Source organism: Pipistrellus kuhlii, unplaced genomic scaffold (genome assembly GCF_014108245.1).
Source record: "Pipistrellus kuhlii isolate mPipKuh1 unplaced genomic scaffold, mPipKuh1.p scaffold_m20_p_24, whole genome shotgun sequence".
Lineage (NCBI taxonomy): Eukaryota > Metazoa > Chordata > Mammalia > Chiroptera > Vespertilionidae > Pipistrellus > Pipistrellus kuhlii.
In genome coordinates this window covers 2,039,725-2,144,724 of record NW_023425523.1, presented here as the reverse complement: position 1 = coordinate 2,144,724, position 105,000 = coordinate 2,039,725, and the positions used below count along the sequence as shown (strand labels likewise).

Genomic DNA, 105,000 nt, shown 5'->3' with positions numbered 1-105,000 from the left:
GAGCAAACGGGGGAGGTACGAGTGTGTGAGCAGAGGATGTGCGTTTTGTCAGACCTCCTCCTCCCCTTCTCTCCAGTCGGTCTTTTCTGAAAAACATTGACGGCCTGAGATGTGGGCTGTGATGTGAGTGAGTCACACACTTTACTCTCCGGCCTCGCTCCAACCAGGTTAACGACCAGGCCTCGGGGGCTTCTCCCTGCCCCCCGGCCGCCCAGGTCAGCCTGGCAGATAACACGGGCCACGTCAGAGGCGAGCTGGTTTGCCACGTTCTCTCCCCGATTCACAAAACCCAATCTTTTTTTCCAGAGGCCCTCCCCGGCCCCTGCCCTGTCCGGCAGCCGCATGGGCACTCGGCGACGCCGTGGAGTCCGCCTCCCGGCCTCCGGAGCTCCCCGCCTCCCTCCCGCCGCGGGGTGTTTGTGTTGGCGCGGAGCAGGCGCCGTGGAAATTCCAAGACTTCCACAGAGAAAAAAAAAAAAGGAGAAACGCTCACTTGTGATTTGCCTCATTTTAGCTAAAACAAGACCGAAGGAGAATATCCTGTTTTGGAAGACTTTGTGCCAGAACAAATAAGGCAGCTTACCGAGCGGTGAAAGTGCTCAAGAGGGAAATTATATTGTAACTCAGATCGCTTTGTCCTTATGGAAATGGAAGGTATTTCATGAGAAAGCACAGGCAGGCAGGTGCTCTGACCGCTGCGCACACCAGCCAGGGCTGGGACGCGAGTCCCTCTGACGGAGTCCGGCCTCTTGTCTCGGACACGCAGTGGCCGGGCTGAGGGATGGGCCGCCTTCCCGCTCCTCGCCGCTGACACGGGGCCCCCTGCCCGGCTCGCACACGTTCAGATAAAGTGATTGCTGAGCAGTCCCTCCCCGTGTCGGCGGGAGAAGGGAGTGCGGGACCAGGTGAGGACAAGGACCTGGAAATAATCCTCGAAGGGGTTTGGAAAGAGAAAGTTGGGTTTTGTGGAATGGGGGGACCTGCGAAGCGAGGGAAGCGGTGAGGATAAACGGGTGGGAGGCGGCACCTGATTTGCTGTAGGACAGGAGAGTCGCCTCTGAAACCTTCAAACAGTAGCCCTGGCCCGGTGGCTCGGTTGGTTAGAGCCGTGGTCGGTAAACCACGGCTCACGAGCCACATGTGGCTCTTTGGCCCTGTGAGTGTGGCTCTTCCACAAAACACCAGGGCCTGGGTGAGTCTATGTTGAAGAAGTGGCGTTAGGAGAAGTTTACGTTTAAAAAAATGTGGCTCTCCAGAGAAATGTCCATCGTTGTGCTGTTGCTATTTGGCTCTGGGGACTGAGGAGTTTGCCGACTGGGTTAGGGCATCGCGATTCGCCCAGGTTGTGGGCTCAGCTCCTGGTCAGGGCACATACAAGAGTCAACCAGTGAAGGCATCAGTAAACAGGACCAATCGATGTCTCTCTCTCTCTCTCTCTCTCTCTCTCTCTCTCTTCAATAACAATAGTAATGAAGTGTTACAAAAGGTAATACCTTGGAGCCACACGCACCCTTTCTCCGGGGCACAGTGTCTGCTCTCCTCCCTGTTCCCGCGCCCTCCCGGGAGACAGGCCCGCCACCCGCACAAACAGGGGGAGGGGACGTGGTGTTCCCGCTCTGTGGCCGAGGCGGGGAGGGCAGCTCTTCCTTTTTTTTAATGCCCTCGGGCAAGACACTTCCCTCCCGAGGGCCTGGTTTCCCTGTGGGTTCAGTGGGGCCAAAAGAATACCCTTCTACTAGGTTTGTCTCAAGGTCATGTGCGATCAAGCGAGGAGCGTTCACAGCTTGTTCCGTGGTGAACGGCCAATACCCAGCAATGCCGGGGCGTCGGAGAGCAGGGGGCCCGTCCCAGCTCTGACCGTGACCTTGCTCTGTGGCCTCTGGTGCAAACGGACGGCCTGCCACCCAGAACGCCCGCCGCTCCGGCCACCGGTGCGAAGTAGACTTCCGACAGTGTGAGCCCCGAAGAGAGAAAGAGCTGGGGGCCGGGGGGACTGTGTGTTTGCCCTGTTTTCTATGTTTCTGGTGGGTGTGCGCGCGTGTGCATGTGTACGGCGATTACTGGAACACAGAATCCTCTGGACTCCGAAATGGAAGGTCCTGGGTGCCAGGGAGGGACTCTGACCGCTGTTCTGGAACGGGGGCTCCCCAAGTGTGCTCCCTCCTTCCCCGTCCCCCAACCTCCAGATCTCCTGTGTCAGCAGCTCAGGGGCTGGAGCCCAGCAGTCCGTGCCAGTCTGAGGCTGCTGCTGCCGTCAGCCGAGTCTGCCAACCCCCTGCCCGCAGTGCCCTTCCTCCTCGCTGCCCAGTGAGGGCCCAGGGGCCCGCCGAACCTGCCTCTGAGCGCACAGCCCGCCTCTGAGCACACGACCTGCCTCTGAGCGCACAGCCCGCCTCTGAGCACACGACCTGCCTCTGAGCACACAGCCCGCCTCTGAGCACACGACCTGCCTCTGAGCACACAGCCCGCCTCTGAGCACACGACCTGCCTCTGAGCACACAGCTGCCACATGCATGAGGAGGATTAGATCACGGGCCAAAGTTCCCAGATGAAAGGAAACGTTTTTATGTTCTGGTCCAGAAAAAATTGGAGAAAAGGATAATCCGAAGCATAACGGAAATGCCCACCGTGGTTGCGTTTTCCTCCGCGTTTCTCAGCTCAGGGACCTCTGAGGGGACAGGGTCGGCCCCGTCTGGCCCACACGGTGGCAGAGGAGCCGTCGGGCTCCTGAGCACACAGCTGCTTCAGAGAGCGCGGTCACAGCCCAGGCCTCGGGCCTGACATGAGCTCGCTGCTTCCTTCCCCAGTGGACTCCACACTATTGATTTCTTCAGAGAGCGGAGGAGAGAGAGGGAGGGAGAGAAACATGGGTGGGTTGCTCCGCTCATTCAGGCATGCATTGGTTGGTTTTTATATGTGCCCTGACGAGGGATCGAACCCACAACCTTGGTGTAGTGGGGTGATGTGATGCTCTTACCAGCTGAGCTACCCGGACATGGCAATGGAGGGGGCCTGAGAGCATTTTCCTTCTAAAATTTGAATCTGGCCCGTCCCTTCCCTCTGGGCCCCTGCCAGCAGCCTGCTGCCGACTGGCCCTTCGTCCGGGAGGAGACTGGCCGCAAAGTCCCTGAGGCCCGCGGGGGGGCGGGGGTCAGACACCAGCCGGAGGGGGTCAGACCCTCAGGCAGAGCTCAGCGTGTTTCCGACCTCGCACCCAACTCAAGCCCCTGGGTCCCAGGAGCCGCCTCCCCCTCCCTGAGCAGCCGGCCTGCTCCCAACAGAGGGGGCTCCCTGCAGCCACGGGGCGCGCTCCTGGGAAAAGGATGCTCTGGTGGAGCCCCCAAGTTCAAGGCCCCGGGAGAGAGAATGCCTGGAATGGCCGTATCGGCTTCTCTGGGGACCGGAGCCTCCGCTGATAAGAGAGGAATGGCAGTGGCCCTGGGGCGGCGGGCGACGGTGACAGGGAACACGGCCTGTGCGGAGTGACGGGCAGACAGAGCGCAGGGCGCGCATCGCGACCGAGCGCACACCGCCCCGGCCGTCCAGCCCGCCTTTCCCTTTAAGGACACTCAGAGGGAAGCGCTCGCACCTGTGCTGGGTGGAAGCAAGGCATCAGGTGTGCACACGGCAACACGCGTGAATCCTCAGCACACGGTCCCGGGGAGAGAAATGTGGAGACTGAACAGTGACAGGGACGCGATTTCGCAGGAGCAGGCAGGCGCCGGCCGTGGCGCGGCCTCTCCTTGTCCTCCGGGGCGAGGGGGCAGGCAGGTTCCTTCCTGACCGATGTCGGTGAGACGCACACAGAACTCCGTGCACTTTGAAAGAGCACATTAGCATGGCGGGGAGGGGAGGAGACTGAGGGGGAGGGAGGAGCAGGAATAACATGGAAAGGAATGAAAAGCCAGAGAGGAGCCTGGCTTTGGCCAGTGGTGACAACGTGACAGCCGAGGTGTCCCTGACCCAGTCCTCGGCGTCCGACGTCGGAGGGAAGAGAGAGGGAAGAAAAGGCAGGCGTGGTCTGTGTTTAGAATCACTGTCACCTCCCTCCCCACACCCTTCGTCCCTTCCCGTCAGCCCCTCACGAAGGCGGACCCTGTTATCCGTCCACGATAGCGATTCTGCCATCGGAGGGACCGAAAGGGAGGGCGCGCCTCTCTGGCATTTGAATCCCATTGTCTGTTCTCTCCAGCTCTATTTTGTATTTCCAGGGGAAAGAGGTGCTTCAAATGAAAGGCTCTCCCCTCCATGGGGGGGACTTAGGCTGAAACACATGGGGGGCCATCTGGGAGCACCGAGATCATGAATATTCAAGTCCCTCGGAGACCTGGGCCTGCGGGTGGGACCCTCTACCGAGACCTCACGGAATTACAGAGACTCACGGGCGGCCGTGTCTTCACGTGGCAGCGCCCCTGTGATGGCTTGCGTGGGGAGAGGGGGGAACGAGGGAGAGCAGAGAGGCTTGCATAGGAGGGATGTGGGGGTGACAGATGAAAGACGGGCCAAGGCCAGATACAGCTCCCTGGGTGCGTCCACCAGGGGGTCGCCCAGCAAAGCCTCTCCAGGGCACCCTCGGGGCCCAGCCCCGCCCCCCCCCCCCCGGGGTGCAGCGGGCGGGAGCAGCTCCCTTTGTGCGGGAACAAAGGGCAGGTGCCTGTAGGTGGCTGCGGAGGTGGCGCTGACGCTCCTGCTGCTGCTCCTGCTATTGCGGGCTGTGTTTAACTCGTCGCCTTGTCATCGCTCCTTTGTTTCCTCCTGTTCCCTGAACGTCTTCACCCCAAGACGCCTTTGTTCCCGAGGTGTGAGGGGTCACCGAGCTTTCAGGGCCGATGTCACGTCTGTCATTCTGTCAGGAGCGTCTTCTCGGCACCTGCCCCTGCCAGCCCCTCGGGGAGCCCCACCGGCGCCCAGTACGCCCTTCTGGCTCCACGCTCAGCCTCTGCCTGTGTCCAGGTCATGGGGGGCCTGAGGGGCACCGCATCTGGCCTGCCCTCGAGCTTTCCTTCCAAACTGCCCTCCCAAAACTCTACACTAAGATCGTTAACTGATAGGAATGTTAACATCCCTTTTCCCTCTCCCTCCCTCCCCATCCCTACCCCTCCCTCCTTCTCCTTTCCACTCCCTCCCTCCCTCCTCTCCCTCCCTCTGTCTCTGTCTCTATCTCTATCTCTATCTCTGTCTCTGTCTTTATCTCTGTCCCTGTCTCTATTCTATCTCTGTCTCTGTCTCTGTCTCTGTCTCCTCTCCTTGGGTTAGGAGCACTTCTGACAGTATTTGACCAGCATGCTGTCCTCTATAAGACCCAGACGTGCTTTGTCAGTCACTCAGAAAATGATTTCAGGACTGCGTTACTTCTGCGCTCAGCTGTCGGGTTAATTTTAGTCGGTTGTGGGAGTTCGGCTTCCATTATGATGTCCAAATGAGATGAGCCTCCGCCGCGCTGTTCGCTGGGGTCACGTGTCACCGAGGGCTCGGAGGAGCTCAGCTCAGAGGCTGGGACAGGGGGCCGCCTGGGGTCAGGAGCCAGGACCGGGACGAAGGCACACGGGGTGGCTGCAGGGGGGGGGGGAAGGGGGAAGCTGCTGCGAAGAAGACAAAGCCTGGGCGAGGGGGTCCGGTGGAGGGGGCTGTGGGTGCCTCCTGGTGCCAGGCATGCGCTCTGGCTCCCTGGGTTAGACACGGCCGTGTCCGCGTCCTCACCCGTCCCGCATGCCCGCGGATGCAGTCCGTTCCCACGTCTTTCCCCCCGGAGGGGAGTGTCCGAGTCCCCGCCATGGAGACCGTGGCCCGAGCGTCAGAGGGTCATCGGTTAGAGCATTGCAGGGACTCGGTCAACCCGGTCTTCCCACCGAGTGTTAAAATAAACATCCAGACGCGGGACCACACGGCGGGCAGCCCTCTGGAAGGAGCGGAAATGGCCCCTTAGCCTGAAGGAGGCGCGGAGGGCCGAGGAAGTCATTGGAAGGCCTCGGCTTTCCTGGCCCTCAGCGCCACCCGCCCGCCCGCCCGCCCGAGAGGGGCCTCGGGGAGAGAGAGGGGCCCCGGGGAGAGGAGCCCCAGGGAGAGGGGCCTGGGCCCTAATGGCCGGAAGGCAGCCGGTCCCCGAGTCCTCGCCTGGCCCTGGTCCACGGGGCCCGGTGCTCTCACTGTCCCCGCGGCCCCGGCTTCCAGAGCAGACGTGCGGGGCTTTCCTCTCCTCACTCCGCACAGAATGAGACCCGATGCCGAACCAGAGGGATGGCCTTAGCGGGGGAGCCAGTGGGACCCCCCTTTGCCCCCCCCCCCCCACACACACACACCAGGCTTCGTTCCTCTCCGGTTCTGAGACAGGGAAGGGCCACATGTGCGTGGAGACAGGTCTCGGGGCCTCAGTCAGCGCTGCCACGGGCGGGGCCTGGCAGGAGGTGAGGAGCCGCTGCAGGCCGCCCCTCGGGCCTGTTCCAGAGCCCCTGGCTGGCAGGCCCAGCTCCCTGCTCCTGCTGCCAGCTTTCTCCGCTTCCCTTTTCCATCGCTGACACCTCAGAGGGAAAACCAGAAGCTGTGGTCCAGGGCACCGTCCTTTGGCCCCATCTCTGACCGCGGAGGGGAAGCTGGTCACTCTGCAGGCAGCAGCGGGGAGGGGGAGGAGGGGGAGGAGGGGGGGGGAGGAGGAGCTTGGGGTGGGAGAAGCTGAGGAGGAGGAGCAGCTCGGGGTGGGAGAAGCTGAGGGCCTCTTCTTTAAAATCAATCTTACGGCCATTCTGTCTCAGTGTCTGTCCACTTTCACCAGAAAACAGATGAGCACAGAAACCCTCAAGGAGGAAAGCCACGCAGCCACGCCTGTGTGTCCCTGCCCGCCCGCTGTGTGTGCGGTGAGGGGGGGAGCGGCCGGAGAGTGTGCTGTGATCCACGAGGGCTGGACCCCGACATGCCTGCCGGCCGCAGGGCTGTGTTCACAGCTGTCTCTGTGGCCGGTGAACCCTCAGCAGAAGCGGGCTCACAATGAGTACAGTGGCATTGAACCTGGCATCTCAGCAGCTGGCCACTGATCGCACTCTCCTTTAAACCCCCCCCTCCCGGCCGGGGGCCGTCCTGGCTCCCAGAGATGGTCTGAGGCCCCTCCCCTGCTGGCCGGCCCAGGCCCAAACCGGCTGCAAATTGCCGCCAGACTGAGACTCAGCCCCTCCACCCTCGGTTAGCGAGGCCCCGGGGCCACACCGTGAGTGGCCGAGAGATTTCCTGGACCAGCACGGCTTCCTCTCCCTTGAAGGTCAACGCCACGGGCGCCGTGTAATTTATCTGTCCTCAGGGTGGGTGACGGATTGCGCCCGGTGAAGAGGCGGCTCAGGAATAGGAAGATGGATGGGCAGCGTCTCCCCAAGGAGGCATGCGAACACTTGTGTTCAGCTCGCGGGACGGGCCTGTCCCCGTCCTCCCCGCGCCGCCATCTCGGGCTCCGGTGGGGACAATGGCCGGCGGGGTCTGCGTGCACAGGCATGAAGCTCCTGCAGGGTCTGCGTGCACAAGGCATGAAGCACCTGCGGGGTCTGTGTGCACAAGGCATGAAGCACCTGCAGGGTCTGCGTGCACAAGGCATGAAGCACCTGCGGGGTCTGTGTGCACAAGGCATGAAGCACCTGTAGGGTCTGTGTGCACAAGGCATGAAGCACCTGCAGGGTCTGCATGCACAAGGCATGAAGCACCTGCAGGGTCTGCGTGCACAAGGCATGAAGCACCTGCAGGGTCTGCGTGCACAAGGCATGAAGCACCTGTAGGGTCTGCATGCACAAGGCATGAAGCACCTGTAGGGTCTGTGTGCACAGGCATGAAGCACCTGTAGGGTCTGTGTGCACAGGCATGAAGCTCCCTGTAGGGTCTGTGTGCACAGGCATGAAGCTCCCTGTGGGGTCTGTGTGCACAGGCATGAAGCTCCCTATGGGGTCTGTGTGCACAGGCATGAAGCTCCCTGTGGGGTCTGTGTGCACAGGCATGAAGCTCCCTGTAGGGTCTGTGTGCACAGGCATGAAGCTCCCTATGGGGTCTGTGTGCACAGGCATGAAGCTCCCTGTGGGGTCTGTGTGCACAGGCATGAAGCTCCCTGTGGGATCTGCATGCACAAGGCATGAAGCACCTGTAGGGTCTGTGTGCACAGGCATGAAGCTCCCTGTGGGGTCTGCATGCACAAGGCATGAAGCACCTGTAGGGTCTGTGTGCACAGGCATGAAGCTCCCTGTGGGATCTGCATGCACAAGGCATGAAGCACCTGTAGGGTCTGTGTGCACAGGCATGAAGCTCCCTGTGGGGTCTGCATGCACAAGGCATGAAGCACCTGTAGGGTCTGTGTGCACAGGCATGAAGCTCCCTGTGGGGTCTGCATGCACAAGGCATGAAGCACCTGTAGGGTCTGTGTGCACAGGTATGAAGCACCTGTAGGGTCTGCATGCACAAGGCATGAAGCTCCCTGTGGGCAGCCCCACACCCTCGCTGCAGCCTGAACACACAGCCCCTTCGAAGCGCCGCCGGGCGCTGAAGGCAGTCCCCTCGCACTGCCGGGCCCTGGCCCAGCGCCGGAAGCCAGCTGGTCTACCTCTCTGCCGCAGTGGGGGCGGGAGAGGGAGAGGACAGACAGGTACAGGGGAGGGGAGTGAGGGGCTGGCCGGGAAAGAGTTCATACTGAGACGTGCGGGACGGCAGCTCTTCTGGGATTTGGAGGAAGGAACAGCCTGAGAAAGCGCAGAGGGGAGGGACCTCTGGGCATGGCAGGCTCAGGCGCCCTGCAGGCCAGAAACACATCCCGACCCAGCACCAAACAAACAAGCAAACAAACGAGGGCAGACTAGAACGTCAGTCTGGGGGAGAGCAGCATGAGGGCCAACCACGTATACAAACGATGGCACTGCTTCTCCCAGGCTGTGCCACTCATCATGCATGCCCACGCCGCCGGACATATCAGCGTGACACTACGTTCTTCGGAGTCCTCGGCTCCTTGTCCACCGCGTGTTCCATCCTTGGCACCAGCATGGCGCCCAGAGTATACGTACATGGCGCAGTAACTGTAAGAAGGAATTTATGAAGATTTGGGGGGAATACAGCGTATAAGCTTAGTATTAATCCCCACTGGTTGTTGGGAAAACTGCAAGACTGAGATGAGGCTGAGAGGCGGGGAGGAGGAGGAACGGCCATGCCAAGGCCGTATTGAATTCCCCCTCTATTTCATTAAATGTATTGGGGTGACACTGGTTACTGTGATCGGATGACTTGGGGGGGGCGCCCCATTAGAAGGAAGCCTTGCCACATTCTCATTTCACAATCGCTCATTAGCGGCATCGAGGCTCGGCCGGACTTCTGGGTACATAAATATTTACACGACGGGGCCTGTCGCCGACCGTTGTCTATTTGTCGGAGATAATAAAAAGCTGACTAATAGCATCCTTATCGGGGACAGGAACACTTCCTCATCCGGGAAGAGGAGGCCGCTCGGCTAAGTTTAACCAGCGAGGTGCCAGGGTTTCCACAGAGGACCTGGATGTCATAACAACAAGCTTCCCAACACCGAGCCCCCAAACTGAAAATGCAAGGGTCAAGGCTTCTGAGTCTTAAAGCTAAGAACACTTGGCCACACACACCTACAAGGGCAGACATCGTGGTAAACTGCATTTCCATCGCTTCCTTTGGGAGTGAGATCACTCATTGACACCTTGGCCCAGTGTATGATAATTTTTTTCCTGAATTCCTCACATAACTGTAGGTAGGTAGTGATAGCATGTAAATTTAGAATCCTGAGGTTTTCCTACTTATTGTAAGGTTTCAGCCTATTTCTTATTGTTCTTGAAGAACAGAAAGATGTAAGCATATGAGTAACTTAAATATATGCAGCCAACTTGCTTGGTGGAAATTTTGTACCAATTTACCCATCAGCATTGGTGACAGTGCCCATTCTGTTTTATTCTAACTAGCACTGGATTTAAAATATATATATATATATATATATATTTCCTGCTAATCTGAAAAAAAATGTAGTTTCCTTTTTATTTTAATTTGCATTTATTTGAGTACTGGAGAGAGTGCTAATATTGATGGCTAGTTACATTTTTCTTATGTGAATGAGAAGTGTGTGTCCTTTGCCTGTTTACCTCTCAAGGTCCTACTGCTTTTATTATCATTGTGTGTGAGTTCTGAATATGTTAAGATTACAAACCTGTCTGTCACATTTCTTACAAATACCACACTTTCTTGATTCTAAGTTGCCTCTGCTGGGAAGACACATCATTACTTTAATAACAGCTTTTAAGGGGGAAAAATACTGGAGTCATAAGATGTTGATTATAAGACATCTTGATTTCAGAGATGGTAAAATATTAAAATGCAGAGAATGTTAGAATGTAGGGTTGGCTCTGAATGGATACAGCATGAATGTGTTGTGGATTCTGAGACATGGATCCTCTCATCTGATGAATATTGCTATTGAATGGAGAGATCCGACCCCCATATCTAAGAGTGTAGCCAGTCTGATGAAATACGTGGATTTTAATCCAGGTCATTAAAATATTGAATCAGTCCTGGCTGGTTTTGCTCAGTGGTTAAAGCGTCAGCCTGAGGACTGAAGGGTCCTAGGTTCCATCCAGGTCAAGGGCATATGCCTGGATTATATACCCAATTCCAAGTAGGGGGCATGCAGGAGGTAGCCGATCAATGATTCTCTTTCATTATTGATGTTTCTATCTCTCTCTCCCTCTCCCTTCTTTGCTGAAATCAATAAAAATATTGTATCAAATCGGAAGCAGTGACCTGAACCTGGGTCACGAATGGTTCCAAGCTATTTAGTTGGTAAGCGCTGCCGATGATGGAGGGAGCCCTGGGAACGGTGGTGGTTTGGGAATATGAGGATTTATTGATGGGGAGTGACATATGGAAAACTTGTGATAATGGCATGATCTAGACTGGGCTTCTCTGATTGGAGCCAAGGATGAGTGTGGTGCTGTCACCATCCTTCCTTGAGATCCAGTGACCCAGGGCCATCTGGAAGTGCCCCTTTACCCATGCACTGACCGCACCTACAGCTCTCATGGATTAAAGGTATATGAATGTGGGAACATGTTGTGGAGAAAAGGTAGTCCAGGTGGAACCAATAGATGGACTTACTCATTCTTAAGACTGGTAACTTCTCCGTTTCTCCATTCATAAAGCGGGCATGTAGCCGTACCTATCCCAGGGTGTCTGTGGAGAGTAAATGAGACCAGACTTGGCACTCAGTCAGCACGTTATTACTCTAATCTACTTCTCTCCCCCCACGCGATGGCACCCTGATTCGGAAAGGGACTTGTCAACCAGCAGCTCCTGGTTTCTCTGGGCAGCATCATGGGTGCTGGAAATTCCAGCTGGAACGAAGCAGGCTGAACCATACAGGAGCCCGGTGACAGCCTGTCGCCGGGAAGACGGGTCACCACGGAGGGCCTGGCGCGGGAGCCCATGGGGCTGCCACACCCCAGAAGCTGGGGGTCAACACTGGCTCCAGAGAGCCCGGCACCCACCCATGGCGGAGCTGTCCACAGGGAGCTAGAAATAACCACGGAATCTCCTGCCCCATTGGACGACATTCAAAACATGCAATGGCAGCGAGAATTGAGGTGCCTCTGCCAAGAAGAAATCAAGAGGAACAATGGGCGTCGGAATGTTCCCTTGAAGTCGGCTTCCCTCGGGGACTTTCTCGCTCGTTACCTGTAAACGCCTGGGTTCACAGAAAGGATCAGCGGCAGAAAAAAAGAAAATATTCCCGGTGTCCCCATGGCTTCCGACAGAGGAGACCCTGAGGTCAGACAAGAGAATTAACTTTCTAAATTCAATTTACTTAAAACATTGCTTCCTGGATTATAGCGCATGAAGCTTGTGGCCGAGGGGAGCTTGAAAGCAATCAGACACCCTATCTTCTTTTAAACAACAGCAAAAATTTCCTTAACGAAGAGACCAAGGCCTGGAAAGGAGCAGGAAGCTCGGTCCCCCGACTCTGGTCCTGGGGGCTAGTTTTCTTGAGAGTTTCTCTATCGTCCAAGCGTCCGTCAGTGGCCTTCGGGCTGCCCAAGGACCCTGATGGCACAATGGCGTTTAGAAATTCCCATTTATTTTTGTATTTAAAGTGAAAAGGACCGAGCAATGGTTTTGAAAGGAGCACCCATGTCCATTTCAAAGGGATAAAAGCGGTCGGTCGGTGCTAGCCGCGTGGGGCTGGGACCCCAGACGTACTCGGTTCTCAGTTGGAGCCTCGGGCACTCTGTGGCACGCCGTTACACGTCCAGCAAACACGCGTGCCGGGCTCTGAGCCCCGAGGGAGGCCGCAGGACAGAGTCCCTGAGGCCCCTGAGGCGCCGGAGCCTGCAGAGAGGGGAGGGGTGGGCCCTGAGCTTCGCGGGGTGAGTGGCAGGAGGACGAGGACGAGGTAGGAAGGGTGTTCTGCAGAGGAACCAGCCCATCTGCCGCACTGTCCGTCAGAGGTGGTGACTCTTGGCTAAATCCTGGAGCCTGAGCAAGACCAGGTGGAGAAGATAAGATAAGAGCAATCCTGGAAGAGGAAGCAGATAAATCTTTGTGGTTTTTAAAAAAATATTTTATTGATTCTTTTACTGAGAGGAAAGAAGAAGGATAGAGACCTAGAAACACTGATGAAAGAGAAACATGGACCAGCTGCCTCTTACACGCTCCCTACCAGGGATGTGCCCACAACCAAGGTCCATGCCCTTGACCGGAATCGAACCCGGGACCTTTCAGTCCACAGACCGATGCTCTATCCACTGAGTCACACTGGTTTCGGCAGATTAATCTTCGAAGCCTCATTTGATGAGCTCCTGAAGGTCGGAGGCCAGGGGTGCTGGCCTTCCCAGCCCTCACGGCAGCACGGGCCTGGTGGAGAGTGGGGTGTGTGGGGAGGGATTGCTGAGGGAATGAATGAATGAATGAATGAATGGAGGCTGGCAGGGAGTGGACCCTCATGGCCAGCCAGTGGCGTTCGGCACTCTATCCCAATGGGCCTGGTGTCTGTGTTGTCCCAGGCTCCCCTCTGGTGCAACTACGGCCGGAGGCAGCCATCAGGTGTCTGTGACCGAGGGGACGGTGGGCAGCACTGTGGGCTGAGAGGCCACACAGCCCGGGGGAAGGCCCTGCCTTCTTAGCCGTGGGCTCTGCTGGGCCGCTGCCGCGGCCATTAGCCACACCCAACCCCACCTTCCTCCCGGGACCCCGCGGCCCCTCACGCCCCAGGGGCCGCGCCTTCTCCCCTGGAAGGCTCGCTTCCCGGCTTCTGCAAGACCCTCCGGCGTGACCTCGGTGTTTGTTTTCTGCCGCGATGTCTCCATGGCTACCACGGAGGTCCGTTGACCTTTTATCGGGGTTCCAGAACGGCAGCCAAGAAACGGTGCCTGGTGCTCTGTCCGCCTCTGTGACATCCATCCACGCCCCGCCTGCTTTCCCCTGGCGTTTCGTAACGCTCTCCTGCTGGTAGACATTTGGGCTCCTTCAAGCCTTTGGTGACTGAATAAAGCCGCTGCGGACATCCTGGCAGCTCTGAGGCGGCCATGCTTCCCCGGGGCACAGGCCTGGAAGCGGAGGTGTCGGAGGAGGGAGGCAGCTTCGGGGTCCTGAGCCGATGGGGAAAGTGGTGGTGGGAGGGAAAGGGCCTTCGGCCGCCGTCTGTTGGTTGTGTGACTTCCTGGGGGAGCATTTACAGCTGCCTTTGGCCACCGTGAACAGATGTGCTTCCGGGTAAAGTCTCGGGATCCGGCTGGCCAAGTCAGAGTGCCCTTGACCTGCATCGTTCATGTGTACGAATCTCTGACATGCTTTCCTGGAGCTTCTCAGAAACCCCGGTCCTCAGAAAGCCTTGGGACGATGGGAATGTCCTAACTACGCTCGGCTGGAAGGCCTCTGCACAGCACAGAGCCGTCTGAGGGCCGCCACCCCCGTGAATGGCCCTGTCACGGGGGAGTGGGTAAGCTCTCGTCCGCGTCACCTTTTCCGGGGGCCGCCCGGGGACTCGGGGCTTCCACTCGGGAGTCATCGGCGAGAACGAAAGGACTTTCTCTGGTTATTTCAGCCCCAGCACCCGCCTTCCAACGAAACGGCCTTTTCCTCGGCTTGAGCTCACGCCTTTGTGTTGGGAACGGACCCGGTGCCAAGTCCGCTAATAATTAGATTATGCGCGTCCTCTGGGGAAGCTGGAGTCTGATCAACTTCCTCCACATGGTGGACGTGTTTCTGAGGCCCTGGGCACGGCCCTGCCCTCGCCGCTCGCCTCCCGAAGCCGCTGCGCCTGGGGCCGAGGCCCACCGCCTGCCCGGCCTCCCCCTGCGGCCGCCCCACTTTCCGTAAGGCCCTCCGATAGCGCGGACACCCACTGTCTCCTCCCACCCATGGGCGATAGGCCCCGCACAGAGGTTATCTGGGGGTTTTGTCTAGACTCTGAAACAAAAGCATCCCGGGAACAGCTCCAGGCGTTTGATTAACGGGCCGGGCCGTTCTGGGAACGCGGTCTGCGCTGGCCGCCCTCCCTGGGTTACCGGACTCGCCACCGGCTCTCGCTCCGGGCGCTGCGGGGCTTCTGCTCGGACCGGATGTGGCCGCCGGGATTCTCACAGAAGCACTCATCCCGAGGCCGCCGCACGTTTGTGTGTAAGCCTCTGGCTAGATTTTTTTTTTTTTCTTTTTTTAAACAAATACGAGGGGGTTCATGCTAGCCTCTGCGGGAAAGAATATTCTGCTGAGTCCCCGATCCCGCGGGTGGCCCGCAAGCATCTTCCCTCTGACGGTCTCCCCCGCCGTGGGTCTAACGGAACTTGGTTTCAGAGGCACCTGGGCCTGAACGGCCTGCCTCGGACGCGGTGCCGGCAGCCGCTCTGGAGCTGGCAAATCTGCCCGCGTGCCGGGATCCACGGGGGCTCATTTGTCCAGATCGCTCGGTGCCATGTGGCCCCTGAGGGACACCGGCCTGTGGGGACTCGCCAGCATGTGGGTGGCCGGCTCCACGCTGAGGGGGCAGGACTCGCTTCTTGCTGAGTGGCCTCTTGCACGCCCGGCCTCTGAGAGGAAGGAAGGACCAGCGTTCCCCGCAAACATTCTGAGATTCTCCACTGTGGGGGGCAGGGGGTGAAATAACTTCTCAACAAGAGTGGGGAATCCCCCCACCCACCCCGCCCCGGTGTTACAGGCTTTATAGAGCCTCGGCCGCGGAGGGAAGGTTCTGCAGGGAAGCCTGGAAGGGGCTGAGCAGCCAGGTCCAGAGACTTCCCCGTCCTGGATAATTACAGGTTCAGCTCCTGAGTGTGTGTCCTCCATCGCTGCCTCCTGCAGGCTCAGCCCCGCCCGGCCTCCGCCTTATGAAGTATTCAAAGCAGCTCATTAATAACTGACTCGTCTGCCCCACCCGGCTCTGCAGCCGCTGCCCTTGGACACTTCCTGGGTCCGGCTCCCGCCCGCTGGCCCTCGTCCCGCGGGGCCGCCGGCTGCGGCTCTTCCAGCAAGTCCTTGGCAGAGCTCTCGTTTGGCCGCAGATCTCATGCCTACTGGCCCCGGCCGGTTCCTCCCACATCATCTCCCGGCCCGGTCAGCCCTGGGCGTGTCCCACCCCCGCTGCTGCCGCCCCGCCCGGACTTCCAGTCTGTGTGACCCACGTGGGAGCTGATGCCCCGGCCATGCCAGGCCAGGCCAGGCCGAGGCGCCGGGTCACCCTCGGGGTCACTGCTGCAGCTCCGTGCAGCCGAACCAGGTAGCTCGCCAACCGCACCTCCTGGCCAGGACGGCCTCCCGGGCGGCCCTCGGTTCTCTCCCACCTCCCACGGGCAGCCACCCCTCACCGCGGGGTGTCCCCTCCTCACCTGGAGCCCGGGCCGGCCCCTGCCCGCCCCACCCATAACTATGGTGGGAACGACCTTCGGGAGTTTTAGGCGTGGCCTGAGCGAGGACTGGAAGCTTCCACTTGCTGCCTCCTGCTGCCCTGACTCCCTGTCAGGGGTCTGAGCTCTTTGCTAGAAAGGCCGCCCCGCGGAGGGGCGAGGAGGTGCTGATGAGGCATCCTGCCCCCCCCCCCCCCAGTGGTGAGCCTTCTGTGGTGCCCACGTAGCACGTGGCAGCTCTGGGGCCAGCACGGTAGGGGGACCCCGGGGGAGCCGGCCCGGGGAGCATGCTCAGCGCATCACATTAGGGGCGAGAACAGGACGTGGTTGTCTGAGCCACTCGGCACCAGCGGGATGGGCTGCGGGGCGAAAGGAAACGGAGAAAGGGGTCCCCCAGGGTCATGACGAAGCAGGAGTCCAAACCGGGTCTCCCCACTAGACAGCGGGACCTCTGGGACCCTTTTCCACAGGCAGCTCGGCCGTAACCTGAGTCACAGGAGGGAACATTACTGTTAAGCCCAAGTCTTACGTGTGTGTGCGTGTGCATGTGCATGTGCGAGAGTGTGTGTGTGTGTGTGTGTGTGTGTAAATATACATACACATCTTCAAGGTTGCATGTAAACTTGCTGTGGAAACACACAGCTCACAGAGGCATCGGCCCGGCAGAGTCGGCTTGGAGATGGACGAGGGGAATCCCAGCGGAGTTCACCCTACTTCACAGTCAGTGGCCTCCTGGCGGCGAGGCCCCGGCTGGTGCGTCTCTTGGGAGGGTCCTTCAGCTTCTCTTGACTCGGTGTATGTGCATCGTTCAATCATCAGCCTGCGGACTGAAGAGTGCCGGGTTCGATTCCGGTCAAGGGCATGTACCTTGGTTGCAGGCACATCCCCAGTGGGGGGAGGGGGTGTGCAGGAGGCAGCTGATCGATGTTTCTCTCTCATCGATGTTTCCAGCCCTCTCTCCCTTCTCTCTGTAAAATAAAAATTAAAAAAATCAATAAAATATATTAAACAACAACAACAACAAAAAGGAGCCTGGCTTTTCAGTAACACGGAATCATTTCCTCATTTCAAGAAGCGACCCTGTTTCTTCTCCTCTGCCCGGGAAGACCCACCCGCAGCCACTCCCTCCTGGGACAGCTCCTCTCCCACCAGCGCCTCCTCCGCCTTCTTCCCCGAGCTCCGCCCGCGCACAGCGCTCAGCCACCCTCCCGCGGCCCCTCCAGCACCGGCTCCATCACTGCCATCATCAAGCCTCTCACAGAGCACCTCCGCCTGTGCCAGGCGGTGTCCGTGCCCGTGCCCGGCGCCCTGCCCCGAGCTCACTGCCCGGTCTGCGCCCACCTCCCTGGCGCTCCCTGCGGGATCGGACCCGCTGGCCTCTCCCTGCTCCCTGGCACCTCCCCCTCCCGCCCGGTGGACAGCCCTGCTCCGCCCTCTGCTCGCCTCCCTGCACTCCTGTCCCCGCGGAGGCTGTCACCTTCCCGGCCACGGGCGGGAGCCCAGGCTCTGCCCTCAGCCCCTCTCCCCCTCCCAGACCTCGGCAGCACCCCTGCCGTCAACCTGGGGGTGCCCTTTGGGTCCCGCAGGTCTCCATCCTCAACCACAGCCACAGTCCTCACTGTGCCTCCCCCCGCCCGGGTGTGCCTGAGCACGCGGCCCACAGGGGACTCGGAGGCCCGTGGACTGGAGAAACGATGGCCAGGAGCCGCCGGTCTGGGCGGAGGCCTCTGGGCTGAGGAGGCCACATGGGGTGGGGGCAGCGCTCCAGGCGGCAGAGAAGGGCCCTCGAGCTGGCGAGTGGGCGGCTTCGCTTTCACTGGACGAAGTCTTACTCATGGGCTCCGCTTCTTGGTAGTCACGTGGCTTCCCACATGGCGGCCCCTGGCAGGCGGACAGCCGGCTTATCTCCGAGTCAGCAGCCAGCGCCTTCCGATGGCCAGATGTGACCTCAGCAGCAGCGGGCAGGGCGCGGCGGGCACTGCCCAGGCGGCCGGGCTGGGGCACCTCGGCCCAGCCAGCCGTCCCGCTCTCCGAAGCGGGCGGGAGGGATGCGGGCGAGCAGCCACCTCTCTCCCTCCCGCGTCTGGCAGGTGCTGGGATGACTCAGACGCTTTGTCCTGGGCTCACCGACGACAGCGGCGGGAACGGGCTGGGTGGCTGCGCCCCGCGCCCGGTGCCACGGACGGGGCGCGTGGGGCGGGAGGCTTCCGCTGCCCCCTCGGAGCCCGATGTCTGTGCTCACAGATACTGTGCGCACTGAGACGGGACACACAGCAGAGGACGGCGGGAGAGCTCGCTCCCCAGGAGGCAGAGGGAGGGCCGTGGGCAGCCCTTCCTTTCTCCACCGCCTTCCTCCGCCCGGCTCATCGGCCCCCCGTCCGCCTCCTGGGACGCCGGGCAGGGATCCTGTCCACTGGCCTCAGGGAAAGTGAAAACCCAAAGGATGTAAGTGAGGTGTCCAGGAGTACATCGCAGTCTATATCTATATCTGTATCTATATCTGTATCTATATCTGTATCTATATCTGTATCTATATCTGTATCTGTATCTGTATCTGTATCTGTATCTATATCTGTATCTATATCTGTATCTGTATCTGTATCTGTATCTATATCTATATCTATATCTGTATCTATATCTGTATCTGTATCTACAATATATCTATATCTATATCTGTATCTATATCTATATCTATATCTATATCTGTATCTGTATCTGTATCTGTATCTATATCTATATCTGTATCTGTATCTGTATCTATATCTATATCTATATCTATATCATCTGTATCTGTATCTGTATCTATATCTATATCTATATCTATATCTCTAATATCTATATACCTATATATCTCTATCTCTATCTCTATCTCTATATCTATACACACTGAGTGGCCAGATTATTATGATCTCTGAATCTCTGAATGCATAATAATATAAATATAAATACATATTTACATTACTGATTTATAATAATACAAATATAAATATGTATATTACTGATTTCAGAGAGGAAGAAAGAGATGGAGAGAGATAGAAACATCAATGATCAAGGGTGATAGATGCTCATGGATCAGCTGCCTCCTGCACACCCCCTTCATGTGCCCTGACCAGGAATTGAACTGCGACTTCTTGTTCCTAGGTCGACGCTCACCACCGAGCCACCCGGCCGGGGTTTAACCACGCGGCCGGTCAGACGGACAGAGGGCGGTGTGCGGAGAGGAGCCCACGCCGGGAGGAGCCGCCATCGCATGCTGCTTGGGCAGGAGGCCTCCCGGCACCCTGTCCTCTCCCGGACACAGCTCAGCTGCCGGCACGCTCCTTACCACGTTCCCGAGCCGGGGAGGGCGGGGGCGGCACTTCCCAGAAGCCGCGGCTGAGAAACGCCTCCCCAAACCGGGATCAACAGCCCGCGCCAGCGCGGCCCAGCGGGCTCCCGGGGGAGCGGTGTTTACCCGCAGCCCTGGGCCCGGCCAGCAATCCTGCCCGCAGCCCCAGAGGGGCCCTTCCCAGGACGCCCGCCTCGCCCGGAGGGAGCTGGCCCTGCGATCGGGGAGGCGGCCAGGCATCGTCCACGGGCGTCCGCCTCCTCCCGGGGAGCGGCCGCGGCCGTGGCACCGCCGAGTGGCCTGTGACAGACCGGCCGGAAGGGTGTGGCTGCACCAACCAGACAGGGAGCTCCCTGCCCGCCTGGGCCCGAGCGCAGCAGCTGCTCAGTCAGTCTGCGGGCAGCTGCGTGCTCACCGCCCGTGTCCCGAGGGGCGTGCCGTCCTGTTTGCACGGCGGGGCTCCCTCCAGGCTGCAGAGATGTCGGCGGCTTCGGCGAGTCCCCCGCGGGAGCAGCTGGCGTGGGCGTGGGGAAGCGCCGGGGCCACGGGCCCCTCCCTCACAGGGAGGCCTGGCGCTCGCGGACGTCAGAGCGGAGTCAGGTGGCCCCAGAACAGTCTCCCTGCCGCCTCCCCGGTGACACCGACAGGAATGCCCTCCGGAGCCCGCAGGGCGGAGGGCCGGCTGCCCTTCTGGAGCCCTCCACCCCAGCCACGAGGCTGTGGGCGCCCGGGCCTGTGGGTCCATGGACTTCAGAACCAGGCACCGGCCCCACCCCTTCTCAGACGCAGGCGCTCCGTTCTCCTCTGGAACCGGCCAGGCGTCAGCGAGCACAGCTCGTGGCCGGGGTTACTGTGTTCATAAGGCCTTTCTCTTTGACAGGAAAAACCCACCCCCCAAAACGCCTCCCGCCCCGGCCTCCCGCCAAACCCGCTGGAAGACAGTGCAGGGGCAGTGGGCCCGTCGCTCGCTCAGCACCAGCGGTTTCACTGCCTCAACCCTCTTCCCCCAAAGCCGGTCTGTGTAGGTCGGGCCGAACCCAGATCCTGTTGGATCGCAGGAAAGTGTGGGTCCCCAAGGACCCCGATCGCAGCAGTGAAGGCCAGTGAGCCGGCCTGACTGTGACCCCTGGAATCCCCCTAAAGCGCTCTCCCGGGGGCACAGGCTCCCCGAGAAAAACATCCAGCGCGATGACGTCGCCTTTGCTGCTGGAGCAGCTGGGCAGTGAGGGACAGGGCCGGCCCCCGCAGAGCGCGTCTGAAGGCTGAACCTTCCTCAGCACAGCTGCAGGCGCTAGTGAGCGTCCAACAGGGACAGCGAGCCAGCCCGGGCGGACAGGGGGACTGAGGGCTCCTGGGAGGCACTTATCTGGCTCTGAGTGACCAGCTTGCCCTGGCTGGTGTGGCTCAGTGGTAGAGCATCGGCCCACACACTGAAGGCCAGCGGTTCGATTCCCTATCAAGGGCAGAACCGCTCATACCTGGGTTGCAGGTTCGTTCTGCCAGCATTCGAGAGGCAACTAAGCGGTGTTTCTCTCTCCACAACCTAAGGCTGTCTCCTCCGCTCCGGAGCTCCCCCTATCTATCTCTCTCTCCCTGTGTCTTGGTCCTCTCTCTCTCGCTCTCTCTCTCTCTCCTCCTCTCTCCTCCCTCCATCCACTCTCTCTCTCTTCTTTCCTTTTCTATTTCTATCTTTCTCTCTCTCTCTCTCTCTCTCTCTCCTCTCTCTCTCTTTCTCTCTCTCTCTCTCTCTCTCTCTCTCTCTCTCTCTCTCTCTCTCTCTCTCTCTCTCCTCTGTCTGTTTGTCTCTCTCTCTCTCTTTCCTCCCCCCGCCCCAAATCAACGGGGGAAAATATCCTCAGGTGAGGATTAACAAAAAAAGAAAAGCTATGTCGATGAAGTGACCAACTGTGAAAGGAATACTGTGTCCACCCAATGATTTCCCCGGGGCCTGGGCAGGTGGCCCTGACTGCCTCAGGCACAGGACACAGGGGCCCACGACCCCCAAACCACCTGCTCGGGGCTCACAGTGTTGTCGCAGGAGAGACGCCTAGAGCAGCGGTCGCCAGCCTTTCGGACCTCAGTGTCCCACAGACCACTGGGCGGCGCGCTGCCCTGGCTGTTCTCCGCACCTGCCTCTCCTCGCAGGGCTGGAACCACAGCCTGCTCCCTTGGCAAACTGTGTGCCTGGGACCATCTGTTTCTTTGCAAAAAAATAATCAGCCGAAACCGGTTTGGCTCAGTGGATAGAGCGTTGGCCTGCGGGCTGAAGGGTCCCAGGTTTGATTCCGGTCAAGGGCATGTGCCTTAGTTGCGGGCACATCCCCAGTAGGGGGTGTGCAGGAGGCAGCTGATTGATAATTATCTCTCATCGATGTTTCTAACTCTCTATCCCTCTCCCTTCCTCTCTGTAAAATTCAATAAAATATATTTTTTAAAAATAACCAGAAAGCTCCAATGACGATGCTGACAGTGGTTAGCACTAAGCGGGGTCCGCGCTAAAATGCTGACAGTGCGAACGCGGACGGATCTCAGTTTCCTCTTGTGCTTTATTAACGCTTTCCGGATTCTTCTAATTGTGCTTTTTAAAGGCTTTTTAAAAATGACATACTTGAACATACTGTTCCTCTTTCCTGCTGGCATTTCCTCTCTCTCTCCGTCACATTTCTCCCAGCTCCCCCACAAGGGCAGCCCTCCCGTGGCACCTCGGCCCCGGCTGCCAGCGGGTGGAAGGGACGCAGACTGAGAGACCGTGTCTGCTGTGGCAGCGGGGTCCCCGGGACCACTGGAGGCCACAGAGAGAAAACCCCAAACCCCATTCGCATTCTCCCGGGAAGAATTTCTCCGGGCCCCTAAAGCTGACGTGGCCATCGGGGTGCACGTGGGGTTGTTCTTATGGCAGCTGCTGGTGTCAGCTGTTAGTCATAAACAGAACCCGAATTTTCTCCAGAGAAGGGGTGGTCTGCCATCTCTCTCTCTCTCTCTCTCTCTCATTAATTCCAAACAAAAACCTCATCATCTGGGCAGATAAGGCCGATCCGAAGCCCTGAGGGAAGGGATGCATCTCACAGGCCTCCGTCCGGGTCCGGCGAAGGTCCCACAGGCCACGCATCTTTGGATTCGGAGACAGACGTGTCGGGGCGGCAGGACCGGCCTGCTCCGCCTGGGGCGGTGTGTGATCGCTCAGAGGAATGCGCTCTCCCCTGCCCCCGGCTGCCTCTTGTCCAGCCACGGGCCCTCCCGTCGCCGGGGTCGGCCCTCGGGGTCAGCCGCCAGCTGCAGGAGGGACGTGTGCATGCACATGTCCACCGGCCAGCTGCATAGCGTCCCGGACACCGAGCACCCCCCTGGGTGCAGACATCACCCACAGGGACCAGCGCAGGCGCCGGGTGCAGGGCCCGCACCCAGAGCGCAGGCTGAACGGCCAATCCAGGCCCAAGAACCGCAGACTTTGCGGCGGATGCTGCACGTCTAGGGAGGGCGCTTGCTAAGGTGACCAGACATCCCACTTTTGGCGGGACAGTCCCGATTTTTAACAATTTGTCCCTCGTCCCGTGGCATTTTTAAAAAAGCCCCGATTTTTTGCTGAAACCGGTTTGGCTCAGTGAATAGAGCGTCAGCCTGCGGACTAAAAGGTCCCGGGTTCGATTCCGGTCAAGGGCATGTACCTTGATTGCAGGCACATCCCCAGTAAGGGGGTGTGCAAGAGACAGCTGATGGATGATTCTCTCTCGTCGATGTTTCTAACTCTTTCTCCTTCTCCCTTCCTCTCTGTAAAAAATCAATAAAATATATATTAAAAAAAAAAAAAAGTCCCGATTTTTGGAAAGATTCCGCGGCGTTTTAAAAAAGTCCCGATTTTTTCCAAAAATCGGGACTTTTTAAAAATGCCGCGAGACAAATTGTTAAAAATCGAGACTGTCCTGCCAAAAGCGGGCCGTCTGGTCACCTTACACTTGGTGGGAAAGCAGAGCTGGGCGCCCTGCCCGCACGCCGTCTCCAGCCCTCCCGGGCCACGTGCTGTAGACAAGGGAGTGAGCGAGGCCCTCTGGGCTCAGTTGTTCCCTCTGTGCAATGGGTTAACAGCCTCCCCTGCCTCCCGGCCGTCCCGCAGACTCACTGACAAAAGCCACCTGAGGCTCTCGGGACAGATGCCCGCTGTTGTCTGAGAGCTCGTGTTGTCCTGGCATTTTATCTAACCATCCTGGTGTGTAACCGGGGAAACTAAGGCCCGGGAGAGGGAGGGACTGACTTTCCCGGAGGCCCCAGAGCGGATGGAGCATGAAGCCGGGCAGGACACTGGGCTTCCGGGCTCCCCCAGGACCCCCACCCCCACCCCGGACGCCCTGCAGGAGCTGAGCACTTCCGAGGGGCTCGAACCCGTGGCCTCCCCCTAGGCGCTAAGTACAAAAACAGGCCTCCAAGGGCACAGCCCCTCCCCCCGGCCGGGCGCCCGTCCACCAGGCTGGAAGGAACATAATGTCCCCGGCCATCGAAGGGGAAGCCAAGGTCACTGTCAGGCCCTCTCCCCGAGGGCCAGCCCCGCCTGCTGCCCCTGGACACTGCTGGCACGGAGCCCCCCGCCCCCGGCCCGCCGGCGCGGACACGGAGGGCAGTGCGTGGGGCCGCCCTCTGGCCCGCTGGGGAGGGAGGACCCCTGTCCCTCAGCTCCCACAGAATGCACAGCTCTGCACTTTTTCACAATAAATAACACAAGAGAGCTCTCTCCCCGCCCGGGGGGATGCAGAGTGCTTTTCAGGAAAGCGGCCGAGAGAGGCGATGGGTCCCGGCCTCGCCTCCGTGTGTGTCTGGCCTGGAAACGCAGGAATAAGCCGAATCGTCTGTGTGCATCACAATGAGCTTTAGAGCAGGGGTGCCCTGGGCCGGGAGCAGCGGCCGGGCCCTGGGCAGGGCGGGAGTGCCACCTAGCTGCCCTCCTGGGGGACACTGCCCTTCCCTGGACGTTCTCCGTGCCCGAAGGAGCCAGCCCGGGGCCAGCACCCTGCTGGGCTGATGAGAGAGACAGACGGAGAGGCCAGCATCGCCTTGCCTGTCCGCGCAGAGCGAGCAGGCCAGAGGCAGCTGGGTAGGATCTGCGAGTCTGGCCTCACGCCACCCCCGGCCACACACACAAACTCAAGATGGATTGAAGATGACAACGGAAGGCCCGCAACCGTGAAACTCCTGCCCAACACTCCCTGACGTTGATGTTGGCAATGATGTTTGGGGCTTGCAACCAAAAGCTCAGGCAACAAAAAGAACAGTAAACCAGTGGGATTGCGTTAACCTGAAAAGCTTCTGCACAGCAAAGAAAACAGCCAACAAAGTTAAGAGGCAGCCTGTGAAATGAAAACCATATTTGCAAACCAAGTATCTCATGAAGCGTTAATATAAAACTAATCCGTATGTGGAGTGATTCCTGTGCATCTGGAGGGCGTAGGCCTCTGGGAGAGGAGGAGGAGGCCACGCTGAAGGAGGCCAGCCAGGGGCTGGGGTGAACACTGAGCCCCCGCAAACACGGGGTGTCAGGCCAGGAAAGGGGGTGCCGGGTGGCAGTTCATGGCACAGTAAACTCGTTACTGAAAGTCTGCGGCACACCAAAAAGGTTATTTTTTGCCGATCTGACAAAAACAATAGGTATAATTTTTATTGGTTTACAGAAATAATAATAGCAATTACCCACCCGTGACTTTTTTTTTTTTTTTTTTAATCAGATGCCTGTACTTGTATATCAGGATTTCTGGTACCAAGAATTAATCAGTCAGATGCAACCTTAATGTGCAATGTGACCAAGAAGATGCTACTCTTATATGACCTGTAGATTCCCACTGGGAAATTCCCACTGGACGGGGCATTCCCACTGGGCGGCTATTGTTGTGTTGACTGTTGTCATTTTTTTATTTGACAATTTGAGAAAGAAGAGGTGGATGCCCCTGACTAGTCAGGTAGTGCATGTTTTAAGAACTCTTGTGGCACAGGTTGAAAATCACTGCCCTAGAGAAAGAAAATATTTTAGAAGTAATCCTGTTATTTGTAGATTTTTAATATTTCCTACAGCTTTTGTGGTATTATACTATGTTAGTATAGTTTTGGTAATATATTATTTCTTGAAATATTAATGTTTATTGCCTGTAACATTATTTAAAATTGTTTTTCTTGGGAAAAAAGAAAGAAAGAAAGAAAACCTCTGAGGGGAGGCTGATGAGAGGTGAAGCCAGCAGGGAATCTGAGGAGCTCTGGACAGAGGGACGGGGACGCCATGAGCATGAGGCAGGACCTTCCTGCCAGGCAGGGTTTTATGAAGAAAGTTGTCACTGTGCCCGAGGCTGCTGAGACATCTAGCAGCCGGGGCGAGTCAGCTCAGCTCGGCCACTCAATTCTAGGCTCCAGGAAGCTCTCAGCCCTCACAGCCCCTCCCCTCCCCCATGGATGCAAGTCTGCACTTAAGCCTTCATTCCTTTGTTTAATTACATCTGAAGTCCCGTGAGTGAAATAGCAAATTAAGTCATTTCTACCCTCTGGAGGGATAAGCTTTGGATCATTTGTGGATCCTGGAGATTTGTAAGGAAGAAGAGGGGGCGGGGGGGAGGGGAGAGAGAGAGAGAGAGGAGGAGGAGGAGGAGGAGGAGGAGGAGGAGGAGGAGGAGGAGTGTGGGTAGTGAGGGAAGAGAGGGATGTCAGAGTGGAGGGGAGAGAAGGCAGACACGCTGGGAGACACCAAGCAGCAACGTACCTCACACGTTTGCCCGGGGCCGGCTCCCTGCTCTGAGTCACTCTGTGCCGGCGGGTACTCTGGCTGACACCTGATTTCATAAATGCATATGACTCTCCCTCCCATCCCCTAGGGTGTACGCACATGGTCTCTTTATATGAGATACACCATCGATAATTACATCACCATCCTCCCTGAGGATGTATTAGAGTCATGATTAGGGACAAAACTCTTATGCTCATATAAACACCACATGACAGCAATTTTCACCCAAGTACCCTCGAATGCTGGTGTGCCGCAAGAATTTTTAGAACATGCAATACTTGACTACTTAGTCAGGGCACTGACCTCTTCTCCTTAATAATGTCAAATAAAAAATGACAATAGCCAATACAACAATAGCTGTCCGGTATGAGTAAATCAAAATTGTTAGATCAGCAAAATATATTTTTTGGTGTGCTGCAGAAGTTGAGTAATTAGTTTATATGTGCCATGCAATGACAAAGGTTAAAAATCACTGCCACATGATGCTACTATTTGACTAATGGAGATGTGGTGAATGAGATAGACTTGCCCATGACTAGCATCTTCAGAGCAACCCACACCCAACTAGACCAACCCACACCCAACTAGACCAACCCACACCCAACTAGACCAACCCACACCCAACTAGACCAACCCACACCCAACTATCCAACCCACACACAAGACCAACCCATATCCCACTGGACCAATCCACACCACTAGACCCACCCACAACCCTGAAGAGGTTCCATTTGTCAGAGAGAGGCCCCCCTCCTGCTTGGGAGCTGGTGAACGTGGACTCCAGTTGGCATGCTTGAGTGGAACCCATTGGTTGCCCACTTCTTTATAGACTCTTAATTCTCCTTTGTTGGTCTTTCACAGATCCTCAGGGGAGAGAAAAACGGATAAATCATCCATCTTTCATGTCAAATGTTTCCACAGTAAGTGAGTTCCAGTGACCTGGTGGGGGGTAGAAATACCATTCATCAAAGTGCTTAATTCTTTAAAAACCCTGCTTCCACATCAGCATGTTCTGAGGAGCAAAACAAAGGAAGTCAGCATCCTCCCCACGACTTGCGGTTAGAAAAATAATGATGTTATGTAACAAGTGTCCCTTCACCCTAGGAAGTTCTACTCAGAAGAATGCGCAGGGAGCAAACTATCAGGTTAGTGAATGCAGGCAAAAGGCACGCCATATGCCTTTTCCCAATTCCCAACAGGGCGAGCCAGGTGTGCCTCCGGGGAATGTGATTCCTGCCCAACTCAGAGCAGGGCAGAGCCTGGGACAGGGTGAGGCACGCAGGAAAGGCCACAGGGGCACAAACAAAGAGACCTTGGCCCCCGGCTGACGGGCCGACTCTGTTCTCCACACGCGTCCTTGCAGCGTCTCACCGGAAGTGCCGGCCAGCGATTCCCAAATCGCTTATCTGAGGATGAGATTTCCCTGACGGTGCAAAAAGGAGGCAGCGGCGTCTCCCTCAGGAGGTGTTTTTTGAAAAGCAAGCATTTCCCCTCTTCCCCTCTTCAGATCAACCCCCTCCGGAGAAGGTTAGCGTTCCTGGAGAGCAGCCAAAGGGCCCAGAGAGACTCTGTCCCCGGAGGCTAAACATCAACCAGGAGGAGAAAATTCAACAAAGTTGCTTAAAAACCAACCAAACCAACAACCACAAAAACCCACTTTTCATGTGGAGGCCATAGGATTGCTGGGGGGAGGGAGGGGGGCAGGGCCCTGGGACAGTCGGGTCCCTGGGGCCACGGGGCTGCACTAAGTCGGAGCCAGGACTGGGGTTGCATTCCAGGCACTGTGCCAGGCAGGAGGGCTCTCCCTGTTAGAATTCATCAGGGGCATTTCCTGCGTCAGCCCTGGCTTGCTCTGGATTGCCCGGACGGTGGTCCACAGCAGCTGCCGGCTGGGTCTGCCCCGTGGGAGCAGTGCCTCGATAAGACTCCACACACAACCGGACTGAGAGCGTGAGTCTCGCCCCCGACTTTCTCCCTGTTCTCCTCCCACCTGCAGGAGCCAGCCCTCCGCCATCGCCACCGCCTCCCGCTAGAAATGGGGGCATCGCCTGGGATTGTCACTTGTCCCTGATACTTTGGATCAGCAGCTCGGGTAGAGGGAAGAGCAGGAATGTCTGATCAAACTGGCGTAGCTTCCCGCCCCGCCACGGACTGATCGCTTGATCTCAGGTCCAAGTTCCTGGACTTGTCAGAGCTCTGCCTCCCAGCCTGCGGCCTGGATCCGCAGACACGGAGCCCCCGGCACTGCCGAGAGGGCGACCGAGGGTGACGTGTCCATGCCACCCTGACGGCACTCGGTGAGCTCTGTACGTGTGGGTTCCTCTCTGCCGAGGGTTCTCACTTCCCGGCCTTATGATCTCTCACCCACCGTCCTTCAGTCCCAGTTTACAGAGGCCACCGACTCAGAAACGCTACAGCTCGCCCAGGACTCCCCAGATTATAACATCTCAGGACCCTAATGGATACGTTTCCACATGGAATGATGGGGAGACATGGGTTACGTCCGGAGCCCCCAGCAATCATTGCTTTTGGTCACTTCTCTGTTCTGCCAGGCACCACCCACATGTGACAGAAACAACTGAAAATCCACTAACAATTTGGTCAACTTATAAAATGCCCATTTTTCTTCTAAAATAAAAATAAAAATAAAAATAAACTGTAAAAGCAACTCCCTGGCCCAGGGCTGTGGCCCAGAGATTGAGCATCGACCTGTGAACCAAGAAGTCACTGCTGGGTTCCCGGCCAGGGCACAGGCCTGGGCTGTGGGCTGGATCCCCAGTGCAGGGCATGCAGAAGGCAGCCCATCACTAATTCTCTCTCATCGTTTCTCTCTCTCTCCTCCTCCCTTCCTCTCTAAAATCAATTTAAAAAAAAAAATATTTTCTTTTAAGAAAAACAACTTCCTGGAGCCCGTGAGGCCTCTCTATGGGCTAACGTTCAAAACCCCGCGGCCACCTTTGGTCTCATTCCGACGTGGCAGCCCTTCACCCACTGGACAGAGGCTGGCCGGAGAGATGTTGTTTTAAAGGCCAAACTCCGGGCTCAGCAGTCTGGCTGTGGCCTCAGGAACAGCCTGTTTCCCACCGCAGTCCCCCGGGGCTCCTCCGGCTCAGCCTCACGCCCTCCCCCTCTGGCGGGCCGGGGCCCGGCCCTCCCCGGCCCTCCGCACAGGAGCCGCTCCGAAGGAGCTGCATTTCCAGTCCCTGGTTTCCTCAGGAGGGAGAGCCTTAACGAGGTCCCGCTGGCCTTTGGCATCTGTTTTCTCCTGCTCAGCGGAGGCATCAGGGCTCACCGGGGTGAGGCAGCCAGGAGCTGGGGCCCGGGGCGGGGCGGCGTGAGGATGCGGGCGAGCTGTCTTTATTATTATTTTATTTTTTGGGGGGTCCCGCTTCACTTTCCCATTTGGTTCTACCTTCCAGCCGCACCAAGATCATCCACACCCTTCTCCTCCCCCAGTGTTGCCTGCGTGTTTGAATCGCCAACAAATAGGGATGTTCTAGTCCCGTATTTCCGCCTCCCGAGTCCCAGGCAGGGGAAATCTGCCCAAAATACCGTGTTTCCCCGAAAATAAGACATCCTCTGAAAATAAGACCTAGCGCAACTTTGGGAGAAAGAATTAATATAAGACACTGTCTTATTTTCGGGGAAACAGGGTATCAACCCTGGGTTTAGAGAGATGACCTGTTTCCACAAGTCGCCTCTGAATTGAACCCCTGGATCTCTACGCAGGTTTTTAGGGACCAGAAATTCTGCCATAGGAAGCGTTCAAACCAGAAAGCCGGCCCCAGTGTGGTACACTCAGAGAGTAAGGTGACCAGGCGTCTCGCTTTTGGCGGGACAGTCCTGATTTTTAACAATTTGTCTTGAGTCCCGCGGCGTTTTAAAAATGGGGACTTTTTTAAAAAGGGGCGGAGCGCAGGACAAAGCGGGACACATTGATAAAAAGCGGGGCTGTCCCGCCAAAAGCGGGACGTCTGGTCGCCTTATCAGAGAGAGAAACCAGGCCGAGCGAGCCCAGGGCGAGCCGCCCCACGTCCCTCCTGTAGTGGGGACGAGATTTGTGATGGCACAAGGGAAGCCACCCCTGCAGGCCCGGCAGAGCCTCGCTAACTGCTGGACCCGTGTCCAGAGCCTCGGGGGAAGGAGGGGGCAGCCACTGAGTTCAGGTCTCTGATGTCACCTTCTTAGAAAGACCTGTCCTGCCCTGGCCGGTGTGGCTCAGTGGATAGAGCGTCGGCCTGCGGACTGAAGGGTCCCAGGTTCGATTCCGGTCAAGGGCATGTGCCTTGGTTGCGGGCACATCCCCAGTGGGGGTTGTGCAGAGGCAGCTGGTCATGTTTCTCTCTCATCCATGTTTCTAGCTCTCTATCCCTCCCCCTTGCTCTCTGTAAAAAATCAATAAAAAATATATATTTTTAAGAAGACCTGCCCTGCCCCCTGTGCGGGCCTGAGCAGAGCGCCCGGCGGCCGAAGGCCACTGCCATGGGCGTGCGGGGAGGACGCGGCAGTTACTTGAGGGGCCCCTTTGCCCTTCGCATGCGCAAGCAGTAGCACCGAGAGTGCTGCGCAGGCGCACCCTCCTGAGCCTGCTGGTGCGAATGCGGCCCGGGCGCCGCTGATGGGCCCGAGGCCCTGGTCTGAGGGTATATAAGGGGCGTCCCGCTGTTCTCCACACCCGCACCCCGCATCCCGCACCCCGAGTGCTCCAGTCCTCCGCTCGGGGTGCTCCCGCTCTCCTGCGCCCGCACCCCGCACCCCGCACCCTGCACCCGCACCCCGCACCCTGCACCCCGCACCCCGCACCCCGCACCCTGCACCCCGCACCCCGCACCCTGCACCCCGCGCCCCGCGCCCCGCGCCCCGCACCCTGCCCCCCGAGTGCTCCAGTCCTCCGCTTGGGGTGCTCACGCCGGCGCTCGCCACCGGCCGGCTGTCCTGTCGCCCCTCCTGTGCTCTCCTCCCGGCTGGTCCTCCTCCCTGCGCTCAGCCTCCCCTGGGCGGCCTCGGGTCCCGGCTTTCCTTTCCGAAAAGCTGGCTTCGTGGGAGGGAAGGGGTCTCTGAGACAAAGCGTTCCTTCTTCCCTGCGCCCCCCCCCCCCCCGCGGGGGTGCAGAGGGCCTCGGGGCTGGGCTGGGCTGATCTGTAAAGACTTGCGGGAAATGGTGCAACCCCGAATGTGCCGGTGACGCCCCCTTGTCTCGGTGGGAGTGACACACACACACACACACCCCGGAGCGGAGGGCGGTCGGGCCACTTGGAGGGGCGGCTGCAGGCTCCCAGGTGCCTCTGGCCCAGGGCCCGGCTGGGGGGCTGCTTTGCCGCCCTCCTCTCTGCGCCCCGGTTCTCGCCTCTGCAGAGGCGTCCCCTGGCCTCACCTCTTCCGTGCAGGCGCAGCCCGCAGCCGGCCCCTGCCTGGCAGGTGTGGGCCGGGCCGGCACAGCGGCTGCAGACCAGAGCGGTGCAGCTGAGCCCGGGCGGGCCCCGTTGGCATGCCCAGCTTTCGGGCTCCATCCCCAGTAAGGGCGTGCAGGAGGCAGCCAATCCACGATTCTCTCCCATCAACGATGGTCTCTCTCCCCCTTTCCCGTCCTCTCTGAAATCAGTAGAAATTTTTGTTTGTTTGTTTGTTTGTTTGTTTTAAATCTGATTTCCTCCCAGCCCAGCCCTTCCGTCTTACACTCAGAGTCGGACAGAAGTGTTGCTCCAGCGCCTTACCTCGTCATCCAGACCTCATGCGTGCTGCCTCCTTCTCTCTTTACTTTTTCTCTTTTTTCCTGGGTTTTGGCTTTGCTCTTTAAGACTTTTCATTATGAGAAATTTCCCAAATGAAGAAAGCAGCACTATGACCCCTGTTCCCCCCATCCCGCCCACATCTGACCGGCTCTGCCGCCCTCGCACCTCTCCCGGCCCCCTCCTGCCTCCTCACGCGGGTTAGGCCGTGATGCACACACGCGTGCCCCTGCCTGAGGCATTCCTGCGGGCGGGAGCCGCTAGGAGAGGATTCCCGAGAAGCGCAGGATCGCCCTCAGACTCAGGAAACGGGGTCCCCACCGGCTCTCACGCTTTAAAAGGCTTGGCCACGGGGCGAGGAGGCCCGAGGAAATGTGCCCCGCTGGGGCCAGGCCCCGTCCGCAGGTGCTGGTACCCGGAACCTGGGAACCCCTGCCCAGGCAACTCCAGCCCCTGCAGGACGCCCTGAGCCAGGGTGCCCTGCTGGGTGTGCACGGTGGGCACGGTGCCCGCGGGAGAGCTGGTGTGGCGGAGCTGGGACCCGGGCGCTGAGTCCACACACACGGGTGAGGCCTCTCGAAGTACTGAAGGGTGGGCCCCTGTTCCTGCTGACGAAGCCCTCCCTCTGCAGCCCACGCTCTCCTCCCCGCCCATAAGCCGTCTCAGTGTCTGAGAGCAGGAGGTCTGCGGTCCCCAATGTCCCTGAGTGTCAGTGTTCCCCAATGTCCCCGAGGGTCAGTGTTCCCCAATATCCCCGAGTGTCAGTGTTCCCCAATGTCCCCGAGTGTCAGTGTTCCCCAGTGTCCCCAAGTGTCAGTGTTCCCCAGTGTCCCCGAGTGTCAGTGTTCCCCAATGTCCCCGAGTGTCAGTGTTCCCCAATGTCCCCCAGTGTCAGGGTTCCCCAATGTCCCCGAGTGTCAGTGTTCCCCAATGTCCCTGAGTGTCAGTGTTCCCCAATGTCCCTGAGTGTCAGTGTTCCCCAATGTCCCTGAGTGTCAGTGTTCCCCAATGTCCCTGAGTGTCAGGGTTCCCCAATGTCCCTGAGGGTCACTTAGCTCCCTGATTCCCCGTCAAGGCAGCTCCCGGGCTGGGGAGCCGGGGAGCCGGGGAGCGGGGAGCCTGAGGGGTCCCGGGAGGAGGAGGAGCGGGTGCAGGTGAGGCAGGGCCGCCAGGCACGGGAGCAGAGGGAAAGGGGTCACTGAGGACATGGCCCCCCGCCCTCCGCGCTCCGCTGGTGCACGGAGCTTCCCGGGGCGTCCCGGCCCAGAGCTACCGGGGCCCTCCCAGCTCCCCCGCCCCCGTCCTCCGGAAGAGACTGTGCCCCATAGAGCACACTCCCCCTCCTCTGAGCCACGGCCGCCTGCCTGGCCTTGGCAATCTCCCCGGAGTGTGTGAAGCAAAAGCCACACGTGGTGCCTCCATGCAAACCCCAATTCTTGTCTGTGCACTTGCTTCATTTTGGAGGGGGGGGGGGGGCGGGAAAAACGCCCGTTACATCCTCCGCCTCAGCCAGGGGCAGCGGCGGCTCTAAGTCACATCCCCCAGGAAAAGAACGAGGGAGACACGACCTCGCTAGGAGCCGCTCCCGAGTGGGTCATGTGTGGTCTCCTCTGGGTCCGAGCTCCGGCTCCGTGAACGCGATCCGCAGAAGCGGTGAGGCGGGCACCCAGCCGGCCCCAAGGCGGGGCAGACAGGCCGCCGGGAGGCTGACAGCGAGCGGTCAGTGGCGTTAACCACCCACAGGCGCAGCCTGCAGGGTCTCCCCGCCCTGGCCGCAGGAGGCGGTGACTCGGAGGGGGTGAGGTGGGTGCGGAGCGCAGTCGTATAGAAGCATCCGGAGACCTCGTTTGCCCACCGGAGAAGCAGGAGGAAGGCCTCGTTAACAGACCGTTTTGCTGGATTCGGAAGAGGGACCCCGGCCCCCTCCCCTCCTCCAAAGGAAAACCCTTAGCTCTGAGCTGCTGCCATGCCACCTCATCCCCAATGCCTCCCCCTCGCAGCCAGGAGCCTGCGCCCCTCCCCGTGCTGGCCCGGGGGCCGTGCCGTCCTCTGAGGGGGTCCTCTCAGAAACGGGAAATCTATCCAGCGGGCGAAGAGCGTGCTTCCCGCACGGTGCCGGGACACGGTGTCGCCTGGTACAGGGACAGGGGGGCGTGCAAGGAGACGGAGGCAGAAGGACACTCAGGACAGGAGTCTCCACTTTAATCATTCGCATTGAGGGAAACGGGAACAGATGCACCTTCGTCAGAAACGGTCATGCACTACGGGGGCGCGGGGGGTGGGTTAATAAAACGACCGCTGGCCTGTTACTGGTGCCGCACATGTTTGTTCCGCTTGCTTTTACTACACACACAGCCCAGGTCCCCGCAGCTCCCGTCACTCAGGCACGTGTCCCCCCTCTCCCAGCTGACACTGTCCCGAGGGCGACAGCGTGACCCCGCTCTCCGGGGCCACCCGGCCCCATGGGGACGCGGTGAGCAGGCGGGCTGCGGACAGCCTTGAGGGGCAGTCTCTTCCCGATCTCAGGGTCTGGAGCGATGGCACACCCTGTGCCTGCCCAGTGCTCCTGCGTACAGCGAGTAAGCGAGGGTGAACACGGCAAAGCCTCAAATGGTACATTTCACAGCGATTCCCTGGGAAACGGCCCTCCTGTGGCTGAGTGTGTTCCACCTGCTGTACCAGACACGGTACTGATCATGTACCAGACACCGTACTGATCATGTACCAGACACGGTCCTGATCATGTACCAGACACGGTACTGATCATGTACCAGACACCGTACTGATCATGTACCAGACACCGTACTGATCATGTACCAGACACCGTACTGATCATGTACCAGACACCGTACTGATCATGTACCAGACACGGTACTGATCATGTAACAGACACCGTACTGATCATGTACCAGACACGGTCCTGATCATGTCCCGTAACACATAGGAACTGCCCAAGAAACCCACCGCCTGCTAGCGGGTGGCCTGTCGAGACCCTAAAAGCAGACCTCGTGACTGGTCCATCTTGACTGCGGTTCCATTGGCAAGATAGGGTCCCAACCGGACTCTCCCGTCAGCCGGGTCAAGGCGAGAGGACTCTGGGTAGCCACCGGCCACTCTCCTGGCCTGGGCGGACATGCAGCGTCCTTGTCTCCGTATTGCTTTAGTCCACTGGTCGGCAACTCCTTGGTCCACAGAGCCAAATACCAACAGCACAACTATTGACATTTCTTTGGAGAGCCACATTTTTTAAACTTCTTCTAACGCCACTTCTTCAACATAGACTCACCCAGGCCGTGGTGTTTTGTGGAAGAGCCACACTCCAGGGGCCAGAGAGCCGCATGTGGCTCGGGAGCCGCAGTTTGCCGACCATGGCTTTGGGAGACCGCACGCCCATACGTTCTAGCGTGGAGGAGCATGCAACAGCGGCCGACAGGAGCTATGCAGTCGCGGTGTCAGTGGGGCTCAGTCACAGCCTGTACACTGAGATATTTTAAATGGTAAAGAGAAAGAAAACAAATAACAGAGGAACTTGCTCTCAAGGCCACCGTTATAGTACAGAGTTCAAGGCGGCAATCACACCCTCACGGAGCGAGCGGACTGCAGGACGAGAGGGCTGCAGGTGTGCATGCTCTGGGGCCAGACACTGGCTCCGGACACAGGTCTGCCGCCTCCGTCAGGGTCCGCTGCGGGCGCAGAGCGGCCTCGGGCACCATGGAAACGCTCCCTCTGCCCGCGAGGCCGTCTCAGTCTTAGGAGCGCCAAAAGGACTATAAGACAGTGCACCTGCCGTTGGTTTTTCTCACTGGCTAGATTCTCTCTCCTTCAGGGACGGTTTTTCTTCATAAAAACCCTTTTAAGAATAAAGGGCTTGAGGTCTTCATGCAGCTCATTCCGGGGCCCCAGCTCTTTCCCCAAAACGGTGGGAATCGGTGGACTGGCTCCGGTGGAAGGTCACTCCGCGAGTCCTGGAGGCCTCTGGCATCGGACCTCAGGATGTCCTTACACCACAGCAACCAGGGGTGGACCCAGGGGCCGCCCAGCCTGACCCTGGACCCATTTGGGGAGAGACCTCGGTTGGCGTAGCTCGGTCCCCCCCCCCTCGCCCCCAGTGGGGTGGAAGGGGAAATCTCCGCCCCAAAATGTCCTGGGCTCCGCGCAGGAGCCTTTGGTCCTGGGACCCCCTCTCCGAGGGGCGGGGCGCCGGGCACCCATGGGGGACGCGGGGCGCCGGGGCGTCACCAGGGCTGCCCGGCGGCGCCCAGCTGCGCCTGCGACACGGCGGGCACGGCGGTGGCGGCGGCGGCGGCGGCGGCCGCGTCCCCCACGCCGGGCAGCACGGAGCGCACGGAGCGGCGGAACTCCTCGTTCCTCCACGTGTAGAGCAGCGGGTTGAGCGCCGACAGCGCGCAGCACAGCAGCCAGCTGGCCGCCTGCACGGCGCCGGGCACGGGCAGCGCCAGCCCGCGGGCCAGGCTCACCCAGGCGAGCGGCTGCGTGGCCAGCAGGAACACGCCGCCCAGCAGCAGCACCGACAGCCCGCTGAGCCGCCGCGGGGCGCGCCGGGCCGGCAGGGGCGGCAGGGGCGGCGCGGGCGCGGGGCCGGGGCCGGGGCCGGGCGCGCGCGGGGCGGGCAGCGCGGCGGGCAGCGCGGCGGCGGCGCAGCCGGGCAGCTGGTGCAGCAGGTGGAAGTTGAGGACGCTGACCCGCTTCACGCTGACCCGCACGCGGCGCACGATGCCCAGGTAGCAGTGCAGCAGCAGCGCCGTCTGCGCCAGCAGCGCCGCGGCCGCCAGCAGCGCGGGGTAGTGCAGGCGCGCGCCCGCGGGGCCGGGGCCGGGGTCCGCGGGGCCGGGCCGCGGCGCCCAGGGCGGCAGCAGCAGCGCCAGCGCCAGCGCCAGCGCCCAGCACAGCGCCAGCATGCCGGCCGTGTGGCGCCGCCGGTACAGCGCCTGGTAGGTGGCGGGCGCCCGCGTGATGAGCAGGTAGCGGTTCAGCGCCACGAGGCAGTGGGACAGCAGCGAGGCGGTGAGGCCCAGGCCCAGCAGCGCGCCCCGCAGCAGCCGGTAGCGGCCCGCGCCCGCCCAGCCCCCGGGCGGCGCGGCGGGCAGCAGCCCCAGCACGGCCTCCTGCGGCATCCAGAGCGCGCACACGCCCAGGTCGGCGGCGCAGCCGTTGACGATGAAGGCGTTGCTGGTGGTCTGCAGCTTGCGGAAGGACGCCACCAGGTAGATGACCATGCCGTTGGCCAGCGTGCCGCCCAGCGCCAGCCCCGAGTACAGCAGCGACACGGGGATGCGCCGGCCGGCGCCCGCCTCCTCGTCCTCGCACAGCAGCAGCGGCGAGCCCCCCGCCGCCGGCGCCGCCGAGGACGCGTTGGCCATCCTGGCGCTTCGCACCTCCGGCCGCTGGGCTAGCGCTCCGCCCGGCCGCCCGGTGCCGCCTGCGGGAGCGGAGACCCGTCAGCTCCGCCGCCGCACAAAGGCTGGAGCCGGAGCCGGAGCCGGAGCGGCGGGGGAGGGAGGCAGGAGCACGGGGGTGGCACTGACAGGTGCCTGCCTCCCGAGTGCCGCCCGGCCGGGGAGAGGGCCCCGCGCGCAGCGGGCACCGGGGAAGCCTGCGCACAGCTGTGCCCGGACAGCCCCCCTCTCCCCCAAAACACACACGCTCACACGCTCACACACACACTCACACACGCTCACACATGCTTACACTCACACTCTCTCACACACATGCTCACACACACTCACACATGCTTACACACACACTCACACTCACACACTCTCTCACACACATGCTCTCACACACACACTCACACACACGCAGGAATACTGCCAGGTGGAGCCCCTAGTTCCCAGGAGAAAGTGGGGGTACCCCGCTGGGGGAAATGGGGGGCGGAGAGGAGCCGGGGTACCTTACTTGCGGGCTGGTCCTTAGCTGGCAGGTGCAGAGGGAGAGACGCCAAGAAGTGCCTCCTCCGCGGCAGCCTCTGTGGTCCCCGGACCAACAGGACACACTCAGCTGGGACCAGTGCCAGGAGCAAGCACCCCTTTCTCCCTGGCAGCGTCCACGCACATGGTCCTGGCAGGACCGGCAGCTGCCAGAGTGCCTCCGGGGCAGCTGGGCTGGCAGGCGGGCGGGCCGCTGGGCAGCTGGGCTGGGGGGCGGGCAGGAGGTGGCAGGATGCCGGCGGCCGGGCAGGAGCCCCCGGGAGCCAGGTGCCCGCCCTGCGCTCGGAGGCAGAGGGGGCCAGGGTGAGCCCACTCCCGCTAGAGCTCAGCTATCTGTCACCGGGAGGCAGAGACTGTTCATCCCGCGGCATGCATTATTCAGTAGCTCTCCCTGGGAACGCAGACACCGCACCCGGAGTCCTGTCATTAACAAGTCCCTCTGCCTGTCTTCTCCCTTCTCTCCATCGCCCCGCTCTGCACCCCACTCCGGTTGCTTTTGTTCCCATCCCTTCAGCGCGAGAATAAAACTCAGGGTGTTCCCTGCCGCCCCAGTGCCTCCCACCGGACTGGTGCATGCTGGGGGAGACTCCCAGTCCCAGGACTGACCTCCCCCCCACCATTTCCAGGGAGAATTCCTTCTGTTCTAATGGAAATTTATTCTTTCTTTGGTGCGGTGGGACCTGGGTAATTATCCCCAGAAACCACCCCCCCAACCCCTGTTTAAATCAAAATTTCCATTTTTTTTTTTCTCTTCTCATCGCCACACTCCTTTCGCTCCTTTCGGGGTTCAGCTGGGGTTTCAGTCATGAGAAGGTTGGGGGGCGGAAATGACAGGGTCCAAAGTGAGAAACGGGAATGGGGGGAGCAAAGACCCAGAATGCCCCGCAGTGACTGCCCGATGCCCCTCAGACGCCGGCCCCACGGGCTGGCGCTGGGTGGGCTCCGGCACTCGCGTGCGATTGAACTCATCCCAGGAACTCCGTGCTCGCGGGGACTGATGGTTTGTTTTGTTTTGTTCCCCGCGTGGTGTGTGGGGGAGACGCGGGTGGGGTTGCTGGACGCCTGGGCCCCACGCAGGGCATCAGCCGACCTGTCCTGGTCACGTTCGTGCTGTGGGATCGGTTCCCCCTCGGACCCCAGCCCACAGCGTCCGCAGCGCCTGCAAACGTGTTGGAAGTATTTGGACCCGCGGAGGCAGACGGGGTTGCAGAGAAGAACACGGAAACCCAGACTGTCCGTCAGTGACTTACCCAGAGTCACACACAGTGAGGGCCCGTGCTGTGAGCGTGTCCACGCTGTGAACCGGGTGGTCCATGACCCACAATCCACCTGGCCCCACCGACTCCACTTCCTAAGAAAACAGCATAGCAAGCCCACGGCCTCGTTCTCCTCCTGGGAAGTTGTAAGCCTGTCTTTTTTTTTTTTTTTTTTTTTTTTTTTTAAGATGTTTGTATTGATTTCAGATAGGAAGGGAAACATCCATGATGAGAGAGCATCATGGATTGGCTGCCTTCTGCACAGCCCCTATGGGGGGTTGGGAGCCCACAACCTGAGCATGCGCCCTTGGCTGGAATCGGACCAGTCTGCAGACTGACGCTCTACCCACTGGGCCACACCACCAGGCCCTCTCCATGTGTCTTTTCTGGGTGAATTGAACTGTACCTGACATTTCCACTGGCGTCTCCACAGCTATGGCCCGGCCCCAGGCGTCTGCCGTGTAACTGGCCCCAGGAGGCCCTTGTCTCATTGGCACGTGTGCAGGGTGCAGAGCGGCCTGGCTCCCTCGGAGTGCCCATCTGTGAGGCCGTCCAGGCCCCTCTTCCCTGACCTGCCTTCCCACCCTTTCCAGGAAAAGCAATTGGACTAACATGGCTTTGGCTTGGTCTCTATCCAGAAGGGACTTTTTTCCTTCCAGGAAGAGGTTTATTATAGTCATGTGTTTTTTTAATCTGCTTTAAAAATATGTCTGAGAGACTTAGGCATTTGATGGAGATCGTTTCGTGGTTTTAAGCATTTAGGAATTATTTTCTGTTGTTTCAATGATGAGATCAGATCCCTTGAAAAGTGTGCAGTGTGTGTACATATCGCTGATGGGGAAAAAGATCGCACACTTATAGAAGCCTGGCCGTAATCACTAACACCCTTAATTACAGGTCAGCAGAGGTGATAGGAAAACAATCAAAGAAACCGTGTCCTTTTTGAGACTAAATTAGGATGATGAGGGAACAAGTGCCCGGAGCCACAGCCCAGTCCGCCCTCCTCGAGGCCATGATGGTGGCCAGGAAACTATTGTCCTTTCCCTGTGGGACCCGCCTCCGAGGTCAGCCGGGCTCCGGATCTGAGATGGTTCTCTCATCCCCGGCCAGGACACGCCGGTTTCCAATCAGGACCAGGATGCCGGGACCCGCTCCCCGCCTCCCGCTGCCTTCGGACCTCAGCACACGCCCGCTCCCTGGGGTCCCCCTCAGACCACCCTCCCCCCCGCCCCACTTTCTCTGGTCCCCGGGAGAGGCGTGTTCAGGGGCTGGATGGTCATTGTTTGGTGTCTGAGTGGAAACGTCAAACCTGAACGCGTCTGCCTTCGGTCAACGTGCCTTTTCAACACCGCATCGTAACACGTGTCATTTCAAGAATTAAATTCAGCCGAGACCGGTTTGGCTCAGTGGATAGAGCGTCGGCCTGCAGACTGAAAGGTCCCGGGTTCGATTCCGGTCAAGGGCATGTACCTTGGTTGCGGGCACATCCCCAGTAGGGGGTGTGCAAGAGGCAGCTGGTCGATGTTTCTCTCTCATCGATGTTTTTAACTCTCTGTTCCTCTCAATTTCTCTCTGGGTAAAATCAATAAAATATATATTTTTTAAAATAAATTCTTTAAGATGCTACACTCCCGCTGAGGATCAGCAGGAACTGGTTAATTTACAGGCACGTCTCGGCAGCTGATTGATGTTTCTCTCTCATCGATGTTTCTAGCTCTCTCTCCTTCTCCCTTCCTCTCTGTAAAAAAAATCAATAAAATCTATTAAAAAATAAAAATAAAGCACGTTGGTCAGCTTGCTGCAGGCCAGAGGGGAGAGAGCAAGCCGTGATGTAGCTTGCCTCTACTGGGGGGGTGGGGGGCCTGCGGGTTAAAGGTCAGCAAGCTCATGTCTGTCCACTTCCAACCAGCTCCAGATTGCAGTGTTTGCATGAAAAGTCGACCTGCAATGTTAAGTTTCTACTTGCACTCACCACAGTTAGAATTCTCTACAAAAGCTCTTTTTCTCCTCCTCATGATGATTGTCATAATGCAATCCATAGAGAAGGAGCTGGGTGGGAATATATTACCATTTCAATTCGGCTCAAAATAACCTAATACCGTTATTTCCACTCCGCGCGGGCTGGGGCCGCGGCCGTGCAGCCTATGCGGACACATGGGACACGGAGCTCCCGCTGTGCGGTCACCTTGCCGGAGTCGGAAACTCCCATTTGTCTCCAGAGTCAGCACCACCCGGTTCCTGCTCTGCCGAAGCCCAGGAGGCTCCCGCAGTGCCAGGACCTCTGCCTCCGAGGCTCCGAGGGAGAGAGCCCAATGGCGGGTGCTGTCCGCTCATGGACCAGCACCTGATCGGAAAGGAAACTTCTAACGTGTCAGTGGGTTAGCCCGCAGGCCACACGAGGCCGGCGGAATCCTTGGGCCTGGCCCTGTCTGGGATGAGTGAATCCAGTGTCTGACCCAGCCCTGACCGGTGTGGCTCAGTGGATAGAGCGTCGGCCTGCGGACTGAGAGGTCCCAGGTTCGATTCCGGTCAAGGGCATGTACCTTGGTTGCAGGCACATCCCCAGAAGGGGGTGTGCAAGAGGCAGCTGGGCGATGTTTCTCTCTCATTGATGTTTCTAACTCTCTATCCCTCTCCCTTCCTCTGTAAAAAAAAAAAAATCAATAAAATATGTATTTAAAAAATAATATTAATTAATTAAATGTCTGACCCAGCAGAGCAGGCTGAGTTAAGCTGACACGTCTGTACGACCCACACACGATGTGATAAATACCCACAAGGCTCTGGGTCAGTCCGTGGCTCTTACCTTCCGTCACTCCTCTGCCTGCTGCTGCTGGGACCCCCTGGCTGACCCGGGCACCCCCTCCCCGAGTTCCCACCCCGGGACCACGTGAGCTCCATGACCCGCCGGCGGGAAGTGTGTTGCTACCAGCTCCTTGGCTTGTTTTTTTTTGAGGGGGCGGGGGGTGAAGGTGGGAAGGAGGAACTAAATCTGTCGGAAAGGACTGTCTGACCTTATCGCCGTGTTTGTCAGGTCTGTGACGTCACAGGAAACCGGTGTAAGACGAGGCCCATGGCCGCCTCGGGCCCGGCTGTCCCCTGCGCTGGACGCAAGCAGCGAGGCTGCCCTCCCGCCCCCACAGCCTCTCCCGCTGCTCGGACACTTTCAAGGGGCAAACGAGGAGGGAAGAGCCTCGGCGAGGCCGCAGCCCAGAGGGTCCAGTCCAGCTGGAGACATAGAATCGCTGAGGCTTCTCCCCGAAGCCGGCTTCTCCCGGCGGCGCCCACAGTCACGAATGACCCACAGAGCGCCGCTCTGCGCTTTATGAGCAGAACGGGCGTCACAGAGAGAGACACACGCCCAGACGCCGCGTTCCCCGGTGGCCGGGCCGTTCGGAGGTCCCTCTGGGCTCACCGTCAGGGCTTCCCGGACGCCGGGAGCCGGAGAAGCTCGATGGGAGGCGCCGGCCAGACGGGATCCACACAAGCCCACAGAGACACTTTGGGCCATTCGTAATGCAAGCCCAGATCACAGAAGCCAGCGGACGTGTGAATGGCATAAAACTTTTATTATTTAGTAGCAGTGTATCCGCCTACACTTCAAAATAGAACAGAGCATCTTTGGGAAAGTAAAACTATTCATAACAAAATACATGTCAAACGATTTTTCATTATTGCAGTAGAATTTACTTTGCTATATACTTTATTATATACATCCTCTTCTCGGTTCGCCTACGTATGCACATGTGTATAAATAATGTTTAAGACGTACACATGTGGATACCTAGGACGAGTGCGCGCGCACACGCCTGGGAGAGTTACAGCAGTCACTGTTACAATCATTTTCGTAGCTGCACACGAGTTAGTGTTCACAGAACCAGCGAGTCTGTGTGGCTCCCTGCCCTCCTCCAGGGTCACCTGGATGGTGGCCACTGATCCCTTTGTAAAAAAATACTGCCACCTGTACATTTCACCAATCTCTCTCTCTTTTTTTTTTTTTTTTTTTTTTTTTTTTACAATAACTCATAATAAAATAGTTCACTATTTCGGCTTTAGAAAAAGTATACAATTTGTGATCCCTAAAAACATACCCTTCTCTTTATTTTAAATCAACTTAGTGCAATGATTTGGTACTGTCGTTCTTGGAGGTTAACTAACCCACCTGAGTCAAACGTTCACTCAAACACCAGGTAACGTTTAAGACGTAAAACGATCGGGAGGCTCCACTGAAGCGTGGGTAGAAGGGTCTAGAGGCCCCTCCTAATACACACACAGAAATCACCCGGCGGGCGAGGCCTGCAGAGGCGCGCCCTCCGAGGCGGGGCCCGGGGGTCCTCACAGGCCCCTGCTCGCCCAGGGCTCCTCTCTGACAGGCGAGGACCGCCTAGCAGCATCCCTTCCCTGTCCTCTTCCTGGCGTGAACACGGGCGAGCCCAGGCCAGCCTGCCTCGCCCACAGCGGGCCGCCCTGCTGGCCCTGGAGCCGGGGGCCCGGGAGCCCGGAGCCCTTTCCTGGAGGATCCCGGAGCCCATCCCTGGAGGAGCCCGCTCCGAGCAACACCCAGCGAGCCGGCCGGCCGTGAGGCTCAGGGTCCGAAAGCCCGAGGAGGCGACGCTGAGCCGCTCAGCAACCAAAACGGAGGGGAAGCGAGGTCGGTGCCGGGCCGAGGAGCAGTGCTCTCGGGAGAGAGACCTGGGCAGCCCGGGCCGCGGACCCCCTTCCCCGATGGAAGGGCCTCCGGGCAGGGACACGTCCCTCTCCGAACACCCTCCCCAGGCTCCTGCCCCGAGGGCTGCGGCCAGCACACCGCACACCACACGGCACAGATTCAAAATACAAACGTGTGTTTTTGGTAGCAAAGAGCAAGAAAACCTAAGTCAAAATATAGTCTAACTTTTCCATCATTGTATATATTTATAAATTTATCAAAATAGGCTTTTTGACGTTCATAATACATACATCATGACGCTGTACAGATACACGCAGTAAGAAAAGGATCCCGCGGGGCGTTAAAAGCCCTTCGGGTGGCCGGCCCGCGTTAAAGCATCCTGAGCGGCGTCGCAGTCTGCCTGGGCCGCGGGGCCGGCCGGTCCCTGAAGGCCGTCTAACGGGGGGACGCGGAGGTATCCGGTGCCGCAGCCGGTGCTGGCCCTGGTCCCGGTGCAGAGGTGGCGCTAAGAGCAGCGAGCGGTCCTGACGGCGGGCCTCAGTAATGGACATACTCAGACTGGAGGGACTGCGCGGGAGAGACACAGGAGGCAATGCCGTCAGAGACGCCTGCTCCCCACACAGCTCCCGCCTGCCTGCCTGCCTGCCTTTCTTCTATCCTTCCTGCCTCCTTCCTTCCTTCTTCCTCCCTCCTTCCTTCCTTTCTTCCTTCCTTTCTTCCTTCCTTCCTCCTTCCTTCCTGCCTGCCTGCCTTCCCCGCGGTGCTGCGGCCTGCTCCCCAGAAGGCCGGGAGATGCAGGAGGGGGCAGATGAGAGGCGCGAAGCATCGGCTAAGGAGGGGTGTGCCATTCCCAAAGTGGCGGCAAGAAAGGTTTGATGTTGAAAGGTTTGCCAATGACCCCAGCTGGGGGCTCGGTTGTCTGAACACCAAAAGGCCGCAGGTTCGATTCCCGGCCAGGGCACACGCCTCAATGGCGGGCTGGATCCCTGGCTGGCTGCGAATGGGAGGCAGCTTATCTTTCTCAAAGAAAACCAATAAGCGTACTTAGAGAAGGATTAAAAAGCCCACTAACTGCCCTGGCCGGTGTGGCTCAGTGGATAGAGAGTCGGCCTGTGAACTGAAAGGTCCCTGTGTTGCAGGTTCGATCCCCATTGTGGGTCATACAGGACGCAGCTGATTCTTGATTCTCTCTCATCGTTCATGTTTCCATCTCCCTCTCCCTTCCTCTATGAAATCAATAAAAATATATTTTTTAAACTCACTAATTATTGATAGTAGTGATGACAAATTAAATATTATTTGAAAATCGGTAGGTAGGGCTCAACTCGCTTCCATGCTCTTGTGCAATAATATTGGACTTTCCTCAGCAATATTAAACGACACCTGTCACTAAATTGGGGGTGATTAGAATAGACTTTACAAATATGTATAATTCTGAATGCAACGCAACACATAGCGAATGAACGTTCATGTTTCTGATGCAGCAGAACGGGCAGTCCCTTAACTAAGCTCCTCGAGGATGGGGGACTGTAACGCAAACACCTTACAAATCCTTTCCTTTTAGGGGGACACAAAGCACAGCTCTGAACTCTGACCTTCCCTCCCCAGAGCATTTGTGCGGAAGAGCCAGGCGGCCCCCACGAAACAGTGGGAAGTTTCTAAAAAAGTAAACACTGCACGTTCCTCCTGATCACGTCCGATACTGACGTACAAGAGGAGCACGTGGCGAAGCGGAACCAGAAGGCTCTGGTCCTAAAGTGACCCAGGAAAAGACGGGGGGACCCAGCTGCTCTGGTCCTAAAGTGACCCAGGAAAAGACGGGGGGACCCAGCTGCTCTGGTCCTAAAGTGACCCCGGAAAAGACGGGGGGACCCAGCTGCTCTGGTTCTAAAGTGACCCAGGAAAAGACGGGGGGACCCAGCTGCCGGACAGGACTCTGGGCAGCCAGCGGCAGTGAGAAACAGCAGCCCAAACCAGTGCAAACATTCCCCAAACCCCTGCCCAGTCCTCCTCCGTCCACACCCGGGACAGATCCTCCCACCTCCATGCCTCGGAACTGGGATTACGGGATTTGCTCGCGTGCCCTCCCTCCTCCCCGAGAACCTTTGCCCAGCCCGTCCGCAGCGCGCTGTGGCTCGGTCGTGTCCGTGCTGGGGCCGGTCCGTTCTGTTGACGGGAACAGGGCATCCGTCCACTTTGCAAATAATTTACTGAAAGATCCAGACTCTCTCTGTGCACCTTTCAGTCCTCCCCGCGCCGCCTACCGAGGAGTCTCCACCACACCGTGAGCCCTCGGGGGCCACCACCGCGCTCCACGCAGACGGAGAGTGAGAGACCGCGGTGTCCGCGTTTCATGAAAACAAACTGAGGGTGAGCCAGCGCCGGGCACAGTGGGAGATCAGGCGTGGGGAGGGGTGTGTGTGAGGGGGAGCAGGGACAGTTTGTGGGGGTTAGGGGCTGGGGGTCTCGAGGCGGCAAGTTTCAAAGACGAGGTGAAAGGTTAAGAGCGCCCCTAAAGCTCTAGCTGGTGTGGCTCAGTGGATAGAGCGTCGGCCTGCAGACTGAAGGGTCCCAGGTTCGATTCCAGCCAAGGGCACATGCTTGGGCTGCAGGCTTGATCCCCGTTGTGGGGACGTGCAGGAGGCAGCCAATCAATGATTCTCTCATCATTAATGTTTCTATCTTTCTCTCCCTTTCTCTCCCTCTCTGAAATCAATAAAAATATATTTTAAAAATAAATAAATGTAAATAAATTTAAAAAATTAAAAAAAGCGCCCATAGAAAGAAGGACAAGGGCTTGGCACGTCTCCCCACAGGATGTGGGTCATGCCGAGGCTTCAGACCAGGAGGGCATCCGGCACTGTCTCACACGCCTGATGCCCAGGGGACTGATTCCCAGCTCGCTTTCGGGACTGTTCTAAAACACGTCTTCTTTATAAAACGCCCAGGACTCAGCATTCTGACTCACGCTTTCATTATGCGTGGCCCGTTGTTTTTATCTTTGCCATAAGAAGTAATTCCTCATGCATCTCAAGTACTAAAAAAAAGGGGGGGAGCAATGCAAGTGAAGGGTGGGAAACTGAGGCATAAATATTACTTTACAAGAAATATTTATATAATCAAGCACTTATTTCTATAACAAGAGATTTTAATTACTACCCAAATAGAACATTCGGTTTCTTGGGACCGGTAAGTTCCAGCGGGTTATACTGGGTTCAGACCAGATAAGCTTATCGTGAAGATAAGAAGTGCAAACCATAAAATTAGTAGCGCAGCCGTAATTAACCTGGAAAATGAGCCAAAAGTTACCCCCAAATAAATGATGTCAAAACAGAAGAAGTCGAATTCCCTGAGAGCCGTTAGGTTTGACAACAAACAAGTGTTAGGTGAGGAGATGAAACCCTGTTCTCCCCGGAACCAGCTCCGAGCCCGTGCTGGCAGGTGTAGGTAGTGCTTTAGAGTTAGCTGTTCGGGCGTTTCTTTTTTAATCAGCCCGTTACCTAATCGCGGTGGGAAAACCGCTGGTGATCGGAGCTATAAATACGGGCAGGCCTTTTATCCAGAGCCCACGCGGCTCTCAGAGGCAGGGCGGGGAGGAAGCTGAGAGATCCCCGTCTTTGCCAGCAAACGAATGAGGCCGATCTTCATAGTCCAACATCCCGCCGCCCAGGACCCCAGGCCTGCTGTCAGTCTCCCACGGGTCCGAACCCGCTCACCGCCCCCCTGCTTTTCCCACGCTCGCTCCCGCCCCCTGCCAGTCCCTGAGGAGGAGAGCGCAGCTCCCTGCCGCCCTCGGTGTGGCTCTCCCTCAGGGGACGGGCCTTACGGAGGTCTGTCTATGGCACAGACCGTGGACGGGGAAGACCCCGGGCTGCGGGAGACACCTGGCCCGGCTGGGCCTGGGGTCAGGTGAGGACAGGTGGGGAGCCTCAGCGAGAGGAGCTGGAACATTCGGCACAGAGCGTTCGGGTGCCGCCACCTTGATGGAACGCTTCCCGCGCCCACGCCCGTCCCCGCCCCAGCTCCCCGCGCGGCAAACACCCCGACGTCAGAGGGGCCGCTTCCCCCTGCAAGTGGGTCACTGAGCGCCACCTCGCCCGCCCCCCGGGACCAGCCGAGGGGCCAGAGGAACAGAGCGGCTGCCGGCCTGGGGCCCGCCCCCCTCCCGGCCCCGGCCCTTCCTGTGGGAAGCGGGGAGACAGGCCGGGGTCCGCCGTCCTTCTGGGGCTGAGCTGCTGCGGAGAGCGAGGGAGGAATCACAGCTCTCAGAAACGAGGCTGATTGCAGCTTCTAACCTGCTGGACGCCCGAGCCCCAGGGCTTTCGGGGGCTTTCTCCCGGTGCGGGGTGCGGGGTGGCCCCGGACTCCCATCCTCCCTGAGGACGTAGGAACTTCACAGCCCCGGGGGCTTCAGGAGCAGGGCCGGTGCTTTAGACCAGAAACCCACACCCTCAGGACAGCTGCCTCCCGGCCGGGGGGCTCAGGGGCTGAGCGTCGACCTGTGAACCAGGAGGTCGCGGTTCGATGCCTGCTCAAGGCTCGACCCCCAGCATGAAGCGTGCAGGAGGCAGCCGGTCCGTGGTCCTCTCTCATCATCGATGTTTCCCTCCTCTCCCCTCCGCTCTGAGATCAATAGGAATGTACCTTTTTTAAAAGGAAAGAAAAGAGCCGCAGTGGGCCCACAGGGAACGCACAGCCCCTGCTTTGCCTCATAAAACAGGGTTTCCTCGGGCACAGACTGCTGCAGGGGGCAGCCCCCCAGGATGGGGAAGGCAGAGGCGGAGGAGGGCAGGGCAGCGACCGAGGCCCGGGGCACGCGTTTCCTTTACAAGAAAACAACAGCACTGAGGGGAGAGGGGGGAGCGAGCTCTGACTTCCAATGTGATTATTGGAAAATTACCCTCTTCGGGCCAGAAGGGGAGGAGCAGGAGGAGGAAAATAAGAAAACAGCGACTGAAGCCACGATGAGGTGATGTAAGCGGGAGGCCAGGCACCCACGGGCCTGAGCATTCCCCTGCAACGGGGACCCGAGCCGGCGCTGCCTCTGGCCAAGCAGGAGGCCAGGTACCCGCTGCCCCCCTCAGCCGTGACCCTGGCAGGTGCTCCCGGACCCCGCTCTACACCTAACGCCTGCTCCACACAGGGCAGGGCCTGCCTCCACCAGCTGGTGCAAGCACAGGCGGCCGGCCCTCCGGGCGCAGGATCTGACCTCGAACCCAGCTGTGCACACGCAAACACGTGACCGCTCCCACCAGCCACCGCGGGGATTTAGGCTTTGCCGACACGCATGCACTCACAGCAGAGTGGGGTTCGGTCACAGAAAGCGGGGTGCCTGGGCCCTGACCTCCCCGGGAATCTAGCGGGAGGGTCAAACCCGCCCCTGGGAATGGTCGGGGGATATGCTGCAGCAGAACGGGTGGACTTCAATCAACACACGCACATGCACATACACATGTGCACACTGCGTACACACATGCACGTTACACACATGCACACACATTCACACTGTATCTCCATGTTACAAAAATGGTTTCCGATCTGCCACCTGAGGGCGTGGGTCCCACCACTGTCGCCCACGGGGCTGCCGCTGGGCTGAGGGCACGCGGCACCAGCCCCGCCCTCCTCGCCTGCGGAGCCAGCCCTCCCGGACAACACGGATAACACGGGAAGAGCGCGGGTGCGAGGGGGGCCGGGGAGTCGGTGTGGCCGCTGACATTGGCTCATGTGCCTTGACCTGTGTGAGCTTGCTCTCCTCCTTTCCTGTCCCCGCTCCCCAAATCAGAGCTCACACCCGGACACCTGCCCTCAATCTCGTGGAGACAATCAAAATGCCCAGCCCCCTGGCTCAGTGGTTGAGCGTCCTCCTATGCCCCCGAGGTCACCAGTTCGATGCCCGATCAGGGCACATGCCCAAGGGGCAGGCTCGGTCTCCAGTCGGGGGCGTGCAGGAGGCAGCCGATGGGTGTTTCTCTCTCTCCTTCCTCTCTGAAATCAATGAAGATTCTTTTTGTTTAAAGATTTTACCCCGAGACCCCCCGTCGTGAAAGGGGCTGGTCCCGATTACAGAGCCTGCGTAAGGTGTTGGGGAGCTGCCACCCAGCCTGGGGGGAACCCAGCTCTGTCTGCCCGACCCTGACCATCCTGCTTCTCCTGCACCCCGGGGCCCATGAGCCTCCCTATGCTCACCTCCCGGGCCCGGGTTCACGCTGGGCAGTGCCCGGCGGGGGGGGCCCCGCGCCAGCACCTCAGGCTCCGTGCGGAGCAGATACTGCCCACGACGCACCCTTAACGCCGGAGGTCAGCACGTCTGCCCGCCAGTCTGCCCGCCCGTCTGCACACCTGTCTGCAACCTGTCCACCTGTCTGCCCGCCCATCTGCACACCCGTCTGCCCGCCCATCTGCATACCCGTCTGCCCGCCCATCTGCCTGCCCGTCTGCATACCCGTCTGCACACCCGTCTGCAACCTGTGTCCACCCGTCTGCCCGCCCATCTGCCCGCCCGTCTGCATACCCGTCTGCCTGCCCGTCTGCCTGCCCGTCTGCCCGCCCGTCTGCCCCGTCTGCATACCCGTCTGCCTGCCCGTCTGCCCGCCCATCTGCCTGCCCGTCTGCCCCCGTCTGCCCCCGTCTGCCCGCCCATCTGCCCACCCGTCTGCCCGCCCGTCTGCCCCCGTCTGCCTGGGAACCTTCTGGCTCGGGGCAGGCCGGCGGTCAGAAAGCCCAGCCGGGCGCTGACCGAGGTCGGCCGGGGAGGAGGACAAAGAGGGCGGAGGAGCCGGTGGAAGCTGGTGTTTACTAGGGGAGCCGGCGGTGGACGGGAGGCGCCCCGTCCCGGCACAGAGGGCTCAGAAGGCCTCCTTGGTGCTGTTGAACTTCTTGGGGGGCAGCCGGGGCGAGGAGGCCGAGGAGGCCGAGGGCGGCGAGGGCGGTGGGGCTCCGCAGCTGCACTCGGGGGCCTGGGGGCCGAGCGGCGGCGTCTGCGTACTTACGGGGATGGACCGGCTCAGGAAGCGGGCCGAGGAGGAGGACAGGCCGGTGCAGGAGGCCCGGGAGCCGGGCGCCGCGGGGCCGGGGCCCGGCTCCCCCGTCTTGGCGCTGGGGGGGCCCCGCGGGCTGCCGGGGGGGCTGCGGCCGTGCTGGTTGTTGTTGAGCTCGGGGTGGGCCCGGGGGGGCGCCGTGGAGCTGCCGTTGAGGTTGGCGAAGGGGCTGGCAGCGTAGCCCAACCTGCAGGGCGAGGCCCGCCGGCCGTCGGGGTCCTCAGAGGACACGCTCAGGTTCCCCAGCGAGCTGGCCAGCCGCGAGTTCACCGAGAAGCTGGGGGGACAGGAGCAGACCTGCTACCGGGCCGTCCCGAAAACACAGCGCAGCCGGGGCCCGTGCGGGGCCCGAGGGCAGATGGCGGCGTGTTGTACTGAGATCGGGTGCTGCTGGATGTGAGGTCAGGGTGCTATGGGTCCTGACTTTGGGGTGCTATTGGACGTGAGATGAGGGTGCTACTGGTTCTGAGGTTGGGGTGTCATAGGATTCCAGATCAGGGTGCTATGGGTCCTGAGATCAGGGTGCTATTGGACTCCAGATGAGGTGCTATCGGCCGTGAGATCGGGGTGCTATAGAGTGTGACATCGGGGTGCTATGGCTGCTGAGGAGGAAGTAAGTGAACTCTAAGCAGAGTGAGAAGCGTGAGCAGGAACTCATACGAGTTTGATCCACGGCGGAGACGTGACCGCCGGCGTGTCCTCAGACACACTCAGCGCCGCCTCCGGACCAGGCGGCTGCGGGCGGGCGCGCACGCCATGCCCTCTGTCCGCGCCCGTCCCCACAGCGCAGGACAGGGCCAGCCGGAGGGCAGAGCCTGCGGGGTTTCTCCTCTCCCAACCCCTCTCCCCCGGCCAGGGGCAGCCGAACGCCTGCTGCGGCCAGCACCCAGCACCCAGCACCCAGCACCCAGCACCCAGCACCCAGCACCCAGAGGGGAGTCACCTTCTCAGACTGGCGCCCGAGGCCAGGGAGCCCCTGGCGATGCGCTTGGCGGTGGCGGACGGGGGGGAGGCCACTTTGCAGATCTTCAGCGTGGACGCGGAGCCTTGTGCGGAGGCGGCCAGTCTGGGGAGGGAGGAGGCGGAGCGTCCGCGGACATCAGCTCGGCCACGGGCGGTCAGCGCGAGAGGCTCAGATCCGGGCGTGGGCGCGCCGGGCGCTCTGGGGCCTCGCGCTCAGCCCCCCCTGCGAGGGGCTGTGCTGGGCTCCAGCCGGGACCCCACGCCCTGCTCTTCTCCTCCCGCCGTCCTGGGTCCCCTCCCCTCCCCGCCATGTGGCCCACGGGTCCTGGCACGGCTCACCCGTCCTCTCCTCCCAGGCCCCGGCCTGGCGAGGCCTCGGCTGTGCCTTCTCCCACCTGCCAGCCCCGTCTCGGCCTCTGACCCCCAAGACTGTGGCGGCAAACCCGTTAGTCCACAGCCCAATGGCCTGGCAGGACCCGAGAGCACTCAGGGGACTTTTCCCCAGAAAAACAGGAACGTGTCCTCTCCGCGTGGAGGGCGGAGGAGGAAAAACAGCGAGAAAACACGAGCAAAAACCGGGAGGGGGAGAGCGGAACGGCTATCTCTTCGCAGAAGGTCCGGCGCCGGGCCAAAGGGCCGGGGCAGCCCATGGCCGGTCAGACCCCGTCTGGGGCACCGGTGCCTGTCCCAGCCTCCGGCCCCGTGGCCGCCCAGGAAGGAGGGGCGGAGGCAGTGAAGCGCCGTGAGCAGCTCATCCTCGCCCACTGGCGGGGGTGGGGAACGTCCGGCCCGCGGGCCGTGTGAGGCCCAGAAACCCCGTGGCCCGGCCCGGCCCAGCACTGGGCCCAGTTAAACGTCCGGCCGACCCCACAGCAGGTTCTTAAGCGGATACGGCTGTGTGGCCCCGAGTGACGTTACAGATACCCCCGGGCCAGGCCCGGGGCGCGGTCAGAGGCGGGAGATGGAGGGGGAGCTCGGGGCCCGGGGCTCCGGCCGCCGTACCTGACAGGCTGGGACACCACTGCCCGCGGGGGCCCCTTCAGGTCCTCCAACCTACAAAGAGCAGAGACAGGTGCTCAGGGCCCCGCCCAGCCGGGGCCGAGGCATCAAACGGGCCACGGGGAGGCCTGGGGACCGGGCACCAGTCCCTTCACCGGACAGACCGCCCCGAGCTGGCAGGAAGGGACTGCGGTCTCTCTGTTTCATTCTGAATCCCACTTGGAGGAATAAAAAAAAAATTTAAAAAAAACGTTTTTGTTTGCCCTGGTTTCATTTGCTTTGTTAATCCTCACCCATAGATATTTTTCAACTGAATTTAAATGGAGAGGGAGGGAAGGAGAGAGGGAGGGAGGGAAACATCAAAGTGAGAGCAACACCATCGATGGGTTGCCTCCCGCAGGTGCCTGGCCGGGGTGGATCCTGCGACCCAGGTGCATGCCCACGACTGGGAACCGAACCCAAGGCCCTTCAGTGCCCAGTAACCCCTGAACACACTGGCCAGGGTGCAGCCAGTCCATGATTCTCTCATCGTTGATGTCTCTCTCTCTCTCTCTCCCTGCCCCTCTGACATCAATAAAAATCGATTTAAAGAAAAGGGGGGGAGGGGGGAGGGTCCTGTCCGCCTGTGGAGCACACGAGGGCTCCAGGGTCCGGTCTCACCGGAAGGCGCAGGGCGGCGAGGAGCGCGGCTGGCGCTGGCTCTTTAAGGCACGTAGTTTGTCTCCCTGGGTGATGCTGTTCTTCATCTCCACGTCCTCATCCTCTTCCGGGTTATTCTGGGGGAAGGGCATAAAGGTCACGGTGAGGCGCTGGCGCTGGCAGACGGCTCCCTGGGCGGCAGGTCACCCCTGCGTGCAGGGCATTTCACACAGGTGAGCGTGCACCGTCCTGTGAACTCAGCCCTGCGCGTGTGCATGGAGAGTGTGCAGTACAGCACAGGGCACAGTCAATGGCATGTGACAGGGCAGTGCGTGCCCCAAATCTGTGCGCTTTTACTAGCAAGGCTCTGCGCGTGGCACCCGGTCTTGCTTTGGGAGAGGAGGACTCCGCGCCTGAGACCCTGGTCCCCCGGCCGCTCGGAGGAGGAAGAAGCCACACGTGCAGGAGGAGACTCACCTCTCCGAACCGCTCCAGGTTCTGGGTTTTGGATACGTTTCCATGGATGGACAGGTCATCCAAGCTCGAAAGGATTTTATTAATACTCTCCTCGCTGGACGGTCTGCTTTTCAACTTGGATCGAAAGATGTCTCCTTGGACCCATAGCGACGCTTGCTTTCTGTGGAGAGGAGAGGAGAGGAGAGCACCCCGTCATCTCAGAAGTGGGACGTCGTGTCAGTAAAGAGACGGCAGACACACATTTACGAAGCAGGGCGGAGCGATGGCGAAGTCTCAGGGTAAAGAAAATAGAACTTCCTGAAGCCACGGCAGTGAAACCCTGCACAGAACACAAACGGCCGGCTTCTGCCCCGGGTCCCGGTCGCCACGGGGTGGACTGCTAAGGTCCTCAGATGCTCAGGACAGATGCCACCGCAGAACTGTGAACCTCCTGTTGTTGTTTTTTTTTTTTAAATATATTTCAACTTATTTCAGAGAGGCAGGGAGAGGCAGGGAGAGAGAAACATCCATGATGAGGGAGAATCGTGAATCAACTGCCGCCTGCACGCCCCCCTCTGGGCATCGAACCGTGACCTCCTGGTTCCTAGGCCCACGCTCAGCCCCTGAGCCACCCGGCCGGGCTGACGTCTGCTTTCTGAATCCCCCTGTGCTTGGTGGGGCCAGCTGCCTTGTCTCGGCTTTGAATTGCGAACGCGTAGTTAGCTCGCTGCGGGCTGCTTCTGTCCGGAGCTGGCCTCCCTCCGCATTCCTGCTGAGGCCTGCCCGCTGCATCCCTGTGACCTCGTCACCCCGAGACCTCGTCACCCTTCCCGCCCGGATGCGCCCTCCCAGCGCCACCCGCCTTCCCCGTGTCCACCCAAAACCACAGGGGTCGTGGCGCCTGTCCTCGGCCATCGGCCCCGGGCGGCCGCGGGGACAGGGGACGCTCCTGGGCTCCAGCATCGGGTGAATGGACCCTCTCGCTGGGCGTCCGAGGCCCGGGCAGCACACGGCGCCCACGGCCGGGAGACGGAGCAGACGGCCACGCGGGGAGAACTGCCCGCGCTGGGTGCTGCGGACGCTCCATCGGCAGGTGTTCGGAAAGGGTGCGGAGGGGGCACACCAAGAACAGGTAGCTGGGCCCTGGCCGCTGTGGCTCAGTGGAGAGAGCGCCGGCCTGCGGACTGAAGGGTCCCAGGTTTGGTTTCGGTCATGTACGTTGGTTGCAGGCACATCCCTAGCAGGGGGCGTGCAGGAGGCAGCTGATCAATGTTTCTAATCATTAATGTTTCTCTCTCTCTCACCCTTCCTCTCTGAAATCAATAAAAATATATAAAAGGAAAAGAAATTCTGCCCTAACTGGCTTGGCTCGCTGGTCCATGTTTCTCTCCCATCGATGTTTCCAGCTCTCTATCCCTCTTCCTTCCTCTCTGTAAAAAAATCAATGAAACTTTTTTTTTTGAATTTTTTTTAAAGCACATGTAGCTGGAAAAGGAAGGGATGATTTAGGACATCCCCCCGAAGAGTCATCTGGCTGCACCTCATCTCGGGGTAGCACCCCCCCGACCCCGGCCCTCCGGCCCTGCTCTCACCCCAAACACCCACTTCACCCCGAAACCAGGATCGCTATTTCGCCTCTAACCCCTTCCACACAGGGAACAAAACAAAAACCGTCCCGCGTCCCACAGTAACCGGCGTGAGACTTTAAGATCAATTCCTGATGCCACCATTGCCGAGAATTCTCCTCAGACCCGACCCGTGTTCCTGCTCCGCCGAGGGCTTCCGGACGGTGTGAGTGAACACCGAAAATCAAGGAGCCTTCCTGCAAACGGTGCCTGTCGCACCAGCTCCGTTTCAGACCGCGCGTGTGCCTGTGATTCTAACGGACACACAGACTGTCGAGCGTTATCCTAATCAGCCTCTAAGGGCTCAGGTCCTACTTGTTGCTATTTTAGGAACAGCAAGTTCTAGAACCTTTAACACAGATCATTTTAAAAACTTGGAACCCACTTTCCTTGGCCCAATGCCCGTGCCCCCCCCCCCCTCTCTCTCTCCCTCTCTCCCTCTCTCCCCCCCTCTCTCTCTCTTTCTCTCTCTCTCTCTCCCTCCCTCCCTCCCTCCCTCCCTCTCCCTCTCTCCTCTCTCTCTCTCTCTCTCTCTCTCTCTCTCTCTCGCACACGCACACTGAGCGTGCACAGCAGGAGTCCATCACGGTTAGGAGCTCCAGCTCCGGCGTGGACGGCTCCCACATTGTTCCCGTCGCTGTGCCTGCCGTTCCCTGAGATAAACAGCGCTGGCTGACCCGTCACTCCCATGTCACTCCGCTCTGGGTGACGTTCACCAGATGCTGCCAGCACCGCGCCGAGCAGGGCGGCCAGTGCGGAGACGCGGGAGCCCAGACTGACCACACACGGTCTGCGCGTCTGTGCAGAAGCCGGAGCCCCACGCCTGCCGATGGGCGCCCACTGGGTGCCCGCCCAGCCCTCTGCAGGGCATGCCGCGGCTCCCTGGCCCTCTCCCGGCGGATGGCCAGCAGACGGCCAGCAGACGGCCAGCAGGCCGACGGGCAGGCGGACGCCAGGCCTCTCTGCACGGACGACACTCGCCACTGAGCCCCACCGGCCAGGGTGCCTCGTCCCGCTCATGGCAGACGGCTGGTGGTTTCTGAAATGCTGAGGGGACGCCAGGAAGGGCGTGCCCGGCAGGTTAACTCTCTTCCTGGGGACCGGGGTTTGGCCGGAGCCAGTGCGTGCGTCTGGGCAGGAGGGGGCGCTATGACTGTTCTTCTGAGTGCGGCCCTCGGGCCTGGGAACGCTCAGACCAGCCACACGGCAGCCACCTCCTGTCCGTGAGCGGCACCTCACAGAGGCCCCCCGCCCCGCTGTGTGTGTGCACTGTGTATGTGTGTGTGTGCTCTGTGTGTGTGCGTGTGTGCTCTGTGTATGTGTGTGTGCTCTGTGCGTGTGCGTGTGTGCTGTGTGTATGTGTGTGTGCTCTGTGTGTGTGCGTGTGTGCTCTGTGTGTGTGCTCTGTGTGTGTGCGTGTGTGCGCACTTGCTGTGTGCGTGTGTGCTCTGTGTATGTGTGTGTGTGCTCTGTGTGTGTGCGTGTGTGCGCACGTGCTGTGTGCATGTGCTCTGTGTGTGCGTGTGTGCTGTGTGTGTGTGCACTGTGTATGTGTGTGCTCTGTGTGTGCGCGTGTGTGTGTGCGCGTGTGTGCTCTGTGTGTGCGCGTGTGTGCGCACGTGCTGTGTGCGTGTGGGCTGTGTGTATATGTGTGTGCTCTGTGTGTGTGCGTGTGTGCTCTGTGTGTGTGCGTGTGTGCTCTGTGCGTGTGTGCGCACGTGCTGTGTGCATGTGGGCTGTGTGTGTGTATGTGTTTTCCCGTTCTGCTCACAGACATGCGAACACAAGGAAAGAAGGAAAGCCATGCGCCAGGTGGGATGACAAACTCACACGGTGGCCGGGCCACCCAGGAAGCGACAGGGAGCTGGCAGGCGGCCGCGCCGTGCCCTCGCCGGGCCCCGGGGGCCGGCTCCCTCCGGCTGCAGCACTCGTCCCCAGCTGCCCGGCTGCCGCATCGGGGGAAGAGGCAGGGGCCGGGGGGACCCGCCCGTGGGGACACAGACTTACTCCTCCAGGAAGTGCTGCTGGGGCCCGATGATGGAGCCGGGCCGGCATATTCGGATCCAGGAGATGACCTCGGCGTGCGTGAACCGGTAGTGCTTCATGACGTAGCAGCCGATCAGCGTCCCCGTCCTGCCCAGCCCGGCTGCAAGAGAGGGACAGAGCCGATGCCAACCGCCCGGCACCTGCCCGGCGCTGCCCGTTCAAACTGCTACCGACCGTTCCACAGACAAGGAGGGCGCGTGGGGGCGGCCTGGGGCATCTGGAGCAGGGCCACCTCCTGACACCGAGGACCCGCCCGGCACCGACACGCTGGCCAGAGGGGCGTGTAGCCACGTCCTCAGACGTGAGCACCGGGAGACATCGGTCCTGGCCTCTCAGAGCTCTGACGGGGCCGCAGGTCGTGTGGACAGAGCACGGCCCGGTGGCCAGAGCAGGGCCAGCGCCCGGTCCGCGTCCAGAGCCCGTCTGTGGCCTCTGGGGGGACACGAGGGCCCCGCCCTCTCCCTGGGAGCGGAGTCTCCACCACACACAGCCCCCGAGAAAAAGGTGCAGAGAGTGTTCGGATCTCCGAGACTTCAAACAGCTGTAATTAACCTATAAAAAGAGCATCCTCTGTGCTCTTCCCAGGAGGAGCGCTCCGCTCGGTTCTAAGGAACCTGGGGGGGGGGGGGGCACGCCTGGCCGAGGAGGGCCGGCGCGCGGGGCGAGCAGCCGGACGCGGTCTGTCCACCGCCCGCCGCCACCCCCTCACGGGCCCCTCACAGAACAAGCACGTCAAACTCACGGCCCCCGGGCCAGGGCCTGGCTCACTTGGCCCGTGTCAGCCTTGGCGTGGGACACGCTGGCTCCAGAGCCTCAGCGATCGCAGGCCAGGACTGCGTGCCCGGCCCTTGTCCCAACCACTGTCTGTGCTGGAAGATTCCACCAGCCCCTCGCCCTCTCGGGGTCACCCAGAAGGCGAACAGGAACGCTGAGCGGTCCTAACAGGCCGCACCTTCCAGCACACGGGCTCCGGCCTGTCCACCGGGCGGGAGCCGGCTCCTGCCCGGGCATCGGGGTGTTTGTAACGTCATTCTCAGGCCACACGACAGCCCGCTCCGCTCGGTCAGACGGTTCCCTGACTCCTGCCTGGCCCTGCCCAGCGCCTTCGGGGGCCTCCCCGCCCGCCGGCCGGCCGGCCCCCACCCCGCCCGGGGCAGCCTGCAGCGGGAGGCGGGGCACGGCGTGCTCTCCCGGCGGCCGTGGCGTCGGTGGGACATGGAAGTCATGCTCCCACCGCCTCCTCGCTGTTCAGTTAAAACGCTCGAGGCGGCTCGGTTCCCAGAACGCCGAGCTGACTTAATTAGGGCGGATGTCAAAATAATTAACGGGCCACGGCAGACAATGCCGGGGGAGAGGAGCAGGGGCGGTGATTGCTCCGAGGGCGTGATCCCGGGAAAGGCTCCACGCGTGTGCACACGTGGCGGCAAGGGGAAGGCTGAGGCGGCTGTCATCACTGGCAGCGGCCGCCCCACGCAGACCGGCCTCCCCCGCAGACCGGCCTCCCCCCGCAGACCGGCCTCCCCCCCCCACCCCCCGCAGACCGGCCTCCCCCCGCAGACCGGCCTCCCCCACACCCCCCGCAGACCGGCCTCCCCCCGCAGACCGGCCTCCCCCACACCCCCCGCAGACCGGCCTCCCCCGCAGACCGGCCTCCCCCCCCACCCCCCGCAGACCGGCCTCCCCCCGCAGACCGGCCTCCCCCCGCAGACCGGCCTCCCCCGCAGACCGGCCTCCCCCCGCAGACCGGCCTCCCCCCGCAGACCGGCCTCCCCGCCTCCCCCAGCAGACCGGGCTCCCCCCGCAGACCGGCCTCCCCCCGCAGACCGGCCTCCCCCTGCAGACCGGCCTCCCCGCCTCCCCCAGCAGACCGGGCTCCCCCCGCAGACTGGCCGCCCCCTGCAGACCGGGCCTCCCCAGCACAGACCGGCCTCCCCCAGCAGACCGGCCTCCCCAGCACAGACTGGGCTCCCAGCACAGACCGGCCTCCCCCGGCAGACAGGGCTCCCCAGTGGGGGGGGTGCAGGAGGCAGCTGATCAATGTTTCTCTCTCATCGATGTTTCTAACTCTCCCTCTCCCTTCCTCTCTGTAAAATAATCAATAAAAAATATTTAAAAAATAAAAAGTGCCCGGCCAGCCTACAGACGCTGCCACACCACCCCCAGCACCGCCATCTGAGCCACGCTGCTCCCCGGAGGGGCTGTGCCAGCAGGCCGCGCCCCCTGTGCTCAGACGTAGCTCAGACATGGCGGCCGCGGGCCGGGGATGCGGGGGTCAGTGTGTGGGCCGCGGGCGGGCCCGGGGCCCGGGGTGCGGGGTGCGGGGTGTGGGGGTCAGTGTGCGGGCCGCGGGCGGGCCCGGGGTGCGGGGTGCGGGGTGTGGGGGTCAGTGTGCGGGCCGCGGGCGGGCCCGGGGCGCGGGGTGTGGGCCCGGGGTGCGGGGTGCGGGGTGTGGGCCGCGGGCGGGCCCGGGGTGCGGGGTGCGGGGTGTGGGGGTCAGTGTGCGGGCCGTGGGCGGGCCCGGGGCCCGGGGCGCGGGGTGCGGGGTGTGGGGGTCAGTGTGCGGGCCGCGGGCGGGCCCGGGGCGCGGGGTGTGGGCCCGGGGTGCGGGGTTCAGTGTGCGGGCCGCGGGCGGGCCCGGGGCGCGGGGTGCGGGGTGTGGGGGTCAGTGTGCGGGCCGCGGGCGGGCCCGGGGCGCGGGGTGTGGGCCCGGGGTGCGGGGTTCAGTGTGCGGGCCGCGGGCGGGCCCGGGGCGCGGGGTGCGGGGTGTGGGGTTCAGTGTGCGGGCCGCGGGCGGGCCCGGGGTGCAGGGTGCGGGGTGTGGGGGTCAGTGTGCGGGCCGCGGGCGGGCCCGGGGTGCGGGGTGCGGGGTGTGGGGGTCAGTGTGCAGGCCGCGGGCGGGCCCAGGGCGCGGGGCCCGGGGTGCGGGGGTCAGTGTGCGGGCCGCGGGCGGGCAGGGGCAGCGCACCTTTGCAGTGCACGGCGATGGCGCCCTCGGTGCTCTCGCAGATGCTCAGGAAGCGGCGCAGGATGCTGTCGCTGGGCGTGCTGCCGTCGGTGAAGAACAGGTCGTAGTGCTCGAAGCCGGCGTCGGTGAAGCGCCGGGCCTCGTAGATCTTCTTGTTCAGCCTCACCACGGCCGTCACGTTGTGCTTCTTGAAGTAGGGGAAGTAGGCCTCCGGGGCGTGGAGGGGGTACCCTGGGGGAGCGGGCTGTCAGCAGGGCGGGGAGGACACCCTCCCGGGTTCTCCCGGCCCCCGCTCCCCGGGCGGGGACTCCCCACAGCATTCCCGCCAGCCGCCTGGGCTCCTGTGTCCGAGGTGGGCCTCCCGCCTGCTCCCTCCCCCGCCCGGAGCCCAGGTCACCCCCCCGGGGGGGGGCAGGCAGGGCTGAGAGGCCGACACACAACTTCCACTCCGGAGCGAAGAGGGGAGAGAGTGTACTTTCCGTCTCCCTGGGGGAGGGACGGACACGGGCGCCGAGAGCCACCCTCCCCACCGGGGGCGTCACTGGGCTCCGGGCCGGGTCACCGTTCTCCCGACAACGGGGCACGGGGCCCGGACAGCGATGGGGGCGCGGAGTCCTGCCGACGATGGGGATCGCAGCTCGGGGCGCCGAGCACTCTGCACCAGGCACTCAGCGACCTGCCTCACTGACCCCGGGGGCCGGCCGGCTGGGGCCCCGGGGGGCCCTGCCCTGCCCTGCACACGCGGGCAGAGAGCGGGCAGAGGGCGGCAGAGGCTGCGCCCTGGAGCCAGGCTCCGGGCTGCGCGGGGGCTGGTTTCGGGTCAGAACCAGCCCGAGGCTAATGGTTGGGCCTCCACTTCCTAGAGTTGGTGAGGAGGTTTCTTAGATCCCCAGTGTTCCCAGCGAGTCATAACCAAAGCCAGGGCACGGTCCTAGGACTGGGGGGGTGCTGTTTGGGGTGCTGTCAGTGCGCCAGGCCTGGGCTGCCCTTCTCCGGCCGGCCGCCAGGTGGCGCGCTGGCACCGGTGAAGCACAGGCAGGCCCTGGTGCTCCCCGGACCAGGCAGCACTTGAGGGCGGGCGGAGAGAGATTTGAAAATGCATCTCTTCCCTCCTCGAAAGTCAGGAACCTGAAGACAGCAGGGTCGGGTGACGAGGCCCCCCAGGCATTATTAAAAGTAAAAAAGCTGCAAAATGGGCAAATGAAGTCAATAGTAGGCTCATTCGTGATACACATGGAACCTGCATCTCTGCTCCTAATAAGCACCTGTCGTGTGCGGAGCACAGGCCACAGTCTCTAACCCTCACTGCGCGCCTGCAGTGCGCCTGCTCCCCCTTCAGTGCAGGGGACCTGCTCCGGGGTGAGGAGGAGGGGGACCCACTCAGTGAGGAGGAGGGGGACCCGCTCAGTGAGGAGGAGGGGGACCGGCTCAGTGAGGAGGAGGGGGACCGGCTCAGTGAGGAGGAGGGGGACCCACTCAGTGAGGAGGAGGGGGACCCGCTCAGTGAGGAGGAGGGGGACCCGCTCAGTGAGGAGGAGGGGGACCCGCTCAGTGAGGAGGAGGGGGACCGGCTCAGTGAGGAGGAGGGGACCGGCTCCGGGGTGAGGAGGAGGGGGACCGGCTCAGTGAGGAGGAGGGGGACCGGCTCAGTGAGGAGGAGGGGGACCCGCTCAGTGAGGAGGAGGGGGACCGGCTCAGTGAGGAGGAGGGGGACCGGCTCAGTGAGGAGGAGGGGGACCCCCTCAGTGAGGAGGAGGGGGACCCACTCAGTGAGGAGGAGGGGGACCGGCTCAGTGAGGAGGAGGGGGACCCCCTCAGTGAGGAGGAGGGGGACCGGCTCAGTGAGGAGGAGGGGGACCGGCTCAGTGAGGAGGAGGGGGACCGGCTCAGTGAGGAGGAGGGGGACCCGCTCAGTGAGGAGGAGGGGGACCCACTCAGTGAGGAGGAGGGGGGCCGGCTCAGGGAGGAGGAGGGGGACCCCCTCAGTGAGGAGGAGGGGGACCCGCTCAGTGAGGAGGAGGGGGACCCCCTCAGTGAGGAGGAGGGGGACCCACTCAGTGAGGAGGAGGGGGACCGGCTCAGTGAGGAGGAGGGGGACCCGCTCCGGGGGGAGGAGGAGGGGGACCGGCTCAGTGAGGAGGAGGGGGACCGGCTCAGTGAGGAGGAGGGGGACTGGCTCAGTGAGGAGGAGGGGGACCGGCTCAGTGAGGAGGAGGGGGACCGGCTCAGTGAGGAGGAGGGGGACCGGCTCAGTGAGGAGGAGGGGGACCGGCTCCAGGGGGAGGAAGAGGGGGACCGGCTCAGTGAGGAGGAGGGGGACCGGCTCCAGGGGGAGGAGGAGGGGGACCGGCTCAGTGAGGAGGAGGGGGACCGGCTCAGTGAGGAGGAGGGGGACCGGCTCCAGGGGGAGGAAGAGGGGGACCGGCTCAGTGAGGAGGAGGGGGACCGGCTCCGGGGTGAGGAGGAGGGGGACCCGCTCAGTGAGGAGGAGGGGGGACCGGCTCAGTGAGGAGGAGGGGGACCGGCTCAGTGAGGAGGAGGGGGACCGGCTCAGTGAGGAGGAGGGGGACCCGATCAGTGAGGAGGAGGGGGACCGGCTCAGTGAGGAGGAGGGGGACCGGCTCCGGGGTGAGGAGGAGGGAGACCCGCTCAGTGAGGAGGAGGGGGACCGGCTCAGTGAGGAGGAGGGGGACCGGCTCCGGGGTGAGGAGGAGGGGGACCGGCTCAGTGAGGAGGAGGGGGACCGGCTCAGTGAGGAGGAGGGAGACCCGCTCAGTGAGGAGGAGGGGGACCGGCTCAGTGAGGAGGAGGGGGACCCCCTCAGTGAGGAGGAGGGGGACCGGGTCAGTGAGGAGGAGGGGGACCCCCTCAGTGAGGAGGAGGGGGACCGGCTCAGTGAGGAGGAGGGGGACCGGCTCAGTGAGGAGGAGGGGGACCCCCTCAGTGAGGAGGAGGGGGACCCACTCAGTGAGGAGGAGGGGGACCCACTCAGTGAGGAGGAGGGGGACCGGCTCAGTGAGGAGGAGGGGGACCGGCTCTGGGGTGAGGAGGAGGGGGACCGGCTCAGTGAGGAGGAGGGGGACCGGCTCAGTGAGGAGGAGGGAGACCCGCTCAGTGAGGAGGAGGGGGACCGGCTCAGTGAGGAGGAGGGGGACCGGCTCAGTGAGGAGGAGGGGGACCCCCTCAGTGAGGAGGAGGGGGACCCACTCAGTGAGGAGGAGGGGGACCGGCTCAGTGAGGAGGAGGGGGACCCCCTCAGTGAGGAGGAGGGGGACCGGCTCAGTGAGGAGGAGGGGGACCGGCTCAGTGAGGAGGAGGGGGACCGGCTCAGTGAGGAGGAGGAGGACCCCCTCAGTGAGGAGGAGGGGGACCCACTCAGTGAGGAGGAGGGGGACCGGCTCAGTGAGGAGGAGGGGGACCCCCTCAGTGAGGAGGAGGGGGACCCGCTCAGTGAGGAGGAGAGGGACCGGCTCCGGGGTGAGGAGGAGGGGGACCCGCTCAGTGAGGAGGAGGGGGACCCGCTCAGTGAGGAGGAGGGGGACCGGCTCAGTGAGGAGGAGGGGGACCGGCTCAGTGAGGAGGAGGGGGACCGGCTCAGTGAGGAGGAGGGGGACCGGCTCAGTGAGGAGGAGGGGGACCGGCTCAGTGAGGAGGAGGGGGACCCCCTCAGTGAGGAGGAGGGGGACCCCCTCAGTGAGGAGGAGGGGGACCCACTCAGTGAGGAGGAGGGGGACCCACTCAGTGAGGAGGAGGGGGACCGGCTCAGTGAGGAGGAGGGGGACCGGCTCCGGGGTGAGGAGGAGAGGGACCGGCTCAGTGAGGAGGAGGGGGACCCGCTCAGTGAGGAGGAGGGGGACCGGCTCAGTGAGGAGGAGGGGGACCCGCTCAGTGAGGAGGAGGGGGACCGGCTCAGTGAGGAGGAGGGGGACCGGCTCAGTGAGGAGGAGGGGGACCGGCTCAGTGAGGAGGAGGGGGACCCGCTCAGTGAGGAGGAGGGGGACCCGCTCCGGGGTGAGGAGGAGGGGGACCGGCTCAGTGAGGAGGAGGGGGACCCGCTCAGTGAGGAGGAGGGGGACCGGCTCAGTGAGGAGGAGGGGGACCCGCTCCGGGGTGAGGAGGAGGGGGACCGGCTCAGTGAGGAGGAGGGGGACCGGCTCAGTGAGGAGGAGGGGGACCGGCTCAGTGAGGAGGAGGGGGACCGGCTCAGTGAGGAGGAGGGGGACCGGGTCAGTGAGGAGGAGGGGGACCGGCTCCGGGGTGAGGAGGAGGGGGACCGGCTCAGTGAGGAGGAGGGGGACCCGCTCAGTGAGGAGGAGGGGGACCCGCTCCGGGGGGAGGAGCTCACACACCCCACGGGGTGCACCCACCCCATCTGCCGGCCCCCGCACCCGCTCTCTCCTTAAAGGGGCAGCTGACTCCGGAGAGCGGGACTCCCTGCCTCCGCTGTCTCTCTCTCTCTGCTTTCGTTCTTTTTAAAACACACGCTGGCGCCAAAGGAAAACCCACCATTTTCAATCTTGCTTTTGGGGTGTGGTCCACTGAATGCCAAGAACTTCCCGGGGACGATCCAGTTGAAGTCCCCGTTCTCCACGCGCTGGCAGGGTTTTGTGAGGGAAAGAGAAAAAGGAAAATGACGCACCCCAGGCCCCCGTCCCGCTTGGTTTTTAAAAGAACCCCGATTTTCAGATAAACGGAACCGACAATGGCGCTGCCAAACGGCGACCGTTTTTCTCAGGACGGGGCCACGTGATGATGGACGAGCGCAGAGATCGGCCTTTCCCGAGACTGCAGCGGCGAGGGGACCCTGGCCACCGGGACCCCGGACGCCGTCCCCCGCCGGCCGCCCGCGGGCCCTGTTCACCCCCCACCCGCCCCCACCCCGCCATCACCGCCCGAACCCGGACGCCGTCCCCCGCCGGCCGCCCGCGGGCCCTGTCACCCCCCCACCCGCCCCCACCCCGCCATCACGGCCCGAACCCGGGGCCCACCTCATAGTGCTCATACTCGTCCACGTCGAACGTCTCGAAGTCGAAGAATCCGTGTTGCAATCCCTGGGAGCAGAAGGGAGTCAGTTTCCCATTGAGCTGGGGCGGCACCTGCCAGCCCGGGTGCCCTCGCCACCCGCCCCGCGCCCACGCCCCCCGCGCCCACGCCGCCCGGTGCCCACGCCCTCAGAGCCCACGCCGCCCGGTGCCCACGCCCCCCGTGCCCACGCCCCCCGTGCCCACGCCCCCGTGCCCACGCCCCGGTGCCCACGCTCCCCGCGCCCACGCCCCCGTGCCCACGCCGCCCGGTGCCCACGCCGCCCGGTGCCCACGCCCCCGTGCCCACGCCGCCCGGTGCCCACGCCCCCGTGCCCACGCCGCCCGGTGCCCATGCAGAAAGGACCGTGTGGCTGGCCGCAGAGCGCGTACCTTTCTGATTCCCTGCAGGCAGTCGAGGATGGTGAGGTTGTACGTGCAGTTTCCGAAGGAAGCGTCCCTGTGGACACGGACAAGCCGGTGAGCCCGAGCCCACGTCCGTCTGTGCCGAGAGCCCAGCCCCCGGGCCCGGGTGGCGGGTCCCAGCGGCCGGCGTGGTCAGCGCGAGGGGCCCACCGGGTGCGACTCCTGGGGGCCTCACTCCACGGCCGCACCCCAGGGGGCGGGGGGCCCAGCCCGAGGCTCCGGGTCGGACTCAAACCCCAGCCCTGCTGGGCCTGGGCCGGGGACGCCGCCCCGTCGCCTCCGAGTCCCGCTGAGACGCAGGCCGGGAGCAGCAGCCGCGCCCGCAGGACCGGGACGCGGTGGGTGACAGAGCCCGAAGCCCTCCCCGGGGCGGGCGCACGGAGGCATCGCGGTGCCGTCACTGCTGCCGCGTCACTGACAGCCGCACAGGACTGGGCTGTTGTTTCTATAACATTGTTACTGATGTCAGAGGGGAAGGGAGGGAGGGAAACATCAGTGATGAGAGTGTCGTGGACCGGCTGCCTCCTGCACACCCCCACTGCGGATCAAGCCCACAACCGGGGCCTGTGCCCTGACTGGGAATCGAACCCTGACCTCCCGGCTCATAGTTCGACGCTCAGCCCCTGAGCCAGCCAGGCGGGCTGCACTTTTTGTGAAGAAAGACACTGACCGTGGAGAGAGGGGCGAGCACCGAGGGAGGCAGGAGGTGGGGGGGAGGGAGCTGGGGAGGGAGCAGCTATTTTCCCGGGTGGAATGCCAGTCCCCCTCCCCCAGGCCGACCCCCCAAAACCATGGGAAACGGCGGCCAGGCCTCTGAGGGGCGTCCTCTCGGGAGGGGACAGGCCGCACGGAACACCGCACGCTTCATCCTTTATTTACGTTCCGGGGCCCGAGCAGGCTGCTCGCTCTCCGCAACCCAAGACGCCAGCTCAGGTTCGGCCGGAGCAGGAGCTGGCCCCGCCCGCGGGCTCCCAGGTCCGGGGGCACCCGACCCCGAGGCCCGTCCCCGCCAGCCCCCCGCCCGGCCCCCGCTGACCGCGGACCGGCTCCAGCCAGCCAGCCCCCCGCTGACCGCAGACCGGCCCCGCCCGGCCCCCCGCTGACCGCGGACCGGCCCCGCCCGGCCCCTGCTGACCGCGGACCGGCTCCAACCAGCCAGCCCCCGCTGACCGCGGACCGGCCCCGCCCGGCCCCCGCTGACCGCGGACCGGCTCCAGCCAGCCAGCCCCCAGCTGACCGCGGACCGGCCCCGCCCGGCCCCCTGCTGACCGCGGACCGGCCCCGCCCGGCCCCCGCTGACCGCGGACCGGCTCCAGCCGGCCAGCCCCCCGCTGACCGCGGACCGGCTCCAGCCAGCCAGCCCCCGCTGACCGCGGACCGGCCCCGCCCGGCCCCCACTGACCGCGGACCGGCTCCAGCCAGCCAGCCCCCTCTGACCGCGGACCGGCCCCGCCCGGCCCCCGCTGACCGCGGACCGGCCCTGCCCGGCCCCCGCTGACCGCGGACCGGCTCCGGCAGGAGGCAGCCCATCCATGATTCTCCCTCATCACTGGTGCTTCTGGCTCTCCCTCTCCCTTCCTCTCTGAGATCAATACACATATTTTTTTTAAGTTAAACACACAGATCTATTGTGTGATGGCGGCTCCCGTCTGCTTTGCGTGAGAAGGAAGGGGAGGCAGCCTGTGCCCCGTGCTGAGCAGCTGACTGGGCCCTGCAGGCTCTGACCTGCCCGGCACAGTCACTGCTGCGGCCACGGGGAGACTCGCTCAGCAACAGAGAGGTCACGGGGTCACCCACCACGACACTCCCTCCCAACGCACACAGGCCCCCCCAGGCGCGGCGGGGGCCTTGCTGGTGAATGCACCGCCTGTTTGCATTGGGAGGGAGTGTTGTGGGGTCGTCTCCTGGAGACCAAATCTGCTGTCCCCCCACGGACATGAGCCGTCTGCTGCCAGGCTCCGGGGGGCTGGACACACACACACACACACACACACCAGGCTCCGGGGGGCTGGACACACACACACACACATACACACACACACACACACCAGGCTCTGGGGGGCTGGACACACACACACACACACACACACCAGGCTCCGGGGGGCTGGACACACACACACACACACATACACACACACACACACCAGGCTCTGGGGGGCTGGACACACACACACACACATACACACACACACACACCAGGCTCTGGGGGGCTGGACACACACACACACACACACACACACCAGGCTCCGGGGGGCTGGACACACACACACACACATACACACACACACACACCAGGCTCTGGGGGGCTGGACACACACACACACACATACACACACACACACACCAGGCTCTGGGGGGCTGGACACACACACACACACACACCAGGCTCCGGGGGGCTGGACACACACACACACACATACACACACACACACACCAGGCTCTGGGGGGCTGGACACACACACACACACACACCAGGCTCCGGGGGGCTGGACACACACACACACACACACACACACACCAGGCTCCGGGGGGCTGGACACACACACACACACTCCAGGCTCCGGGGGGCTGGACACACACGCACACACACACACACACACACACTCCAGGCTCCGGGGGGCTGGACACACACACACACACACACACACACACCAGGCTCCGGGGGGCTGGACACACACACACACACACACACACACACCAGGCTCCGGGGGGCTGGACACACGCACACACACACCAGGCTCCGGGGGCCGGGGAGGACACACACACACACACACACACACACGCGCACACACCAGGCTCCGGGGGCCGGGGAGGACACACACACACGCACACACACACACACACACACACACCAGGCTCCGGGGGGCTGGACACACACACACACACACACACACACACACACACCAGGCTCCGGGGGCCGGGGAGGACACACACACACGCACACACACACACACACACACACGCACAAGCACACCAGGCTCCGGAGGGCCGGGGAGGACACACACACACACACACACACACACGCGCACACAGTTGGAGGCCAGCAGCTCGCTCTAAGCCTCTGGGGGGCGCTCCTCGCGTGCGGGGCGGGAACAGCACCCTGGGTGCTTAGAGCAGACGGTCACGGAGATGGGGCGGGGGGGAGGGAAGGGGGAGATCGGGATGCATCTTATTCAACAATTCTAGTTCTCAGGAGACAGGTTCCTCAGCACGGTGGCCGGCAAACGGCGGCTCGCGAGCCGCAGGCGGCTCTGGCCCCTGGAGTGCGGCTCTCCCACAGAACACACGGCCCGGGCGCGTCTACTTGAACAAGTGGCGTCAGGAGAAGTTTAAGTTTAAAAAGCTCGGCTCTCCACAGGAATGTCCGTCGTCGTGCTGCTGGTATGTGGCTCCATGGACGATGAGTCTGCCGACCGCAGCCCCAGACGTGTGCTGACAGATAATCCTGCCTCAGCACCTGTCGCCGTTCCCGCCCTCCGTGGTAACGTGCTCAGGCTCTGCGTTTCCCGGGGCTCCTTCCTCTCCCTGCTGTGCCCCCCGATTCCCCCAGAAGGTCAAGTACAGCGGGTGCCGTCTTCCCCGCGGCCCCCTCCAGTGGCCTGAGACACAGGGTCGAACCCCTCGAACCCTAGGCATTTTCTCTTCACGAATTCGTTGAAGTGACGGCTGCGAACATGTCTAAGCGTGAGCCCCGGAGACCTTCGCTGCGGTCATGTGACCTCAGAAACCGTCAGCGGCCGTCCTAGGCTGGCAGGTTTGCACACACAGCTGAGCACACGCTCGGGATCATTCACAACCAGGGAGGACCTCTGAGGGGGCTCTGATGTGTGCCCCTCCTGCTGTCCACACAAGCTCAAGTTCACTCCAAGTTTCTAAAAGATTTTCTTTGGCCCTAACCGGTGTGGCTCAGTGGATAGAGCGTCGGCCCTCGGACTGAAGGGTCCCAGGTTCGATTCCGGCCAAGGGCATGTACCTTGGTTGTGGGCACATCCCCAGTAGGGGGTGTGCAAGAGGCAGCCAAGCAACGAGTCTCTCTCATTACTGATGCCTCTCTCTCTCTCTCCCTCTTCTTCCTCCCTGAAATCAATAAAATTCTATTTAAAAATAAATAAATAAATAAGGGTAAAAAGATCTTTCTGTGATGCTTACAAACTGCTCCCTCCCAGCACTGCCAGGGAGAGACCCGTCCTGGCTGAAGCCACATGTGTGGCCGGCGGTGAGCCGGGCCACTGAGCGTGTGCTTCAGGAAGATGCTGATTCTACCCGCCCAGCCGCCAGCACGGGGTCAGAGGGCAGCCATCGCCCGTGAAAGGGGAGAATGAATGGGTGGATCAATGAGCTCGGTTACTGAGCGCTCACGAGTCTTGGTACGGCTCTGAGCTCCTGGATCGGGCACCCCTCGCACTCAAGCAGCCAGGATATAGAAATGATCCCGGGGGAAATTAATCCCTAAAAGGAGAAAGCTGTTCTATCTCACTAGATTGGGGGGAAGGGGGAGAGGAAACTGGACAAAAAGGAAATAATAGAAACCACCTCGAGTTTCACTCCACGTAACATCCTGGTCACGGTTTTGAGACCATTGGAACCAATAACCCACGGACATGCCAGCCGCCCAGCCCGCGCCCGCCCCCCGCCCGCGCCCCCCGCAGCCGTACCTGAATGGAAGGTAGGGGGGGTTGGAGCCGGACAGGAGCGCCCTGTAGGCCTCTTCCGGAGTCTTCTTCAGGTAGATGACCTGCGGCAGACAGACAGCGGGTTCAGATGGCGCCAGGCCGCCCGGAGCGGGATGCTCGCCCGTGGGCACCCCTCCCGCTGAGGGGCAGGGGGCAGGTGATCGCGACGGGGCTGCCCGCCTGTCCTGCCAGCCCTGGCGGAAGGGAGGCTGAGAGCCTGGGCACCGAGGGCAGACCCTGAGCTGCCTGGGCCGTGCTAAAGGCACGAACAGCCAGCTGGTGTGGCTCAGTGGTGAGCGTCGGCCTAGGAACCAGGAGGTCAGGGTTTGATTCCCGATCGGGACACAGGCCCGGGTTGTGGGCTCCATCCCCAACAGGGGGTATGCAGGAGGCAGCCCATCCACTGAAGTTTCTCTCCCTCTCCCTTTCCCTTCCTCTCTGAACTCAATAAAAACATATATTCTCACACACACACACACACACACACACACACACACGTCATGGGTGGGTCCAAGCGGGGGCAGACGCACTGTGTGTTGCTGACGGTACTGTGCTCCCCGCAGACCCCTGGCCCCGGCCCTCTCGGGAGACCCGCCTCAGGGCGATGGCGCTGGATCAGACCGTGGAGCTCCCTGGGCAGAGCCAGCCCAGGGCCCCGGGGCCGGAGGCGGCCGCCCGGGAGCCGCCCTCCCCGCACGGCTCAGCAGCATGACCCGCTCCCGCGGGAACGTGAGCCGGGCTTTATTTTTATCCCGGCGCTCAATTATTCATCAGCGCAAAGCGACACCGCGAGGCCTCGCCATCCCAGGAAGGCTCCGTAGGGGCAGGCGAGGGCAATGCCCTGGGCGCCTGCCGGGGGGGTGGGGAGAGGCGGGGCGCCCGCAGAGGGCGCTGCGGAGGGCACCCTCCTGGGCCGTTAGAGCACCAGGTGCCCTGTTTCAGGAGAAAATGTGTCATGGCTCTCATGTGTCACGGCCCTGCCTCTGGGGAAAGGGAAGGGAGCCCTGGCCGGGTGCTCGGCTGGTTGGAGCTTCAGCCCGAGGTTGCAGGTTCGATTCCCGGTCAGCACTCATCCTGGTTGTGGGCTCAGTCCCCGAGGGGCACGTGTGGGAGGCAACCGATTGATGGTTCTCTCTCTGCCCCCCCCTTTCCCCGCCCCTTCTTCTGTCTCTAAAAGTAATTTTTTAAAAACATATCCTCAGTGAAGATTTAAAAATATGAAATAATTCTTTAAAATATGAAATAATTCTCCAGGTGGCAGGCGCTGTTCCCGGAAAGTGACTGATTTGGCTCCTTAATCCCCACGACCGCCCCGAAGCAGGGAGGAGATGAACGTGAGTCCCCAAACACCTCTCCTCCGTTTCACCCGTGTCCGTGGGCCTCTGGTACCAGCCACACGGTACCAGCCACACGGTACCAGCCACACGGTACCAGCCACACAGTGCATCCCACACGGTACCAGCCACACGGTACCAGCCACACGGTACCAGCCACACAGTGCATCCCACACGGTACCAGCCACACGGTGCCAGCCACATGGTACCAGCCACACGGTACCAGCCACACGGTGCCAGCCACACGGTGCCAGCCACACGATACCATCCCACACGGTACCAGCCACACGGTGCCAGCCACACGGTGCCAGCCACACGGTACCATCCCACACGGTACAGCCTGCACGGTGCCAGCCACGGGTACCTGCTTACCCAGCTGCCCTGAACGCCGTCATGGCAGCAGGACAAGAACGAACGGCCCTGTCGCCAGGGAGGCGCGCGTCTGTCAGGGACCACAGCGCCCGGGCCTGCGACATGGGTCCCGGGTGGAAGAAATGGTGCCGGAGGCTGGTACCAGGGTGGTGGGCGCACACGTACAGATGACGCAGCACAGAACTGTAGGCTTGAACCTGTGCCTTTGTTAGCCACGCCACCCAATGAGCTTAACTGCACGACAGGAAGCAGCAGGAGATCAGTGAGCCTGTGGATATGCCTCCAGCGCGAACCCTGAGTGATTCCACACACTGGACTGACACTCAGACATCACCAGCTCCTTCCAAACGCACTGCTCTGCCCGCACTGGCCCTGGGCTCAGGACTGACTCCAAACCTGGGGCCTGGTGGGCAGGGCAGCCGGCACAGGAGAAAGGTTTTCTTGATGTAAACAGAGAAATAACGGGAAGAACCGTGAAGCAGAAAAGACATGACTCCCTGGCCCTGCCGGCGTGACTCAGCGGTGGAGCATCAAACCATGAACCAGGAGGTCACGGTTCCATTCCCCGTCGGGGCACAGGCCCGGGTTGGGGGCTCCATCCCCAGTGGGGGGCGTGCAGGAGGCAGCCGATCCAGGATTCTCTCTCCTCACTGATGTTCCTATCCCTCTCTCTGAAAAGTCATTAAAAACATTAAAAAGTAAATAAGGAGGCCAAGTTGCACAGGAGGAAGGCCTCCACGCTGGCTGGAGGGGGGGGGGAGAGGGGGGGAGAACCCGGCGGGGTGGGGGCAGGGAGGCCGAGGGGCTGGCTCCCTCGGTCAGGACCCTTGCAGAGGCCCAGCCCCTCGCGGGAGGACCAGACAACCACGCATTCACTAGTAACGGGAGCACGCTCCCGAGGGACCACAGAGAAGCCGCGTGCTCCTTTCCGAGCTGAAGGAGCCTGAGGTGAGATGCTATCCGCTCCCAAGACAGGCCAGGGGCATGGGAACCGAATGCCCCGTCCGCAGCCCAGGCTCGGATCCGCCGCCCCTCCGGGACGGCTCAGAATAGGAAACCAACAATGGGCCCCACAGGAACTGGCTGTTCCCGCTGTGTGTACGGGGCCGTTGCCGGGCGAGGGGGGCACAGGGCGGGTGCGGGTCAGGTGTCCGCAGGGCGGGCGCCCAGGGTGCTTGGCTACGGGACAGGACTGTCCTCCGAGAACACGGCAGAATCAATCACTCCTCAGTGCCCACGCACTGTTAGCCCGGCCCAGCCTGGCTCCGTGGTGGGGCGTCGCCCCAGGAACCAGGAGGTCAGGGTTGGATTCCCGGTCAGGGCACAGGCCCGGGTTGGGGGCTCCATCCCCATCAGAGGGTGTGCAGGGGGCAGCTGATCTGTGATGCTCTCATCATTGATGTTTCTCTCTCCCTTCCTTCCTCTCTGAAATCAGGAAAAACACATACATTTTAGACTGCTTATTCCACTATGATAATGATGGTTTTCTCATGTAGATGTAGGTTTTAATTTTTTAATATTCTTTTTATTATGCACTGGCCGGGCTATTTATACTTTTGAAAGCAGCAACCATGTTCCCTGAACATTTCCGTCCGCTCATGCCAACACGGGAGGACTGAGACCTGTGAAGGCGGCGGCCTCAGGAGAAGGGACGGAAGCCCCGCCAGCAGGGGCGGTGCCCACAGGCCCAACAAAGGCACCAGGGACCGGAAGTCCGCCACCGTCCCCGGGGCTGCTGGGAATGCCCGCCCCTCCCATCACGGCCCCGGGAGACCTCGCCGCTCCCCCCCACCCCACAACTCAGTCCACACAGCTCTGTCCTGGAGAAAGTCAGTGATTTCTCAAGGCTGCTGCTAAGGCTCCAAAAAAGGCGAGAGCAAGCTGTGGGAGCATGTACAGTGTGCCGTACTGAATACGGTGCGTGTGTGTGTGTGTGTGTGTGTGTGCACGGTACCAGCCACACGGGACCAGCCTGAGAGCTTTTTAACATATATATATATTATTTCAGAGAGAAAGAGAGAGGGAAAGAGACAGAAGTATCAATGATGAAAGAGAATCATAGATCAGCTGCCTCCTGCACGCCCCCCGCTGGGGACTGAGCGCACAGCCCGGGCCTGTGCCCTGACCGGGAATCGAACCCTGACCTCCTGGTTCACAGGTTGATGCCCAACCACTGAGCCTCGACCGCCGGGCACTGAGAGCCTGTTTAGGACCCAGGAGAACAGAAACCAGAGATTCCTGGAAAGACGGTTTATTCCGTTAAACGTGAGGAGCGACCCTCCGGCGGACGAAAAGCATTTTCCTCGCCCGCAGCCATACGGGATCCCAGCCAGGGCGCCCGCCCCGGCCGCAGGCTCAGAGCTCCCAGCTGCGCGGTCGGCCGGTGAGGTGTGAGGGCCCTGACCTCCTCCAGAGCCACCAAAGACCCCAGGGAGAGCGCCCGCCCCGCCCTCCTGCAGGCGATTAGCACCCCGCGGTCTCGCCCTCCGGCTGTGGAAGGAAGGAGCTGGGGACCGGCAGCTGCCGGGCCCAGGAACAGGCCCCGGAGCACACGCGTGGTGGCTGCCTAAGAACCCGGAGGCCAAGGCCTCTGTCCTGAACCAACAGTTTATGTTATTTTAGGCTGATGCTCAACCACTGAGCCACACCGGCCAGGCTCTGCACTTAACTTTTAAAGCCAAACCAGGGCTTTTAATGTCCGCTCCTCAGACACACGCTCTCCCTCCTTCGGCCGTCACGGCCTGGTCCCCCCACACACACCCCGCCTTGACCCCATCGCTGTCTGTGAACATACGAAGGCCCTCCCCCACGCAGAGGGGGGGGACAGAAACGCAGGTGCATCGGGGAGGAGCTCACATGGGTGACCGGCAGGAAGCCACGCCCGGCTGCCAGGGAGGAGCCGGCTGCCAGCGCTGGTGGCCTGGCCGGCAGGGCGCAGGGGCTGACTGTCGGCCTGGGAACCAGGAGGCCACGGTTCCATTCCCGCTCAGGGCACAGGCCGGGGGTGTGGGCTCCATCTCCAGTGGGGGGCGTGCAGGAGGCAGCCGATCCATCGCTCATTATTGATGGTTTCTCTCTCTCTCTCCCTCTCTGAAATCAATAAAAAATGTATTAAAAAAAAAATGAAAGAAAAGAAAAGAAAGGTCGGTGGCTGCACCACACTGTGAATGTGCCTGATTCCATGGCCGTACACGTCACACGGGTCAGGAGTCATCGCAAGAAAGCAAGCCCGTAACTCTGGATGATGACACGTGTTCACTGGACTCCACCTCCAATCTGATCGTTTTCAGAGTTTTCCTCTGACGTGACCTCCCTCCCTCCCTCCCTCCCTTCCTTCCTTCTTTCCTTCCTTCCTTCCTGTGGGGTCGTTCCCTTTTCCATTCATTTGCTCAATGTTTATCAGGCACCTGTGATGTGCCGGGCACAGCTCTAAGCTCCATGCTCAGCGTCCAGACACACAGCCCCCTCGTCCTGCAGCCTGGCAGCACCCCACCCTCCCCGACACCGGCCGCCCCTCCTCCTCTCTCTCTGGACGCCCCCACCCGGACGGCCCTGTGGCTCAGCGGCCGGACCGCCCTGTAGCTCAGCGGCCGGACGGTTGAACGTTTTACCGCCTCCCAGACACAGCAACGCGTGGAGCCAGCAAGGCCCCCGCCTTCTGGTCTGGGAAAGAGATAAGCAACCAGCAAACACGTCCACGACTCAGATAAGCCAGACGGGAGCCACGGAGACGAAGGGGGGGGCACCTGGGAGGGGGCTCTGCGGAGGGACCATCAGGAGAAACAGGGGCCGGAGGGCTGGGGTGGGACACTGCGGGGGACGGAGCCGGCGAGGCCTCTGCCGGGAGCACGCTCGGGGTCCCACGGGGGAGGCCTCAGGGACCGGAGCATCTGTCCTCTAAAGATCTTAGCAGTTTTTGAGGGAGAGAGCGACAGGGATGTGAGAGAGAAACGCCGATCCGCTGCCTCCTACCAGGGATGGAGGCTGGCCTGGGTCCTGACCGGGAATCGAACCAACAGCCTTTCCGTGTCCCGGACGACGCCCCGCCAGCGGAGCCACGCCGGCCGGCGGGGGGAGGATGGTGAGCGCGGAGCCCAGAGAGGCGGACGGGCGGGCCGGGAGGATTCGGCGGCCCCGGGAAAGAGGTCGGACGCCAGGCCAGGAGCGGGGCATCCTGGATGGGGCAGTGACCCCGTTTCCTTTGTGCTCGTGAAGGGCCGCTCTGGTCTGGACAAAGGAGGGAGCGGAGGAGGGCGTGATCGCCATGGGGCAGTGATAGGTCTGGAGGCAGAGCTGCCCAAACCACTGACCAGCCTGCAAACACGGCTCCCAGTCCCCCCGCTGCTCTCAGAGTGAAAGCCACCTCCCGCCGGCGCCGCACACAGCCCCGTCTCTCGGAACTGGGGGGAACTCGGACGCCATCGGACCCCCACCCCGTCTCGCTTTACAGAGCAGGAACCCGGAGGAAGCCAGCGATGGCGGCTCTGCCCTCCCCCCGGCCACACGAGCGAGGAAGCACTTTCAGTTCCCGCTCAGGACTCCGCGTGCCAAGGCCAGGAACATTTCAAAAAAGGAACATCTCAACAGCCTTCTAATAGATATGTTTTTGCTGGAAATACCCTCTCTGGGGATGCTTTTTGCTCTAACACCTGCACTGCCCTGGAATCCCAGCCACACCGCGCGGCTCCCAGAACCCGCCATCGGCTACGAAATTAAAACCGCAGAGGGCACTGCCCACAGGTACCAGGTCCACTCTCTCCATCCGGTCGGCTGCCCCCCACCGGCTGCGGACAGGGGACGGAGGGGACGGGGGGGGGGGACAGAGGGGATGGAGGGGACAGCGTCGGCACCCCAGAGAGCAGCCGCCACCCGGTACTCACGGCGTAGGCACCGATCAGGAATGCTGCGTTTGCTCTTTTCCGCTGGTCAAAGCAGGTGTAATGCACTATTTTCTTTCTTGACAAACTGTAGGACTAGAGAGAGACGGGGGAGAGTTAGGGCGGCCACAGCGACCGGCTGACAGATGCGAGACACCCCCTCTCTCAGCTCTCCGAGGCGGCCCCGGGAGCCGGCACACCAGGGTCTCTGCGGCGTCTGAACCGGTGCCGGGGCGCGGGGTTCCCAGCCCGGACTCTGCAGCCCCACGCGATGGAAGAGCTGGCATCGGACCGCGTGTCTCTCCGGGAAAGCAGACGCGTACGTTGGAAATAACTGAGTTACTGACGAGCATCTTTGTCAGCAGAAACCGTCTCTGAGGATTTACTCTTCCACGTCAAGTCCTTCGTCACGCCCGCACACCGGAGGAGCGGCTCTGCCGGGCGCATCGTGTAGCTGGCCGTGGCCGTGGCCGCCAGTCCACTTCCGCGTTAACACGTGTAAGCGCCCGCATGAATGAGAGCACCGCGCTAACGTTTTCCGTCTAACGAGCCCGATGCAAAGCCCCTCTTCATGACTGGAGATCCACGGAGTGGCCAGGTTATTAGGATCTCTGAACGCATAATCATCTGGCCACTCCATGGATATCCTATAGAATAAAAGGCTAATATGCAAATGGTCCCCTCCACCAGGAGTTTGACCAGCAGGCAGGCCGGCCAACCGCCCATGTCCCCTCCCCCTGGCCAGGCTGGCCGGACCCCACCCATGCACGAATTCATGCACCAGGCCTCTAATATATATATATATATAGCCACATATATAATCCGGCCACTCAGTGTAAATGGTTAATAGAAAAAGATGAACCACCCACGGGATTATATCAGCAAACATCTTACTACAGCTGCCGGGTATTAAATTCACAGATTCAAACAGGCATGGAGCGCCTGCTGCACGCCAGGCAATGTGCTACGTGCTCAAGCACTCAGCAGGACCCAACATGAGCAGCGTGGTGCGTGTGGCCATGCCAGACGGAAGAGACTGTGCAAGCGGAAAGGCCGGTTAAAGCGAGATCAAAGAGTTAATCAGAACTCAGACATAAAACAGGGAGCTCGGCAAGAGTCTCTCCGTTTCCTCATTTCCGACATGATAGCGTGTCTCGTTGTTAGCTCTCACTGGGGGATATTTTCTCCATGGTTTTTTCATGAGAGCAGAAGGGGGAGGAAAGGAGAGAGAGAGAGACACATCCACTGGTCGCCTCCCGTACACACCCTGACCAGGGGTGGGGCGCGAACCCACAACCCAGGTCCGCGGCCTTGACCGGGAACCAAACCCGAGACCCTTTAGTGCGAGGGCCAACGTTCTAACCACTGAGCAACACCAGCCGGGACCCAAAGTGACCGCAGTTCCACAAACGGTTCTCATGACACAGACACGGAAGTGGCCATACGTATCCACAGCCTGGCACTGACCACCACACCCAGAGGCCCCTCGGGGATGTAACGGAGCTCCACGCTCCGCCCTCCGTGTCCCGGACCCATGACCACTGGAGGAACACAAACCAGTGCATGGTGACTGATGACGGGGAGACGGTGCGTGAGGTCCTCCCGCCCAGCCCCGGCCGGCCTCCCTCTCCGGGGTCACTGCCCCAGCCCTGCACCAGCAGCACCGTCCCACGGAAGGCCATCTGGTGCCCGAATGAAAACGCTCGGGCATAACAAAACCTCTTTTACAGCAAAGCCTCCTTTATAGCAAAACGCTGTGCCAGCTCAGGTTCAGGCCCGGTTGGGCATGTAGGGGAGGCCACTGATCAGTGTTTCTCTCTCACGTCCGTGTTTCTCTCAAACAAACAAACAAACTGCTGGTGGTGAGGATAAATTCCGTTTTTTTTTAAAGTAGCATTCATGCCCCCAAAACGGGTCTGAGGACTGCCCGCAGCCCAGGCGCCCCGTTCGCGGGGTCTGGGCGCGGTGACGGGGGCTGAGGAAGTGGTATTTGGTCTCTCAGCGGGAGCGGAGCCGGAGCTGAGTGTGAAGCGCGCGGCTGACAGCGGGGGGCAGAGGGGAAGCCCAGGCACTCGCTGGAAACGCTCCCCTGATGACAACGGGGAGCTGGTGGCCACGGCGGCGGCAGACAGACCAGCAAGGACCAGCGGGCGACCTTCCTGACAGGTGCGGGCATTGTCCAACAGGGTCAGGAGCCCCGGCCGGTCAGGGAAAGAGCCTCGTTCTGCAAACGGAAAGGTCCTGGGTTCGGTTCTGATCAGGGCACAGGCCTGGGTTGGGGGCTCATTCCCCGGGAGGAGGCGTGCAGGAGGCAGCCGGTCCGTGATGCTCTCTCATCATGGATGCTTCTCTCTCCCTCCCTCCCCCTTCCTCTCTGAAATCCATAAACATGTATACTTTCCAAAAAGGTAAAGAAAGAGGAGATAAAAGGTGGGCCTTCGTATTTCCCATCTATCCATTCACATCCTCCACCTCCAGACGTTCCCACCCCCACTGCGTCCCTGAGCGAGAGGAGAGCTTCGGCCCTCGCGTGAGAACGCTGACAGCACACACACACACACACACACACACACACACGTACACATACACACACACATATATATATATACACACACATACACATATATACACACGTACACACACACATATACACACACATATATACACACACATATATACACATATATACACACATACACATATATACACATATACACACATACACACATATACGTACACACACGTACACATACACATATATACACACATACACACATATATACATACACACATACACACATACACACACATACACACATATATATACACACGTACACACACATACACACACATACACACACATATATACACACACATACACACACACAAACACACACACACACACACACACACTTAACGGCACTCAAAGTCCCCGAGGGCGAGGACGGAACGGCGTAAATCACGGCGTTGGCCTTGACCCCAGACAGGCACTTCCTGTCCGGGAAGCAGAGCCTGTGACAGGGTCCTCATGGGGTGGCTCCGAGTGGGATCCAGCCCCGGTGACTCTGTGATGGAGGCGGGACGGGCCACAGGCCGATCCATCGCAAACAGCCCGCCGTCCTTGGCCGCGGTGCCGTGCACACGCCATGCTTGGTCAGGAGGTCCCAGACCACCGAGCCATTCAAACCCCAAAGGTGAGCGAGGCAATGAAGCTCGAAGCCAAAACGCAAGAACCAAGGAGTCCACGCCTGCGGGAAGGCGTCTGCGGGCAGGAGGGTGGCTCGGTGAGGACACCGGTGTCATTTCCTGTGCCCCCGCCTGGCCGGGCCGGGCTGGGGAGACCCCGTGCAGCCTGGGGAACGTGCTAATCAAACAGGCGCAGCCGTGCACCCCACGCCGGCCGCCCGGTGACCAGGCCAACCCAGCCATGGCCGCAGCCACCAGCGTCTCCATAGAAACTGCAAAAGCCAGCAAAGGCGCTAACGGCCCCCCTGTGCGCAGCCAGCACCTGTGCGTGGTTACCTCCAGCTTGCCCAGGAAGGGGATATTCTGGAACGTTCTCTTGGGCTGCGCACAAAACAAAGCACGGTTACGTCTATGCTCAGCGCACCCAGGTGACGGGGGTTGGGGGGATGGGGTCTCAGCAAAAAGGAAAAGGCGTCTGGGCGGCCCCTGGCGGTCCAGACCCACGCCCTTAGCGTCTGAGTCACACATCCGAGCATCATGGGAGCAGGAGTCCTACGGATCCTGTGGCCCACAGCACGGCCCGGGGGGGGGGGGGGGGGGGCTCTACAAAAGGGGTTCCCCTCGCCCGGCCGGCGGGGCTCCGCGGCTGAGCGTCCGCCTATGAACCAGGAGGTCAGGGCAAGATTCCCGGTCAGGGCACCTGCCTGCGTTGCAGGCTCCATCCCCAGTGGGGGGCGTGCAAGAGGCAGCTGATCCATGATTCTCTCTCATCATCAATGTTTCTTTCTATCTTTCTCTCTGAAATCAACAAAAATACTTTTTTTAAAAATAGGTCGTTCCTCCTGCTGGGGATTTCTGAATGGCCACAAGGGTCCCAAGTCTTGCAAACGCCAACGGGAGCTCCCCGCCACGTGAATTCACGCTGCCCGGAGCCCCTGACCCCTCCCTAATCCGCAGGAACTGCCTCCAGGAGGAAGCTCGCTCCCCCCACCCCCGAGCCCGTGACCTGAAACCGAAGATAACCCGTGAGGAAATCTCAACACGCCTTTGTGGTGGTACGAGCGGGTGGTCTGATCGCGACAGCAAAGGGCTTTTGTGTGCAGGCACCGATCCGGGGCGGGGCTGGCCAGCTAGAGTTACCGCGATCCCCTCGGCACCGGGCGTCGCCGGCCCACCATCTGCCGGGCACCTGTGCTCCGCACAGGCGCCGTTTCACCGGGCCCGCCTCCCCACGCCGCCCAGAGGGCCCCGGGACTCGTGTGTGTCTGCCATCGCATCTCTGTCAACATGCTCTCCGGCCTTTGAAAAGCATCCTCCGGGGACGGTAACTGGCCTGCTGGTTCTTCAGACCCGGTTTCTAGTGAGTGTTTTTAAATCGCTGCCCTAGAACGTCCCCCTTTTTCAGTAGTAATGCTCTTAGATTTCCCCTCCGCCCCCGGCCAGGGTTTTGATTTTCTCCGGGAAAAAGTGAAGCCAATCGTTAAAACTGTATTGGCTATTTTAGAAGAAGCTGGCGGAGCCATATCATGTTTATAAAACTTGCAGATTATTGGCCGAAACCGGTTTGGCTTAGCAGTAGAGCGTGGGTCTGCGGACTGAAAGGTCCCAGGTTCGATTCCAGTCAAGGGCATGTACGTTGGTTGCGGGCACATCCCCGGTAGGGGGTGTGCAAGAGGCAGCTGGTCGATGTTTCTCTCTCATTGACGTTTCTAGCTCTCTCCCTTCCTCTCTGTAAGAAATCAATAAAATATATATTAAAACTTGCAGATTGTTGAATGGGTAGCAAAGATTTGAATGACTACGTTTGAAGAGGGTATTCTGTTTTTTTTAAATACCACTTCTGCCCGGCTGGTGTGGCTCAGGGGTGGAGCACTGACCTATGAACCCGGGGTCAAGGTTCGATTCCCGGTCGATGACACATGCCCGGGTTGTGGGCTCAATCCCCAGTGTGAAGCCCCTGCACCCCCCTATCCCCCACCCCCGGACCCAGGTCACCGCACGACGGGTACACCGCACCCCGTCGGCCGGAGCTCAGAGCTCAGTGCGGGGTGTGGAGGCCCGGGGGGGGGGGGGGGGGGTGCCGGGAGACGGCACCAGAACACCCACCTTCAGCTTCTTGTTCAGCTTGCAGCAGTATCTGTACACCATGGCCAGGTTCAGGGGTCCGAAATCTGCATAGAAGCTGAGATTAGGACAAAAACGGGAGTTAATGAAACTGAGACTTTTGTTCTCGTTAAAGCTGCTGTCGGGTTTCAGTTATCCTCAGGCAAAGGGCCCGTTTGCAGCTGACTCGTGGAAATCCAAAGGGCCGTCTCGCACTGGGGAGCCACCTGCACAGCTTGGGTTCCCCCTCCTCTCCTCTCTCTGACCGGCCCGGACCTCCCCCTGCCAGGCGGCGCGAGAACCCCACCCACAAGGCACACACGTGGCCCGCTGGCGGGTTTACTTCCTCATCTTAAAGCTCGTGGGCTCCGGTTCCAACCGCTCCCCGCAGACCTCGCTCTCCACTCGCTCTCCCGGGCTCTGTAACGTGCACACACGGCTCCTCTCCCTCTCTCCGCCCCGGCATGTCCCCGGCACGCTGTCAGTCTGCAGACCACCCAACCCCGAGGAGAACAGCTCCTGACCTGACGCCAGCACCGCCTTCTCCGCCTCCCACTCCCTGCTCACCCTCCCACCTACAGGTGCTCCCGCCACCCGGGTGAGCGTCCTCACAAGCTGGCGAGCCCGGCCAGCGTGGCTCAGACGCTGAGCATCAGCCTACGACCCAGGAGCTCCCAGTTCCATCCCCCGTCCGTTCACACACCTGGGCTCCGGGCCCGACCCCCATTTAGGGGCCGAGCAGGAGGCAGCCGATGGATGGTCCTCTCTCTTCATTGATGTTTCTCTCTCATCGATGTTTCTAACTCTCAATCCCTCTTCCTTGCTCTTTGTAAACAAATCAATAAAAGATATTAATCCAAGAACGTTGACAATACAAAAAAAAAAAATTTAACTGCTTTATAAGTGGATGAAAAACAAGGCTCCAGTGTCTTCCCAACGCTGCTGGCGTCTGTCTGCTCGCTCGCTCACTCGCTCACTCAGCGGGGTCTTTACACAAAGCTGCTGACCGCCCTTCCCTGCCACACGGCGCTCACCGCCCAAGGAGACGCCGAGCCAGTGTGTTATTCCAGCCGCAGCGGCCTCCGGTGCAGAGGGTCATGTCACCGTGGGCACGTGTGCACGTGTAAAACGTGGCTGCTGTTCACCCGCCAGCCCTCCGGGCCACACACGCCACTGCCGAGCAGTCTCCCCATCACCCGGCCATTATCAGCATCCCTCCAGCCAGACGGGAACGCTCCTGTGCCTGGCTGAGGCTCAGGACAGGCGAGCTTCAAAAACGCCGGACTGCTCAGCAGACCCTGACCGACGACCAAAGCGCCGTCCGAGTGTCCGCCGAGCCCGCCCGCCCGGTGCAGCTACGAGGCGCCCCAGCCCCACACCCGGCACAGAGACCCCGATGGGAAACGGGGAAGCAGGGGGGTCTGGTCCACACTGCACGGCTCCGGTCCCTGGGCTGGCATCCTGGCCTGTCGGGGCCACCACAGCCTGACCTACCGAACGCTGCTGACATCGCCGGCTCCTGACGTTCCTTCCTGATCACCAAGGATCTAACCTGCACGCTTCCTACCCTATCACATCCCTTCGCCTCCCTGGCCAATGTGCATATTACAGGCTTTTAGACGCCGAGAGGCCAGATGATGAGGATCTCTGAACGCATAATCATCTGGCCACCCAGTGTGTGTGTGTGTGTGTGTGTGTGTGTGTGTGTTTTAGAGGCCCAGTGCATGAATTCGTGCATGGGTGGGGTCCAGCCAGCCTGGCCAGGGGGAGGGGACATGGGCAGTTGGCCAGTCTGCCTGCTGGTGGGACTCCTGGCAGAGGGGATAATTTGCATATTAGCCTTTTATTCTATAGGATAGACACGGAGTGGCCAGATGATTGTGCGTCCAGAGATCACCATCATCTGGCCCCTCCGTCGACGTGACCGTATTTGATTTACACACCTTATCGCAGGTGAAAAGGGGGCGCTGTGGAAGGCAGCCTCCAAATGACCTGATCTTAAATTCCTGCCGGGCAGGTCCCGGAGGGCAGCCACCTCCCAGACACGGACCTTTTTTAGGAAAAGGTTTCTCTTTGCCTCGAGCAAGCCCCGCCCTTGTTCTCGTGCCTCCAGGCTAACGTGCCTTTGAAACAAGTGAAAAAGCACCTTCCACCCTGACCGGTGTGGCTCAGTGGATGGAGCGTCGGCCTGCAAACTCAAGGGTCCCGGGTTTGATTCCGGTCAAGGGCATGTGCCTTGGTTGCGGGCACATCCCCAGTGGGGGGTGTACAGGAGGCGGCTGACGGATATTTCTCTCTCGTCAGTGTTTCTAATTCTCTATCCCTTTCCCTTCCGCTCTGCAAAAAATCAATAAAATATTTTTTTTTAAAGGAAAAAAGAAAAAGAAAGAAAAAGCACCTTCCAGGGAGCTCAACTACCCTGGAACCCGAGCCCGCCTCGCCTGCTCGAACCTCCTGTGACCTGCCTCGCGTTCCCTCCTTCGTGCCGAGCGCTCAGCCGGCTTTCCCTGCAGCGTCCGGCCACCGTCATCCGCGTGGCGCCAACGCCTTCAGGTAACACTCCTCGCTGGGTCGGCATGTTCGTGACCCGGGGCAGGCGGCGGAGCCCCATCCTGCTCCGCTGCAGCTTCTGCTAAACGGCTCGGGCCCCAAAACCAGGCGGCCGGTCCGACGGCACCGGCACCTCCCGGCGTCGTGGTCTGCAATCCGTGACCTCCCTCCTGGGAGCAAGTCAGTCAGTGACACCCCCTGGGGCGCTGAGACGGGGGACACCAGGCTCAGGAATGCACCGGGAGGCTCCTTTCCCTCCCAGGGGACATTCCCGGGCGGTGTGGTCAACCCGTCCGTCCACCGCAGGGAGGAGGGCGAGGGGGCCGCGCAGACGGCAGACACGTGGCTTTGGTAGGAAACAGAAGGATGAGCTCTGCCGGCGGGGCTCTGGGGCTGAGCGTCGACCTATGAACCAGGAGGTCAGGGTTCGATTCCCGGTCAGGGCACAGGCCCGGGGTTGGGGGCTCCATCCCCAGTGGGGGGCGTGCAGGAGGCAGCCGATCCGTGACCCTCTCTCATCACTGATGTTTCTCTCTCCCTCTCCCTGCCTCTCTGAAATCAGAAAACAAAAGAAAAGCACTAAAAGACACCAGGTGTTGAGCAAACAGACACGATCGGCGACATAAGCAGAGCGCCCCGGTGGCCCTGGAAGTACGTAGGTGATTAATAAAATTCGGTGTTTTAAGTAAATCAGAGCCCGTGCTCAGAAGCCCCGCCTCCCGCACTCCGCGCAGCGAGCCCAGCTCCGTCCGAGCCAGAGAGGAACCTGAGACGGAGCCGCCCACCGCCTCCACGGGCTCCAAAGCGACGTATTATCTCGGCGTCCAGGCCGGCTCCGTCTGCTTCTGCGAAAGACCTCAAAGGACAGGTCCTCTCTGCCCCTCGCTGCAGACACACACGCCCTTTATTTTGTCTTCATCCCCAGCACCGAGCACCAAGAGGCGGCCCCTCCTTCCGATGTGCATATGGGGCCGCCTTCAAGGCGCCACCGTCTGCCACTCACCCAACACAGAAACCCTGAATTCACCCTCCATTGCTCCTCCTCCTTCTCCTTCTCCTCCTCCTCCTCCTCCTCACGGGTCATCTGGTCAACCCATCCTTCCTGGCCCCTCCCCCACCTGGCCTTTCTGTTCCTGTTGCTACAGCCTGAGCTAACCCCGGCCACCACCCCGCCTGCCAGCCACCACCCCGCCTGCCCACGGCCCCCCTGCAGCCACAGGAGCGCTGTGCTGAAGCCCGGCTGTGGTCGGTCTCTCTGCCACTCACACACCAGCACCACCGAGACCCAAATACCTTCCCCTAACGCAGTCCCAGCCCCGTGGCCAGCCTGCCCATGACCCCTATGCACCCAAATATTCCGCCTCCCCTAACAGAATGTGCTGTTCCCAAACAGACTTTTCTTTTTCTTTATTCCTCCCTTCCTTCCTCCTTCCCTTCCTTCCTTCCTTCCTTCCTTCCTTCCTTCCCTCCCTTGCTTCCTTCCTCCCTCCCCTCTTCCCTACCTTCTCCATCACTCATCACTCAGCTAACATTTCCTGAGCACCATCTGTGTGCCAGGCACTGCGCTGGAGGTAGGGACACAACAGTAAGCCAGCCGGGCAGTACTGGTCCCCGCAGAGACCATCACAGACCCTTCGCTCTCCCACACCCTGCAAAGCCAGCTCCGACGTCGCTGAGATGTCATCACCCTGGCGGTGACCACCTCTTTCTCTCTAGGACTCCTGCACGTGCATGTGCAGCTTCTGGCGTTGACTGCTCTGTGCTTGTGTTCACTTCCTTCTTTATGTCTTCGAGTGGCCCCGAAGCAACGGCGGTGCTGAGGGAAACCTGTCCCATTGGGGGGTTAGCGTCCTCTGCAGCCGCCTGCAACCACCTCCGCGGTTTCAGAGGTGCTTTTGTCACGTCCCACAAACACGTCAGGTGTTTCTGTTTTGTTTTTCATCACCAAGGCGCATGGAGCTGTGGCTACGTAAAACTCATTGGCTTCTGGCCCTCGATTGTGTATATGAACTTACAAATGAGAACAGCTCACGCCTTAGAAACCTACATCAAACAGAAGGGGCTGCCCTGTGGTGACGTGGGAGGGCCGGTCCGCTCTCGCCCCTGGAGCCCCCGCAGCCCATTGGGGCTCCCTCAGGCTGCTGGTTGAGACCGGCCCTCTTTTAAGGGCGCCCTGAGCACCTCAGTGAAAACCTGCTTTGTCACCAGCTCTGTGGGAGGAGCTGACAAGAACTTGTCCCCAGGAGGACGAGACCCACTGGGAGTGCCAGAGGCCAAGGCAGCAGGTGTTGGCATAAATCAGGGTCCAGGCAGCAGCCTGGGACTCCAGCGGGCCCCAGCCCCAGGTGCTGCCTGGCGCGTGTGCACAGATCCGTGTATGCACAGATGAGAGTGTGCACAGATGCGTGTATGCACAGATGCACGTGTGCACAGATGCGTGTATGCACAGATGCGTGTATGCACAGATGAGAGTGTGCACAGATGCGTGTATGCACAGATGCACGTGTGCACAGATGCGTGTATGCACAGATGCGAGTGTGCACAGATGAGTGTGTGCACAGATGAGAGTGTGCACAGATGCGTGTATGCACAGATGCACGTGTGCACAGATGCGTGTATGCACAGATGAGAGTGTGCACAGATGCGTGTATGCACAGATGCACGTGTGCACAGATGCGTGTATGCACAGATGCGAGTGTGCACAGATGAGTGTGTGCACAGATGAGAGTGTGCACAGATGCGTGTATGCACAGATGCACGTGTGCACAGATGCGTGTATGCACAGATGCGTGTATGCACAGATGCGAGTGTGCACAGATGAGTGTGTGCACAGATGCGCGTGTGCACAGATGCGAGTGTGCACAGATGCGCGTGTGCACAGATGCGTGTGTGCACAGATGTGAGTGTGCACAGATGTGTCTCCTTCCTCATCACCTACCCCAGCGAGTAGGCTGTTAGTCACAGGCACAGGTGCACACCCCACAGGCACACGCCTAGAACTCGGTGTGCGAAGCAGCTCGGACAAAAGTGACGCGAACAGCGTTGTTGTCACCCTCGCCGGGCTCCGTGTGCAGGGGCTCCCTGGGGCCGCAGGTGACGCGGCCTGAGCTCTGGCTCTGACCCTGGCCTGCGATCCCAGCCCAGGAGCTGGGCCGCTCTCAGCCGCCGCCTCTGGCTGCCTTTTACTCAGCCGCTCAGGCTGGGGCAGAACACGTGAGCGCTCCTCACACCAGCCCCTCGTCTAACAAACCGCCTGCCCTACGCACGAGGCCACCGTGTGACTCTCCGCCCGGCCATGAGCACCCCCTCCCTCGGCCGCCTGCACGGGACACGCCGAGCCCCGAGCCCCAGCCTCAGCCTCAGAGGGCGCGCCTCCAGCTCCCCCAGTGGTTCCCGCGCGGGGCGCACACCTCCCTCCCCCCCACTTCCCCTCCCCGCCACTTCCCCTCCCCGCACCCCAGGGCGATGTGATGTGTCAGGGGGGCGACTCCAGAAGGAGTTCTCCCCTCGCTGCCACTCTCTCTACACATCAATGGGGAAATACCCCCTGATGAGAATTTAAAAAAAACAAAAGAACAACCCTCACGCTATCCACGGCGGTCTCCCTGCCAGCCTTTCTCAGGAGACAGCAGAAATAGGAATTACAGGGATGCCGAAGTGTAGCCTTACTCTAAAACGCCAACAAACCAGCGGCCCTCGTCCATCGGCCCACAATCCACTGAGCCACACGGTCTGCTGGGCCCCCGTCTGGCCATCCCAAGAGAAGCCACTCAGGCCTCGGTACGTTCAGACTGCCCGCCTCTGGCTGTGAGTCACTGCGGGACTGGCCATCATGGCACACGCACAGTCCCCTGCGCTCAGACGCCGGGAGGTGCCCAAACCCTGAGCTCGCCAAAAGACGGCCACAGCAATGCGCACTCAGAAACACGCAGGCGGACATCGCCCGGAACCGGGGCGGGACAGGCCACCTGCTCCCGGCTCCGCCCAGCAGCCCAGCTGGAACCCGACTCCGGCCTCAGCCCTCCTGCAGCCACGGGGGCAGGTTCACAGGCAGCAGCCACGCTCCCGTGCCCACGGCCACCACGGGCATCCTGCCCAGCTCCTCTGCCTGAGGCAGAGTCCCCAGACACCGGGTCCGAGCATCCCACGTGAACGTTAGTTTTCCCTCCAATCAAAGACAGGCACCCGCCCTCACCGGTGTGGCTCAGTGGACAGAGCATCGGCCTGCAGACTGAGAGGTCCCAGGCTCGATTCCAGTCGGGATCATGTACCTTGGTTTCGGGCACATCCCCAGGAGGGGTTGTGCAGGAGGCAGCTGATCGACGTTTCTCTCTCATCGATGTTTCTAACTCTCATTCCTCCCTTCCTCCCTGTAAAAAAATAAATAAATAAAAATAAAAAATCAATAAAATATATTAAAAAAAAGACAGGCTCCTGGAGGCCAAGGATGCTCACTCTCACTGCAGTGCCCAGCAGTCCAGGCAGGGCTGCCCAGCTCCCTTTCAACAGGCCAGGCCCCAGGGAGCTAACGAGAGCGACCGCGGCTCAGGCGATGATGCTCATCTCACTGCACATGTAGGTAACACAACAAGAAAGTGAAACTCGCCCACTGAGCCAAACCAGTTAGGGCTGAGCGTCAGCCTGCGGACTGAAGGGTCCCGGGTTCGATTCCAGCCAAGGGCACATGTCCTGGTTGTGGGCTCGATCCCCAGGAGGGGGTGTGCAGGAGGCAGCCAATCAATGATTCTCTCTCATCGTTGCTGTTTCTCTCTCTCTCCCTCCTCCTTCCTCTCTGAAACCAATAAAAATACCCAATATATGTTTTTAGAAAAGAAAGTAAAAGTAAGTGTTTAAGTTGGAATAGCTTAGACGACAGGATTATATGAAACCCCAGTTTCCTTTTTTTCCTAACTTTTAAATTGATTTTAGGAAGAGAGAGAGAAACACCGACCAGTTGCCCACGAGCTGACACCTTCGTTGGCTGGTTCTTGTCTGTGCCCTGACTGAGGATCCACCCTGAACCGGGTCTACTGCAGTGGCCGGCCATCTCATCCGTCCACAGAGCCAAACATCAACAGGACAACAACGGACATTTCTCTGGAGAGCCACATTTTTAAACTTAAACAACTTCTAACGCCACTTCTTCCAAATAGACTGGCCCAGGCCGTGGCATTTTGTGGAAGAGCCACACTCAAGGGGCCAAAGAGCCGCATGTGGCTCTCGAGCAGCAGTTTGCCGACCACGGGTCCAGTGGATGTGGGTCTCCCCCACTGAGCGGCCCGGCCCAGCGCTGCCCCAACCCTTTCAGTAGGAGGGCATCGTCCAGCCCACGGAGTCTCCTTAATCCTGATGCCCTGCTGCTTTCAATGAAGAGAGATTTCCTCTATTTAAATGGTCACTGTGCTTACTGTGTACCGAGATACCTCTTCCTGCGGGTCCCGCACAATAAGCAGGTCCACTCTCTTATGTACACGCTCAGACCCACCTTCCGAAGCAGCGAGGTAACCACAGAAGGCAGACGGCACTCCTCTGCCCGCCCCGAAGGCAGGGCAAAGCACACAGGGTGGGGGCTCGGAGCATTTTTAAAGCACGCCCCCTCAGAGCAAACACCGGATCCAGCTTTCCGAGACAACCAGCCGCACCAACGCAAACTTCCCGCGAGCCAGCAGCGGCCGTGGCCTGCGAGGCTGGAGCCCGGGGACACGCACTGCCCAGGCCTCGGACCCCGGGCCGCTGCAGAGTCCGGCAGGGACCCGGCGGGTCTCCCTGTCCAGCTCTGGGAGGGTTAATCCCCAGGTGCGGTCGATCCTGGTGGTCAGAACTAGTACAGACAGACAGATAGACGGACGCCCGAGGACTGAGGTGTTGACAGGTTCACCTTCTCTTCACTTTCAGCCCTGGCTGGGTGGTGGGTGGTGAGAGCACCCTCCTGCTACCTCAAGGCTGCAGGTTCGATCCCTGGTCAGCGCACATCGCGTCAACAACAAATGAAGGTCTCTCTCTGCGCGTCTGTCTGTCTGTCTGTCTGTCTCTATCCCAAAGGAACACGTTTAAAAGGTAAAATAAAGGCGTGCTTACCCTCCCCGAGCACCTGGCCCTGTTCCTCGCCCGCACCATTGGGGGAAAGTGACTAAAACAGCCAGAAAGTTAGTGGTGTTTCCTCACCAGCTAAAGGGTTGAGAAAAAAGCACACACACACACACACACACACACACAAAACACCCAGAAACTTACTTTTCATAGACCAGCTCCTCGTCGATGGAGAAATAGTGGATATGAACTGTGCTTTTGGGTCTATTCCTTAAAGTAGCAAAATATAAACGATCTGAAAGACAAGTTCAAAAGAGGAGAAACGTGTGAGAAGCGGGGAAGCTGGGGGGGCGGGTGGCGACCACAAGGGGAGGTCACAACAGCCAGAGTTCCCCATTCCTTACCCCCCACCCCCAACCAGCCCCCACACACACACTCACACACACACACACACTCACACACTCACACACACTCACACTCACACTCACAACCACACACACACTCACACACACACACTCACACACACACACTCACACACACACACACACACTCACACTCACACACACACTCACACACACACACTCACACACACACACTCACACACACACACTCACACACACACACTCACACTCACACACACACTCACACACACACTCACACACGCACACACATACACACACACACACACACACACACACACACACACACACGGGGCTCCTCGCGGGAACCTGATCTCCCGGAAGGAGAGACCCAGGGGCCCAGCACCCAGGCGCCCCGGGGGGGGGGGGGGGGGTAAAGGGGAGAGGAAGGGGGGCTCCGGGGCAGAGCAGCGCCCGGGCCGGGGTCAGCTGCGGGGGGAGCGGCTTGGGGAGCCCGGAGGGTCCCCGGTGGGGTGCCCGCCGGCTGGAAGCTGCAGCCGCTGCGGAAGGGGAAGCGGCGCCTGCCCGCGGCCCGGACTCAGAAGAGGAAGGAGGCGGGATGGCCGTGGGGCCGGGCCCGGTCACCGAGAGGGAGAGGCGACTAAGGGCCGCGGCGGGAGGCCGGCCGGCGGGGGGCGGCCGGGGAGGGGAGCCGGGCGGACCGGCCGGGGCGGGGGCCAGCGCGGAGCCGCGGGGGGACGGGTTCCGGGGGGCAGCGAGGCCGGGACGGGGTCCGGGGGGAGGACGAGGTCCGGGGGGCGGGGGCGGGGGTCCCGGGGGGAGGACGGGGGCCGGGGCCGGGGCCGGGGCCGGGGGGAAGGAGCGGGGTGCGGGGTCCGGGGACGGGGTCTGGGTCCGGGGGCGGGGGCGGCGGGGAGGCCGGGGTCCGGGTCCGGGTCCGGGGGCGGGGGCGGCGGGGAGGCCGGGGTCCGGGTGCGGGGACGGGGCCGGAGAAGGCAGGGAGGCCGGGGTCCGGGTGCGGGGACGGGGCCGGAGGAGGCGGGGAGGCCGGGGTCCGGGCGCGGGGCCGGGGGCCGGAGGAGGCGGGGAGGCCGGGGTCCGGGTGCGGGGACGGGGCCGGAGGAGGCGGGGAGGAGCGGGGTGCGGGGTGCGGGGACGGGGTCCGGGTCCGGGGCGGGGGCGGCGGGGAGGCCGGGGTCCGGGTGCGGGGCCGGGGCCGGAGGAGGCGGGGAGGAGCGGGGTGCGGGGTGCGGGGACGGGGTCCGGGTCCGGGTCCGGGTGCGGGGCCGGGGCCGGAGGAGGCGCCCCCGCTCCTCACCTGGCACCAGCTCGCTCGCCCCGCGCAGGTCCCCGGGCTCCGCTGCCATCTTAGGCGGGAGGCGCGCGGGGCCCCGGGGGCGGGCGCCGGGGGGCGGGCGGGCGCCGGGGCCGGGCCGGGCGCGGGGGCGCGGGGCTCAGCGCGCCGGGCGCCCGGGGCACATTCCGCGGGGCCGCCCCGCCCCAGCGCCCGGGGCCGCGGCCGCGGCGATCGGGGCCCGGCAGCCGCTCGGCCGGGCAGACGGGGCCCCCGGCGCCCGGGGCGATCATGGAGGAGCCCCGCCGCCCCGATCGCGCCGTGGCCACTCGCCGGCGGCGGGCAGACTGCGGCCGGGCTGGCGGCCCCGCGGCTGCTGCGCCGGCTCCTCCGCGGCGACTCTTCCTCCTCCGCCTCCGCCTCCGCCTCCGCCTCCGCCTCCGCCCCGGCCGCCCGGCCGCCCACTCCGTCCTCCGCCCGCCGCCCTGGCCGGTCAGCCTCCGGCCGCCCTTAAAGGGCCCGCCCCGCCGTCGCCAGGGCCGCGGTCACCTGGCGCCCGTCGCCAGGGCTTTGTTGGCTCCGCCAATGGCGGGCGGGAGCGGGGCCCGGGCCGCGGGGACCGGGGCCTCCGGACCCGCATCCATGAGTGAACCGGGGCGGGGTGCGCAGCGCCCTCCCTGCCTCTCCGCACCCACGTTCTCCTAAACTCCTGCACATGCACACGCACACATATAGACACACACATGCACACACATGCGCATATATATGCACTGCATGCCTGCATGTATACATGCACACACGTGCGCCGCACACACATGCACATGCGCGCGCACATGCACACAAGGAGACCTCGGCTCTCCTCCCGGCCTCGCCCCGCCCCCGCCCCGCCCGCCGGACGCACCCCTGGGCCCGGGAGGCCGGGGAGGGCCCCGGGGCGGGCGGCTACCTCCGAGCGCCGAGGACCGCGGGCCGGCGTCCTCCGCGCACGCCGCGCCCTGGGAGAAGGAGCGCTTGGTTCTCATCGGGGCGACCGTGCCCATCCGGCCCCCGCGCGCCCCGCTCTGGCCGCCGCCGGCCGCGGGCATCACAAACGCCCCCCGCGCCGGGCGGGGCGGCCCGAGAGGGGCGGGGGCCGGGACAGGCCGGGGACAGGCCGGGGGCAGGCCGGGGACAGGCGGGGGCCGAGGGGCCCGGACAGGCCGGGGACAGTCTGGGGGCCGAGGGGCCGGGGGCCGGGGACAGGCGGGGGCCGAGGGGCCCGGACAGGCCGGGGACAGTCTGGGGGCCGAGGGGCCGGGGGCCGGGGACAGGCCGGGGACAGGGACAGGCCGGGGGTCCTGGGTGGGGGGGGGACACCCACCCAGAGCGCCTTCCCGCCGCCGCCCCGCAGGAGCGCGGGGAGGGTGTGCCACCCCTAGGGCGCCCCCCCTAAACCCCCCCCCCCTGGTTTGTGGACAACTTTAAGGCCTGGTCCCGCGGCCGGCCAGGGAGAGGGCACAGGATATGAAAATGGCGCTCCAGGCCCATGTCAGAGGAGCATGTGCCCCGGGGTTTGTGCAGGAATCAGAGGGGCAGACGGCGGCGCCCCCACCGCCCAGAGGAAAAGGGTTCAGGGGCTCCCACCGGCCTCTGCCCAGGGGCAGCATCGCGGGCTGCGCAGAAGCTAACCAGGCCCGGACGAGGATAGGGGCACATCGCCCCATGAGCAGAAGGAGGATCCAGAGCATCTCATGCTGATGGACACGCCTCTTCAGGAAAACCGACCCTAACATCCAACCCTCTAAGCCCAAGGCCAGAATCCTACCCACGGAGAGCCAGAGGAACCGCTAAAGAGCACCTTTCCCCACCCCCAGTCCTCGCAGCAGGAAAACTATCTCAGAAGAGGTTTTTTTAAATGTGAGCCTCCTGAAAAGGAGGCATTGTGAGGCTGGTTCCACTCCGCTGAGGCGCATTCCCTGTTTTAGGGCCAGGGGCCCCTGGCTCTGAGCTCCGAGAATGGAAACATCCCTTGAGCACCATGGTCCACAGTCACACAATCAGTTGCATTTTGCCTGCTGTTGAGTCCCCCAAATCTTGGTGTCAACAAGCACGTGGGCCAATTCAATTCAAAGTTCCTGAAAAATCCCCGCTGAGATGTGTATATGGAAAAGCCAAGCGCTCCCACGTCTCAACCAACCTGCCCGCCTTGATGAAAAGGCTAAACGAATTCATCCATGGAGAGCTGTATCCAGATCTGCCGTTTGAAGTCAGGCAGAATCTGAATTCGCTGACCAAATTCCCGAAGAGTTTTTCACCCCCGTTTTGTATCAGAAATACTGCATCAGGAAAAGAAGGTGGGGTTCTCATTCAATGCGCACTCCGCATTTCTCAAAGGAAGCGGTCTGATGAAAAGAACTCAACTCTAGGCCCTCAGAGAAGGCAGACTTCCTTGAACACCCTTTTGTTACTTCTTAAATTGAGTTTACAGAAACATGTTCTTCCTGTAATTCTCTCGCTTAGAAATTCGGGTCATGAGGAGTGAATCACGGCCTAAACAAATAGACATGTCCTTCCAATTGAGCCCTCAAAATGAAGCGGTTTATTTTTCCTTAGCACACGTACAATAGGAGCATTAGAATGACATTTTTGAAGGTGTAATATTCATTTCAAAGAACCTTAAGTTTAAAAAAAAAAAGTGATTGTCTGTATAATCCAAGCTCTCGGGCAAAATCTGCAGAACCTTCATACATGCACAGAAAAGCCCGCAGGAAAAATGGGCGCAGTGCACACAGCACACTCCGTGTCAAGGTTCTAACGAGATCACAAACACTATTCTCCCAACTATGAGGTCAGAGTTCCCACTGGTTGTAGTTTCATAATAAAGCCCTGATTTCGCTGTCCGTGGAGGAGGATCATGGGAGACGCTCCTTTCCAATCACCCAACTTCATGTAAAAGTTAGGACTCTGCTTTCAAACAAACAAAGTGTCTCACACAAAGGAAATACGGAGAGAACAAGATGTCACTCGCCTGCAGGAGAGGGAGCCAGTGTTATTCACAGAAATGGAATAGCAGAGGAGTGGCTGTAAAGAACAGCATTCCGTCTAACGCTGCAGATGTCCTGTGAGTGCTGCCGCCAGAGAGCAGGCCCGGCCTTTGCTTGCGAGCAGCAGAGCGGGGAAAGCCAGAGCTGAAGGCAGCTCCGAAATACGCCGCCACCCGGTTCCAACCCTGCCCCTCGCGGCTGTCCTGATCGCCCTTAGTCACTCGGGAACATAACGACCCCTCTGAAATGCAAGGGCTGGGCATCGACGGGTGAGCCAGGAGGTCTCGGTTCCATTCCCGGTCAGGGAACGTGTCTGGGCTGTGAGCTCAGTCCCCAGCGTGGGATGTGCAGGAGGCAGTCAATCAATGGTTCTCTCTCATCATGGATGTTTCTATCTCTCTCTCCTCCTTCCTCTTTGAAAAAAAAAAATTATATATATATATACATATATATATATATATATATATATATAGAGAGAGAGAGAGAGAGAGAGAGAGAGAGAGAGAGTTCTCTCAGACCACTTCTTCCTCTTAGTCTTTCCCAGATTAGGTCCTTCCCACACACACACTTTTTTTCAGCCTTTTCTTAAACCCCACGGCCCCCTTGCTGTCCGGTCATTCTCTTCTCGATTTGTCTATATCCCTCAGAGTGTGTCCCAGAGCGAACGTAGGCCGGTGGTGGCCTGGCCGCCAGCTCTGATATCAGAAGAAAGCAGTGAGGGGAGATTCAGATGGGAACCAAAGCCATACAAAACATAAAATACTAATTGTATTACTTCCCTGTAAGAAAATATCTTCTTTCAAGAAAAAGGCAGCCCAGATGGCCCAAGGCCTGGCAGCTGTGATATTTACATCTTGTATCTGTTTCAAATAACGTTTCTCAGAACGTATCCTTAGAACATGCACTTCTAGTTCGTGTCATCATCCTGGGACCCAAACAAGTAGAAGAAAACATAGCACACATACTCTGAATTCTCTCTAAAAGTAATTTTCAGTTTAACTCGGAAGCCAGGACTGCAGAAGCCTGCACTGCTGGGGAATTGGAAACACAAGGTCATTTCGATTGCTTGGATGTTTGAGAATTAACTCCCTGCCTGATGCCAGGAGCCATGTAAAGCAGTTTTGGGTACAATAGACATACAAGAAATAGTGACACTTACAAGAAGAATACCAAAAATACAAAGACAGTGTGGCTGGTGAAGCAGCCACCCACTATGCTAAGACCTGGGCCTACCCCCACCTCACTCTGCACCCCTCTAATCACCCATGCCTTTAAGAGTTCCAAACCAGCCCTAACCGGTGTGGCTTAGTGGATAGAGCGTCGGCCTGCAGACTGAAGGGTCCCAGGTTCGGTTCCAATCATGGCCATGTACCTTGGTTGCGGGCACATCCCCAGCGGGAGGTGTGCAGGAGGCAGCTGAAAGATGTTTCTCTCTCATCGATGTTTCTAGCTCTCTATCCCTCTCCCATCCTCTCTGTAAAATAACCAATAAAATATATTTTTTTAAAAAGAATTCCAAACCAGAGGAGAGACAGCAGGAACCAGGCGGGACCTGGGACATCAGTTAGTTCCCGTGTTTCAGGCATCGCTCTGTCGCCAATGGCACGCATTATCTTAGACCGTTTGCCCTGCCGTTAAGCAGGAATTATAATAATTTCTAGCGCGTAGGAATAATAGTCGAATTGAAGAAGTGTGCCATGTTGTCATGCCATTGTACACAAAAATGTGTTATTGATATAAAAGCCTACGGTAGATACTAAATTATTTCCAAAATACGATTTTCACGATCTTCCCCTTATCGTGCCTATTTGAAGGCAGGTATTGTTCTTAGCTTCCTCCCACTTCACCACATCACACAGCACACACGGAGCCGCTCGTTTTATCCGCTGAGGACAGCTCCAGGGTGAAAGGGCGCCGCCCTTCATTCCGGATTGCCTGTGGCCATGGCGCTGCCTCCGGAGTATGACGGGGGGGGTGGGGGGATGGCGGGGGAGGGCAACGACCTCCCCCCTCCTCCCCCGCCTGCAAGAGTCCTCAGGGAGCCCCCAAATGGCCCTGCTCTGGCTCGCCTGCCTTTGCTCGGTCTGTTCCAGAAGCCTGGGGCACCGATGTCGTTCCCGCAGTTCCCATGGAAACCCCGGATGCCCCCGTGGAACTCCCGGTTCCTGGGGCCGGCTCCCAGGCAGGGACGCCGGGCAGGAGTGATCCAGTCAATCTGAGGACGGGGGTTTCTCCATCGCAGGGTGCCGCGCCGTCATTGACAGATCCCTGCAGGCTGTTCTCCCCGCCCTCACTCACCCCTAGACACGTGCCCGTGTGGACCCCCGTGGGGAGAACGGCTTTCCCTGTGCCAGGCCCGCCTGCAGGAGGCGCTCTGTCCTTCAGCTGAGACCCAAGGCAGACTCTGAACGTGTTCAGGCAGGACACGCAACAAGTTCAAAGACCTCGTAGGAATAACCCAGCGTGCACACACACAAAAGTGCCTGCCGCGTGTCCTACAGCGTGTGTCTCCGGTGAAGCGCCTCTCCCCCTCACCGCGGTTGGTTCCGTGCCACGCAATCGCCGTGTGCTTTCTCCCTGTGCCCCCTGCGCCCGGCGAGCCGTGGCTGTCCACTCTGCGCCTGGCACTGCGCTAGGTTCTCATCGAGAACCGGGCAGCGAGAGGGAGCGGGGAGGCCAGCGGCTCCGCAGGGAGGAGGCGGAGGGCCGGGGTGACGGGGAGCCGGCGGGGAAGCCGTGGGCCCGGGCCGCGGAGCATTCCGGAAAGGCTGCCAAGGTCACACCCACCGGGCTGGAGGCCGTGTCATCAGAAACCACAGCGGGAACGGCACCTTAGACCCTCACCTCCTCCGGGACCAGCGGCCGCACGGCAGGCGGGTGCCCTCCGAGGGCAGAATGTCACCGGGAGCCTCTCTCCTGTCTCTGCTCACGGCCCCTCGGACACCACGCTGTGGGCTTTCACACCAGGCAGCGCTCCGTCTCCCAGGGGGTACCGACCGGGCGCCCTACAATCCAGTCAAATTCCGACTCTCCCCTGGGGCGGTGGGGGGCGGGTGCAGACCCCACGGGCCTGTCCCCTGGGGCTGGGCCTACTTCCCATGCCGGCACAAGGCCCGGGAGGGGGGGGGCCTGCACTTCTGACCGTCCAGCTCCGGATCAGGCCTTCCCACACCTCCTCCCAGGCCTCCCCGTTTGCCAGAATAGCTCACAGGCCTTGGGAAAACATTGTACTGACTTTTGCCCATTTTTAAATCAAGGACACAAACCAGGAACAGCCCAGAGGGAGCGAGGCAGAGGCGAGGTGTGGGGACGGGGCTCGGCGCTCCGGCCCTCTCTGACGCCACGGAAGCTCCCCAACACCCTTCCCAGCGCCCCCACCTGCCCAAACCCCCGTGGCCCGCGCAAAGGACACCTCTGTCCAACTCAGCATTCCCTCTCCTGTGCCCTCAGACCTCTCACTGGGGCACCGAGCACACTAACGTCTGCCAGAAAGGCCCTCGGCCAGGGCCACCGCCCCCGCCAGACGGCAGGAGGCCTCCTCTCAGAGGGCGCCGTGCCCTCCATAAATCCCGGACAAATCCCTTCCCTGAAAAGGTGCCGCCTGTCTGGGCGATGAGTCATCGGCGTGAAGCCGGACACAACGGGAGCTGCTCCCGGAGGAGGCGTGGGGATGTCACAAACACAGCCCGGCTCCTGAGGCCTCAGCTCCCCTATGGAGGGAGTGAGGCTTATTCTGTGTTGTAGGGTTTTTTTAAGCCGGAAGTCTATGCTGGGTTGGAAAGCAGAGCCATCGGACCATTAGCCGAGGAAGAGAAAGCGTCAACGCACTCGTGGAGTCGCCCCTGCTGAGGCGACACGGAAATGCCCGCCTTGGACGTGAGACCTAGGACCGGGCTTACGTCTGTGAGATCTGAGCTCGCTCCCAAGCCTCTCTCCACTCAGCTGCATCCTCTGCACAAGGAGATGACGTTGTCCTGGCTAAAACTTGTAAAGGACAAGAAAAAAGCCCTGACCGGTGTGGCTCAGTGGATAGAGCGTCGGCCTGCAGACTGAAGGGTCCCAGGTTCGATTCCGGTCAAAAGGGCATGTACCTTGGTTGCGGGCATATCCCCAGGAGGGAGCGTGCAGGAGGCAGCTGATCGATGTTTCTCTCTCATTGATGTTTCTATTCCCTATCCTCCTCCCTTTCTCTCTGAAAAAAAAAAAAAAAAGCCCCCCAGTGGGTGGAAGGAGGAAATAACAAGGTGACCTGAAGCGCCTTCGCACAGGTCACCCCGACAGTGACGGTGAGTGAGCAGCTTCCCTCGCTGCACCGACCTTCTCTTGCAGGGGTCGCCGGTGAGGTTTTTACAGGCAGGAGGGCTGAATCAAAGCAGGCGAGAGTCTGGAAGTGTCGGAAAGCATCCGAGAAGAATCTGCATTTCCTGTTTTACCCTTAACGTGTATGGTCTGTGCACAGCTTTCTACCGAGAAACGGCCCTCGCAAGGCAGACGTTGGGGAGGAAATGGTAACTCGGCCTTTCCTCCTCTGATCCGGTGGCGGCAGGAGCCGCTGTTTGCCCCGGGGAGTGTGCCTGGTGCAGCTGAGCCCGGCGATGCCGGGAAGACGTGTTCCGTGCGCGCCCCCGAGGGAAACCCGGAGGACTGTGCTGTCCGCCCGGGAAGGGGCCGGGCTCTGCAGAGCAGTCTGCCCTGTGAGGCCGGCTGCGAGCCTCAGAAGCAGGGCCTGGCGGAGAGGGATCGGAAACAAACGCCCAGTGGGTGTCCCAGGAGCAAGTGCCCATCACCACCCCGTTCTGTTCCTTCTCCGCTGGCCCGGCCACTCCGTGCTCTGCCCGCCTTCAGGCCCGCCCGGAGCCGGAAACTGGCTAATCAGCCGGACCTGGTGTCCGCCGACCTGGGTTCAAATCCCAGCCTGGCTGCTTGCTCTCTCTCTCTCTCTCTCTCTCTCTTTCTCTCTCTCTCTCTCTCTCTTAAATATATTTTTACTGATTTCATACAGGAAGGGAGGGGGAGAGAAAGAGACAGAAACATCAGTGATGAAGGAGAATCACGGATCGGCTGCCTCTGCACGCCCCACACTGGGGGTCACGCCCACAACCCGTGCCTGAGCCCTGACCGGGACTGGAACCGTGACCTCCTGGTTCCTAGGTCAGCGCACAACCCCTGAGCCACACCAGCCCGGGCCCGCCTCGCTGCTCTCTTCCCGACTCCGCTACTTAACGTAAGCACCACTCTGCTCCTCGGCGCCGTGGGAGCCAGTGCAGTGAGGGGCAGCGCAGTGAGGGGCAGCGCAGTGAGGGGCAGCGCAGTGAGGGGCAGCGCAGTGAGGGGCAGCGCAGTGAGGCGCAGCGCAGTGAGGGGCAGCGCAGTGGGGGCAGTGCAGTGAGGGGCAGCGCAGTGAGGGGCAGCGCAGTGAGGGGCAGTGCAGTGAGGGGCAGGGCAGTGAGGTGCAGGGCAGTGAGGCGCAGTGCAGTGAGGGGCAGTGCAGTGAGGGGCAGCGCAGTGAGGGGCAGCGCAGTGAGGGGCAGCGCAGTGAGGGGCAGTGCAGTGAGGCGCAGTGCAGTGAGGGGCAGTGCAGTGAGGCGCAGTGCAGTGAGGGGCAGTGCAGTGAGGGGCAGTGCAGTGAGGGGCAGCGCAGTGAGGGGCAGTGCAGTGAAGGACAGCATTCTGGGCCGTCTGGCCGCGCCTGGCAACTGCAGTCAGCAAAGGGCAGCTGCTGTTGGCACTGCGCTGGCCTTCACTGGAAGGTAATGCCCTGTCTTTAACGTTTAAAGGACAAGAAAAAAAATAGCGCCAGGCAGCCATCCCAGCAGTTCAGAGAGGCGACAGATGAAGTAGCGCTGACGCGGCCCGCTGAGTCAGTCACGCGGGAGAGAGGAGGCACACGGTGGGCAGTCAGCAGGGGACAGGACTCACCCACAGAAGCCGCCTGCCCGCCTCCCCTTTCCATGACAGCAGCTCCGACACAGCGATCATAAAAGAGACGACCAACCTTGACCTCTGACCCGTGACTAGAAGCTGTCACGGGCCCGGAGTCAGCCAATGGGACAGAGTCTATGGGCGTTACTCTTTGTGAAGAACCACCAGGGCCCGTGAGAGATGCCCGGACCACCCATCTCCCCCCCCCCTCCCACCCCACCCAGACCTGGGAACGGAGCAGCCAGGCCTATGGGTGCACACACAGAGCAATCCTTTCAGACCCTCTGGGCCCACAGCGTGCACACACACACACACACACTCACACTCACACACAGACACACACACACACACACACTCACACACACACTCTCATACTCACACACACACACACACTCACACACACACTCACACACACACACACTCACACACACACACTCTCTCACACACACTCACACACACTCACACACACACACACACACACACACACACACACTCACACACAGACACACACTCACACACATACACACACTCACACTCACACACAGACACACTCACACACCAGGCTCCGGAGGGCCGGGGACACACACATTCACACACACACACACACACACACACACACACACAGACGCACACACACACAGACACACACACACACTCACACACACACACCCCGGACACTGACCTGCGATCTGTGGGGCCCATACTTCCTCTTCTGCGTAGGGATACCCGCCTGGGCTGTAGGGACCCCACATATTCCGAGTCACCGTCTCATCCTCCTGGCGGCAGGGGCCGGGGCGGCCGGGTGAGAAGACGGCGAGGACTGCCCTATCGCATGGGCAGGCCGGGTCCGGTTTCCTCCGATCGGCTAGATTGCCGGCCGCGGCCGCATCGCGTTACCGGCTAGGTGTGCAGGCGTCGCACGGCGAGGACGGGTATGGATGACAGAGCGCAAGGCCTGGCCTTCGGAAGACGCCAGCCTGGCTCACCGCGCAGCCTGGTCCCAGAGTTCCGCTCGAACCACCAGAGGCTCGGAGGAAGCCCGGTGTGCGGCAGGAAGGCCGAGGGCGCCGGGGCCTGCGGGGTCCCTGAGGCGCCTGTGAGAGCTGAGGACCAGCGGCCTCTGGGCCAGAGATGTCCCGTCTGTGCTGGCGAAGAGCGGAGGGCGGACTCCCTGGGTTCAACTCCCAGCTCTGCCACTCAGCAGCAATGATGCCCTGGGCACGCTGCCCCATTTGTAGAGGAGGCTGATCCTAATCAATGCCAGCCATTGGTTGTGACCATCACCACCAGGCTCAGAGCTGATCCTAATCAATGCCAGCCATTGGTTGTGACCATCACCACCAGGCTCAGAGCACTGACCCTAATCAATGCCAGCCATTGGTTGTGACCATCAGCACCAGGCTCAGGGAGCTGATCCTAATCAATGCCAGCCATTGGTTGTGACCATCACCACCAGGCTCAGAGCACTGACCTTAATCAGTGCCAGCCATTGGTTATGACCATCACCACCAAGCTCAGAGCACTGACCCTAATCAATGCCAGCCATTGGTTGTGACCATCACCACCAGGCTCAGAGCTGATCCTAATCAATGCCAGCCATTGGTTGTGACCATCAGCACCGGGCTAACGGGAGCTTTCACGGCGGTTGCTCTCAGAAACACGAGGACGGACGGGGACACTGGCCAGGGATTCCGCCATCTTAGACTCGATAGCAGCGCTGACGCCTAACCAGCACGTCCATCCTCTAGGCTAGGGGTGTCGAACTCAATCAGAGAAGGAGCCAAAATCTAAAATCCAGCCTAAATCTCGGGCCGAATGGTTTACTGAACAGTCATAAACTGTCATTGTGATGGAAACGCAGCGGAGTGCAGTGATGACAGTGGCGGTGCGGGCCACATTGCAAGGCCTGGCGGGACGGATTTGGCCCGCGGGCCTTGTGTTTGACACATGTGCTCTAGGCTGTGACATTCATGCTATCTCCAGAACTGCCCAGGGCCTCTGTGCCAGACCCAGGAGTAGCTGTGCTCAGGACACACCATCTTTGTCATATCACTCGCGCCTAAATGTCCCATCAGCTACGTCCACTGTGTAGCTAACTGATACAGAAACCACAAGTGGAAAAGGCTGCCTTACCGTGACTTCCTCCCTCGCCGTTCATTCAGCTCCGTTAAAGATGGACAATGTCATTTCTCCTAAGTGTGTTCAGCGCCTGGCGCGCCATGGACAGTGAGTGAATGAGTGCATGGATGGACGATGAGTGAATGAACACACTCCAGCTTTTTTGTGTTGTTAGACCAGGGGTCGGCAAGCCGCGGCTCGCGAGCCACATGCTGCTCTTTGGCCCCGTGAGGGTGGCTCTCCCACAGAACACCACGGCCTGGGCGAGTCTCTGTGGAAGAGGTGGCGTTAGGAGAATTTTGTTTAAGTTAAAAGATGTGGCTCTCCAAAGAAAGGTCCATCACTGTCCTGCTGACGTGTGGCTCTGCTGACTAAGGAGTTTGCCGACCGCCGTGCTTGACAACTCCACGGGCGGTTAGGTTTCCTCACTGACCCCGTCCGCGTGCAGAGGAGGCGGACGGATCGCACATCACCGCTGACGGGGAAACGGGGACCGCTGCGACAGGCGGGGCCGGGCCCCGGAGGCGGAGGCGGGGGCACCCTTTCCACAGACTCCAGGGCGCGGAGCCCCAGGCCCGACACCTGATTACCCCCGGGCGGCAGCGCGCCGAGGGCCCAGCGAGGACCGAGGACCGGCCGAGTAGGCCAGTGAGAGAGGCCCCAGATCCCCGGCCACAGATCCCGGTGGCAGATCCCGGTGGCAGATCCCGGTGGCAGATTCCCAGCTGCAGCGGATCCCCGGCCGCAGACTCCCAGTGGGGGTGAGGGCTGGTCCCGGGAGTCCCCGCGCAGCCGGTGACAGCAGCTCAGACCCCGCAGCCGCCGGGAAATCCCATGCACAGGCAGCGGACCTGCGGCCATTACGTGCAGAGGAGCTGAACTGCGCTCTGGCAGCCCCCGGGAATCACCGAGCTCAGCAGGCGGGATTTCCAGGGGAGCATCGCCTAGTTCCATAGGAGCCCCGAAAAGTGATGCAACCGCATCCGGGGATTGCGTGGTGTTTCCGAGGCGCGCGACGGAGGAGTCCCCAGTCCCCAGCTCGCGCCGCGGAGACGGAGCTGGTAAACAGACACCGCCGCCCGGAGCCCGCACCGGCTCTCCCACGCCCGCCGCTGCCCACTGCCCCCTGGCCGGTCCCCAGTTTGAATCCAGCTCCAAGGGGTGTTCTGCTTGGCTCTGTGCCTTTTGCCTTTCGCACAGACACAGGCAGCTTCCTTAGAATGACGGGGACTCCGTCCTGCAGCAGGGATTGCCCCGCGGTCTCTGGTTGGATGCCAGGCACCATGGCTCTCCCCACATATTGGGATATTTCTGTGTCCTCGTCAGCATCCCTGGGTGGGCTCCGGGCTGCAGTCAGGTCGGCGGGAGCCCGTTCGGGTGTCTTTCAAACGTGTTGGGGGGCCCGTTCGGCATCTGTTCT

At 61.0% G+C, this 105,000-nt stretch overlaps 3 protein-coding genes across 8 annotated transcripts; 1 reads left to right on the top strand and 2 right to left on the bottom strand.

The window, feature by feature from the left end:
• Nucleotides 1-17,789: 17,789 nt before the first annotated feature.
• Nucleotides 17,790-20,717, top strand: LOC123652996 (collagen alpha-1(I) chain-like). Its single transcript, XM_045587031.1, has 2 exons — nt 17,790-18,302; nt 18,999-20,717. Exons 1-2 carry the CDS (start codon nt 17,790-17,792, stop codon nt 19,821-19,823), a joined length of 1,338 nt encoding a protein of 445 aa, XP_045442987.1. The 3' UTR covers nt 19,824-20,717.
• A 4,926-nt stretch (nt 20,718-25,643) lies between these two features.
• Nucleotides 25,644-92,637, bottom strand: CDC14A (cell division cycle 14A). 6 transcript variants are annotated; one of them, XR_006742560.1, is made up of 17 exons: nt 92,542-92,637; nt 91,048-91,138; nt 82,267-82,342; nt 76,978-77,070; nt 70,374-70,453; nt 65,686-65,752; nt 65,260-65,322; nt 64,778-64,865; nt 60,272-60,502; nt 57,268-57,406; nt 53,657-53,816; nt 53,201-53,316; nt 52,544-52,594; nt 51,522-51,644; nt 50,531-50,855; nt 42,940-44,108; nt 25,644-25,655 (listed from the first exon to the last, which is right to left on the bottom strand). XR_006742560.1 is itself a non-coding variant. In XM_036452686.2 (16 exons), exons 1-16 carry the CDS (start codon nt 92,588-92,590, stop codon nt 44,079-44,081), a joined length of 1,782 nt encoding a protein of 593 aa, XP_036308579.1. In that variant the 5' UTR covers nt 92,591-92,637; the 3' UTR covers nt 42,423-44,078. The 6 variants fall into 6 exon arrangements, 5 of the variants coding, with proteins under 5 accessions (XP_036308579.1, XP_036308580.1, XP_036308582.1 ...); XM_036452686.2 differs by lacking the exon at nt 25,644-25,655 and having other exon boundaries at nt 42,423-44,108; XM_036452687.2 differs by lacking the exons at nt 25,644-25,655; nt 52,544-52,594 and having other exon boundaries at nt 42,423-44,108.
• On the bottom strand, nt 35,721-54,297 carry GPR88 (G protein-coupled receptor 88). The gene is made up of 2 exons (XM_036452690.2): nt 54,268-54,297; nt 35,721-37,056 (listed from the first exon to the last, which is right to left on the bottom strand). The coding sequence occupies exon 2, from the start codon at nt 37,047-37,049 to the stop codon at nt 35,904-35,906; it is 1,146 nt and encodes a 381-aa protein (XP_036308583.1). The 5' UTR covers nt 37,050-37,056; nt 54,268-54,297; the 3' UTR covers nt 35,721-35,903.
• Nucleotides 92,638-105,000: the final 12,363 nt, after the last annotated feature.

Bases quoted from the DNA above. Each gene is read 5' to 3' on its own strand.
- LOC123652996 (XM_045587031.1), top strand. From the start codon at position 17,790: ATGGCCAGATGTGACCTCAGCAGCAGCGGGCAGGGCGCGGCGGGCACT. The intron at 18,303-18,998 runs GTAAGTGAGGTG...TCTTGTTCCTAG, and splicing joins AAAGTGAAAACCCAAAGGAT to GTCGACGCTCACCACCGAGC.
- GPR88 (XM_036452690.2), bottom strand. From the start codon at position 37,049: ATGGCCAACGCGTCCTCGGCGGCGCCGGCGGCGGGGGGCTCGCCGCTG.
- CDC14A (XM_036452685.2), bottom strand. From the start codon at position 92,590: ATGGCAGCGGAGCCCGGGGACCTGCGCGGGGCGAGCGAGCTGGTGCCA. The intron at 65,323-65,685 runs GTACGCGCTCTG...TTCTGCTCCCAG, and splicing joins GCCTGCAGGGAATCAGAAAG to GGATTGCAACACGGATTCTT. The intron at 53,817-57,267 runs GTAAGTCTGTGT...TCCTCTCCACAG, and splicing joins CAGCAGCACTTCCTGGAGGA to AAAGCAAGCGTCGCTATGGG.